We start from the raw sequence: 108157 nt of genomic DNA, 5'->3' as shown, positions 1-108157 counted from the left end.
AGATGAGTGTTTTTGGCGTCTATTCCGTACGTCAAGAGATTTTCCAGGTAGGCACGGTAAGGGTAAGTATCCATGCTGCTACTGACTAGTTTGTTATTCAAGTACAAGTCCACTCCGCTAAACAAGGAATGCATGAAATTGTTGACGGGAGCTACTGGCTCGTCATCTATAACACCGCCTGTTTTATCAAGAACTTTGACTTTCAGGTACAAGTAACTGCTGTTCAAATCGATGTAATCTTCGGGCTGACCTTTGATTTCAAACTCGATGGGAGCGGAATCCGTCAAAGAGGAGACAGGGTGAAATTCCACCCATTGGGATTCTTGCATGGTCATCATAGTGGGTGGCATGGCAAACAGATCCAGTTCCGACTTGGAACAGGCGCAAGACTCTCGGTGCATCATTTTTTTTGTGTGTCTCAATAATCGAAAACGTCTAAGTCTCGAACGGTTTTTCTTTTCTTTGCCTTTCTCGCTTTAGACGTGTGAAGTCTGGTGAAAGGGTGTTTTCTTCGTCGTCTCTTTCTGCCTTGTCCTTGCTGAATGCCTGACTCGGTAGCGTGCAGGGCCTTTATAGGTGTTTCTCGTCGGCTCAAAAGGTCTTTGCCGGTTTGCAACAAGACATTTTTGCCTGCCCTCAAGAAGGCTTCTTTGGGGTTTTGTTTGTCGATGATGACATTTTGGAGAAATTCTTTGCCGTGTGTCAATGCCGCATCTTTCAAGGCGTGCAATCCGCGTGTCACCATCGGTTTCAAGACTGGGGCCACCGAACGAAAGGCCGATTTTAACATATCTCCTAAACCGTGTCCTCGCTGTCGAGCAACGCCTCGGTACACTGGATACATGACTTACGAGTCGTGAGAGAATCGTTTTCGAAAATGGAGTTTCACTGTGACTTTCCCTTTGGTGAATGGAATATTTTGTCCCAGATCTCCTTTTATAGCAATGTTGACCGTGTCCAAATAAGATTTGCTGACGGGCAAATAGTGAGGATGTACAAATTCGCGGTGGACGTGATAAGTGTTTCCACCTTCCTCGTCAGCGAGCGTGGCAGAATCCACTTTGAAAGGAATGACACGCAGTAACGGCACGGAGGTGTGTCCCACCACGTTGTACTCCACCACATCGGAGTACACAAAGATCAAATTCAGTCCTTGGTTCAGTTCTACTGGGGTACGAAAGAACTTACTAAAAGAATCGTTGTCGGAAATGACTGGCAATTCGTTTTTCTTCATCATGGCCATCCTCATGTCCATGTCCCCGCGCAACATGTCAAACAATTCAGGACAAAATAAGAAAGACAACATTTTGTGCCCCTCAGGAAATTTCATCAGGAAGCGACGAGCTACTTTGTGGTACTCCAGGGTGACACTTTTTCTGACACTCTCCAAAGCTTTCAGAAACACGACATTAAACCTAGAGCTTATGGTGCTGACCAAATGTTGACCACTAAAATAATAGCCTGGGGGAATGATCAAGCGATAGGTCGTCTTTTGAGTTTCTGGGTTATATATTTTGTGATCATATTTGACGTGGGTATTCAAGTACTGTTGCATTTGCTCGTCATGAACTTCCACTGAAAAAAAATTTTGATTGGGAAGGACATTGAGGACTTGAGTCGGGTGAATGATTTCTACGAAAGCCACTTCCCAATGGGCTTCGTGATCTAATGGGATGGCCTGAGGTAATTTGGCCGTGTAACAGCACAACGTGTTATTGGGAAACACCTCCATGGAACTGTCACTGGGTAAGGTTAAGTAAAATTGGTTAGTGTGACTCATAATTCCAGAGTTCTGTGGCTGTCCTAGGGGTTACTGGACGTCAGAGGCGTGTCTCCGCCCAAAATGGGGTTGTTGTTGTTGTTGTTGGAGTGGTGACTGGCACTGGCACTGGACACAAGGTTCCCGTGGTTCCCGTTCGAGGAGAATTTCAGGGAGGGATTGGGAAGCAGGTAACCGATGCAACTGCTCAATAAAATGGTCCACAATTGTTTGTCTCCTTGTTGCAAACTCAAATTGGCAATGGCTGCCCCGATGACACAATGCACCACGAAGATTTGGCAGAAAGAGACGATTTGCGTTTTAGGCACACGTTCTCCACACCACACCCACAAGGGTTGTTTTTGTAAATCTTGCACAGAAGAACTAGGTGAAGGAGTGGTCGACGTAGCTGCGTCTGTGTGAAAGAGCATGATGGTCACTTCTTTTTATAATCGATGACTTGCGAAGCGTCGATCCAAGAATCAAAACTGGGTGGATATCCTTTCCAACGTACTTTGACTTCTTTGACACGTCGTTTGCCCACTTTACGGGTTCTGCGTTCGAGAATGCTTTTGATGTCGTACACGTCGTCTTCTTTTTTGGTGACACGTTGTAACTCGGGCAAATAAAACGTTCCTTTGAGTACTTCTCCGTTCATGTCTTCCAATTTATAGACGGCAGGATGACGACCATGCACTCGTCCAGTGACACGAAACAATTCTGTCGTCCAGTTCGGTAAGTAACCTTTGTCGAAAGTGCGTTTGGTTTTGCCAATGCGCACCCAATCTCCTACGGTCAACTCTCCACTTTTCTTGGGGACAGCCCTCGTCGGGGACGTACCAAACAGGCGCAAAAGCACCAGTACTTCGTTGTCGGGAGTCACTTCTTGCGGGACACGTCCAATGCTTCGATGGTAAGATTGGTTGTACGCTTGCACCAGGTGCGGTAAGATGTCGATGTACTTCAGAGTGTGGTGATGCGTAAAATATTTCCACATGCATTCTTTCAAAGTGCGTTGAAAACGTTCAACGATGCTGGCTTTGGTTTCGGGATTCTCCGTGGTAAAAAAATGAATGTCACGTTTCTTTAATTCTTTTTGGAAAGCTTGGTTCAGAAATTCGGTGCCTTTGTTCGTTTGCCATCGAAGAGGGTGACGACCGCTTTGTTTCAACACTCGTTGCAGGGCTTGCACTAACTCGCTGCTCGATTTGGAAGTCAAGGGTACGACCCAGGCAAATTTGGAAAAGACGTCGACGATATAAAACAAGTATTTGTAGCCACGATTGTAGCTGGCCAAATGAGAGACATCGGCTAAATCGGCTTGCCATTGATGATCGATGCCTTCCACTCGGGTGCGACTTCTGGAAAACTTGCGTCGAATGGGTTTGTGTAAAGTGTAGGTAGCTTGTTCTTGTAACCATCGTTGCACTTGAGGTAAACGGAGACTTTTCAGTCGCGTTTTGGCAGCACGATACAATTTTTGAACTCCTGCGTAACCTGCAGGATGGGAGGGATCGTAGTAAATGCTGGCTAACACTTTTTCCATTTTTTTGGTTTGTGTGTTAATAAGGCACCCACTCTTGGAAGATGCTACTCTTTTTCTCTTGGGGTATTTTCTTGGATTGTAATGCTTTGCGTGTGCGACCGGCAATAGGTGTCGAGGAGAAGGAGAATGCCTGAACAAGGGATATTTTTTCTTGTTTCACTTCTGTCTTCACCTTCTTTTTCTCTTCTGATGAAGAAGGGGTGGTCATCATCTTTTTAATCCATCCAATTCTGGAGGTGGGTGGTGTTGTTAACTTAAGTACTTTTTCTGGTGGAGTTTGAAACCCTTCCTCTTCTTCTTCTCTTTTTTCTGTCTTGGTCACTGGTAGTAGTAGTGGTGGTGGTGGTGGTAGTGATGGTGCTGGACTTTTCATCAAGGTCTTAAAATCTTTCAGAGTGGGAAGAGCTGTTTCGTCTAAGTCTTTTTGGTGAAAGAGTTGCAGTCGTTGCAAGAGTTGACCGTACTTTTGCGATCCATCAAGGTTTGCAATTCGTGTTGCAACTGGGACATTTCGCTCAAATGGGGATTGGGAGGTAAATTCGGGGTGCGTTGTTCTTGCCAACGATGGTATTCCAACCATCGTTTGTAAGGCACTAAAGCTAGTTTTCGTCCTTCCATGGGATGTCAAGGGTCGATTCTGAGATCTTGGGACTCCATAGGGTCTTTTTATCTTGCTCCCATCAGTCCTCCCAACATGGTTCCCAAGACTCCTTTCAGTAAGGGGCCTAGCAAGAGGGGTAAAATTCCTCCACGTTGGACCAACATCTTCTTCTTTTGTCGGAGGGGGATTTTCTTTTGAACCATTTGACGCAGAACGTGACGATGTTTGCCTAAGCATTGTTTCTGGTGTTTGGACAAAGGGATCGTGCCTTTCAAGACGTTCAAACAACATTCGCACACGTTATCGATGACCTCTTTGGAGGCTGATTGAATGAGTTTTTTTCATAGGGGTGGAGAAGCTTTGGACAGGACAGATAACATGTCCCCATGTTTGACTAAACAAGGAGGCAGTCCTTTCCTTTTCTTTCCTTGGGGTTGTTTAGAAGAGGGATGTTTTCTGGAGGGTGACATCTTTGAATCTTCAACACCAAAAACACTGATACCCGACTTGGTCACACACCTTTTTTATACTGGAACGCGTCGCCACTGATTGTCTTTACGTCGTATCAACTTGAGGACAGGCATGACACGTCGTGCAGGGGTACGTAACGGACTAAATCGAGCCAGTTCTTGCTTGGACAAATCCAGTAAACTTTGTAACATGCCCGATCTTTCTTGAACTTTGATTTTGGGAGAAGGTACTTTGTGAGCAGCAGCCACTGCCACTAAATTGGAGGGTCCTGCCACTGGGGAAGTTCTTTTTGGGGTCATCAACGGAGAAGTTCTTGGTGTGATCAACGTCTCCAAGTACTCTTCAGTTCTTGGTGACATCAACGGAGAAGTGAATGAACCTGAGGGTGCCGGAGACGCAGTCACCGCCTTTGCAGGTCGTGGTTTGCGAGTGTAAGGTTGCGTCCTGGCCGAAGTGCCTCTCTTGCGACTAGTTTTCTTCTGTGGACTTTTCTTTTTCTGGGGACTTTTTCTCTGTTTCTTTTTCTGGGGGCTTCTTTTCTTTTTCCGGGGTGGTGTCTGGTAAGAGGAGGGTCCCGCCACTGGAGAAGTTCTTGGAGACACGGGTCTCCTTGGGGACCTGGTCTTTTTCTTCTTCTTGGAGCTTCGTTTGACTTTTTTCTTGGGGAGAACTTTGGGGGCATTAGGATCCCATCTTAAGAGAGAGCGAATGATGACCCCTCCTAGAGTACCGCTCCCTCCAGGTTCCAAAATGATTTGTTTTTTGGTTTGAGTGTCGATGCGGGGATCGGCCAGGTGGGTCAAAGCGACTTTGTTTCGATCGAAAAAGCGTTTGGTTTGATGAGGAATCTGAATGATTCCTTGGAGTAATTGACGTGCCGTCACCGTGAACCATCGTAAGACTTCTTTGAGACTAGCTTCTAAGACACGAGCTCGTATTTGTGGATTTTTTTCTCGACTGATGCCATACAAGGCACGAATCAATTTGACGGGGAGATGTGATTGAAGGGACGTCATGTTCACACTGTGTGAGACAGACGAAAAGGGTCTGAGGTTTTTATAGATTTTTTTGGTGCGGTTAAGTCGAGGACGGAGACGTGTACAGGACAGGCCCTCCGTCTTGGCACCAGTGGTGAAACAAGTGGGTACGAAATCGCAAATCATCGGGGGTCGTAGGTTTCAAATCAACGAGTACATAGGAGTGTGGAGTTTGAGTGGCATCGTCGTACGCCTGAGTCAACCAAGGCGTTCCTAACTGTTTGGCTAAGACTTGCACTTGCGATTTATCTCGAGGACTTTTAAACAAGACCACGTAATGCACATTGAGACTGATGGTGCGATGGGCTTTACTTTGTTGAAACAAGTTTTGGGTAATATAAACGACACTGGCATTACGGTGATGCCCACAGTTTAATTTCTTCTTCGTCTTCTCCTAACATGTTGTCGAAAATGACCAAATGGGTTTGACGGGAGTCAGAGACAAACACGATGGAATCGCCTTGACTTTCTCGCAAGAGGCTGTACGCCGATTGCCACTCTTTGTAACACCACACGATCCGCTGAGGTGGTCGATCGATCAAATGATGTTTATGTTCGATCAAACGTTTGACGAATTCGGTTTTGCCTGAACCGCTAGGTCCGGCAATGAGCATGTTAAAGGGATGACGAAGATACAAAGCCTCCCAACTGGCACGATCTAAGTGTTCGTCGATGACTTTGACAGTGGAGGAAGAGGGAGCAGAGACAGCAGAAGTAGCCATAGTGTCAGGAATGTCACTTGTGACACGAAAACAAACAAGACGAGAGTTTATATACTTTTTTTCAGAACACGTTTATTGAATGTTTTAAACATGAACACGAAAGACAAAAATACATAAAAGCCAAAGGCTTAAGTACAACGATAAAAGGCACATGATAAGCATCAACGTGGAATAGAAACAAGTGTCTGTACAACATGTTTTGGGTAAAGTTCTGACCAGTTCTATAGGGGGTAAGGTCAAACAAGTGTCCTCCCGAAAGGGTCTTTCAGGCCTGTCCACGACAGTCCTGTCCTGGGTGACGGGTTCTTCTGGCACCGTCACTAACACAGGTTGAAAAGTAACTTTTTTCTTTGGACGTTGAAAGGAAGGATCACAACTCTCGAGCATACTGGGCCACTTCTTGGGTCCAAGCCTCAAAATCCCATTTTTTCCAGGCACGGACATCTGTCCAGTGGGGGTGTAAGTCACAAGCTACACACACATCGTCATACACGTCTTGGGTAGCTAAAAGTTGACGAATCTTTTTTCCCGTAGAGGTCGAGAAGTATCCAGATGAAAACGTAAGGCTTTGAGCAAAAGGAGTCTCTCGTGAACATTTAAAGGCACCACTTTCATGTTGAATGGGGTGGTAAATACTGTTCGTAAAGAGTCCACAAGGAATCGGCTGGTAAACGAAATCCCAGAAAACAAGTCACTAAGACACACACCACTTGTCGACCCAAATTGAATGGATACAGTTCTTGTAATAATCGATGGTAATGATCCACGGTTTGAATATGGTCATTGAGTTCCTTCCACGGAATCTGTTGGATTACATGTGATAAAAGTCGTGGCAAGGCAGCCTGTTTTTATAGTCTCTTTGTTTCGGAAACAATACACGTACTTTCTAGCCAGAGATCTTCGTTTTCCAGTGGGAAATTTAAATGTTGCATACTGTAACCGAAACGTCAGACTTCGTTTAGAAGTTTCCTCTTCCGCTAAGTAGATTCCACGTAAAATATGTCGGTAATCCTTTACCTTGTCTTCCTCAATGTGTTGTACTAGGTGAATCTCGAAGTAACCAAAATGATCAACACGTCGATCATCGGGGGTCTGGAAGTACTGAACAAGGTCTGGCCACTGAAACAATTTCTGACGAATCAGTTCTTTTGTACCATTCAGGTACCAGTGGTTAAAAATCTGGTGACGTAACGGATGCAACCGTTCTTTGCGTTTGACTTGTATTTTGACCAGCTCTCGGTAAATGCGTTCTCTCAACTCCACAGGCAAAGCACGAATGTTCTCTTGTAAAGTATCCATGAATAGGTCAGTCCGTACAATTCACAATCTTCTCCTAGAGCAAAAGTAATCCACATAGTGAGTAATTTCTGGCCACTGCCGTTCAGGGTAACGTCCAAGAATGTCACTGAACTCTTTTGATGTAAACGGTCTAGAGTGATGTAATAGGACGAATGCACATTTGACCCAAAGAAATCTAACACACTGGTTGACTTTCTTCACTTTCCTCTTATGAATTTCTCGACACAAAAGTTCTACAGTGACCCATTGAGATTTCACTCTGGCAAACCCCTTCCAAACTTCTTTGTAAATCTTCTCTTGCAGTTCTTTAGGTAATGATTCAACATCGTTTTTGAAATGAAGTTTAAATACTGGTCTCGGTGATGTCCAACATTTGACTCCTAACCAATCTTGTTTCTTCTTCGTCAACGATATGTCTCGGTCCCACTAAGGGTAAGTAATGACAATTCGGTGACCATCGAGCATGTTCTACGTAGGCCGAATCTTGCGGTTCCCAGTGGTGAAGTGACACACCGCAGTTGAAGCACTTGACTTTATCTCCTTCGCCCAAGTAGAACAATCCGGCTCTGGCTAATTCTTCGGGGGTCGGTCCTCCCAGATACTTAGGCCAATTTCCTTTGAACGATTGAAGACGATTTTCAGAGTCGCAGTATTCCGACAAACGCACAGGGAACGAATATTCGTCTTTCACAGGTTCCTTTCGATGAGGGTTGGGTGACATGGACAGGAGTTTGCTTAGGGCTGTATGACATCCGTAGGGTGGGAGACGTGAATGTTGACATCCACAATCACCATGAAACCCAGTAAAGAGTCCACGAGGACGAGCGGCATCACTTTCGCATCCATCAGGTTTGACACGCACAGCATCACTTTCCATGATAGGGGTAGTGAGAACAAAGTTCCCATGATGCTTTACGGCATCGCTAAGGTCACAGCGTACAGCATCGTACCCATCGCAAGGCTTTTTTTACAATCCCCAAACTGGAACGATGTCTCTTTCAAAGTATTCATCTAGTTCGCTTGGTCTTAGTAGTCACAATGAACTATCGATCTTGCCTAGAGTTCCTTTTTATATACGGACCAATACCGACGTGTCCATACGGTAAGGTGAAATGATTGGGAAGTCGAACTCGCTTCTGGTACACGATTTGATAGACTTTTTCCAAGGGTCGACTGACGATGTGGTGAGTGGGTAAACGTACAATCTTGTTGGGTTGATAGGTGGTCACTTTAAAGTGTTCATCCTCTCCCGATTGCAAGGCTTCTTTCAATACCCCAAAGTTCACCACACAACTGGTACGATAATTCAGAGTCAATCCTTTCACTTTACACGTCGTGTGCACTTCTCCTTGGGGGTCCCGGTATTCGTAGCCGTAATTTTTGGGACCGCCACTGACGAAACTTAGAATCTTGTCGTCAGGATGCTCGTCTGTCCAGGCTCCTAAACGGTCTCCTTCGATGTCAGGGTGCTGTTGACTCGGCTGATCGATGTAAATGCAACTGTCCGTGTCAAAGTACAGGACACGTTCCCCTAACAGTTCTAAAGCTTCGTACAATTTTAAGCGAGTATGAGCTGTCACGTAAGCCGCAATGATGACATTTCCAAATTCGTCGGCTTCTACAAAGTCCAGATCTTCTTCGTAATTGACCAAGATCAAATCCTCGCGAACGACGTCCACGTGTTTCATGAATTTGGTTTTGTCGTGAATCATCTGGAAGTAGCGGGAAGGTTCGGTCAAATATTCCGTCTTGGGTAAACATGGTCTTTGTGCCATTTTACCCCACAAACAATTTAACATCACTTTGGCAAACGATCGCCTGCCTTCCTTTTTCTCGATGTGATCTAAAGGGATACCTTCTTGTGCCCAGTACTTCTCTTTGAATGTCTTTTGGTCTTCGGGAGTGTGACACCAGGAAGGATAGCCGCTGGCTTCTTGTTTCAGTTTCAAAAAGGCATCCACGTAGTCAGCGAAAATGCCTTTCTGCGTGGGGTCACCCTTGTGGTATTGTTGTGTCTTGGGAAAGTGGCAAATTTCGTACACTTCTAACAGTTGATATCCCATGTCCAGAGCTTTGAACAATTCTACGCTGACCCACGTCCCCGTCAAGACCCGTTCTTCCTGGGTGTGCTGACAAGGCTGATCTTGGTTGCACGTTTCGGCACAAGTACGGCACAAAGGAAACATCAGTTTGCCTTGGCAATGGTGAGGTAAGACGGGGTGGTACAAGTCCTTGGGAGGCAAAACTTTGCACTTGATCAAGCCTTCGCATTGTCGAATGTTTTTCAGGTCGATGTGTTCCGTCAGCAATTGCGGGTGTCCTGCAGGAAAGTGACAATATTTGCACACGTAGGGATACAGCGAACACACGTCCAAGTATTTGATTTCTTCTCCTTTCTCTTCGTCGACTTGGTACAGCAAACAGGTGGCATTGGTCCTTCCTCCGTACAAACTATCCCTCGGGTTCAGGGGGTCCATGAACTGGTAACTTTCCACGAGGCGTTTAAATTCGGGATCGGTTTTCAAACGGTGATCGTATTCGTATTCCCACATTTCCACCACTTGGTATCCTTCCTGTTCTAACTTTAGGCGTCGCTGACAAGTGGCCTGGTACAGGTCTTCCATGGTTCGTTGTAAAAACTGATTTTTAGTGTCACGATCAGGGTAGCAGACGGGACATCCGTGAAATAAGCAACCGTTAAACTCGTACACGATCTTGGGGTTTTCTAAGTCCCAGCCATCGACCGAATACGTTCCGATGGTCTTTTCGCCCCCTACGTTGCGGGCATGCTGAATCCACTTGTCTTCCTTGTCGCACAAGTAATGTAACCAGCGTAGGGCTTTGACCGAGTATTGACGTTTGACATAGTTGGTCGTTTAAGGGCTAATGACAGCTACGGTGTTTTCAGGCATGAATCGTTGCCGGTACACTAAGGAACACGCTTTGGCAATGGTGCAAGCTTCTTTCAAAGGATCGACCCCTCCGTGTTCCATGAACAGTTCTCTAAATTTTCCACAGCAACGTCGTAAAATGTCCACGTCGGAACGACAATACTTTAGCATTTCGTCCTGAAAGTCGAAAGGGTCAGAGGCTTGAGCTTGGTACCAAGCGTAGAAAGCTTCTCGTTGTTCGATACGCATGTTGTCGGGGTCGTAATAGTGAGCCTCAGGTAAATGGGGTAGAACGGCGTGTTGATTGGCTTCCGTATTGAAAAAGTGTGGAAAGTACCCTTTAGCCATTTCTGTCATTCCAAACGTTTTAGGCATTCGACTCAAAGGCATGGCCAAATAGCTCATCGAATCTTTAAACTGTACTTGTCCCATTTGCATGAAAATGATTTTGGCTCCGTTCAAAGTCACTTTAGGACGTTCGGTGCCATGTTCCGTATAGTATCTGAGAAGAAACTGTCCATCGTATCCGGAGAAACTGTGAGCCATCACCGTGGCATGACGATGACAATCTCCGTAACGTTCGATGTCCTCTTGGCTCCACGTCTTGTCGATGGGGTCTAAGACCCATTGGGCAAAATCGGCTATCGTGTTCGGTCCTCGAAAGATTTTTTCACGCCCTCCGGGAATCTTACTGCAGTGAGTGCAATGCCTGAAGATAGGTTCTTGAATGCACTTCTCGCACGCTCGATGAGCCACGCAGAAATTAGGAATGTGAATACCGGTCTCTTGCATGCATTCGAAATCGAAAAATATGAAATTGCCTTTCTTCTTGTGACCGTCCTCTTTCTCTGGTGGGGGTTGGTATTTTTGCACGTAGCATTGGTGTTCCAAGTCCACGATGTGGTGACAAATGGGACATTTTTTCTTTCCTGAACATACGTGTGCCTTGGCATTATTGGTACGTATGCCTTGTCCACACGTAGGGCACAATCTCAGCAGTTGACAAGCACATTTCTGCTGTGAACCTTGCGTCTTCAAATGTTGTTGGTAACAGGTAGGGCTGACAAACGTGCGCAGACAAGTTGAACAATGCACTGGTCCTTCGCTCAGACAGGGTGGGGAGGCCAAACATCCTGAGCATTTCAATCCGCAATGCTTGTGTTGCTCTCGATTATTATAACCATGGTCACATTTCTCACAGTAATAACCGTATCCGAGAAATGCAGTGATACTGGTAATGGTATCGAAATGGTCATCGTGATAATAGACATGAATGTATTTTCCGTCCTTAAAGTCTTGGCCTCGAAACAACAGAGGCCCACGCACTTCTTGAGGGTGTACTTTCAAGGTGTAGCGTGGAGCTAGGACATCTTGCAATTTTTGCATTTCAGGAATGCCACAGGGTGTGTCTTTGGATAGGTCAGCTTGTTGCAACAGGAGTTCTGCTTCGTTTCGTTGTTTGGCTCGGTCCAATCGATGAATAGTTTTCCACTTTCTTTTCCATTCTACCGTGTCGTTCTTGTTGGCATAGGTTCGTCCCACCACGATGGCTCGGGCTAAACACATCTAGTCTTGAGAATTGTGAATTTGGACGAGACTCTTTTTTGGTGCTGCGAAGGTCGTTCACCAGTAACACCTTATTGCGTCCAGTCCGTTGAGTAGGAGAGACGTGGGTCATGTCGAGTGTGACTTTTCCATCGGTGATGTCAAACTGGTCATTGGATTGTTGCACGTGTTGAATCTTGTCCATGACTTTGGAAGCGGTCAATTCTGCAGGGGTGCTAAACTCGATCCAAACAGGGGATTTCAAACCGTCGTGTTGTATGGAGAGTCTCAAGCGATCGTCTTCTTTGGGTTGACATTGTCGCTTGAGTGTGGTGAGCAAAGAATCCCACACCCCAGTGATGAACCCTTCTGCTTTCTCTAACGGTACTTCGGACTTGAAATCTTTAAACTTCACCGTGTATTTGTAAGCCGTGGTTCTAAATTTTCTAGAGGAGCGCTTTTCCGTCTCTCGAATGGAATAGTATTTTTCAGGGTTGACTAAGGGTGGTGAACTTTGTTTAGAGGGTTCGGATTCTGGTTCACTCATGTCCTCTTCAAAATCACTGGCATGAATTTGTGCCAAGACTTCAGCCCTGGTACGAGGCGATAGATCACGTTTCTGCCTCTTACTTTCTTCGTCTTTCTTCTTGAATGAATAGGATCGTTTCATCTTGAGTGAAAAAAGTCAAATGACTCAAATTTAAACACCATGGTCTAATTTATAGTCCTAGCAGACCAGCGTATATAAAAGGGTGTGTGTCTTGTCCTTTCACTATTCATTTCACTCTCAAACCGAGCACAACGATGGAAGAGACTACCCAGATGGAACGTTTCATCAGAGCTTTGCGAGGGGTCATTAGAAAATTTTCTTCAGACCAGCCGACGGACTACTCTCCTTCCTTTCGAGATAAAAGTGAAGATACTTGCTATATCTGTCAGAAGAAAGGGCATTGGTCTTCAGAGTGTCCAGGCCGTCAAAAAAGAAAAACAGGGGTTAAAAGAGACAAAAGTCAAGATACCTGTTATTATTGTCAAGAAAAAGGACATTGGTCTCCAGATTGCCCAAAAAAGAAACAAGAGGAGTCAGAAGAAGAGAGGGATTCTTCAGAGGAAGAAGAGAAAGAAGATAGCAGACAGGTGAAGAAAAAGAAAGAGGATAAGAAAAGAAGAAGGGAAGAAAGTGAGGAGGAAGAGGAGGAGGAAAAGACTGTGACGGTGAAGAAATTCAAAAAACCGAGAGAATAAAAACAAAAAGAAACAGAAGAAGTGAATGTACTTTTTAAAGTGCTCTGTTGTGAATTGTGAATTGGATTGTAACTATTGATAAAAGAATAAATTAGGTATAAAAAAGGTAAGTGTCTTTGGGTTTTGATTTTAAAATAAGAACGTACACTCACGCACTCATACTCAGACACGTACTATAGGGGTAAAATGGGTTTTTTTTTGAGTTATTGGCAATTGAAAAGTGTATCTCTTTTCGAGAGACGTGGGTGGCCCTGAAAAGGGCCTTTTTTGGTGTAGGGGTGAGTTTAAGCAATCAACTTTAACTGTCTTAAGCCTTTGCCACGGCCAAGGCCTACTTCTGATGATAATGATCTGGTTGAAATCACTAAGGGTGGTACGGTAGGCTTGGTCACAGGGTTGGTGTGTTTAGCTCTGGAAGGTCGTATTCTCTTCGGTCGTGATAAAGAAGTCTGATACATTTGTTTCAGACTTCTTAACTCCACTAAAATGTCCAACAGTACCGTGACGGTTTGACTTTCACCCTCTTGTTTCTTTGTTGCTACTTCTTGTTGTTGTTGTTTTTTTCTTACCTCTTCTTCTTGCTGCTGTTGCTGTAGGAGAAAAGCTTGTTCCACTTCCTTTTGTCGTTGTATAAATTTCTCCAATTCTTCTTTCTGTCTCTGTCTAAAATTCTCCACTTGCGGTAATGAAGAAGGAGACGAAGGTTCCGGAACAAATTCTTGGGAGGTAAGAAAATCCACAAAATCCCAATTTACCTCTTCTGAAAGTAAGTCCGGGTTCCCTTGCGCGGTCTCCAGTGCTGGTGCACCCCAATGGATCGTTTTCTGAGTTTCCGTCATGTTGAATCACTGTCTCGCATCGATTGACTGCACACAGGCGCTAGCGAATCTATATAGACTACGTGACGTCACAGACTGTTCTCTTCGGATTGGATGCGGACTGACTGAATTTTGTAACGCGTGTTTGGATTGGTCAATGAACTCAATCCATTTCAATCCTTCCTGCTCCTATAAATAAGCGCAGTTCACTGCATTGATTCACCTGTTCTCGGCGCCTCAAGATGTGGACCACAGTCAAATCATCCACCCTTGTTTCTTCAATGATGTTTAGGACGGACATGCTAATGTATGTCCGATCCAAGTGGACAGTTGTCCACAAGTCAGACACCAGTATGTGGATACGAAGAGTGTACGTGGAGAGACAAGGTTGCCTCAAGAGGACACTGATTTATGGCTCCCGAGTAAGACGCAGCTTGAGGACAAGAAGATGCCGCAGATGCCCTTTATGTTAAGGGCATATTAACATAAATCCAAAGGCACTTTTCAGGGCCATCCACATCTCTCGAAAAGAGTTTGACTTTCCATTGCCTACCCTTTTTTTATTTTTATTTTTTTATTCTTTTTTTTTTAAAAAAAATCCCATGTTAAATTTCCCTTGACGCTATACAGTCCCACCCTGTTTAAATTCCCTTGACGCTATACAGTTCCACGAGTTCTTCCCATGTTAAATTTACATAGTCGCTAACCAGTCCCAGGGTTTTTCTCCATGTTAAATTTACATAGTCGCTAAACAGTCTCAGGGTTTTTCTCCATGTTAATTTCCCTTGTCGCTAAACAGTCCCACGATTTTTCTCCATGTTAAATTTACATAGTCGCTAAACAGTCCCAGGGGGATCTGTAATGCTAATTCCCATTGTCGCTAAGGTATCCCACTATACTACTCTTGGTCTTAGGTAAGGGATCGAATCAGTCTAACATTATTTTGCTAAATCAGTCGTCAAATGCATGAATAGGTTGCCAGTTAGTCTTAGGTATCTTCTGATTGGGTTTTCATACCATTTGATAAGTTTGACAAGATCTATAGTATTTCAAACACCACTTTTAATTTTCGACCAGCAAAAATGATTGAAGATCTTGTGACAAGTGTTACTGACTCCTAAGTGAACAGCCAAATGATTTTTTCAATGGCCAAATTAAGAATTTTTAGTCGATATTACTGCGGATAGCTTACTGACCACTCGTCCCTAGTGGATACCTCAGATGGCATCCGTATTCTCATAATGACCCTATGTTTCACAAAATATCAAACTGGTATTTGCGTGGCTTCAGTTTAGCTAATAGCAGTCTGAAACAATCATGAAATCTCGACTTTCATTGGCTTTTTTCTTACATTCTCTCTCTCTCTCTCTCTCTCTCTCTCTCTCTCTCTCTCGGTCTGTCTGCATTTGCATTTCTTTCTCTTTTTCCTCTTTCTGAATTTCTATTTCCAGGACTTCCTACTCTTATTCTTAATTCCATCTGCTTTTTTAAAAAATAGTTTCTTTAATTTTCTATGAAAACCAGAAATTTATTACTGAAATCCAAAGCACTTGTACTCAAAAGATTCCATGCCACCAAAAAATGAACCAAAATATCCTTGTATCTCTTGCTTCAGAAAAATCATACTGCATGGCAACTCAAGCAACTAGTCCTTTTTCAAATTCCTGAACCCTTCCTATGTATGGCCGAAAACAAAGTTTTCAATTTAGGTGACGTTAGGATAGGTCTCTGTATTTGGAGTGATACCCCGCTGAATCTGTCTGAGGACTGGCGCTCCAGAGTGCCACAGATTTATACATGAGTGGGATACCGTATTATTTCTAGCTTCTTATCGTCGACTGGTAGCCGACTTAGTTGTCGACTGGTAGCCGACTTAGTCGTCGACTGAGTGTCCTGTGGTCGCCAGAGTCGCTGGGTTAACGACTGGATAGTCGGCTGGATCGCCGAGTCGCCGACTGGGTCTCAGAGTTACCGACTGGGTCGCCGACTTGCTCGCAGTGTCGTCGCCTGGATCGTTGACTGTTCGCCGACTTGGTCGCAGAGTCGCCGACTGTGTCGCAGAATCACAGACTGTTTCGTAGAGTCGCCGAGTCGGTCTTCCTCTGGTCGTCTACTGGGTTGCAGAGTCGCAGAATCGTCGAGTCGCCGACTGGGTCGCAGTTGCCAACTGGGTCTTTCTCTGGTCGCCGACTGTGTGGCACAGACGCGTCGTTATCCGATCGATAAGAGAGAGAGAGAGAGAGAGAGAGAGAGACAGAGAGACAGAGAGGACAGTGCGAATTGATGAAAACAGTTTTCCTCAGTCAAAACTTGTAGTTCCGCAAGACCTCTGCATTTCTTGGACGAGCCTAGCAATGCCATTTTTTTTTTGTGGTCGACGAAAGACCTTGTCCCTACTCTTTTCGAATACCATGGCCTGGCTCTCTCCTGTTCGACGAAATGCGACTAAATGTGCTTGCCCTGGCGGTGTGGTTATACTGCTTTACTTTCAAAGGGACGTCTTCACACCCTACCGCTTCCTATCACACCTACCCAAAGCAGCCACAGTTGGTGTTGGTATAAAGCAAATTGGTATACCATTATTATTGGACTATCAAGCTGTGATCCGCCCGTGGCGCAATAATATGAATATATAAACATTCTTTCAACTGCATGCCTATAGGTCAATGGTGAATTCCTACTCATTCATAAATCATAAAAGACATATGAAAATAACGATAAAAAGTATTCATCGTCCTTGTTTTCTAAATGAATTTCATCGGAACCCTTTCTTTTTTCCATTCCCCTCTTCTCTCGCGCACGTAAGAGACAAAACAAGCAATGATCTGGAGTGAGAGAGAAAAGATAATTCGCTGGTCGGAAACATTAAAACTGAACTTGTACCAAGTAACCTACAGTAATCTAGTTGAGGCGTCACGGTGTGTTTACTATTTCCTTGGGATCTATCTACAGTGTTCATAATATCGATTATTCATAGTTGCAATGGCCAGTCGATATTAGGCCTATGTGTTAGATTTGTCGATTACGAGGCAAACATAATGTAGAGTATTTAATGCTTTGTTGTTGTTTCTTACACCTATAATAATGTTCTAAAAATCGATTATTAATTATCAAATATAAAAGTGTCCAAACGATCGCCCCCGCCCCGCCCCCTCTGGATTATGGTAGCTATATACGGGCGAAAGTCCGTGATAATACGAGTGTTTGGGGCTTTTCGCATGTGTCAACTCGACAAGCCTCGTTTCCTTTTAATGAAAATTTTATATGCATTGTGGGGGCCCGGAGTGGCCGAGTGGTCTAAAGCGCTCTGCGTTACGGATCACTGCCATCTCACCTCTGTCTGCGTAGGTTCGAGTCTCAGATTCGGCTAATGTGCGTATGTGAGAAAGCTTGCCGGTAGCTTTTCGTGGGTCGGTGGTTCTTTCCGGGGTTTTCCCGGGTTCTTCCTCCACCATTAATACTGGCCGCCATGTATTGCCTATCGTGTGCTGAAAATGGCGTGCAACCCTACAACAACAACAATACGCATTGTGGTATATCACTGATATATTCATATATACCCATGCGGAATCACGCGACCAAAAAACTACGACGCTAGATGGCACTACAAAGCCCGCCAAACATTTTAAATCAGAACATAAACTATAATGACGCGAAAATTGGAGACCATGGGTTGCCCTCGTTACACATTGATATCGGTAGAAGTGATATGAAATCTTCCTTGGAAATGGTTAGAAGTTTCGTCATGCTACATTTTATTGAACGATATAAAGGGTAGACTACACTGTACGTATATGCTAAGATACTTCAATTTATTAAACTGTATAACATTATTATCATGTAAGAAATTTGTGTGAAGTAAAATACAAACAAAATTGAGACACAACATTTAGGTCAAATAAAACATTTTTTTCCATCAAATTTTACCAAGCAGTTCTTTTTTCAATGGTTTTTAACCACTGACTGTTTGATTAGAAAGCATTATTTTAAAAATTAATACACATGTATTCCTGTAGTTAATAAATAAACTATTGAATTCACATTTGGGGCAAGAGTTTCTCATACCCTCTTACTTTCAACACACAAACACACAAATCGTATGTTGTATTTTACTTTGAAAATCTTTTTTCTCACACAGAATGACATCATGTACTATGTTAAAAACAGTTTTTCAGTGTTATTCTTTAGTTTTCAAGCCATTAATTGAAAATAAACAGTCGGACACGGAACTTGCAAACTAATTCAGAATTATGTTTTTTTTCTTCTTTCTTTTCTCTAATAATGTATACATTTGACTTTACCTGCTCTTTATAAATTGGTCTACAACTTCAGATAAAATTACAATTTCTGATAATAACATTATAAAATTATTGAAAGGTTGTAAGACCCTCAGCAAAGCTAACGTTGGTAAATTATGTGTCACCTTATTTAAAAAAGAATGCACGAGTGTTTAGTATAAAATAATTTAGGGTTATGATACTTCATCTACCGATAGATTTTAAATATTAAAGAATGTAATATTGCAGTCACTTGGAAAATGTTTTAAAATTATGTGTCGACTGTATCAAAACATTATATCGAGTGTTACTGTTAATGGTTTGTAGTCAGAATTCATCTCATGTGGAACATTTGTTCGGCAAGGAGAGAATTATAACTTTTTGTTACATCTATATTGCTGCATTGTTTAAAATAACACTGCATTAATTGCTGTCAAATGAACAATACTTGAATAAGATTTTTAATTGTTTATTTCTGATTATTGTAATTGTTTATTTCTGATTATTGTAAAACCTGAAAATTTACGGCCAACATAAAATGTTTAACATCGCTCATAGTCCATTAAATACAGTATAATTTGATTTATCCACTGCAATCTGAGATTGTACTGTGTTATTTGTATAACATCATTCAGAATACACTTATTACTTATATAGGTGAAATTCACCGCAATAAGACCCAAGTCACTGTCGTTACCAGTTCCCACTGTGTGTAGCTTCCAAATATCACACTGTACAGAATCTGATAGACAGTTTTCTGAGAAAAATAATTCACGGGGCCATGATTCAAACCTTCCCTACATGATTATGCTTACACAACTTTATAGTAGCGTTTTTTAATCTTTACAAGAAGGAAAATCTATATCAAAATTATATTCAAATGATATCAAAACATCTATTCCATATATCGATAAAGAGTACCAGCTAGAAACAATAAGATAACTGACATACATTTGCAGAGGATATCGTTATTAATATCTGATCAATTATTTCAATGCCACACCCCTTTAATCATTCTATATTTAACCTATATCTATCCGGAGTTGTAAGTACCTGTTCATACAATTAATTAGATAATTATCTCTTTCATGAATTAATCCATTAACAAGATGTTTATTACTGTAGAAATCGTGTTACTCGGCGTTTAAACATTATATAAAAACACAGTTGGGAATACAATAAAAATAAATAAAGGGAAGAATCATAATAGCAAAATAATAAACTCATAAATTGTATAATCAGCATTTTAAGGTATCCATGTACTGCCCCTATTTCACCAGATTTAAAGGGAGCGCGTATCTACTCTGCTACCTATGACTGTACACGATTTGACACGTGTTAACCAGATTACAGTAGTACTTCATTCCATATAGCGTCAATTTTATATGAAAAGGACATATTTTCCACTATTGTCACTTTAAAATGTTTATGTACAATCTTTGTCTTTTCTGATTATTATATATGATTATGTAATTATTTATATAAATTTTGTATGAGCAGTAGATATATTCCAGTATTTTAAGTAGATAACGTCTCTGTACCGTCTTTGCAATGTTTTCCGTGTCTTATTCCTTCTGTCAATATTTACGGCAATTAAATATGTTTAGAAAGTTACACTAGGACATTCCATTGTCCATAAGAAAAACGGAGAATAGTAGTAGCTTTCAAAAGTGAAAATATTTAATTGTCTAAAGAAAATAACGATCAGCATAGAGACAAAACAAACATTTTTAAAACAAACATTTTTAACTCTTACATATTTATCAGGGCCGGATCAGGTAAAGTGTTGGATTTTTTCCCTTCAAATTTCAAATGGGCTCTTACTTACTTCGAAAGGGCACCAAATCAAATTTTATGTGTTTATTTACTCAGAGTTTGAATAATACCCACTAAATATGCACGATAATAAAATGATGGTCAGATTTCAAGTGTGTGTGTGTGTGTGTGTGTGTGTGTGTGAACAGTAAATATTTTCCCCTAATGTAAGTATATAACCTCTCTGCACCGTCTTTACGCGCTTCTCTTTTTTTGTTTTTACAGTACTTATTATATGTATATATAACATATATGCTCACTTACCATATGTACATACAAAATGTATGCTCACGAGGAACTCTATGTATCTGTTTTAAATGAGATAAAATATTTTACAAATAACAATGCAAAGATTCGATTGTTTTGATAAAATGCATTTCTGAATTTTTAACCTAATTCATTACCATGTTGAGTGCAAATGGATATTTAAATAAAAGAACAATCAACACTTAGACAAGTCAAACAATTCTAATTATTTTATAGTTCTGAAAAATAAATTTTGTTTCAACAGTAAGTATTTTCCACTATTGTCAGTTTTAAATGTCCATGTGCAGTCTTTGCCATGTCCTACTGCGTCTTAGCAGTGTTAAGTTTACCGAAAAACGGAAAACACAAGGACATTTCGAATGGTTAGAGCATGGGAAATAGCCTGGTTCCCTGACCTCTCTCTGGAAAGCGGTCAGGGAACCAGACTAGATTGGAAAGAGAAGCGGAGATTCCGAATGAACGCATTTTGGGAATTTCCCGATTGTGTGCAGTTTTCAGTTGTTATAAGACCATTTTTCGTTATTTAGCTATCTACCAACGGTTCATCATTTAAAGTTTTGCAGTTTGAACCACCAGGTAATGTTTTATAATGTTTCTGGTTTATACTGAAATGATTGCAATAAATACTTTGTATGGAATATACATCTAATTAACAAGTTTCCTCTGTCTTCGATGTGTTTTATTTGCAAGGGTGCGTCTTTTTGCTCATATGCACTCAGATATACTCAAATACACTCAAATATACTAAAATACACTAAAATATATCATTTTGAACATTAAATGTATATTTATGTTGTGTTATTAGTGTATTTAAAAAAAAAAGTTTTATTTGTCATATATTAATGTATATTAACAATTGTAATTTTCAGCGTTTTCGTGATTGTGTAACAATGAATATAGTTCTCAGATTACAGATAATTTAATCCAGCAGTTGAACCTGCGTTAACTGATTTCACTATTTAGTACTGTTTTTGTATTTTTTGTGCATGTTAAAAATGGATATATTCTTTATGTTTATCGATATTCATTTCATCACACGCTGGCAATAGAGTTTTATTGTTTTCTTTGTGTATGCATGTTTATCAACTACTTTCTTAACCAGTTGTTTTAAAGGATCCCTACTCGGCCAGTAGCAGCATCGACCCATTAAAGTTCCCAGCCCAGTACATACTCAGCCTATGAGTTATATAATAGTAACGTGGATCTTTTTTCAATGGTCATTCTAATTTTTTTAAAATCTTTATATCCTTCTTTCAAGGGTCTTTTAATTTGCAATAGAAAGATATGGAAATAATCATAATCATAGTCAGAGATTAATTAAATTGTTGCTGTATAATCAATAATTTGAAACTGCCCTTGTCCTGTCCACTGTGCTATTTGTTCTTTGAGTTGAAGGTTCAGTGTGTCTATTCTACCACTTGTGAATCTGATATCATATGTGCACTTCCCATCCCATCTGTATACCATAAATTTTGTATCAACAGCAAATACTTTCCAGTATTCTCAGTTGAAATTGTCCCTGCCGTTATGTCAGTTGGGTTAAATAGATATTGTTCTTGTTGATTAAAAATCAAGATCTTTTGTCTCACTATAGAAACAATCCATGAGTGCTGTAGATAACTTTTGGGCATTTGCATTTGCAATGATGCCATTTTGATGTTAAGTTGGCATTGGTACATCAGTGGTCAATTTCTACTTGCTGCTTAACAAGATTATATTTTAATGTATATGAAGGTCTGGTAGACTGGGCACTCTGAGGCAGATATTCATTGAAAAGTGGAACAAGATTACCATCAGTCCACAGTCACTTGGTAGATCTTATAACTTCATCACAATGATCAGAATCCAAAATGTATTTAAAATGAAAACTTCAACTCATGAACACACACAGAAGAAAATTTGTTATATGGATAGATGTTAGGTGCTTCAAACTGAAGTTCATCTTTAGCTGTCATTGATATTGTGTATTTGAAAGATTTTGGAAGAGTGGGGTTCATTGTGTATTATTAGTCACGGACCATGCTGCTTATTTATGAATACTGTTAATTGACAGACATCCACTATAACAACTGGCTATGATAAATAAATAAATAAATTTGATCCACACTTGCACACCATTTAGAGGTTATCAAAACCATTCACACCATCAAAAAGAATTTGTTATTTTATCATCAGTTGTTTCCTCTTCTTTGCTGGTGAACAGATTTAAGTATGATTTAAATGAACTTAATTGTTTTGTTGTAGCATTAGAATCTTTAACATACTCATCAATAAATGAAACCAATGTGCTGTCTCTGATTCCACCACTTGCAGTGATCTCTGCAAGTTCTTTGGAACAACACCTTTAAACTTGACAATAATATCTTGAATGGTAACATTAGATATTTGCAGTTTACTAGTTTGATCTTGGAAAATAACAGTTTCACCTGGGTAGACGTAAACAACAACGTGACTAGTAAATTCAGTCCTAATTTGCTTTGGTGGCAAACCTGTTGCGATTGACATCAGCACCACATCAGGCTCAGTAACGTCCATAATGTTAATGTACATTTTATGTAATATAAAACTTACTTTAATGTGAAATCAACAAATGGGTTGGCTGTGAGGTACTTTTAGAACCTTTTTTGTCTCCTCCTTTGGAGGCAGAGACCTTCTTTCAAAGTTTCTTCTCTGTAAGACTTATTATGACCGGAAGGATCAACAACATCAGTGCTTTGCACCTGCTCCTGCCTTGTCAAAACCAGCCAAGAAGCACTGATCAGCCCCTGGGGCTAAGGTTTTAAAAATATGAAGACCCAGTCCAAGAAGCAACCCTCATTGAAACCTCCCTCTCACCTATTAGTTCCTGTAAAAAATCGGGAACAAAATTTGTAGGACAGTGTCCCTTTCCTACATTTAAGGAAAAGATGGTGTCTGGGACCATTTCCTTTCCTTTGGTGTTGTACATGGGCCAGGGATGAAGGAGGTAGTCTGAGTCTATATTCTTTATATCTCTGGACTATGTAGAACTTTCCATCCATTAGCAGGATGGATTTTTGTTTGGATGAGGATATTTTCTACCCCAGAAAGGTTAGCTGTGCAATTGTGACAGGTAAGTATTACATCATTAAGTTGGTTTACCATGCCCCCCTCACCAAGTACATTATTATTATTAATGAAAATGATAACAAGGGTCATCTAGTTGTTTTGATTCTCATTTTCCTTTCAGATTGCGATGCAGATGTGATTGGGTGATTATAAAGTGAATTATATTTGTATTAGAAATATAAACGCACAATATTGAGATGCATTGTACAAAGTTTGTACTCGAAAGCGATGCATGGGGAATGAAACCCAGAAGTGAATCTGAATTTGGAGAACAAACAAGAAGTCAAACTACGGATGAAGGTCATGATATGGAGATGCAGTATAAACAGTCTGTACTTGAATGTGATACATTGGGAATAGATCCCAGAAATGATACTGAACTTAAACATTGTGCACATGGAATACATCCAAGAGGTCCAATTGTAGATGAAGGTCAGTACCCTCAGACTCTTTCTGGAACAGCCATTGGTTCTGGGCTTTATGGGGATGGTTATGTATCACGCATGGTGCAGACACCAACTGAAAGTGACCTTCAGAGAGATGCTATGGCAACTGTTGATGAACAGAATAGTCGTATCAGTACCAAAAAAGATTTTCGTGACTGTCTAATAGAAGTTGATGATGAACTTGGAGATGAAGATGTGGCAAATTTGAAGTTCCTCTGTAGAGATTTTATTCCAGGCAAGTTCTACCTATCTCCCAGATTGCTTTTTTGTTTTTAGAGATATTGTTAATACCAGTGGATCAAGTCTTGGATTCGGCCAGTGTGGTTAAGTGAGAATGCTTGCCAGTAGCTTCTTGTGGGTCGGTGGTTCTTTCCAGGGTTTTCCTGGTTTCTTCCTCCACCATTGTTACTGGCCACCATGTATAGCCTATCTTGTGCTGAAAAATGGCATTAAACTCTACAACAGCAACAACAGTACCATTGGAATAAAGATATAAAGATGATATCTACGTTTTCTGACTAGATGCAAGGAAATATTTCACCAGTGAACTGGGAAAGGTTTCTGTTAATGAATAGCTAAGACACTTGTGACAATACAGAATGCTTCCACTTCACATGTGAAATATTTCCTTATATCTGCTGCAGAAAACATGAAAGTTTCTTTTTATTATTATAATTTTAAAGGCAAAAACTATTGAATCAGATATGCATGGATTTTTTCTCCATTTTGTGGTATTGCAAATACTGAATAAAATCATTTATAAAAGAAGTTCTAAAATTTACAGTAATATATGGGACATGAGCCTTTGCATATTTATATTGCTTAAAATTTGTTTATTTATCAAACTAATTACTGTCTTCAAATGAAAAGAAAGAGGTTTTTATTTTCATTAACACATTTGTTGATTGGATTAATACAATAAACATTGTTGATGTAAGGTAAGATAGAAAGGTTTTCATACATGATAATGGTTCTGTTGAGTGTTAGAATTACTGCTTAAACAGCTTTTAAATTATTACTATATTTAACCTTTTGTCATAGGGTGTGAAAGGCAATCTGGAACCCAGTATTTTGAGTAATTCAGTGCATTTCTTTTACTTTGAATCCGAATGGCAGACCCATATAAGTTTGTGTTACTGACAAACAAGTTTAATATTACGTTGTCACATGTCCATTAGTTATCTATCTCCAGAAACATAAATAAATATAGTCGATAGAATAACATATACACCAATGTTCCATGCTTTACATAATAGAGTGTATTCCATGCTTTACTGAATAGAGTGTGTTCCATACTTTACTGAATAGAGTGTGTTCCATGCTTTACTGAATAGAGTGTGTTCCATGCTTTACTGAATAGAGTGCACTTAATTGCGAAAGAAGTATGAGGTGATCAGTTTCATTTACATGTCGAGTTTACTTTGCTTGGTCACCAGTCAAAAGCACCCAAAACACTGCTACATCTTTTACCAATTTTTTAAGGAGTGTACAGGTGGAGAAAAAATTGCACTCAAATTTGCAAAATAAATTTTCTTTAGAATGGAATGGTTATTTTAGTGTGAGGAAATCAGATCCCATTATCAATGGCTCAAGACAGAATTGGCTGACAATTATCATAAGTACTTAGGTTATGTTTCTTTTTATATTTGCATTCAATAACTTTTCCAGCATTATATACTATGAATCAATCTAGGATGAGGTGGGTTATTATTTACTACAATTAACTTGTCAACTAGTTTAGCAGATAATGAAATTTTGTAACCTCCCTATCCCAAAGATTTTGAACATATTTAGAACAAAATCTGACTCCAAGTGACTGATTCAAATCATGTAATGCTGGAAAATATACTATTACAAAATTAATCATTAATGCTAGTGTCTGTGATAACAATGTGTTTGAATTTTTTGAATAAACAAGAAACAGCTAATGATATTTGTAACCTTTGATTTATTTTTTACATGACCTGGCCTTTTCAACCCTGTACAAGCGATTTAGGCCCCACTTTTTCCATTCCCGGAATGAGCACTGTTGTTTTATTAATCAGTTACAAAAAGCATAGTGGATAAAGTGAGGCTTGTGAGGTGTACTGAAAAAAAATATAAAAAAGCTAAAATTAAAACTCTATTAAACTATTATCTGTTTGTAAATGAAATTGTATAGGGTCACATTCATAACTTTACAAAATTGTAAGAACTTATATTTTTTAACAATTTCAGTTGCAAAACTTGAGAAAGCATCACGTGCGATAGACATTTTTGAAATTCTAGAGAACAGCGGAAAGATTCAAGTAGGAAATGTGGACTTTGTGCTGGAGTGCTTGATGGAAATGCATCGTTTGGACCTTATCAAGAAATTTGGCTTTGATTCTAATAGTGTCAAAGACAAGGCAGGACAGGGCTCATGTTTAGGCCCTACTCCATTTCGGTGAGATACTTGAGGGTTAAAGTTTAGATCTATTTGTCATAGAGCAGAAGAGCTTTAGGGATGTGTGGTTTTCTTTCATCCATCATCTACCAATTTTTTATCACTATTCCTAAACTGCTTTTGAAATTATCATGTAACTTTACACACCAATTCATCCCATGGTCTAGTTGGTGATAAATGAAATTGGTGGAGCTTGGACATTTAGTATGACCACCACAGTGGTTATCTTGAAAAATTTGTTACACTTCTCCTGAATGGGTGGCCATATCAACATGGTGTTTACACTGAAGGACTTAGGTGGCGCTCAACAGTTGCGTATTTTGCATAGGGTTAGGATTTTAAAGAAAAAGAATTTCCTCAGCTTTCCTCACTGGTTATACTGGCTATTTAAAAAAGACCTTGTATATCTTAGGTATAATTAAAAGAACCTTTAATTCCCTTTATTTTGGTGTATGATTGATGGGTGTACTATGGGTTATAGAGTATACAGCTTGGCCTTACTTCAAATGTGCACCTTTCAAAAAAGTGCTAGCTCTACTTGGTCATTTTCACTTCCTGAACTTAAGAGGTAAATTGTATAAAAAAAAGAGTTGATAACTTTTTTTACATTTTATATATTTGGTAATTCATTCATTGCACTTTCAGAAGCTGGTATAGTCTAGTCTGGCAAAATTCATTTTCCCTATTTTAATAGCTGCTATGTATAGTGTACTTTAGACTAATTCAGGCTGATTTTTTAACACAAGTGAGCAGTCATTTTAGTTAGCAGTGTGCTTAAATCATGTAAAATTTCCAAAAGTACAATATCCAAAGAAATATCATCCACATTACATTACTGTAGCATATAGGTATGCCAACATTCTCTCCATTGTGCATGTTTTAAATGCGAACTACTTCACCTTACATACGTCACTCTCTCTAAAGTACATATTAATTGGTGAACGCCCCCTTATTATAATGTCTTGATGGTCTTAAATTAAAATTGATCCATCTTGGAAATCTTATTCTCTGTACTCATATATCATATGAGTACTTTTAGTTGTAAAAGACAAAAAATTTTGCTTAGTGTCGTGAGTTAAATATATACTGTAGTAGATTGATGTAGCCTGTTATCATTTGCTTCTCATATGAACAAGACAAGCGAACCAAGATAGCCAACCAAAGACAAGAAAAGTAAGTACTGTATATGCTAGATTATGAATTGACCCAACTCTTCTTAGGACTAAATAAAGCTAATATCTGTTTGACTCTAATAATTAAAGTCGGGGTGTATTTTGCAAGTCAGAATTTTCTTCAGTGTTGATTTGTCATATGTGAGTCAGAGTTGCACTTTGAAAAAAATAAATATACCAAACTGGGTAGAAGGATGGATGGATGGATGGATGAACGGACAGAGTGCAAGACAAAACCAGCAGAAAATACAAGTATATTATTGAGTAGAAGATGATACAGATAAATTGAAACTTACAGTTTGTTGACTTTCATGTAATAAAATCCAAAGAAATCAATAATACTTGACATTATACATCCATACTGTAGTATCATTTATTTTTGTTGGGCTCAATTTTCGTGGTTTTGTTTTTTTAAAAAGTATTTTCGTGGGTACTTAAATTCTTGGTTTTTCCTGTCAAAGTTTGCATATTAGTAGTTACTAGTATTTAATTTCATGGTTTAACCTCTACAAAAACCCAAAATAAAGAATGCAAAAGAATAAATGTATCAAACGGTGGTCACTGTAATATTTAAAACAATACTACCACCTGTATGAACACAAATCAAAGACCTGGCAAGTTTAATACTTACACCATGCTTTCAACCAAATGAGTAACATCAGTTGAAGCCAACACAGCCAACAACACTAAAACAATATTTCCATCTCTCTGAGCACAAATAAAACACCTGTCAAGATAATCACTTTCACCATGTTTTCGTTTGAGTGCTTAACACCAAGATCAGGCTTTCAAAAAGCCATTTTATGTTAAACTGGCACTGAACAAGTATTCAGTTTCCAGCTGAATCAAAGGTTTTTCACAAGGAAAAACAAAGACGATTCTGCCCTGTGAACACAGGATTTGTCAGATTCTACTTGGTGCTGAACGAGAATCAAATTTGGAGCTCATCAAAAGATTGTCAACTGGAAAACAAGGATTGTATTGGCCCAAATGCTCTGGTAGATAACTTTGAAAATATAACTTGGAAACTAGCATTGTTCAATGGAGCTGTTTTTGGGTCACTTTATTATAATGGAATGATCAGTGACTTTGATCTCAGACAGGTGATCATCTTCTTATAACAGACATTATAGTCTAGTACATAGATCATGTTGTTAGTCAAGACATCATTAAAATAAATCGATTTTCTCTGTGACATTGTGATCTATAATTATAACAGAAATATTTGATGTACTGTCACATGACTAGGCTAATGCACATGTATAAAGTGATGTCACGATCGAAACATGCTATTAGATCTGGCTTATTTTAAAGGAAAATATAAATCAAACTTGTATTACATAACAGTAATAAATTGTTTTGCAGCAAAACACAACATATCGTGCAAATAAAGGTTGTTTGAAATGCCACAAAAATGGAAATTGTATACTTATTACTAAATACCCATGGTAGACAACATTGATGGACATTTTTTTACCTTGGGTATTATTAATTTACCAATACAAGTATTGTTAAATGAATACCATCATAAAACATGAACATAGTGTTTACCATATAGGCCATTGTGAATGGGAATAGTGGCATGAAAACAAAATTAATTGAATTTACAGTATTTGTATGTACGACAAAGATGTCAAGTTTCTAGTATATAAATTTATTAAATTGTTAATATTTCATGCTTATAAGACTACTCCTACTCTGCACCAATCAAACTTTTATGAAAAAAAAGAATGTCGACTTATAATTGAATATATATAGTATGTCTGTGTAACCAAATTCTATTTTTTATTTGGTGAGAAATATTACTTACTGGATTGGTACTAGACTTTTTGTGATGTCACCAAATTTTACCATAGAATACCTACATGTACTTGCATGGTAATCTAGTTTGTCAGAAAGTAAAGGCTGCACTAAGAAAATATCTGCTCTGACTCTAATTTTAATTTCATTCCACCTAGAGATCCTCTGGTGATTATCTCTGATTTCCCTGAAACATTTTCTAGGAGTACGTCTATGTAATGAGGGTTGCATGCACATTTTCAGTAAAAAAAAGATCCAATTACTTAGGAATGTATGGCCTATTGAAGTGGGGAAGGGTAATTCAGTTTTTTTATTTTTATATATTCATCAGGTTACATGGAATTTTCAGATGCTTGCTATTTTATTTATTTTGCAGATATTAGGCTGAAATTTACTACATATTTGTGACTTGTGGAATCTGAATCTGACCTCAGATTCCAATGTCTCAGATATTTGTAGAGATATACATATTTAAAGTTGGCCTTATGTTTATTATGGATTTTTTTTCTCCTTCAAATTTGTTCCTTGATCATTTTAACATTAGGAATATAAACCCTGTCTCCTGAATCTAGCCATCTCAAAGACAAAAATGTGTCTTTTCTGTCTATAATATATAGACAAAGGGCAGTAGCTCTAACCAGTTGCCTCCACTTGCCACGTACAGGTGGCAACAGTTTAAGCATTCACTTGTGAACTGACAGTCATTGTTCACTTTGCCTGTGGAAACCAAGTAGATATTTATGATACCTTACTTTCATTCCAGCCATTGAGGATTTTCAGATATATTAAAGATTATTCTGTTATTGGTATCCATTATTTTTGTCACCTCTGTGGAAGTTTCTGCATTCTCAAAATGCACGGTTCTACATGGCTAAATATTATTAAAACATGCTGTTCATGCACACTATTTATCATCCCTTGTATAGTGGGTTTCCCTGACATTTTTAACACATTTAACTATGCATTTCTTTTTCTCGCTTTCTTACTTTGTTGTTTCAGAATAAGCTTTGACAACTAAATATACTAAATGCAAGAATTCAAGTCAGCAAAGAATCCCATGACTTATATCTTGCATACACAAGGTGTACATCATTGGCTACATGCAGCATTTGTGTCGTTTGGTCAGATAATATATGATCGACAGTTCTAAGGATAACTACAAGAATCAGGGAGTGATATGTGTAATCAAAGGGACAAGATTACCAATATTTTGAAAATATGAAATCAAAGGACCAAGAGTATTGATGTTTTTGGCCACACTTGTTGGGGAGGCTGTTACATCTCAAGAATTTTAATAGTTTGGTGGAGTTTTCAAACCAGTTCTAGGCAGCATAGTTGGTGTAAGTAAGTCCCCCCATAAGTCTGAGCTTTAGGGCCTGTAAGTCCAGGTGCATGGATGACAAATGACTTGAAGGACCATTTCTACGTCCTTCCATCTTCTGCAGTTTTAGGCAGAAATTTAGATACTTTGGGGGAGTTTCCCCACTTATCTGAGAATGGCTTTTGGACCAATAACTCCGGGCTCGTGGGATTTTAAATGACTTGAATGAGCCATGCTTTCCTGCCACACCTCAGTTTTGATGCTGTCAGAGATGACAGCCATGCTTTGTCTATGCCCCAGGAATGTATTATGTGGGTATGAATCTAAATCCTTTCCTGGACAAACTTCAGACTGAATGTGGAAATAAACCTGATGATAATAATTCATGCTCAGATCCCAACACAGAGCAGACCGAAATATAGCTTTAAGTTGGTGGGGTTTTGCTGAACTAGTTGACTTTTTCCTTTCCAGTCAGAGGAGGAAAAGTTGACTCCAGTTACTATTAAGGGTGCATTCCATCATCACGGTATGGATGATCTTGATCAAAACAAAGACTTCTCTGACTTATTGTCAACTTTGCTTGGCATGTGTCTAAATAACTAAATTTAATTGTTTTCCTAAGTGGAATCTTTCATGGGTCTCTGACTTGTAACTTGGCTGAATAAAAAAAAAATTGAGCCTTTAGCTAGGACCTTACTGAAGCTCCTTTCATACAAAACTGTTTCCTGACAGAGTTTGCTTTGGTATGCAGTTTCAATGAAATTACATGCCCTCTATGTTGACCCAGCATACTTTCAGTTTCAATCAGATGGTTTGGCTTATGATGCATCCCAATTTCCATGGAATTGGTTGCCATCATTGTGCTCAGAATTTTTCTTAAGTGGACTGACCCAGTTTGTGGAGCTCAAATACACTACTTTCGCCAAGTCAGACCTTGGAAGGAGGACAAAACCCATGAAACCCACTCATTATGGTTTAAGTGGATAATATACATGGCATACTTTGATGCGTCAGTGAAACAGTCACTTCATGAAGATCTCTCGTCATGAGATAAGAGGAATTTCTGTGAGCCTTTCTCCCAGTCAGACATTGGAAAGAAGACTGAACCCCTCAAGCCCTCCCATCATGGTTGAAGTGGGTAATATGTATGTCATACTCTTGATACATCACCAGAATAGAGTTGCCTCATGAACATCCACAATCATGTGATACAAGTAATCTCTGAGCCTTGCCTTGACTGTCATATCTCTTGGGGCCATCAGTTGGCATGCACAGTCAACCTTCTAGAGTATTATGCTCCACAGCAGTAAACTCAGGATCTTGTAGACTCAGACACATAAATGGCTGTTGGACCCAATTGACACCAGCACAAGTGCCCAGCACAGCTTTTGTTGGGTTAACCTAGAAATTTCATGTAGGAACGATCTCTTTATTTCTTCTTTCCAGATGTAAGTTGCCTTGCTCCAGGTTGTGCTGCTCACATTTAGGAGAGTGGGCTAACCTTCATATGGGGAATGAGGTTACCTGGAATATAGGTTGGATGCTTAACATTCCTTTCACCTGTGATCTTTTCTCCTAACATTAATGTGATCTGGGAATGTATTCAAAAGAGTAATCCAATTTCTCATTAAATTATGTTTCTTACATGATCACATTACTTGAATACCATCCCAGCCTTCCTACAGTTAGAGCAACCCATTAGACTAAGTTCTGCTCAGCTTAAACTAATGCCATCTGTTGGTGGCAAGGGGAGGTAATGTACAATAGTTATTGTCCTTTATATATTATAGACAGAAAAGACAAATTTTTGTCTTTGTGAGGGCTGGATTTGGGAGGTAGCAGGACATATATTTCTAACCAACACTAATTTGACTGGGTAAGTATTCTAAGAGAAATATAATTACTAACAAATTTGCTTTCTTCAGATTGTAAGGTAGCACCACTACCTGCTCATCTATCACAAACACTAAATATGATTTTATTTGAAAACCAAACCTACACCTAATTTATCTCATCTGAATCAAACTTGAGACAAATCATAAAATGCAAACATTGTGCCCTCATAACAGAGGAGGTGTGTTCATATGGGCAATTACCCAGCATAAAGAGTTTGTATATCATCAAAATACATATCTCAACTGTATTTATATCAAATTTTAACTATGTTCCTCAGTGCTTTCATCATGAAATCAATTGTATCTACACTCCCTATTAGAAGCTAATTTCAGTGCTGAAACTGAGCATATGCACTGCCAGCAGAAGGAAACAGTTCTTGTAAATTATAAATTATTAAGTTATTTTTCATGTAATCATGGTCATCTAGATGTGCCTTCTATATGTATTAGGTCCAGTCTTGATGAAGTTAATGTCCTTTTTTTCATCAATATCCTTTTGACCAGCATAGCTCGGGAACCAGTCAACATATTCTTTTGCAGTTTGGTGTGGACATTGTCTTTTGTCTTTTATAAATTTTATCTGAACTTAATTTTGGATAGAGTTAAGACCCTTAACAGTTAATTTATTCATAGGATGTTGCCTGTAACTTGCATAACTTTGCACTCTTACATGTGCTTTTCCTTCTGACTTTGGTTGCAAGATAACTTCAAAAAAATTGGTTTTATTTCAGTACCTTCAGGTTGATAACACCTTGATTTGACATTTAGCATTCCATGGCATTATATATAGGAGTTCTGGTCCCTGATTACTTATCTTTCTGATCTGAGTTCCTTAAGCATAACATTGCTACCATAAGCATTATTGATTTTCAATTAAATTGTTTTAATTTCAAGTGTTTCACATTATCATTTAGAAGAATTGTTATGCCTATTAGCCCATTTTCCTAGTTTTGTATTTCAGGGCATAACTTTACTAAGTTGTCTTGGATTTCAGCCAAGTTTTGCATGCAATACATTGATGGGACTTTTTGAAAGAGTTTAACTTAAAGTTTTGTACATTATCACTTAGAAGAGTTGTAGCCCCTGACTGCCCATCTTCCTGACTTTGCATTTCACAGCATAACCTTACTAGATAATAGAAAGCCAAAGATAGTATGCAGCTTTTATGGATTAGATTTTGTAGAGGTTTTTATGGGGTTGCAAATTGTGAGTTGCAGAGTGGGGGTCAGTGTTATTTTGTAGTGTAATCATAGAAGGATAGGGTTTGCCTTTCTGATTTTTTAAGAGATTCCTTTTCTCCAAACTTAGCAAGTTTTAAAATGTATATATGCTTATGGTTCAGGAGCACTTTAGATAATGTATTGCTTTTAAGTGTGAAATTATACATTCTCAACCATAGCTGTTGCAAGAAATTTAGTTATACTTAAGAGCAAATGATTAGACTTGTTAATGATAATTGCTTAAATATTTTCGATAAAAATATTCTATTATTGTGTTAAATAAATTTTCTTTAACGAAGTAAAGAAAAGAAAAGACTTTAATCATATGCATTTCAGATTAAATGTGTTTTGAAAGATGTTTGTATTTGTATCTGGTCAGAGGAATACACTTTCATTTCAGAAAGCTGCTCTTTGAACTTGCTGAAGATTTGTCAGATGATGAAGTCAAAAGAGTAAAATTTGTCCTGAAAAGTGAATACATTAAACGTGGTAATCTTCAGGCTCTAGAGACAGCTCAGGAGCTCTTCATATTTCTAGAAAAGGAGGGGAAACTGTCAGTAGAAAATGTACAGGTTTTGTACGATATATTTAAAGCCATCAAACGTGAAGAATTGGTCAAGCAGGTTGAACAGTACTCTAGACCAGGTTTGTTCATATTACAATTATATAAAGTATTGATATAACAGTATAAACCTTTCCAAGTTAAGGCACTTGATTTTGACAGAATTAAATGAACTTCATTTTTATATAATATTACAGTAGTTTTGAGGATGATGAATTGTTGGAGTATTGAACTTTTGAAAATATTGGTACCATTACATAGCTACTAGAATCACTGATTGGAACAATGTTTGCTATCTTAGTTGAATATCTCTCTTCATGTAAAGGTCATCACAAGTCCCCTAATTTTCCTAATTGAATCTGCAATCCACCCTACCCAAGGGACTTAGTCTCTGGGCTATTGTTTAGAAGCTTTTAAGAATCCCATGTTGTGGCTTGGCATGAAAGACGGATTTATATATGCATCTGATATTGACCCTGGAGATCATCAATATCCCACAAATGACTTAGCCCCAGGGTATTGTTGACCCAGGAGATCATCAGTATCCCATAAAATTCTTATCTCAGGGTAACGTTGACCCTAGAGCTCATCCATATACCATAAAATTCTTATCTCAGAGTAATGTTGACCCTGAAGCTCATCCATATCCCCTAATATACTTATTTCAGGGTAATGTTGACCCTGGAGATCATCAATATCCCCTAATATACTTATCTAAGGGTAATGTTGACCCTGGAGATCATCAATATCCCCTAAAGGACTTATCTAAGGGTGATGTTGATGGTGAAGCTCATCCATATCTCTTAAACGACCTAGCCCTGGGTGATATTGACCCCGTAGATCATCCATATCCCATAAAGGACTTAGCCCGGAGTGATATTGACCATGGAGCTGATACATATTGCCTAAAGGACTTACCCCGGGGTCATAGCTTGGAAACTATTGAAATATCCATCATAATAACTTATTGGGCATGAAAAGACAAATTCACAGACCTAATAGACTTTTGCCTTTAGGATAGGGTTTACCTGAAAGGTTAAAATTATGGGGAGGGGGACAAATTAGGATTGCTCAGGTATGTATGCAATTCAGATACTAAATTCATGTTCATGCATGTTCGTTTTACTTTGTGCATTTTTATACACTGTTTATGTCAGCTTTCTAACAGATAACAAACACTGGGAACTTTTGAATGAGATGTATGTGAAAAAGCATTTTTCATTAACCCTGTATTTAAAACCCTATCTTGTATACCTGGATTGGTATCATCAATGCATTAATAAATCATAATATTTTATTGTGGTAAGCGATTATCTTGACACTGACCTATAATATTGGTACTAGATGACCATAGAATGAAACATAAGTTACATGAATAAACATTTATTCTTATCACCATTCTGTGTCATTGAATGTAGTAAACAACAAAGCTGCTTAAAGATTTCATAACAAAAATTTTATTGGAGGCCTCATACCAAATACAGTTGAGTGCATGAGATAGTGAGGGAGTCTAAAATTTTGCTAACTGTTAAGTGAAAGAGTGGTGGGGTGCTAGCAACTTGAATTAATATTTGAGAATTATAATTTCCATTATCCTACAGAAATCTTTATCCATCGGATTTTAATAGATATCAGACCTGACGGAATCTATTAAAGTCAGTAAAATGAAGACAAGTTTTGAATTTAGATCAAATTGACAATCACTGTATCAGTAAAGATGTAGTTGCTTACCGTTTAAGGCCAGAACATGTGTATCGGTTGTAAACAATCACACATTATTTCATAGTGTTACCCAGAAAGCACTGGAGCCAAGCCCATATTTTGACTGAAATGGTTAATTCATTGATTTAGCAGTTTTAAATGTCACCATGCACCTTTTCTCTAGCCATTGACAATGAGCCAATTATCATGACTGAGTAGACCATTATATCCTTTGTACAAAGGAAGACATTTAGTACATTACAGTTAAACTGACCAAGAAAAGCACATCTGAATAACCCCAAAAAGTTTACAGAAAAGAACAAGAAAAGACAATAATGTGTTTTATTGGAACTTGCAGTATGTTTACAAATGTTTCACCTCAAATTTGAAGAACAGTCCACGTGTCAGCCAGGTGCAGAACTTCAAAGTTATCTACAGTGTAGAATTAAATAAGAAATTAGGCTGACCTTATGCATAGATATTTTTTTAAAGTTGGCACATCAGTGATAATAATCAGATAATTAGCTTTTGATTAGGGCAAAGTACCATTGAGTTTTCAACAGTTGTCATAATACGCCAAGCTTAGTGCCTGAGTAAACGCATAACTGGGTCCTCATGGAAGCTGTTATGGTCATTGTCATGACAGTCTTAATGTTTCATATTTTTTGAGAGGAGATCACAGATTTTATGATTGAATTGAAACCAAAATTTACAAAAGGTTAAAATGATTGAGAGACATTTCATTTGACAAAACGTTTTTAATTACTGTTTCATATCATTGCCACCAGGAGGCATTTCATAATATTTTAAGTGTTCATTATTTCCTTGTATACTGTATCATTTATTGTGACATTATTTTTGTTAAAGAAAATCTTATGAAATATCTAATTTCTTAACATTTGTGAATTCCATGTTGTCATTTCCAGATTTCCTTGCAATAATATAAATTTTCAGCAGAAACATTTAAAAAAAACAATGTTAAGCAAATTGGGACATATTGTTTTGCCTTTTCAATATATTAGTGAAAAAATTGTAGCCACACCTGGCTGCACATTAGAAGTGAGTTTGTGAATTATCAGAGCATACTGAAATGAGGTAGCATTGTATTTTTGTGTATTAGTCATCTTTTTTTACCTGGTACTGAGATCAGAGGGACCTGCTTTTTTTGTGCCCTAGTAACTATATAAGGTTTGTTTTATTATGCTGCAGCAGAGCAGTCTATGTAATTACACTTAAATAAGCAAGACTTTGGTTAATATTACCATCAACTGCTCCGGTGGCCTAGTGGTTAGAGCGTCTGCCTCGGATGTACGAGGTTGTGGGTTCAATCCCTGGCCGAGTCATACCAAAGACTTTCAGAATTGGTACTAACAACTACCTCGCTTGGCATTCAGCATTAAGAGCTTAGTGTTAGGACTGGTCAGCCTGGTGTCAGGATAATGTACATCATGCTACATGTCTGCGGCATGATGCTCCAGTGCTAGACATCACTATAAACTGTCACACTGCAGACATCGTACAAATATGACTGAAAACTTGTTAAAGCTACATTAAAAATCCAAATCACACACAATATTACCGTCATGGGCTTAATAAAAATTGTTGGAGTATCATAGAATAGTATGCAATAGACTGACATTCTTGATCACAAGGCTGCTTTAGCTTACACAGTATACACTTCATGTGGCAGCTGGTGCAATAACAGTGAAGGAGTGGTTGTATGAAGATTGAGTGGTTTCATATTCACTGACATGTTCTGTTGGCTTGCACAGAAATAAATGATGTTAATCGATTAATTAATTAAAAATGTGATTGGTATTTTTTTAACCTATTACCTGCAAAGCAGTTCATGCAGAATGTTGGTGTCATGTAGTGCATTTTATGTTCATTTTTCAATCAATTTTTTTAAAACTGACTATTGATCAGATTTGCTGAAACAACCACAAATTCAAAGGTATCAAGTTAAATTTCAGTATTTTTAGTCAACCTCATTACTAAGACCAATGTGGCATTAAGACCACTTTTCTTAAGTCCCAAGAATGATTTTTTTTTTTTTATTAAGGAGGCTTTACTACACATGAACCGCTTCGGTGGCCTAGTGGTTAGAGCATCCGCCTCGGATGCAGGAGGTCGTGGGTTCGATCCCCGGCCGAGTCATACCACAGACTTAAAAAATGGTACTAACAGCTGCCTCGCTTGGCGTTCAGCATTAAGAGGTTAGTGTTATGACTGGTCGGCCTGGTGTCAGGATAATGCGACTGGGTGGGACATCATGCTACATGTCTGCGGCATGATGCCCCAGTGCTAGACATTACTATAAACTGCCACATTGCAGACATCGTAGTGATATGACTGAAAAATTGGTAAAGCTACATTAAAAATCAAAATCACATCACATCACATCACTATACATGAAGTGAATTAATTTGTTCTTATTTCAGATAGAGCAAATACCCAAAAAGGACTCGGACCCTCCAGATTTCAGCGAGTGCCTTCTTTTCCACAAACATATGGATTGATTCAGACAATGAGCGGCAATGCACCATCTAATTTACAACCAAATTTGGGATATCAAGGTAGACAGACTCCTGGAATAAATCGTTCTTCTAGTGCTGGTACAATTCAGTTAGAAGACTCGGAGCAGCCACAACATCCTGGTAAGATAATAATGATTGCATTTTTCCATTCTTTAGCAAAAAGTTATAGGTATTTTGGTCTATTTGCCATCAGTATATTTTTTGAAAATGCAATTATTTTCTATTTGCCATCAGTATATTTTTTGAAAATGCAATTATTTTCTATTTGCCATCAGTATATTTTTTGAAAATGCAATTATTTTCTATTTGCCATCAGTATATTTTTTGAAAATCCATTTATTTCATGTTGATTTTATACATGTGAATGAGAGGTTGAGGAGACATGTTAGGACTTCTTACAGGACTCCTCTATGCGTGCTTTTTTTGCAGAATAATTTATTACTTATCTTAAGCTATTTCCTGGTGTTATTTCTTATAGTTCTGTTATATTATATTATTTATTATTAATATTATTAATATTAAATAAAAGTTAATAAAGTTATTAATATTTGCAAGCCAAATATTAATATTTGTAAGCCAAATACCTTCTAACTACGTTTAAAAAATGCAGTTTGTGTGATCAGCAAACAGTTGGATGGACTGTGATAAGAATTATTTTAGTGATTATTCTGTGTTTCTTCCATACAATCATCAACTTGATAAAATATATAAAAAAGGAATCTAAAAGGCTCCTTATCTCCATTTTGCATCTACACATGGATGACCTCATAAAATTTCACGTGATAAACATAGCTACCATGTATCCTGTATTTGTCCCATGATTTGGACCTGTATGTTTTTATTGTTAAAAATCCGTTTTGTAATTAGAAAGTTTTAAAAAAGAAATTTCGTTGCAATTTTCTGTTGAGAAGAGGTACTTGGTTCCAGTCTGAGAGTAAACATATCATGTGTATATAGAGGTAGAGAGTTCTAAAATATGATTGGTTCATTCAAAATCAAGGCTGCCTTGCCAGTCTTTAGCCACCATATTGGATTGCACAAAGTAGTTTCCGCTATCACTGTATCTCATCTTTGTAATATTCAGCTTCTAGTCATGTCAAAAAAAGATTAAAATTTTCTCCAGCAAAGAAAAGAAAATAACTGGAAGGACATTTTGTTTAGATTTGTGAAACCATCAAGTAAAGGAGAAAACCGTGCATTTTACAAATTGCATGGAGGCAGCCATGACATAAAACCATGAAAAAGCTAATAAACATCATATTGCTGCTTCATCATTAAAAATAAAGCCTGAATTTAGAACATTATAAATACCAGAGAGAACCTTGATGTAATTTGATTGGAAGTTCTACTAAATTTCTTTTAGAATGAACCTTCCTCTTTTAGTTGTAGTGTTGCTGGCAATTTTTTTGCACACATTTTCTAGACAGTAAAATCGTAAAAGACATTAAATAATCAAGTAAGTTATTGTTCTACTTTGCTGATGGTTGTACATGTTGTAAATAGTTACATATGCATTTAAGTTTGAAAAATCAGTATTTTTGTCATAAGCAGTCAGTATTTTTGAAAGGGGGGTGGAGGCAGCTATGTATACAGAATTTACTTAAATGTCTTAGTTTTGCCAGATTTCACAGACTGCAAAATGAAAATATCACTGGTATGCAATTGTAATGCAAGTCTTTACAACTTACATGGCAATCCATCAGGGCCAGAATGTGGAAACTCTTATGATCTCAAAAGCTTGATTATGTAAACTCAAGAGGGCCCATCAGGATGTATTTCACATGATTTCTGTAATAGAACTCTTCATTACATGCTATAATGTTCTCCACATCAAAGATTTGAAACTTCATCTTGCCATAATTGAACTATCAGAACTAATGGACTTCTATCACAATGTATACAATTCAGGTTTTCCCCTATGTAAAATTCATAGAATACTGTTTTTTTCATGAAATTTCAAAGCAATGCTTATGGGCACCTGTACGCTTCACACTTTAAATTCTTTGTATCTTAAGATTTATTCAAGGGACTTAGGAAAAAGTATCCAACAAATTAAAAAATATATATTTACTAAATTAATGCAATGGCATATAATGGCAAGTATTATGCCAATAATTCAGGCCCTAGGATATTAAGAAAAGTAAAACGTTGACTGGTATGTGATTGTTTACACTATTACCCTTGTACATAACAGGTTGCCGTGGACAATTTATCCAATGTATGTTAAATTGAGAGGGAAATGAAGTATGTATAAATATCTTGAGCAGTTATTGAATTTGAACATCCAGCAGGTGAATTTGAGCTTATATAAAACTGTCTAGGCCAGTGTGGGTTAATTGAGAAAGCTTGTCAAAAACTTCGTAAAGTTCCCATGTGTTGGAAGTTCTTACTGGGATTTTTCCTGGGTTTTTCCTTCACCAGTTATGCTATCATGTGATGAAAAATTTGGCTAAATATAAAACAAGCAACAAGAACAACAAAATTGTTACACAATTTTTATATATCAGCATGGGATACCAAAGATTATGATGATGATGATATTAGTTAGTTTGTGCAAGAATAAAAGAGAAGCTTAAAGTAATCTCAAGTGGTTGTATTGGAATGTTGCTAAAGATGGAGATGTAAATGTAAGTTTTATTGTTTTCAGCAGACAAAGGTAAATGTTCTTATGGATAGTAAAACAAGAAAAATCAAACTCTAAACAACAGTTTAACTGTTTACCTACACATAATACGATAATGTAACATTGCAGCTTGGAATGTTTAGAAATAATAGTTTTAAGGTTATTTAAAGTTTTTGTTCCTTTTCCAAATTTAATGAAAATACAAATGATTTCTTTCCCACTGTAAACAAAATAACAATGATTTTCCTAAATTTAAAGCCAGGGTACTTTTATCCAAAATTAGTAGAAAAAGCTCTGAGGCTTGGTTATTTCAAATGGAAGTTTCAGTTTTGCAAAAAGGAGAACGAGAATGTGTGTAATGGAAAGCATGACTTTGCAAATAGCAGAGATCATATGATTGAAATACATCTTCTGATTGATGGTCTTAATGGCAAGCTTTGAGATGTTATGGCTCTGATGGGTTTCCGTACACTCAGATGTTTCCACAGAGTGATCTTAAGGTCTTGGTTTGCAGTTGGAACATGCATAGACCTTTTCTCTAATCTTCTGAAAAATATATATAATATTATAGTAGGCACAATTACACACACACACACACATATTGTTTACTGAATAACTCCTATGACATCATGGACCTTCACAGGAACCACTCTGATTTAGGTGATTTGTCTCTTGGACATAACTTAAGTTCCTCTTTTCAGGATGAAGTTAATTAGAATCCATGCATTTTTTTGGGACCTTACTTATAATGAGTTAAGTAGAGTACTGTATTTGCCTTTTATGTTTCAGAATTTGATTGAATTCTAACCATTTTTCCACTCAGAGTTTTGGAAGACAGGACTTATATTTATGCTTCATGTTTGATAGACAATGAACATCAATCTTCTTTGTTAAAGAAAGTTTTTCAATTATCCTTGGTTAGTAAATGTGTTTGATTTATCCTTTACTCGGCTAATTTTAGTGAGCTTGAACAGAGGTTCTGTTAAACCAGTATGTGTCAGTTTTTACTGATAAAATTTGACTTTGTACTGGATAAAGATGATTCTGTCAATACTCATGTACTGATAAACTGAAAAACATATTTTAAATCTTGAAAGTTAGCTGTCTCAACATCAGTTTCTATATGAAGCTGTACAGTTGTTGTCCCATATCACTGTCAACTTTAATCAGTGATTGTCAGCAACAACACAGCACTAGAAGGAGAGTCATTTTATCACTTTGATAGATTGAAACGGTTTGAAATTTGATTCAAGATGAAATAATACAAATTAAGGCGCTCCTCCTTCAGTTTCATAATGTTAGTCCAAACAGTCAGTTTCTGCTTCATTCTGTTTGCACTGAAGAATCTGTAATCATGGCAGAGCGATCGATAAGATCTTTTTTTAAAATAGTACTAATAAAATATCCACACCAGTTCCCAGTACAAGTGCTTCAGATGAAGACGAATATGCCATTCCAGTTTAAAGAATTACTTGTCTTCTTTGGCAGATATTTCAGATTTAATAACTATGAAATCAAGAGAACAGTATTGCAGTGATTTAGTCAGGATCATCTTTCTTACTTGTACAGTGGTTGTTAGCAAGGGTGAAATAATACACCTGTGTCTCACATTGATACAATTCATGATACACAGCCTGCTATATGATACATATTGATACACATATGAACTTGAAGGTCTTTCCATCTTTGGAAAGTAGGTGGTGCCCCTTTGATGTATCTTGACATACTGGTTGTATTTCTAGTATGCAGATTACATATAGAGATATAGTTATCATATATTTATGCAATTCTCATCGATGGCAAGAAAACCAAAATACTTTCAAACAGACTACATGTTGGTTGTCAGTGAGTTCTATTCAGCATTTTAGACCATCTTATGGTGGCTCCATTTAACTCACTTTAGCCACTAGGACCTTTGTTTTGGACTGATGAATGTGTTGAAAAGATCTTATTACCAATTTCATGTCTCACTTAAACTTGGAAGACATTATGATGTTATCTTCAAAACAGAAGAAATAAAACCGTGTCCATATGCAAAGAAAATCTCATCTAGAAAAAATCTGGGCATGGGAATGAGGCTGAATACTAACATAATCTATTACAGTGTACTTTCTGCAGATGCAAAAGATTGTTGTGGCCACAGGTACTTGTATTTTTTAGTGAAGAAGAGAAACTATTGACAACACCCAGTCCTGATCTGACATTTTTAAAAAAATTCATGCAAGGAGATAAACTTCAGTAATTTAAAATACGCTCCCACGCTGATTCTGTGATAATTTTATTTATTCCATCAACACCTTCCTTCACTGGTTAAATATCTCTGCATAAAAAGAGAAATTCCAAATTTGTTCCCCATGTACAGAGTAAAGAGAGCTGCTGCCAGGATTTTATCTTCGGGGGGACTTAACCCATTTGTCACTGAAAGAAGGGGAGAATAGAAAAGAAGGATGGGGAGTAGGAAGCTGTCATGGTTCAATATTTGCCTAACACTTCAATATCTGTTTCTCTTTCTTCCTTCTACATTTTGTTTAGAGCTGTACTGAAATCAAAATCTTTAAAAGATGTCACCTCTATTTGTATGTATTAATCTGTTAATTATTTATGAGCATACTCTGTTCCTTATCTGTGTATGAATATTGTTCTGTACTTCTTTCTGAAGGGGCACATGCATAGCTAACTTTGTCAGCTTGAAGATGTTGGGGAACTGATCTTTGTGGCAGTTATTTACAATTTTCCAGAGCTCACAGATATTATCTTTTGGATACATCTGTTCCAAAATAGGACTTTTCACTAACATAAATTTGCTTTCTTGAATCAGTAGTTTACTGACTACTTTGTTAGATTTCTCATCTGTTCCATAATGCTGTATTAGGGTTTTGAGTCAATCAGTGACATAGCCTGCTTGTGCAGACAGAGGTATTCAAATAAATATCTTTAATTCTTAATTTCATTTTATTAATCCTTATGCATTCATCTTATCTTAACCCTGATAATGGATATATGGTTTTAGTTGCAGGGTTAATTGATTGATAAAAAAATGAAAATTGGATTCTACTTTTAAATTGTCTGTATTTTAATTAGGGTCAGAATTCTATCCTTTCTACATTTAATTATGATGTACCACAGAAAGGGGGACTGACCATCACACCCTCTGCTGTTGTGCATCCAACATGTATATGTGACTCATATTTAACACCATTTTTGGGCTCAAAATCACTCACTGGTATATCCATTAACAATTTCCCAGATCCAGTAATCCAATATATTTCATTATCATCATCACTATTACCAGCCAGTATTTGTCGAACAAAAACGTAATGAACCACAATGGGAATCGGCCATTTTAAGTTTTCTAGGTGGCCCATATTTTAAATACTCATTTGTAAAACTTCATTGAATTTCATGGAAGGTTAAAACTATGCCATAATGCATATTCCAGGGCACAATGTGCCAATCAAATTTAGTTAACAATAATTCTTGTCATGCTTGAAGAACCCAGATGTGTAAAGAGTTGCCAACATGAAAAACAGATGTCATGACGAGAACGGTTAAATAAAATTTGTATGCTTCGACAGGCACATTTTTACTAGCTGGACTTTCAGCTAATTTGTGGCAGTTCTCGAGCATGACTGTTTACAAGCATGCGAATTCGTAAAAATTTAGCACAACTCATGCAATTGCACACCCTGACAGCATCTCTGTTTAAGTACTTTACTTATCAATGACTTTTGCATGAAGTTTCTCTCTTGCTTTGATAGTACTTTCTATTTGTCACACAGGGAATAAGCTACACTGATTTCTGATTGGTAGTTATTTTTAACCTGGACTGGAACAAGCAATAACCACCAGCGAGATTTGAATGTAACATATTTCACCGTGTTACTCACCGGTAGGGGGCCCCGAGTGGCCGAGTGGTCTAAAGCGCTCTGCATTACGAATCACTGCCATCTCACCTCTGTCTGCGTGGGTTCGAGTCTAGAATTCGACCAATGTGGGTATGTGAGAAAGCTTGCCAGTAGCTTCTCGTAGGTCGGTGGTTCTTCCCGGGGTTTTCACAGGTTCTTCCTCCACCATTAATACTGGCCACCATACATAGACTATCGTGTGCTGAAAAATGGCGTTAAACCCCCACAACAACACAACAACAACTCACTGGTAGTGTAGCATTCAAATCGACTTAAGAACACAAGATAAAATTCAGCGTAGAAACTTTGCGTAAAAGTGGTTATTAAATAATGAGTAAAGTACTTCATTATATATGTGGAACACATTTGGAATGTATCCTATATGCTGAACATGCTATTGGGTTAAGATAATTAGCATGGAGGGGAGGGGGAAGGTTATGAACCATGTCACTTTGATTTAATTTGCTGATGGTGAGCAAGTATTCTGAGTAGCTTTTTTGTTTTTACTAATAAAAATGAGTGCCTAGGACTGCAAATGTTGTTTCAGATGAATTCTATATTTAAAGAATAACAAGACAAACTAATACTAATTATTCATGACTGCTGCAGACTAAACTAACTTACATATGGTAATATATTGATGAATCATTTCACACTAGTTGTTACTACTTATAAATTAATTCAGTACTTGACCAGGGTGGTGTTTTTGTTGTTGTTAACCTGTAATTAACTTGTTATTAAAATTTGTGTAGCCTTGCTGTTCAGGAGTGAATTTTCACCAATTTTCTTCAACTATTATGTTGGTGTCAGCTCTACCTTCACAGCTCGGGTGTCGTATGCATGACTGATTTTCAGCTGTATCTGCCACTGTTTTGCACTTTGTAATTATAGGTGCTCGGTACAATGAGAATGATTAAGCACAGTGATTGAAACTGTTTCATCTGTCAAAGAATAAAGATCCTGTTTGAATTGTGATGCAGAACAGACTGGCAAACAGTTCTCTTTTAAATAAATAACCCATTCCTTAGCTTTGAGAAGGTGTGGGCCCTTGCCTCCCCTCCCCCCAAGTGATTTGCATGCCCTCCTAATCCAGAACATGATGGTAAGGCTTGCATATTCTGATTGCTGCTGTCCAATTGGACAATATGCTCAATCCAGCTATATACATACCAATAAAAGCTATTGGGACTCCCATGCTGCTCAAATAATCAAGGTCACTTGTATTCCATCCATGTCCTGAAAAACCATTTTTTCATGCCTAAATCATGTCAGGTTTTCTTTGATTGAAAAGGATGTATGCACTTGTGTCCAAAAGAGAATCTTGACATCCAGATGGCCCTGCACTTTGAAGGCATGTGAAGAGAAGTGACTCCCTTGTTTCACATTTCCCAGTTTGCTAACTTCTTTCTTTTCCTATTTGAAGACGGACTGCTTTGATGGCCTAGTGGTTAGAGTGTCCGCCTCGGATGTGGGAGGTCGTGGATTCAAACCCAAGCCAAGTCATACCAAAGACTTTTTAAAATGGTACAAGCAGCTGCTTCGCTAGGCGCTCAGCATTAAGAAGTTAATGTTATGTCTGTTCATTCTGGTGTCGGGATAATGTGACTGGGTGGGACATCATGCTTCATGTCTATAAACTGCCACACTGCAGACATCATAGCGATATGAATGAAAAATTGTTAAAGCTGCGTTAAAAACCTAAATCACACACACTCAACTTTGAAGACAGAATGTGAGCAACTTTTTTGATCAAGGGATATCATTCCCAAGATTTCTAACATGTTCAGATGTCATGGAAGAGACAATTTTGACCTACCCAGACTTCCCTTACCTTGTTTCTGAAATGGATCCTCTGCTGGGTCTTAACCTGGCTCAACTTTGATGAAGCTGTTATCATAAGAAACTTTCTTTCTAATAGCACTATCATCAGCACACAAATCAAGCCACATGCACTGTCTGTGGATCAAAACTTCTTGCAGTTTCATTGCTGCAGCTCAGCATCTTTTCTTAATCTCTAAGAAGAATATACCATCTACAGACAGTTAAAAAAATATTAACTTCTCAGATACTATCTGAGGTACACAAAGAGCATTCATGGCACCTTTCAGAGGTTCATCCTTCCTATTTTGCAGAAAACCACAACTGCATCAAGCAACTTTTCTGTGATGTTCGGAGGGTGAACAAAGAGAAAAGTAAGGTTGATTAGAGACTTAGAAACATCATTATCACTGATAATACTTTCCTCTGTTGACATCATTCTCTTGGGCAAGTTTTTGAAGGCCAATAGTTCACCAGTCAAGAAGAAAAATCTAACACAATCGTTACAAGTCTCTGACACAGCGCAGCCCAATATTCACACCAGACTTATGTTTTACACCACCAGCTGTTGGTCCTGGCTTTGATGATCTTACCTTGGATGGCCAGAACTGGACCTCAATTTTGGACTCTAACCAGCTCCAGACCTCAATTTTGGACTCTAACCAGCTTCAGACCTGCTCACTTCCATCTTCCATCGCTATTGCAGCCTTACCAGATAACTTATGGCTCTGGGTATGGTTGTTGTAGTTCCCAGTATGTCCATAAGTTCTAGTCACAGAGAATGCCTGGCACTCAGAGATAATACCAGACATTTAACATCTTCATGGAACAACAATGGACAGTCCATGAATTGTCCTGGCTCCACCATGACCTAGTATTGGTGATGGCAACAGTCCAGGATTAGTACCTGTCATGGACAATGCAGGATGTATTGAGTGAAGACCTTGGGATAACTATATCCCAAAAAGGTCAGATACCCAGCCTTGTATTATGCTTTCCTGCTTAAACTGCTTTCCCAACACCTTCATTATAATTGTCTCTGGAGGCATCTGTTTCACAACATTCATCTGACTTGGAAGATTATAACTCACAGGCACAATCTTTGTTTATTGCTCTGATGGGACATTTTTCTGCACACAAGTTGAGAAAAAGTTAAATTTCTCCCACAAGAGTTCTGACCTCCAGCCCTGGCACTAATGTAGTAATACTATCAATGTGTGGGAATGTTGGTAAATAGGCAATATCATCAGTGTATTGGATGATTTATTATGGGGGAGACCTGTATATTTATGAGGTGATCTTGCATTTATTTTGCTGAGTTTTTTTACCACTCTGGAGATTGTATTTTTGATAGGATTTTTATAAAACATGGTAAAGAGGCTTATGTGGTTTGTTGCTTTGTGGGCTTAATGACATTTCACAGCACTTGATAGGCTATACATGACAGCCAGTATATCTGGTGGAGGAAGAACCCGGGAAAAATCCAAGGATGAACCACTGACCCATGTTAAGCTACAGGCAAGCTTTCTTACATACCCACATTGGCCGAGCCCAAGATTCAAAATCCAAGTGGATGTAGGTGAGATATCAGAAATCTGTAAATGCTGGTGCCTTAGACTAACTGTCCACCCTGGCTCAAATAGGCTGATCTCATTTGAACATGATTATGAACAATATCCATGTATATTAATCAGATCTTGCATGTGATTGGCTGAGCTGGTTGACACCCTTGCAGCAATAATTATGACAAGACTGTTAAACAGTCATATAGTCATGATGGGGTTTTGGATGAGTTTGATTACAGGTGTGATCTTATACATGTGTAAAATACAATAACTATTTCTTGTTATTGTTGTTGTTGTTGTTGTTGTTGTAGGGTTTAATGCCATTTTGCAGCACATGATAGGCTATACATGGTGGCCAGTATAATTGGTAGAGGAAGAACCCTGGAAAACCCAGGGAAGAACCACCGACCTACGAGAGATGTGGCAGGTATAAAGAATCAAACCAGCAACAGTTGTTGCATTCTGTTCTGGCTTGAGATTTACTTGAAGAATAAAAATCTCACATTTGAAAGCTTACAGTTGTTTGCCAGATTTAAAACAGGATTAATGATTACATGAGCCATAATGATGTAAACTCTGATAAACATAAAATATGGACAAGTTTCTGGCCAGTGCTGGCAAACTATTTGAAATTTGATGGATAAAAATTTGAAATAATTGTAAATTGTTAGATTGTTGTTTATATTACGATCTCAAAGAGATTTGGAAAGTTTGTAAACATGCATGATGCTTTCTCTTGGTAAGACTAATAGTGAGCTACAAGTATTGTAACAGTGAGTAGCTACAGCAAGCTGCAAGAATGATATCCCTATGATTCCATAGTTGTGTTAGGCAATTTCTAGCAGGAAGATGCAACCATATTTAATCAAATATTTGGCTATTCATGATCTGATTAAATAAATTCAGTTCATACTACCAGACCCTTGGGTTAATCACCTAAAGAAAAAAGGCTTACAAAAATTTGTCTTTTATCAATACACCAACATATGGTAGCAGTATCTTTAAGCCATAACTAGATAGACTGAATACACATGATTAAGTATGATGCTGTCTCATTGGTCTGTTTAAGAAATGGCACTCACTATGGAACATGTCATAATTAATGAATTGTCAAGCACTGACAAAAATATAATTTGTCCTTAAAATCATGAAAACAAGTCACTTTTTTGTATAGCTCGGATTTATGATGTATGAATACCCCCTTTACCTCAATAACTCACACACAGCAGGATCCAAAAACATACTACCTGTTACTGTTTGAAATGGTATTCAGATGCAAAATTGAAATTAATTCACTTCACACATTTATGTAGGTAAGATTTGTAGACCTCATAACATTTTTTATTTTATCCCCATTACTTGATTTGATACAAAAGATGTATTTTAATGTGATAATAAAAAGCAGGTCTACTTTTACATGTTTGTACCACAGAAACAAACACATCTGCAAGTCAGAAATCAGAATATGTTGGCACCAAATAAGGTTTTTGTGGGAAAGCTTGTTGGTATCACTGTGATGGTCAATTGACATTTGTAACATTTTGATGATAACACTGAAACTGAATAAAAATATAAAAATAAGACTGAATAAAAATATAAAAGATAAGACTGAATAAAAATATAAAAGATAAGACTGAATAAAAATATAAAAGATAAGAGTGAATAAAAAAATAAAAGATAAAACTGAATAAAAATATAAAAGATAAGACACTGAATAAAAAATATAAAAGATAAGACTGAATAAAAATATAAAAGTTAAGACTGAATAAAAATATTAAAGATAGAACTGAATAAAAATATAAAAGATAAGACTGAATAAAAATATAAAAGATAAAACTGAATAAAAATAGATAAGACTGAATAAAAATATAAAAGATAAAAGTGAATAAAAATATAAAAGATAAGACTGAATAAAAATATAAAAGATAAGACTGAATAAAAATATTAAAGATAGAACTGAATAAAAATATAAAAGATAAGACTGAATAAGTATATAAAAGATAAGACTGAATAAAAATATAAAAGATAATAAAAATATAAAAGATAAGACTGAATAAGTATATAAAAGATAAGACTGAATAAAATAATAAAAGATAAGAGTGAATAAAAATATAAAAGATAAAACTGAATAAAAATGTAAAAGATAATTAAAAAATAAAAGATAAGACTGAATAAAAATATTAAAAGATAAAAGTGAATTTCACTTGACTAGACTGAATGTAATCAGTATTAGTTTCTTAAATTGTTGCCACCAGTAGCCAACATTTCAAGCGACTGATATTTCATTGCATGTTGTTATTTGCAGAGAATTGAAGAATTTTTTTACAAAAATGTAATAAAATATGACTTCTTTGGAAAAGTTGTGATTTCATAATATTGATTATGATTTCTGTGCTCTAACTGCTATTTTTGATGACTAAACAAATGATATATTAGAGTTTAATTTACCAGTTTTTGTCTCTTTTTATTCATAGTAAGCTAGTATGGGCCAATGTAAAGAGTATATTTTATTAGATAAAGTGGGAAACACAACTGCCCCCATGTTATACTGTAAGTGATTTAATGAGTTATTCAGGCAAGTAGAAATGAGGGAACAGCGTATTAATTCCACTGGTAGTCTGCTTATTTTATATTTTACTTACAAATTTTTGTACTACAGTCTTTCTTTCTTTTTAGTATTTTCAGATACTGTTCTTTTGAAAATTGCTACAGCTATGAAGGGCATACCTTATGAACTTGTTTATGAGGAATTGGCACAAAATGAGCGCGTTCAGTTCTCAACATCCAATCCAGTAGAAAGGTTGTACAAATTGCTAAAATATTGGCGTGATATAAAGATGAAAGATACACCTGGACAGGTCCTGCCAGGTCTGAAGTATATCTGTGAGAAATTTGACAAAATTGCATTAGTTAAGTATCTGGACAACCTTGCACAAGATCAGCAACAAACTTGTAAGTACTTATATCACAAAATTGTACTGAATAAACAATGTTAACAGATTTAGTATTGTAGCTAATATTTGCTAAGCTTTGATGCATGTTAAACTTTGCCATGAGATCATACTTGGTAGCAATACTGTAATGCTTATAACTAGAGCTGATTTCAAACTGTATTTTAAATGGTATCAGGTATTGCATCTAGATGTATATGAATCTAAATGGATATGCAAATGGACCAAGAGAGTTTGTTTAACATCAGCTTCAGTGATATGATACTGTTGTTTTTCCTGTTAATGTGGACATTATGCATTCAACTCATCTCTGAGAATTAAGGTCCTTGTAATGTTAGAAGCACCACCATTTTGTCGTATGTTTTTTTCCTGTCAGGGTTGCGCAGATAAATAAGTTTCTCATCATTTTTGTATTGAATATTTTCTTTAATAAAATGTTTACTTTCTCTTGAAAGATCTTTCATTATTACAGAGAAACTTATTGTTGCATATTATGACACAGATGAGAGTACCACATCGTTAGTCAAGGAAGATCACCCCAGCAGGATTATACCAATTTCTGCTCACTCTTGTTTACAGTATGAAAGCCCCAAACTTTGATGGGTGCTTGGAATGCATAGTGTCAGTGTTCAGATGTGATAAAAGGAATCTACAATTATTCAAACCCATATACAATGATCTCCTGATACATTTTTCAGGATTTTTGCAGAAATACATTTTTAGACATATCACTAGTTGCGATTCATGATACCATTTGAAATTTTTTTTGTCTTTCCTGCTATTTTCTTTTGAGAAGACAGAGACTATAAACCTTTGTATCCAAATTAATTTTTGCCCATTGATAATTTGCTACAATCTTATGTCACAAATTTACTGAAGTAAAAATTAAATAGCTAATATTTAATGATGAAAGATACTATGATCATTTCTCCAAATTCTCACTGATCAGTTGTGTTGATTTCTTTGTTAACATTTGTCCTTATTTCTTTGTGATCATTTGTCCAAATTTATGTGTATACATTTGTCCTAATTTATGTGATCATTTTCCTCTGTGTTGTCATTTGTCTTAATTTCTGAGTAATTATTTGTCCAAATTTCTGTGTAAACGTTAGTTCTAATTTTTGTGTGATCATTTTTTCTAATTTCAGTGTGATTAGTCATCGTAATTTCATTGTAATCATTATCATGATTTCTGTGTGTAAATATTTGTCCAGATTTCTGTGAGATCAATTGTCTTGATTTCTGTATGATCATTTGTCCTGAGTTATGTGTGATCATTTGTCTTGATTTATGTGAGATCATTTGTCCTAAAATTATGATGAGTCTTGTTATTTATTCATGATGTTTGTTTATTTGTTTTGATGGAACATATAATTTTTTTCTTAATAATATCGATATTCGTATCTTAAATAATGTTGTTATTCCACTGTTAGGTTAAATTCCTGATGTTATACATTGCTTTGAAGTAGAATCGTTACAGTTGTATACAGTGATGTAAATGTGACACTATATTGATGTATTGAACAAGAAAAGATGTGTAAATTTTAAATTAAATATATGAATGGGATTATCTTTGGTGCATATTGGCTGAGATGTTAGGGGAACATTGTATGTGTCTCTGGCCCCCTATAAAGATATTAGGATCTTTTAAAATTATGGTGACATTGGAAATGTGTGATGAGAGAATAGCCCCCTGGGCTTAAACAAGAAGTAATACTGCATTTCGTTGTACCAGAAACAAGTAAGAAAAAGTGTACAAAGTAGTTTTGACATTACCACACAAATTAAGTTGACCTCCTGCTTTGCTGTGCAATTGCAATCTTAATAAAAGTGTGACTTTGTAGAAATCAAACAAGAAATACTTTACAGTTCACCTCAACAAAGTAGAGAAGAGCATTTGTACTACCCTTGACTTTGGCATCAATGTTTGCATCAACATCGTGCTTGTGTCATGCAAAAACATGTACATATTTACAGCCCTACCTTATCCCAACCACTTTCTTCTTAGGTCTGAGGCAACAGTTTTGAGCGGGCTTCATAGCATCTATCCCAGGGAAGGGTCTAAGAGGGCTAACTTTGTAGATTCAATTGCCTTAATTATACATTCTTAAATTTTGAATGTACTTTAAGCTTTTGCAGATTGTATGCATGCTGTTATACGTATAATCATGAAACTTGCTGAAGGGATGAATCTTGAAGAGTGTTATAATCTCATTACAGAAGTAGGTCACTTTAATCCATATTTAATTCTTTACTAACTTGGATACAGTCTTGTACTTTAAGTTTATTTATTCCTCATGCAGTATTCATGCATGTATTAATAAACATTTTGGTGCATATCGGATATTACTGAAACAAGGTCACTGTGACCTACATTGCACAAGTTAATGACCTGCGATAACATTTTGCATGTTGAAAAGGAAAAATTTATTTCCATTAAAATGATGCCAAGATTACTGAAAAGTGTCACTGTAAATTTGAATACCCTTAAGATGCAGAGAGCTAGGTGTGAAACTACAGTTCATGATTTAGTACATAAATTGGGTTTCTTATTGTATATTTGTATAAGGGGCCATTAATTATAAGAATTTTTGACTAGATGTCTTAATGCTGAAAATAATATTTTCATGACTTAAACTTATTTATTATCAAGTTTGTTTCAGTTGCCTGTGTTAGTTAAAGGTTAAGTAGTGTTATGGATAAATGTACTGTGTTGAGCAAAGTGAAGACAGGGAGAAGTATCTGCTGAAACTTGTTCAACCGAGGGACAATCATTTAGGAAAATGTTCCCTGAGCCCTGGTATAGTATGTACATGTGGAGACTAAAGCAGTTGTTATACATTCTTTACAGATGAATCACAAACACAAGACCAAGGAGTTCAAATACCAAGACAAGGCCCAATGGCGCCACAATCAGCATATATACCGGCAGGCCATCATGATCAAATTCGACAGATGGGGAGTCAACAAACTTGGCAACAGAGCCAAAGGCCTTGGGTTAACTTCAACGAGGTTGCAATGCAACAGCAGTGGATGGTTATTTCTCAAGGCAACATTGGACAGGGTAGATCTCAAATGCAGGAACCTGTGAGATCTCAGAACAATGTGGAACAAATAAGGTCACAATCACAGGAACCAGTGATGCTGCAGGGCAACATGGGGCATATAGGGTCTCAGGCACAGCAACCTGTGATTCCTCAGGGCAGTAGTGAACCTTTGCCATATCCCCAAGGTCAAGGACAGACTAGACCTCAACAGATGACCCCTACCCCCAATGTGAGAAACATAGACTTGGACACTGATTTTCCTTGTTATAAGATGGATGCGAAGCCAAGAGGTAAGAGTGCAGGTTCAGAATGTGCAAATTCTTGTCCATTTTGCATGTTATTGACATTTTGACCTTGATAAATTGAGCTAAGAGACTATTTCTCCACTTTGCAAATATAGCTGCAAAGCCAAATTTTGTTATATGATGTGTTTCTTCATCAAGTACATTACCTGATCACATAACATTATTCTCTCCTACCTCAGAATCCAGCCTTCCTTGAACAATCAAAAAAAACAGCATTAAGCTGAAGGATAGTAATTCTTACATATTAACTCACTTTATTCCTGTTACATGACGACCTGTAAACTGGATGTTGCCAGTAAAAACTTTAGCTTTTTTGCTTGCAACTTTGTGTAATCCATTACAATTTATAATCATTTTTGACCATTTAACTTTGTGCCATTGGCATGGTAATTCAAAAGGACGGTGTACCTAGTATATGCAATATTTGCATTGCTTTCTAGTGAATTTATTTGTACTTATGCATTTCCTTTTACCTGTCGTTATTGACCAAGTGACATTGATTGGTAACATTCACATTTTCACATCACTTTGGTGGCCCAAGTGGTTAGAGTGTCTGCCTTGGATGTGTGTTGTTGTGGGTTTGAACCCTTTCTGATTTATAACAAAGACTTCTAAAAAGTGGTACTAGCAGCTGCCTTGCTTGGCACTCAGCGTTAAAAGGTTAGTGTCAGGACTGGTTGGCTTCATGTCAGGATAATGTTACTGGGTAGGACATGATGTCACATGTCTGCCACACTGCAGACATTGCAATATGACTCAAATTGTTAAAGCTAAATTAAAATTCCAAATCACACACACCCATGTTTTCACGGCTGTATTTGTATTGTGCTATAAAATTTGGTTTATTATGCTCTTCTTAACTTGTTTCTGTAATGCAAGTTTGCAAAATTGAACAATTTGGTGCATGTAGTTGTTTAGTCGTTTCTTCTCCCTTTCATTACAGAGATGTCAGTCAAGAGCAAGAATTGAAGATGCTTTAAAGCTGTGGAGGACAGCCATGAGATGTACCTTGACTCCTAAAGGCATTCTTTCTCACACCTATGTAGTGTGCATATAATGTGGGCAGCAGTTTAGTCTGACTTCTTGAAAAGGCAATAGAAGGACTGCCAAGAAAGTGCATGTTCTAAATAATCTGAACATGAAGTATTAAGCATTCATCCAAATTTGGAATTGTTGACCAGTTTTATTGTGACACTGAGTTGTTGTTCCCACTCGTGACAAAGACACCTTAAACGTTGCTGATGGTGACAATAACTTCAGATCCTGTTGAAGTCACAGCAAAAGATTCCATTGGAATTGATTATGATATGCTTGCTACATTTAAGTTGTGTTATTGGGAGTGTCATTGAGTGAGGCGGATGAAACTATGATCACTTTTAACCCAATCTGACAGTCAAATAGGTATAAGTCCCTGTCACTGCCCATGCAATGAGTTAGGAACATTGAAGCCAGTCATGCAAGGTACCTTCCTACTTTGCTGGCCAGTCAGGTCTGCAAGTTTTATATTATTCATGCAGTGCAGTCCTTGCTGCCAAGCAGCTGGTCCATTCAACCAATCGGTGTACAGTTGGGCTGTCATGAATCTGTCATTTCATACTGTGAACAGCACATCACTCAGCAGTTCCTGCAGCGAAGGCATCATATGCCCATCAAACTGCCCAAGTCAGACAGCTGACTGGCCATATTCATGATGCCAGTACATGACAAACCAGCATCACAATTGGAGTTTGTCTGTCCAGCCATCTGGTCTTTGCTTCTGACCATTCCAGGCCTGAATTTGCAGGCTGGACCACACTATGACTGGCCCTACTAGCATATCTGACAGATAGAGCCTTTTTTATGCATGTTGATAATATGTCAATATCACTGCCATACAGATTGCTTTACCCCTGATACAGAACATACATAAAGGAGGACAGCACCCTGGTGGGAGATGGGTTTCACAACATGGATCAACATTATAATCCAGACATGCAAAGGACAGAATTCATTTTAATGGGTGCAATTGAAGTGATGCACAGAATTTTACATCTGGCAGAATGCTCTCCTCCACTGGCAGAGCAATACTATATACAGGGTCAAAGCATGTTGAGGAAGATGATGAACATCCTCCCTTCAGAATTGTACCACTATTGACAAAGATTAAAAAAAATACTGGGCATCTGACATAAATTTGTGACCTGGTAATTTAAGGTCCTTCTTTAACATAAGTCTTTCTCTCCACACTACATGTCAGTGGGGGCCCCGAGTGGCCGAGTGGTCTAAAACTCTCTCTGTTACAGATCACTGCCATCTCACCTCTGTCTGCGTGGGTTCGAGTCTAGGATTCGGCTAATGTGGGTATGTGAGAAAGCTTGCCAGTAGCTTCTCGTGGGTCGGCGGTTCTTCCCGGGGTTTTCTTGGGTTCTTCCGCCACTATTAATACTGGCCGCCATGGATAGCCTATCGTGTGCTGAAAAATGGCGTTAAACCCAACAACAACAACAACATGTCAGTGCTTATTATGGATATTTACCTAGTCTAGGCAATGCTATTACTGCATCAGTCTTTTGTAAAGTGGACATTCAAGTGTTTGATGCTGCATTTGAGTATGTCAGAAATCTTTCAAATCTCACCATGTTCAGCCTGACATCTCTTGTTTAGCAAAGGAGGCTAGAGTGACCATACCCATGAAATGGTTAGCCATATTGCCAAGGCAGTAAGTAGGGCTGCACACCACATGAAGGTGAATGCCTTAAAGGCCTCTTCTACTCTTCATTTGATAAGAAGAAATGGGATGGTGGTCTTCTTGTAAACCCCACACATGATAATCCTGTGATCTCTCCCCTTCAGTTCTCATCTCTTTGTGCATTGAATTGAGGTGGTGTGAAAGCAAATGGCACTAGAGTTGCATTTTCATTGTAAGCTGCTATGTCTGCATGATCCTGTCAGAGGGTATACCAGGGAAGGGATGATCATCAAAAGAAAAATGGCAGGGATAATTGTCCACAACCTTTACATGGCTAGGCAAGTTATAGGCAGCCAGATTCAAGCAGGCAAACCAAGATCATAGGGAGGGGGTGTAGAGAAAACAAAGTTTTTCCTACTCCAAGTCTCCTGGCAACATTCAGCAACTTGCCACCATCCAGTCTGCCGGTGACCATCATTTTGCCATGCCAGACTTTGCTCATCTTGTTACTGACAAATAATTTGGTCATCCAAGTTGTTTCAGATTGGCTTTGGATCCCCTTCATTTTCAGCATCCCCCTTCATGACAGAGAACTCACAAGGGATTTTACAGGAGGATGAGCTTTTGCATGTAAAGAAGATGGTTGAAGTAGTCTGAAACTGGACCCCCCCAGACTTCTGTTCCAGACCTTTTTCTGGTTAGAAAAGTCAAAGAAGAGTGAGATATGTCATTGACTTGATTAGACGAGATAAGTTTACAACAGGTCTCAAATTCAAGCTGGAGAACGCAAGGTTGATCCATCTGTCTGAGCAATGCATTGATTATGCAATCTGTCTGTACTTGTCATGCAGATACCTTTTCTTTGGCTACCATGGCATAATGTACCAATTACATGCCCTTCCATTCAGCCTTAGTCATAGTCCTTGAGCTTTCACCAAAACATTGAAGTGGCATTGGATGATATGCTGAAAAAATATTTAAGTTCAGTTTTGGTTCGCAATATGAACAACCATCTCTGATTCATTTGCAGTTTGGGGTGGATAGTCATTGTGGAGAAGTTAAATCTTGTTCCTTCTCAACATTTTCTTTAATTTTTTAACTAATATCAATCTGGTTCATCTTCCTCCAAACAGTACCATTCATGTGCTGGAGAAAGAATCCAACAAGACATTATTTTGGTGAGGGAGTTTCTTCATCTACTAGATGCTGGATCTGTAATACCTCAGCACATGGCAACTCTGCAGATGACCCTTATGGCACAGCGGCACATAATCTTGGGTTGTTTAGATCACTGAATTATAATCTTGAGCAAAATGAAGTCGTTCACTGGCAAGTTAGGAGTGGCTAGCAGCAGGAATACTTTTAGAAGCCCCAAAACAAGAAATCATGTTGGAGGACATACTTGCTACTGGATTTCATGACAGTTAGCATCAAGTGGACATCAGTCTCCTGGAAATGAAAACCAATATTAATGCTTTCCATGCATGAGTGTAACGCATCCAAAGAAAGATGGTTTTGATAATATTGGGCAATTCGGTCATAGTGATTTACCTCATGAAGCACAGGGGATGAAGTCACATGACCTTTGTGTTATAGTATGTGAGTACCTTTGTTGGTGTACCATGTATCCTATACATATAAAAGCCTGGCACATCCTGGGCAGGCTTAATATCCAGGATGACTCATTATCAAGGAGCACCCAACTGCTTTATATAGAGTCAGCACACTATGTGACCAACAGATTGTAGCCCCATTGTTGATAAGGTGAAACAACAAGTTGCCCACCTTTGTCTCTCAATTCCCAAACCCTAATATTGTGCCATCATTAGGTGAGGATCCTCTTTTCTAGATCGTTTCAGCACTGACCCACATCAGTCTCTTGGGGTGTGTCCACTTGGTTGATCAGACTAAGACAGGTCATAATATCATGTAATTTGAAAAAACTTAAGATTGAAATAATTACCAAAAAGACAAAGAAACTGTTGTGCATCTGAGATGGCTTGGTTTGGCTCAGCCCACATTTACAATTTATTGTCAAGAGACAACAATTACATTTGTTGCTCGTGAAGAGTAAAGTTTCTTGCCTAAGAACACAACATGGCAACTGACTAGATCTGGCCTTAGTTGATTGATGTGTGTCTATATCAGATGCACATTTACATTTAGTTTGGTTGAGCTAATTCTTCTTTAAGGTGTTTTTCCTACTGATATTGATTAGTTTGGTCGAGCCCAACCCATGTTAAGGTGTTCTGCCTACCGATTTTGATTTGTTTGGTTTCGGTTTTTCCTACTGACTTTGATTGGATTGGTGGAGCCCAGCATACTTCAGGTGTTTTACTTAGAGACATTGATTTGAGCAAAAAGAGTATAGTATCTTACCCAAGGACACAACATGGTAGCAAGTTCAGAATGTCATGGAATTCAAATGCTTGCTAATAACCTATTGTCTCTACTTCTGTTAAGATTATTATTAAAAATGAAAGTAACAACTTGAACATAAAATCATCTTTTAAGCATGAACCTTTCTTGATATTATAATAGTGTAATTAAATTATATTTGCTTTTTGAAACATTTATTAAAAATATGTATAGACTTTATTTGATTTTCTCCACATTTATCCACATCCACTTTTTTTAAAAACACGTTAAATGGCTGTACAATGTACATATATTAAAATAATGATGCAAGTTATCACTCATACATCCAGCTGCATTATAAGTGACTTCCTATACAGTGCAGTGTCTCCCAACAGTTAATGTCAGTTTCAAACCACCTTGTATCAAATCCAGATAAGCTCTCAATTTAGAGATCATCAGTGTCTAGAAAGATCAACTCCAGATCAACTCTCATTTGAGATCATCTTGTCTAAAAAGATCAACTCCAGATCAACTCTCATTTGAGATCATCTTGTCTAAAAAGATCAACTCCAGATCAACTCTCATTTGAGATCATCTTGTCTAAAAAGATCAACTCCAGATCAACTCTCATTTGAGATCATTTTGTCTAAAAAGATCAACTCCAGATCAAGTCTCATTTGAGATCATCTTGTCTAAAAAGATAAGGAAAAATGTTGCTTCAAATGTTATTATAGGAAAAACGTTTTTCCTTCTGTTTTGAAAGGGGGATGTGGTGGCTCAATGGTTATTGGGATGAAATGGCAAATGAAAGTACATGGATTTGAATCCTACCATTACACAGTGTAATGGGGTGTAAATCAGGTGTAGCTTTTCATTTATGAGTTAGCAATGGTCAATACACTTTGTATGTCCTGTAAGGATGGATCCATTGAAACATGTTGGTGTATTCTAATGCTCAGAGAGTTAATATGTAAGTATACCAAATTCTATACTGCATTTAATGGAGACTACTCACTGTTGGAAGTGCTTTCATTAGGTCCCAAATATGTTTTATTGAAGCAGCCTTAATTACTACGAGACCATTGTTTTTAAGCCTGTTCTTTTTTTTAAACAATTAGCCAGCCATATCTTCTACATTTCCAAGTTCATGTTTGGTTTCAAAAAAATCAGTCAGAACCATCTTTTCCTGTGCTTGCAGGTATATGTCTTATCATTAGCAACAGAAATTTCACTGTAACTGCTGAAGATGCAGATAGCAAAGAGATGCCAGCCAGACAAGGCACTGAGAAAGACACAGGTAATTACAAATTATAGGTTCATAATAGTCATGTTATCTGTTATATCTGTAAAGGTTGGTTTCATAAAACCATAATTTCAATTTTTTACTTTTTTATTAGATTATATTTCTGTCTGGTCGATTGAAGTGTGTTGTATGATTTTCCAGAGTTAATTGGGTAATTTTACTGCTAAAGAACTTAACCAACTGGTACAGTAGTGTATTTGATGTATTTTTTCTTGCATTTTCATGTAGAAATAGTGTTGTTTAGTGTTTATATATATATATATATATATATATATATATATATATATATATATATATATATATATATATATATATATATAAATCTGCAGCTGTTATCACTTTTGACATTGTGATAAAATATATATCATGATACAGAATTTGTGATACTATAGGTATCATGATACAGAATTTGTGATACAATAGGTATCATGATACAGAATTTGTGATAAATATGTATCATGATGCATAATTTGTGATTTGTATCAGGATGTATATTTGTGTAAATTTTTTGTGCTAATTGTTTTTAAGTCGAGTTCTGATGGGGCTGATTTTGTTTCACCAGTTTATTGGTGTTCTTTGGCATTTAGCATTGTGATGCAGTAGATTTCAGCATCAAAATTAGAAATAATATATCACAGTTTGAAGAAATTGTTACAACAGAATGTCACTGTTAGCTCACCTCTACAAAGTAGATGTGCTTTTGTAGAGGTACTACAATTGTACTGCCATCAGCATCACCATCCACACAGATAAAAGTATATATACATATATATACACACATATATTTATACCTTCATTAAATGTCAACCATTCTTTCGTCCTAGATCTTAGCAGAGTTTAGAGTTGGTTTCATAGCACCTGTCCCAGTTGGAGTGGGCTAAATTTGTACAAACATATACATTATTTGTACCTCTTTGGTTAGGTTCTTTCATTTGGCTCAGGTTTTTTTTTTGTGCTATATAAATACTACTATACCTGGAATGACGAAACTTGGTGAGTTAATGAATCTTGATGATTACTATGTCCACATCAAAATGTGGTCACTGTGACCTGTATTGTATTCTTTGCTGACTTTGTTGTTTACATTTATTTCTCAAGCACTTTTCATTAAAGAATCAGCAAGCTACATGATTGTATGTACCTCTGTTAGTACTGCACCCTTACCACAAATGAAGGTTGCTATAACCTACATTGCACATTTTTCTGGCTTTATGCTCGGGTTTTGCTCTAGCTCGGAATCAGCAAAGTTTTTTGTGCTTTGTATATATACTGAATATAACTAGATTGTTGGTGTAATTTGACCCAGACTGTTAGGTCCGATGGCATGAGTCAAGGTCTCTCATGACAGCCTTTATTTCATTGCCAGGAACAAGTTCCCACAAATGGGTGCTTAGTCTCTTGTGTCAAAATCTCATTCAAGCCTGGACCCTTCAACTCTCAGGGTGGTATGCAGAAGCAAACGAGAGCTCTAAGGTGTTACCTGGAAAGATCTGAGCAAATAGGTGGATTCTCTATATTTTTACTTTTTAAATGAGGAAAAGGAATATATTTTGGCACAGGTTTTATCATCCTTGATAGGATGGGTTTTCCATTGTGTATTTGGAGAATTAACCAAATATCAAATGTACTTGTTACACATTTAAACTTGAAAGATTAGGGCAGTCACAACATGTATTGCATTCTTGCAAAATTGTTCCCAAGCGGACATTATACTAGTTGTTGGAGGGAGGATTGAATAAACTAGTAGCTGTGACATGAAAACTCTGTTAGAAATTGGGTCTTGTCACTGCTGTGCAGCAATTACCTTTCCAGGTCATTTGGCAGCTTCTTAGGGACATGATATTTGCAAGAGGGAAATGCTGCATCTTGGGATATGGATTATATGCTCCAGCCAGGTTATTAATCTAGAAGCTACCTCTCATGCCTTAGAGGACCTGATATGATCTCTCAGCTGTAAGGGATGTAACTCCATCCTCATCTTACATATTATCCTAAAATATTATGATCGTGTAATGTATTTGAAGAAGAAACCACTTTTTCTATTAAAGTATGATTCTTAAATAATACACGCCCAATCATAATATGGATTCAGCCTCCCATCCTTTCCACAGTTGTATCTTTATAGGAGAGGTCCATTAGTAGCTGATGTATACACAGGATTTGGTTTCAGTCTCTATATCAAGTTGAGATCACCCTGCCTTCCACATGCAGGCAGACAGCGTTAATCTCTCATAGTAAAAGACAGACTTTCTCAGCAATGAGCTGTTTCTTCTGTGATAGAAATAGTCTGTTTCTCAGTGAAACACATAGACTATTTCTCAATGATAAACACAGTTTTCTCAGTGATACAGTTTCTCAGTGATACACAGACTGTTACACTTTGATACACATGATAGCAGACTGTTTCTCAGTGATATTCATATACAGATGTTTTTCAGGGGCATTACTGTTGACTTTCACTAGCTTTTATGACACTGATATATCATGTTGTGGTGACATATGACTTCATAATTAATAAATTTGATTACTTCTTGATTTCATGTTGTTAGAATCTTTTAAATTGAAAATGTAATAAATAAAGGTTACAGTTTTATAGCAAATTGCATGCATCGTTTGGTATTGAAATTATCGTTATCACATTAAATGCCTTTTGTACACACATATAGCTTGGGCATGCAGATCTAGTTGCACCTAAGGTAAACTTTGCACCCAAGGAACAGTGATGGCTCATTGTTCTGATAATGGCTGCAACATTTACCAAAATTTCCAAATGTGCATGATATAAAATAACCAAAATGCCACTACATTGGCCTTAGTGGTTAGAGCATCCACCTCAGATGCAGGAGGTAATAGGTTTGAACCCTGGCCAAGTCATACCAAAGACTTATAAAAATGGTACTAGCAGCTGCCTTGCTTGGTGCTCAGCTTTAAGAGGTTTGTGTTATTTCTGGTCAGCTTGGTGTCAGGATAATGTGACTGGGTGGGATATGATGCTCTATGTCTGTGGCATGATGCCCAGGTGTTAGACATCACTTTAAATTGCCACACAACAGACTTCATAGGATTAAAATTGTTACATTACAGGTAGACAAAAAGCACAAATGCAATAACCAAAACAAATCCAAATAATTGAACTAATTCAAAACGAAACTTATCCCCAGATATGCCTGTTGGGCTTAAAGGTGTCGGCTATTTATATATTTGCTTGCCATAACTCATTCAGCACTTAGATTGATTCATTCACTCTACTTCTTGTGTATATAGGTACATAGGATTAAGTGGCATGTCAGCACAATGGAATGTAAAGTTCCAAAGACTAAAGATTGCAAAAATTTAGGAAGATAGAACCTTCCACATAAATGTAAGCATGAAGAACAAATGATAAAAGTTGAAAGGTAAAGATGTTTCATTAATGTAAAATGTACCCAGTAGATAAAATGAAAATTTAAGTTGAAAAATATAATTAACATATATGGTCAAAATTTGCTGTATAAACTGCATTCCCCACAAAGATATTTTCTGGTTACACATTATCATGAAGTTTCTTCATTGAGTTCTCATCAACAACTTTTGTATCACAGTGTGAAAGTCGACACATTTGATACAGATGTGTTCCACTTTCAGTGGACACTGGCACAGTGTGCATTCTGATAGAAACTAATATATTAGGAGGTATGAATGAGTCTAGTATGCATGTTTGATAAGCAGTTGGTACAGTACCACCTCATCTGTGATTTGTACTATGTGTGGGTTACCACACTTCAGTGAGAGTGTCCACCTGGATGTGAGAATTTGTGGGTTTGAATCCTGGCCAGGTCATACCAAAGAGTTATAAAAATGGTACTAACAGCTTCCTCACTAGGCACTAGGCATTAAGAGGTTAGTGGTAGGACTGGCTGGCCTGGTGTCATCATAATGTGATTGGATGGAACATGATTCTACATGTCTGCGGCATGATGCCCCGGTGCTAGAGTTTAATATTAACTGTAACACTGCAGTCTTTGTAGCAATATGACTGAACAATTGTTAAAGCTAAGTTAAAAATCCAAGTCTCTCTCACACACACACACACACACACACAGACACACACACACACACATCAGTCATGTTTGATATGAAGTTTCTCCATTTATGCCAAACTTCTCATTGTGACTTTCATCTGCTGCATGTCTGTTATCACTTATTGTAACAAGATTCAGTTTGTTAAACATGTCATGGTTTAATAAAACCTCATTTGGATTGTTGTATTTTTCACTGATATGTATGTGTTCTTCATGAAAATCAATAATGCAGCCAAATGTATATCCTATGCTTTGTAGAATCTACAATATACGTGACATTCTGCAATGATTTCCAAACTTTAAACTGTTTATTTAAAATAGAATGTCACTCATCAAACCTTCTGTTGAGGAACATTTTTTCAAATGCAAGTCTTATTGTTTAAATAAATTTTTGTCAGCATTATAAGTAAGTCGACCTGTTGTTTAATGTGGGTACTAATTAAATTATCATGTTGTGTAATGTGTGTAATAATTCAGCACATTGTGTAACATGTGTAACATGTAAATTAGCCTGTTGTGCAATGTGCATATTACTCAGCCTGTTGTGTAATGTGTTTAATAAGTAAATCAGTCGGTTGTGTAATGTGTATAATAAGTAAATCAGTCTGTTGTGTAATATGCATAATAAGTCAATCAGTCTGTTGTGTAATATGTATAATATGTAAATCAGTCTGTTGTGTAATTTGCATACTAAGCCAATCAGTCTGTTGTGTAATGTGTTTAATTAGTAAATCAGTCTGTTGTGTAATGTGTTTAATAAGTAAATCAGCCTGTTGTGTAATGTGTATAATAAGTAAATCAGTCTGTTGTGTAATATGTATAATATGTAAATCAGTCTGTTGTGTAATTTGCATACTAAGCCAATCAGTCTGTTGTGTAATGTGTTTAATAAGTAAATCAGTCTGTTGTGTAATTTGCATACTAAGCCAATCAGTCTGTTGTGTAATATGCATAATAAGCCAATCAGTCTGTTGTGTAATATGTATAATATGTAAATTAGTCTGTTGTGTAATTTGCATACTAAGCCAATCAGTCTGTTGTGTAATGTGTTTAATAAGTAAATCAGTCTGTTGTGTAATGTGTTTAATAAGTAAATCAGCCTGTTGTGTAATGTGTATAATAAGTAAATCAGTCTGTTGTGTAATATGAATAATAAGCAAATCAGTCTGTTGTGTAATGTGTACAATAAGTAAGTAAGTCTGTTGTGTAATTTGCATAATAAGCAAATCAGTCTATTGTGTAATGTGTTTAATAAGTAAATAGTCTGTTGTGTAATGTCTTTAATAAGTAAATCAGTCTGTTGTGTATTCTGTATTATAAGTAAATCAGTCTGTTGTGTGATGTGTTTAATAAGTAAATCAGCCTGTTGTGTAATGTGTGCAATAAATCAGCACATTGTGTAACATGTGTAACATGTAAATTAGCCTGTTGTGTAACGAGTATAATAAATAAATTAGCCTGTTGTGTAATGTTTATAATAAGTAAATCAGCCTGTTGTGTAATGTGTATAATAAGTAAATCAGCCTGTTGTGTAATGTGTATAATAAGTAAATCAGCCTGTTGTGTAATGTGTATGATAAGTAAATCAGCTTGTTGTATAATTTATGTAAATAAATAAGCAAATTAGTCTGTTGCATAATGTGCAGTAAAGCCAGTTTCTGTCCAGTTTGTTTAATTCCTGGTGATGTTGCTCATGATAACTGTTTAATGTATAATTACTGTATTTTTTCACTCTTAACTCGAGACCTTCACTTTGAATGAGATTTAGTTATGTTCAGCTATACACACACATGACATTTTGTTATAAAATTTATCTTTATTTCAGAATATTTAAGTCAGATCTTCAAAAAACTTCACTTCATTGTACAAATCAAAGAAGATCTTAAAGACTATGAAATGGCACGAGCACTTGTTGATATAGCACAAAACACAGACCACACTCGTTATGATTGTTTTGTTTGCTGCATACTATCCCATGGTGCACTTGGTCATGTGTTTGGAAGCAACGGAAAGCTGATTCCAATCCGAGATTTGACTTCCTGTGTACAAGCTAACAGGTGCCATACACTTGCTGGAAAACCAAAACTATTTTTCATACAGGCTTGTCAAGGCAGAGAAAAACAAGAAGGTGGGTATTATAAATCACATATTGTTCACAAGCAACATTTTAAGCTAGGCAATTGACTCCTGTTGCCTTGGGTACACATATCCTCCTTGTGTTGCTGTGCCGTAAAGCACCCATTACCAAACCAATCAAAATTTTGCGACAAACCTGATTTTTTAATATATGTATCATCAGTGGTGGTTGTTGTAGGGTTTAATGCCATTTTCAGCACAAGATAGTTTATACGTGGTGGAGGAATAACACAGAAAACCCCCCAGAAAGAACCACCAACCCATGTGAAGCTACTGGCAAGCTTTCTCACATTACCCACATTGGTGAAACCTGAGACTCGACCCCATGCAGACAGACGGGAAATGGCAATGACCTATAACAGTGAGCGCTTTAGACCACTCGGCCACTTGGGGCCCATGCATCAATGGTAACTGTTTTAAAGCTATTGAAATATGTTCATTTATTCATTATGATGTAACACATTTTTTGTCAATAATTTAAAAGGCGTATAAAGTTTATGAAAATTTCTTGAAGCAAAAATACACTGATATCATATAATAGGTGGAATTTAAGTTATACACACATAATTTTAAAAACCTTTCAAGAATTCAAAAATAATGTAATTACTGTATACATTTTATGTAATGTTTTAAAGTTAGAATTTTAATAAAAAATTGCATATTGCATTCAGTACTTGAGACTTGAAATTGGAATTAACAGAAAACGAATTACTGTGCTTAAAAGGCTAATTTTACAAGTTCATATATTTGTCATTCATTTATTATAATCTGTATGTTCAATTAGAAGAACAATAAAAAAGTCAGCATTAATTATGCTTCTGTTACTGCTTGGACAAATACTTTGTTCAACTCAGCTACCTTCTACATCTATGATGCTACCACTATTGCTGCTACTACTACTACTCTGACTACAGGTACCACTAGTTCTGGTGGCCTAAGTGGTTAGAGATCACCTTGGATGTGGGAAGTCACAGGTTCAAACCCAAGCCAGGTTATGTCATAGACTTAGAAAAATGGTACGGGCAGCTGCCTCGCTTGGCACTCAGCATTAATAGGTTAGTGTTAGGACTGGTCGGCTTGGTGTCAGGATAATGTGACTAGCTAGGACATCATGCTACATGTCTGCAGCATTATGCCCCAGTGTTATACATCACTATAAACTCTCACACTGCAGACATTGTAGTGATATGACTGAAAAATTGTTAAACCTACATTAAAAATCCAAATTACACACGTGCAAAATCCAAATCACAAACACACACACACACATATTGCTACTGCTAGGATTGCTGCTACTACTACTACTACTAATACTAATGATACTGCTTTTACTGATACTGCTATGTCTTCTACCACTCCTACCGGGACTACTAACTGTACTATAGTTCATTCCACACAGCATTGCAAATGATACCTGTATCTGTTTCTCATTGAATATTTGTCATCATCTGGAAATGTAGGTACAATTACTGAATGAATAATTTCAACATAATTCATAATGGCTGCTCACATTCATTCAAAACATGGTCTGAAAAGACATGTCCATGTAGATGTAATCCACCATGCTAATCCTGAGTTCTGGAAGAGTTCATATGTGTTACTGCAAAGAAATCAAAGAGGGGCAACTACATTTTGGCCAAATATAGCTGAATATATGGGTGAAACGATACTCATTTGCCACGTATTGATACAAATCACAATGCGTAGCCTGCAATACAATGCACATCGATACATATATGAACTTGATGGTCTTTCCATCTTTGGAAGGTAGGTGGTGCCCTTTCATGTATGTTCACGTTCTTGGTTGTATTTCCAGTGTGCAGACTACAGATGGGCATTTAGCTATCATATATTTATTTGCAATTTTCATTGATGATAAGATAACAACAATGCTTTCAAAAAAACTATTTGTTGGTTGCAGTGAGTTTTATCCAATGTTTTATTTAATGGTGGCTCTATTGAACTCCCTTTGTTTTCTACAACATGAATGATTTGTAAACATTATTACCAATTTTGTGTCTATGTTACTTTTGGAAGACATTACAATATTACCTTCAAAATAGAAGAAATATTGCAATTTCCTGGTGCAAAAAAAATCTCATCTAGAACAAATCCATGCATTGCAATAAGGTTGAATACCAACAAAATCTATCACATTTGATTTCCTGAAGATGCAAAAGACTGCTGCAGCCACAGGTACTTGTATTTGTTAGTGCAGAAGAAAAACTATTGACTACACCCAGTCCTATTCTAGAATTTTCTTGTAACTTACACAAGGTGATACATGCTCATTCTATGCTAATTTCATTTATTCCATCAGCACCTTCACTGTTTAAATATCTCTGCATAAAAAAGAGAAATTCCAAACTTGTTTCCCATATACAGTTTAAGGAGATATGATTACATGATTTTATCTAAAGTGAGATCTCTCCCTTTAGCAGTGAAAAGAGGAGGGGTGGTGGCAATTGGTCCTAGGTCATTATTTTTATGAACTTCAGTATCTGTCTCTCTTTCTTCCTGTGCCACTTTCTTATAGCTCTACTGGAATCAACATCTTTGACAGATGTCACCTCTAGTCGCATAAGCACTAATCTGTTAATTAATTCTGTGCATACTATGCTCCTTTTATTTGTATCAATATTGTTCTGTGCTTTTTGTCAGCTTGAATATGTTGGGAAACTGATCTTTGTGACTGTTATATACAATTTTCCAGAGATCATTACCTATTGGATACATCTGCTCCAAAAATAGAATTTTTTATTGACATAAACTTTCTTTGTTAAATTGGTAGTTTACTGAATACTATGCCAAATTTCTCATCTGTTCAGTAATGCTGTATAAGGGTATTTAGTGCATCAATGTTTGTGCAGACAGAGATAATAAAATAAATATCTTTACTACTTAACTGCATTTCGTAACCCTTATTTTATTCAATTTATCTTAACCCTGATATGGATACATGTATGTGGTTTTGTAGCACATTATCCACAGGGCGAATTTGATTTAAAAAAATGAAAATTGCATTATACTTTGAAATTGTCTATTTTAATTAGGCTCAGTATTCTGCTGTTTGTACATTTAATTTCAAAATATCACTGAAAGGCTGAAAGCATCATGCCGTCTATTTATTGTTCATCCAGCATATACATATGACATGTATTTAACACCATTTCAAGCTCAAAACTGTCTCCAATAACACTTTACCAGCCCCAATAATCTGATATGCTTCATAATTTTAAAACTCAAATTGTAATGAACTATGCTGGGTATCAGACATTTTAGGATTTTTTTATGCAGCCTGTATTTTAAACATGCATTTGTAAAACTTTTTTCATGAATGGTTCAAACTATGCCATAATGTTTATTCCTGGGCACATTCTGGTCAAATTTAGTTTCACAACTATTCATGTCACGTTTGAAGAACCAAGATGTGGAACAGTTGCTACCCAAAAAACAGATGTCTTGACAAGAATGGTGAAATAAAAATTGTATACTTTGCACATTTTCTTATGTGGGACTTTCAATGAATTTACTGGAGTTCTCGCTTTTTACTGTTGTCCAAGTGCGTGAATTTGTAAAAATTTTGCACAATTCACTCTGGCAAAACCTGACAGCATCTCCACTTAAGTACTTGACATATCTAATGATTTTCCAGCAAAGTCTAACTGTTGCTCTGCCAGTACTTCCTGTTTATCATTTAGAGAATAATCTACATTGATTTCTGATTCCTGAGCGGAATAGGCAATAACCACACATGAGAATTTAATGTAACATATTTCAATGTGCAAAGCATAGGTAGTATAGCTTTCAAATTGATCAAAGGAGTCCAGATATAATTCCAAGTAGAAACTTTGTATGAAAGTGGTTATTATGTAATGAGTAAAGTACTTCATTAAACATGTGGTACACATTTGGAATGTAACTATATGCTGTAAGTTGGGTTAAGATAATTACTTGTCCATGACTGCAGAAGACTAAAATAACATGCATATGGTATTTATTATTTTTTATCGATTCTGTCTCTTATATCGATATTTGTATCGTTTCAGCAAAAGTATTGATGCATCGATATATCATTGACTCATTTCACCCCTACTAAGTAGAAAAACTACTTACTCCTTAATAAACAAATTGATTCTTCCATAGGTCATTGTTGCATCAAAACATTTGATGTAAACATACCACCCTGTTTTAGAATATTTAATGAGATGTGTTATGCTCCATTTTGATTCAAACAGTGATAAAATTACTTTCTGCGTGAAACAGTTTTAGCTACAATTAATGAGGCTAACCTGAAAATTCACTGAGCTACATATGCTGGTATCATTCATATTGCTGTGTGGAACGAACTTTTAGCATGTGTGTGTGTGATTAGGATCGAACTTTCTTCTCCTACTGATACTGTTAATGCCATTGCTGCTTCCTTTGCTGTTACTAGTGCTAATGCTGTCTGCAACTGCTGGTAATGCTACTTATGCTGCTAATGCTAATGCTACTCTTGATGCTGGTACTAATGCTAATGGTGCTGAATGCTCTGGTGACCTAGTGGTTAGAGCTTCCACCTCAGAAGCGGGAGGTCATGGGTTCGAACTCTGGCAGAGTCATACCAAAGATGGTACTAACAGCTGCCTCACTAGGCTTAGCCATAAGAGGTTAGTGTTAGGACTGGCTGGCCTGGTGTCAGGATAATGTGACTGGCTGGGACATGATGCCCCAGTGTTAGACATCACTGTAAGCTGCCACACTGCAGACATCGTAGCGATATGACTGAAAAATTGTTAAAGCTATGTTTAAAAAATCCTAATCACGCACACACATGCTAATGCTGCTTTTGATACTTGAGCAAATGCTGCCCCAGCTAATGGTGCTAATGTTTATCTTGATAATTGTGCTAATGCTATTCTTGATAATTGTGCGAATGCTATTCTTGATAATTGTGCTAATGCTTTTCTTGACAATGGTGCTAATAGTGTTCATGCTACTCTTACTACTGATGCTCATGCTTCTGGTGCTGATGTTACTCTTGCTAATGGTGCTAATGCTACTTGATACAGGTGCTAGTGCTACTCTTGATACTGGTGCTAATTATACTCCTGCTGGTGCTAATGCTATTATTTTTACTGGTGCTAATACTACTCCTACTAATGGTGCTAGTGCACTCCTGCTACAAGGCCTAATGCTACTTCTGCTGGTGCTAATGCTACTGTTATTGGTGCTCATGCTACTCCATGTACTCCTGCTGGTACACTATTGGTGCTCATTTTACTCCAGTTACTCCAGCTGGAACTAATGCTACTGTTGTTAATGGTGCTTATACTACTCCAGGTACTCCTGCTGGTGCTAATGCTACTCTTGTTATTGGTGCTTATGCTACTCCAGGTACTCCTGCTGGTGCTAATGCTACTTTTGTTAATGGTACTCATGCTACTCCAGGTGCATCTGCTGGTGCTAATGCTACTCTTGTTATTGGTGCTCATGCTACTCCAGGTACTCCTGCTGGTGCTAATGCTACTGTTAATGATGCTCATGCTACTGTTAATGGTGCTCATGCTACTCCAGATGCTCCTGCTGGTGCTAATGTTACTCTTGTTATTGGTGCTCATGCTACTCAAGGTGCTCCTGCTGGATGCTAATACTACTGTTGGTACTACTGCTCTGTTGCTACTCTTGCTGCTAATACTTTTGCTAATTATGTTGTTACTAATACTATTGTTGCTATTTGTAAAGCTGCCAATGATGCTACTTACTCTACTGTTTCAATCATCAGGAACAGAGATAGAAGCAGATGGTCCAAGTATACCAGAAGATCTTGAGATGGATTCAGGTAGTGGAGAAATGATTCCAAATGAAGCCGATTTTCTTCTGGGTTATGCCACTGTACCAGGCTATGTATCCTTCCGCAGTCGCACAAGTGGATCGTGGTACATACGTAAATTGGTTCAGATGTTGGACAGATATTATGATAAGTATGTGTGAAAATATATACTGTCCTTATCTTTAAAGTTTTTCTTGATGTCAGGCATGTGTCTAGCATGTTAGAGATGCAATGTTCCTTCCATGGCAAGTCCAACTGTTCTTATTAATTAACCACCTCATCACTTTTTGGCACTATTAATAAGGCAATTTCCTTGGATAGTGATAAAACTTATATTGTAATGTGAGGCACACACTTGCCTTTTTGACCTTGTAGTCAAGGTTATAGTGAAATAAAATTTGCATTATGGTTTTGGTTAAAATCTTTAGCTTATGTTTCTTAAACCTCTTGATAGATTGTCTTTATCCTTGAAATTATTTATTATGAAGCAGAGGCAGTTCATTCTGCACTACACTGATTTGCCTGTTTACCTTTAGGTCAAGGTCATAGTCACAGAAATATATGTTAAAGGTTTTGTTTAAAGTCTTTTTCCTTTGTTATGTTTCCTAAACCACATGATGGATATTTGTTCATACTTGAATTAATCATTATGAAGGTAAGACAATTCCTTCTACTCCATGCATGTTCTAGCTTTTCCAATTAATCATTGGAACAGGGTCAGAGTCATAGAAAATTTGCATTCAGGTTTTGGTCAAGTGTGTTTCCATTGTTTTTATTTCCTAAACCTCTTGATGGATTTTTGTTGTATCTGGGTTGAATCATTATGATGCTAACTTACAGCTCGGTCTACAGCACATGTGGTTGCTTCTTTTATTTTGTGGTCAAGTTCACAGTCATAGGAAATTTGCATTCAAGTTTTAGTTGAAGTATTTTTATTTGCTTATATTCCCATTATCTCCATGATGAATTATTTTCATTCTTGGGTTGAAACAATGTGAACTAAACCAATTCATTCAGCCACCTTTTAATCTTGGGGTTGAGGATTCTATTATTATTTCTAAAATTTCTTTATGGATTTTCTTCATACTTTGAATGTAACATTAAGACAAATAATTTTTAGGTGATTAATACTTGCTTGATTTGTTTTACCTTTGGGTAAAGGTTATACATTTTACAGTTAATTCCTTGAGAACAGGTTCATCATGCAACCCAGGCCATATTGTTTTAAATAATACCCAGCATTCGAAAGTATGTCATTAACATTTTAGAAATTCTAGACAGTGGGATATTAGATTTTAATTGATTTACATCCCACCAAGTTACCCCCTCCAGCCCATGACATGGGTTAAAGCTAGTCCACAAATTGGCCAGGTAGATTCCACTTGTGCTAGCACAATTCACTGAACTACATCCATATGCACTCATCATGCTTTTATTGGTTTTGAGTCCCTGGGACACTCAAATAAATAGCTGCATCAGGACATATAAATTGAATCCACAGTATGTGATCGATTTTGCATTATAACTATGAGATCACTGTCAAGTTGGTAATTGGGCTAAATTTTGATTGGTGGATGGTGGTAGATTATGTACTAATACACTTTTTTCTTAGACTAGGTCCATTAAAGAATTGAAAGTACAAACTGTACAGTTTTCAGATTTGCTTTACAATACAAATTTTAAGAAATAAAGTCTTAACTTGAACAGAAGGCTTTTTATGTAAAATAGACGTTTGCACCTTCCAGCGTTGTTTTTACACACAGAAGCTGACAAATTGATCAATCTAGCTTAAGTTAGGGTTTCACTATGACCATACTTCATTTTTATAATAGCACATTATATGACTCATCAAAACTTCATATCATAACTGTACTTGTTTATCAGTTTGGTTCAGTTGCGAACATCATAGACCATGATCTGCCATCACATATTTCACTTTCAGATCAGGGTCATTGTTGTTCTGCTGATTCAAACTGTCAAGACCCAGATCTGCTGGCACATTATGCAAGTATATACAGTTAATTATTGCATCAGATTTAGTAAGCTCTAAAAAATTTGTATGCATTTAAGTTTGTTTTCATTAACCAATAAAGTGGTTTGTATTTTGACTCAGTGACTAAACTTAATACAAAATTATACTGCTATTGATTTGTTCTGTTATGATATAATTTAATTTTCCATTCTAGAACTGACCTGATGAGTATAATGGTAAAAGTGAATGAAGAAGTGAGTAAGGCAGATGCTAATGTGGATGATGGACGTTACAAGCAGACACCAGCTCCATTTGTCACACTGCGGAAAAGGCTGTTTTTCCACTAACTTTTTAAATCTTAATTTTGTACATTTTATTTTTGTTTCCTGTTTTACACATCTGCTATTATTAAATGATAAGTCTTTTTACATCATTAGGGTGACACAGTTAGTACAGAAACTAATCTCCCTTGTGGGTCTCAATTATTTACATATAATGTATCAACACATATTATTAAATGTTGCTGGAAAACAAGAATTATAGAAGAAAATTCATTAAACATTTGTATACACAAAAGCAAGGGAGTAATGATTTGGCACAAAAAGCATTATGTGTGTAGAAATATATGAATTAAGATTGATTTTCTTCACATACATACACCACACATAGAAATTGGTATCCAAGACACTTGTCACATACACAGCAAAACCTATTATCAGAGACAACCCATTCTGCCAAGAAAAAATGGTCTCTCAACATAGGTGGTCTCTCATAACAGGTTTGTACAAAAAGACCAGTATCCAAGGTCCAGTTTCAGAACAGCTTAAAGAAAAATAATCACAATCTTGGTACATATATTCTATTCTTTATTAATAGTTCTTGCAAAATTTTGTGTGCATTCATCTGAAAACAAAATTATATAGCAAGAAAGATATACTTCTGTCCTTAAACATAAAATCACATTTTCATTTAAGGATCACAGTCACATATATTACCATATGAAATCGTTTCTGATTGACTCCTTTTCCTTTATAACATCCTAAAATTGTTTTTCTAACATTTAAGACGCTATTTTGCGAGTGGTCTGCTATTTTTCACTTTTTCAGTTACAATAATTATTTTCTCCAGCGTTAAAATATGTCTCGTTTTAATTGGAGGTTCTTCCATTGTTATTAAGGTACCAGGTCTTAACATTATGAGTGCTCAGTTGTAATATTGACTGTAAAGAGTTTTGACTTGGCTTTGGGAAAATATGAATTCTGCACATGTGCATTTCATATCTTACAAATAATGAAATAAGTTATTGCATCCAGAAATAAAATCATTTTACTCGGAGACAAAAGTGAATGGCTTATTTCAAGGAAGACATACAGGGATAAACTCTAAACTAAGTGTGTAACCTGGTTGCGCCAACTTGAACAGGCGACAGTTTGGTGATTGGGATGTAATCACTCTAACATTGGGGAAAAAAACAACAATCACAAGCCTTTAACACTATTGGTCAAATCATGCAAAAATATCTCACTTGCTGATTTAATAGACAAAGACTTTATTCACTCCCTGGCAACATGGATTAACTCAAAAGACAATATTCACTTGCACTATCTCAATTTCAGCACTATGATGGCAATTAAGACATATACATTAGCTTGGTTTATGGACTGTACCATCTGTCACTATATACAAACCAGAGCCAGAATCCTTTATTTTGCTTCTTTCAATGTTTTTTTTTATTATTATTAAAACAATTTTACTAATCAAGCAGTCATTCTTGCAAATGATTGCATAAGGGTCAGTAGAGTCCTGGTACATATGGACGGTAGCTGCGATAAGGCTGGAAACTAGACTAAGCGCTAGAATAATGTACATGTAATTAAGTCTGGTGAACAATAGTAAATGTATCACACTACTAGCATACATAAAAAATTCCAGATATTGGTTGCCAGCCTTTTCTTCTTTTTTTTAAAAACATCATAAGTGGTCAATGTTACATAAACAAAGTTTGGTCGTTCATAGCAGTGTCAGATTGCATATTTTTCCAAGACATCGTGGTTGCTGCATGTGTTCAGCAGGTGGTCGCTCATGGCAGCATTTATATAATAAAATCAATCTGTGCATTACAATTGTGGTCGGAAATGACAGGTGGTCGCTTATAGCAGAGGTTGATCATAATAGCTTTTAGAGTATGCAACAGAATTTGCCATAACATTTTTCATGCATTATCAGCATTACATCCATTGCAAACATTGGTGATGAAATATAAATTCTGATGCTGCTTCTGTAACAGCTGTAGTGGACAGTTCTTTCAGATCAGAAAGGACCAGATTATACTTATACAATTTCTTATTGGGCTTTGGTAAGAAGAAAGGTATTAGATAACATAAGGGATATAGTACTGGCAAACTAACAGCTGGAGTTTAGCTTATTGGTCCTTTTACTTCACATATCATTTTTATATATGGTCATAGAACCCTTAGAAACTTCAAACATGAATTTTATTGATCCGAAACATATAACAGATCTTCAGATTGTTCATACATTGGCAGACATTATAAGACTGGTATCATTGGTAATTCATACATTGGTAGACATTATAATGTTGTTATCATTGGTAGTTCATACATTGGTAGTCGTTATAACATTATTATCAATGGTAATTCATTCATTGGTAGACATTATAACATTGTTATCATTGGTAATTCATACATTGGTAGTCATTATAACATTGTTATCAATGGTAATTCATACATTGGTAGTCATTATAACATTATTATCAATGGTAATTCATTCATTGGTAGACAGTATAACATTGTTATCAATGGTAATTCATACATTGGTAGTCATTATAACATTGTTATCAATGGTAATTCATTCATTGGTAGATATAACATTGTTATCATTGGTAATTCATACATTGGTAGTCATTATAACATTGTTATCAATGGTAATTCATTCATTGGTAGACATTATAACATTGTTATCATTGGTAATTCATACATTGGTAGACATTATAACATTGTTATCAATGGTAATTCATACATTGGTAGTCATTATAACATTATTATCAATGGTAATTCATTCATTGGTAGACAGTATAACATTGTTATCAATGGTAATTCATACATTGGTAGTCATTATAACATTGTTATCAATGGTAATTCACCGCTCCGGTGGCCTAGTGGTTAGAGCGTCCGCCTCGGATGCGGGAGGTCGTGGGTTCGATCCCCGGCCGAGTCATACCAAAGACTTACAAAAATGGTACTAACAGCTCCCTCGCTTGGCGCTCAGCATTAAGAGGTTAGTGTTAGGACTGGTCGGCCCGGTGTCAGGATAATGTGACTGGGTGGGACATCATGCTACATGTCTGCGGCATGATGCCCCAGTGCTAGACATCACTATAAACTGCCACATTGCAGACATCTTAGCGATATGACTGCGAAATTGTTAAAGCTACGTTAAAAATCCAAATCACAACACAACACAACAACATCAATGGTAATTCATTCATTGGTAGATATAACATTGTTATCATTGGTAATTCATACATTGGTAGTCATTATAACATTGTTATCAATGGTAATTCATACATTGGTAGTCATTATAACATTATTATCAATGGTAATTCATTCATTGGTAGACAGTATAACATTGTTATCAATGATAATTCATACATTGGTAGTCATTATAACATTGTTATCAATGGTAATTCATTCATTGGTAGATATAACATTGTTATCATTGGTAATTCATACATTGGTAGTCATTATAACATTGTTATCAATGGTAATTCATACACTGGTAGACATTATAACATTGTTATTGGTAATTCATACATTGGTAGACATTATAACATTGCTATCAATGGTAATTCATACATTGGTCATTGTTATCAATGGTAATTCATACATTGGTAGACATTATAACGTTATCATTGGGAGTTCATACATTGGTAGACATTATAACATTGTTATAAATGGTAATTCACACATTGGTAGACATTATAAGATTGTTGTCAATAATAATTCACACATTGGTAGACATTATATCATTGTTGTCAGTGATAAAATTCAATCATCACATCTTGCTTTTGAAGTTTTTAACATTTGTTTTAGAAGCAATACTTACTATGATTTTGTTGTTGTTGTTGTTGTGGGGTTTAACGCCATTTTTCAGCACGATAGGCTATACATGGCGGCCAGTATTAATGGTGGAGGAAGAACCCGGAAAAACCCGGAAAGAACCACCGACCCACGAGAAGCTACTGGCAAGCTTTCTCACATGCCCACATTGGCTGAATCTTAGACTCGAACCGCCGCAGACAGAGGTGAGATGGCAGTGATCCGTAACGAAGAGCGCTTTAGACCACTCGGCCACTCGGGGCCCCTACTATGATTTTGTAGTAGCCAGGATGGGATTGTATGTAACTCTTACAAAACTAGTTCTCATTTCACAAGAGTGGAAATCTTAATTGGCAGTTACGTCAAGTGACTTTCTATTAAATTATATTGATCTTATTGCGATCATTTGGTTGACATTTCACATGAAGACATGGAAAACGTAATCTACAGCTACATCAGCTCACTTACTATTAGATTATATGTGTGTCATTAGCGTGAATATCCTAAATGATTTTATTGACATTTCACCAAAAGACTTGGAAAACTTAATCTATAGTTATGTCAACTCACTGTTAGATTATATATTGTGTGTTATAGTGATGAGTATCTTAAATCATTGTATTGACATTTCACCAGAAGACTGGGAAAACTTAATCTACAGTTATGTCAACTCATATTGTGTGTTATTGTCAAGAGTATCTTATATCATTCTGTTGACATTCACACGAAGGCATTGTAATTTTAATTAACAGCTACATCAACTGACATATTGTTAAAATATATTTCTGTTTTTAAAATGAATATCAGTTTGTATGTTATATATATTATTTGCAATATTACAGTACCTATATATGGGTTATATTACCTGTTATTATAATGAACATCTGTCATGTAATATTTGTATTAATATGTGACTGTGTGTATGTATATACTTGCTTTTAAGCCAAGTCTGACTGCAAACAACATTAACTCTGATCTAACATCCAGGAAGATCAGGTTATATTTTTTTTCTACTGATTACTTTTTGCAAACTTCACAGACCCAGATCTGCCAGTACATTATATGTTGGCAGATATGGGACTGAGCAGTTTCCAGTTGGACTTTACTTATAAGTGAGAATAAAGTAAGTATATATGATATATATGTGCCAAGCGTAAATCCAATGTTTTAAAAATATTGTCGAGAGCATGATGATCTTTGTATCTAATTCATTCATTTTAATATTGGTATGAGAATTTACCGTTACAATGTAAGTCTGTGGATTTCCAGTATGACAGTTATTATGGGCTTGTTGGAATTCCCAACTGTAAACAGATATGACTGATTTACATCAGGTCATATATTGATAAGAATAGACAACACTTTCATCACATTTATTCAAAACTATTAGCACTTTCTAAAGAATCAGTCAGTAACAGAGAGAAATCACAACTAAATATAACTATATCCAATTTTTCCCAGAATTCATAGTGTTACCATAGAGATAACAAGTAGCATCACATTAGTGACAATATCATTTCAGGTCATCTAGTGAACAAACTATCTCATATTCTTTAAGAATATGTCAGTACCTGCAGACTGTTTTAACTCATGGGTCTTCAAAGTCATAGTAACATCATCTTTACACATTAATACACTGACTGCATCCTATGTTGTATATATATTATGACCAATTGAAATTCAATATAAATATAGGTATAAACAACTAGACTAAATGATAATCAGTTCACAGGTGCTCTATTGTGACACTGTCTGCATATTGTGACATTTGATGCATGCTACCTTGCTGCAATTAAAGAATTCCTGATATTTTTCTCTTCCATAATGGGTACAATCTTCACATTTGGCACCAAAACAAATGTAAACTAAAGATCACTGAAATTGAGCTATAAATTGAGTGTGATGAAGTTGCCAAAATGTAAGGTTTTCTCAAGGTGGCATTGGTGGCCCCGAGTGGTCTAAAGCGCTCACCATTACAGATCACTGCCATCTCACCTCTGTCTGCGTGAGTTCGAGTCTCAGGCTCAGATAATGCAGGTACATGTGAAAGCCTGCCAGTAGCTTCTTGTGGGTTGGTGGTTCTTCCCAGGGTTTTCCAGGGTTCTTCCTCCACCAATTATACTGGCTGCCATGTATAGCCTATCTTGTGCTGAAAAATGGCATTAAACCCTACAACAACAACAACAACAACAAGGTGGCATTGTACAACAAGACTGACTTCCATCTGAAGTGGTGTTGTTCTTCCAAAGTGAGGTAACATACTTGTAAGCGGTAAGAAGTGAGTGTTAATATAATCAATCTTGGCCTTATTTTCTGACTGGAATTTAAAAAAATTCTTAAAATGCAACTTTTAACCAGAACCATTCCACAGAGTTTTTGAAGAGATCGTTAATAAAACTTCAAGATGGGAGGGGCCCCGAGTGGCCAAGTGGTCTAAAGCGCTCTTCGTTACGGATCACTGCCATTTCACCTCTGTCTGTGGCGGTTTGAGTCTAAGATTCAACCAATGTGGGTATGTGAAAAAGCTTGCCAGTAGCTTTTCGAGGGTCGGTGGTTCTTTCCGGGGTTTTCCTGGGTTCTTCCTTCACCATTAATACTGGCCACCATGTATAGCCTATCGTGTGCTGAAAATGGCGTTAAACCCCACACCAACAACAACAACTTCAGGATGGGTCTTAGACTGAATTAAAAAAGAGAATGATCTGACATATTTTAGGGCTGTTCAGTAATATATATATATATATATATATATATATATATATATATATATATATATATATATATATATAAAAATAAAATGACCAACAGAAGGCACTTTAAAATTATGGTTCATGTCTCATTACCACTAAATGGTATGGGTTAAATTAGTCTTATAAACAAAGCAAGGGCCCCGAGTGGCTGAGTGGTCTAAAGAGCTCTCCGTTACGGATCACTGCCATCTCGCCTCTGTGTGAGTTCTAGTCTAATGTGGGTATGTGAGAAAGCTTGCCATTAGCTTCTTGTGGGTCAGTGGTTCTTCCTGGGGTTTTCCTGGGTTCTTCCTACACCATTAATACTGGCCACCATGCATAACCTATCTTATGCTGAAAAATGGTGTTAAACCCCACAACAACAACAACAACATATACAAAGCAAGGTCATGCTTTATACCATATCACCATATTGGGAGGTTTGACTGTATCAGTTGTTTGTTCATAGGCCTCAATGCAAGCATTTGGTGAAATATATCTATACCATCTACCCTTCTTCAGCAAATATATCTTACTGTCGTAGTGAGCATTCGTGGATTGTCAATTTGAGAAGTATTGAACTTTGTTCTTCACAACACTTAAGAGTGATAATGCCGCTGGAACAAGATGGAGGCAAGAGTTATATAAACCTTCAGATAAGAAACTGACCAAGTCAGGTGTTCCATAAAGATCAATTCCTGGATCATTACTCTTTCCAGATCATTGATTTACCATATTGCATTGAGCTATCCACCTCCATCATATTCACAGATGACACAACTTATATAACATTAGATGAACAGTCCATAAGATCAAAACAAAATTAAATTTGTTTAGATGTGTTATTCTGTTGTGAACATGGTGGTATGCAGCCAAATCAGAAGCCACGATCATAGGTAGTGGGGCAAGAGTAAAACGGGGGGAAAATTATTTCAAAGTAATGATAAAAGGAATGGATACACAACAGTTGGAGAATGAAAAACTACTTGCATTCATGATAGACAGTCTTGTGCTCAAAAATGCAAGTTGATAAGGTCATTAATAACGTTAAAACTCACTGCTTGAACAGAATAAAATCCCGTCTCACTCAAGAACAGAGGAAGATATTGTACAATGCATATATCATGCACACATAGAATATTGTTCTGTCTGGGCTAATAGTGATACAGAAACTCAAAGAAGATTACTGAAATTTTCAAACAACAATATTAATGCTGATTTAAATACAGCATCAACAAATCTTTTTAAAACTATAAAGTGGCTTCCATTTCAGCAAAGAACTGTTTCAGAACGGTTACTAGTCTTTAAATCCTTACATGGATTGGCTCCTGATCATAAATGTAACTTTAGATTTGTTATAAATATACATCTGAATGAACTAAGATCCATATCAGATAAAAAAATTATATTTAACTAAACCAAAGTTTTATAGAAGAAGTTTGCTTTCTCTGAAGCCAAAGTATGTAATTCCATAACACCCGACAGTATATATAATTTATTTTATATAATTAAGTTCACTGGCCAGATTTCTGTGTTGTTTTAATTAACCCTGAGGGCCAGACCATGTCCACCATGTCCACTGGCTGGATATGGCCATTGGGCGGGGTTATGTGCACCCCTGCCCTGTATAAAGTCAGCTGACTAATGCCATGCTCTCAAAACGCTACTTTCAAAATTTACAGAGACAATTATTTTTATGATTTTGTTTAATTAAGTACTACTACTCTTTAAAACATTGTTATATCATCATGTACTAGACTATAATAATGTATTCATGTTCACTGCTACTCTTGGTATGAATCCCACAATACTGGTCCTTAAAGGATTTTTTTTGTTACTTTGTAGCAGTAGATCAGTTATCTAGTTTTTAATAGCATTTGTTGTCTAAAGATCAATGTATCTTGTAAAAATTATGCATTTTATATATATATATATATATATATATATATATATATATATATATATATATATATATATATATATATATATATAGACACACACACACACACAGACAGATGTAATTATAGACGGCATCATTGAAGATTCTCTGTATACACAAATGTAATTATAGAAGGCGTTATGGAAGATTGGTCAGTGGAGCAACTGAGTTTCTTCAGATAAAATCAATTATTATTATTATGTTCTGTCATAGGAAATATATTTTCTGTGATGTGCATTACATTTGTAATAATCATTGAAAGATGTATGTACAAAACATGATCTATATATGAATTAACATAATCTCACAAGTAGGAAGGAAATTCAATATTTTCCACATGCTGGACAAAACCCATACTAATCACAGTTTTGTAGATTTTTTTCTGAATAAAATATTCCACGTATTAACCACATCCCACATGGGCTTTCACATTTTTTCCCATTATATCTATCGCTAACCGTAAGTTTTTAAATAATCTCTGCAATAGCATGGGCAACAATTGGCGATAAAGCTTGTATGAAAAACGAGTACTATGTTTTGTATATCAAAAACAATTTTAAACTTTGTCCCCTATTTGTGTGTATGGAAATGTTATTGAACAGTCTTAAAACTGTTGTTTTGATATTTGGGCTTTATTAAGAAACATTATTTTTGTGGAAATAAAATGGTTTGTTTTAACTGAGTTGGTTTTAATTTATTTCAGTACTTGTTGGACCTGGGATAAATCACATGATGTCATATATGTAATCGGGTCAAAAGGCAATGTACTGATTGTTGTGTACCAATTATACTTCAGATTAGCAATTTCATCTAAAATAAAAGACTTTATTAGTAGATACAGAACTAAATATCAGAGACATGACCTAGTCTTATTTCAAAGTATATGGTTTCAACACTTTCCAATGGTCACATAAATTAAGCCCCTAACACCAGTCTTTGCACATGGGCCAGCTTCCACTAACTTGTTGGTATTTTGGTTAAAAAGATTTTCTTATGTAGTGACAAAAATTTAGGCAGTAAGCCACTGTCACCAAATATATATATATATATATATATATATTGCCAAGGAAAAAGAAATAAGCAAGTCAGAATGATTTAAAAACAGGAAAAAGGTTTGCGTTCATAAAGGATATGATGATTATAACAAATTAATCAAAAGAGACCAGAGCAAAGAAAAGAAAATTGAGATAATGTTTGGTGAACTGGTGTAGACAGATATATGGAGGCAGTGCCCTAGCTGTCCAAAGAAAATCCAAAGGAACCTACATTTAGTAATACAGTGTGCATTTCCCTCTGAAAAAAGGTAAATAATTTAAGTCATATTTAATCTATATTGGTCCTACACTTTGCAGCGAGATATTATTATATCATTTTTATTTGAATTTGCATTATGATTTAGAACATAATATTTCCCACTAAATCTTCCCATTATTTCTTTTTAAATGCACAGAAAATGTGAGCTTTAATTTCTTTTAAATGTGTAGTGTAAAGGAGATAAATCATTTATCTACCACTGTAGTATTTTTCTTACCACAACAGCATTTTATTTCATAGAAAAGTGGATTAACTTGATGTATGTATATAAATTATTCAAAAGTAGATAGAGATAAAGTGAGAGCCTAAAATTCAGGGCTGTATATTACAGACAGCCTGAGAGTAGCATGTTCTCAGAGATGAGGAGGCTGCAACATTGATAGTTCATACTCGCCTAGATGCCATTGTTGGTACAATATAATTTCAACTTGTGTATGATCATAAAAATGAAGAAAAATATTGCAAGATTATATATATATCTCTCTCTTTCTCTTGCTCTGTTAAGTATGTATGTATGTACGTACGTACGTGTGTGTGTGTGTGTACGTATGTATGTACGTACGTACGTTTGGTATTATGTGTGTGTGTGTGTCACCTTTCCTTCGGCCTCTATCCAGAAAGCCCAAATTAATGTAAACTACCAAAATATTTCTTGAATTTTTGCAAAGTTGCAATTATGTAGATATATACTTATATATTCATTGTAAATGTGCACCCACCAAATTTTAAAATCCTTGAGCAATGGGTTAGGAATTTTGATGGCAAAATAACATACTGGCACTAATAATACAATAAATAGATTAATTTTATTTTTTTAGTTTTATTTTTGTGGTTTTAATATTGATTACTTTTCTTTAACATGTAAATAACAATTTTGCTTGCATCTCCATATCTATTAATCAGTGTACATTGGGTTCCTGTGTCTTTCTGTGTATGGAACTATTTTCTTTTTTATTATTTGTTTTTATATTTTTATACTTTTGTTTCTTTTCTGTGTACAATACTTTCGTGGCTGCCAACAAAGACACTAATAAAGATTAAATGGTAGAGGATATATTCTGAATGAATAACGGACATATTGCAATGAGTGGGTAGCTATATCTATCTATCTATCTATCTATCTGTTTGTCTATCTATCTGTTTGTCTGTCTGTCTGTCGGACTCTCTGTCTCTCTCTCTCTCCATATTCCTTTTGCACAGTGTGTATATATATATATATATAATACACACACACATATATATATATATCTCTGTGTGTGTGTGTATTATTCACTCGCAACTAGCACATTTTTTCTTTTTTGTCATATAAATATTGGCTAGGAACAATATTTTTATCATGTTGATGTAGCAGATTTCTTATTTTATCCTACACGATAAAGTTTACTGTTTGTGATCTGCCATGTTTTGTAGATATTTTGCACAGTAAATAAATTGGTAACGTAATTATCTGCCCTAATTCTAGGTCAGAAAAGCGCATAAATCCAAAAATTAGAAGAGTATAATAAAACCATCGCGTAGAATATGAATCTGGTTCACCTGCGTGACAGGTGGCCATGGTTACCTCAAATCAAGAACGTGACAACACTTCTTTGAGAGAGAGAGAGAGAGAGAGGAATACATAATATTATCATTCAGGTTAGAGATTTTTTATTCATACTCTACGTTGATTCGAACCCCGGTGAGGGGCTTACGGCACCTATCATTGCACGCATCAATCCCTATACCATTTCGACCATGCACACGTCACCAAACATTATGCCTCAGAATCCTTGGTATAGGCATCAATAGCTATGTAAATTTCGTAAAAGGCCGCCGGGCATGTAGAATGGATAGCCATGTACATAGGAAACGGAAATACACGCTATATAATAAATCCTTGGTCAGCAAGTAAATGCAGGTTTTGGACTACTGTTGTTAATAGGATCTCAAAATTAACCGTCATGTTAGCTGTGCTGGGCTAAATCTTCATGTAAAAGTTAAATTTTCCATGACATAATTTTAATGACCCTACAGCCAGTGTCAATCGAGCCATTCATGAGAATGGCAACTTTTCTTCTGACAAAGTACAGTTTTACTGAAGGAATTAACTTTCGTCATGAAAAAGTGCATGGACACATTGATCCGTTCACGGTAAAGTTATTTTTTTTTCTTTCTGAAATTGTATTTGCTGTATGAAGACCGTCACTTTATTCATAAAAGCTAACCGCACACATCGCTGCAAATTTGTGCACGTTGCAGCCTTCAGTAAAGATGTAATTATTTCCGTGGAAAATATAAGAATCCTCAAACAAATATTCATGTAGAAAGAAAATATATTTATTGTTGAAACAAACAAACAAACAAACAAAAATCAAACAAATAAATATATAAAAAATCAAACAAAATCAATAATTTATTTGCTACTGTGATTGGCCTGCCAAACATGTTCGTGATGATGCCTGTCGCATACGGCTTAAGACCAGTATTTCTCAATATGATGAGAAAAAACACACATAATATCTCTAGAAACTTCTATTTTACCAACAATAAAGGCGGCGGCCATACGAGAGACCTATCCTTAAACAAAAGTACATCAATATTTGACCTTGATTTGTTTGTCATGCCTCCTACAATTATGACGATGCGAGATTCTCAGTGGGTAGAATTTCAACCGGTATCGTATTTGATTACCTCTGCACCTATCAAATTTAAAATCGATTTGCCAAATCAAATATTACACTGACCTCAGTGACAGTAGTTATTTGCACGTGAAAGTTACAGTTCTCAAAGCAGACAGCAGCAATTCAGGACTGTAATGTATAAAAACTTAACTACATACAGCCCACAAAAAGTTTGTTTGAAAACAGATTCAGTCATTATAACTGGGTCAAGAAAATCTGTGTCAATTGTTTTTTAAAACTGAATTTACCTCATAGGAATTTCGACCTTCACCCGAACTGCACCTTGAGTCATCCCATTTATCAAGCCACTGGTATATTTTTGATTTGTGATAAATTGCCTGAATAAAATATGTCAGTTTTATACCAAAGAGCTAGCCGACCGCACAATGGAGGAATTTTAATGTTTTTAATTATTTATTTTGTAAGAATATTAAATCCACGCGGTTAACAAAGAATTCTTATAGCGCTGCTGCAAATCGATCATGTTTGATTTTAAAAACCCAAGGGATTTCCTATCGATGTGATTTGAAATTCCATTATATGTTTATTTCAAAGGGAATACGTTGTTGATTTTTTGTGTAAATATGAATAAGATATTTGCACATACTCTTTTCTCTCTCTCTCTCTCTCTCTCTCTCTCTCTCTCTCTCTCTATCTCTCTCTCTCTCTCTCTCACACACACACACGTACAAACACACGCGCACACACAATTGAGCACTGTGCGGAATGATATATATTTAAATCATAATTGTGTATTTTCCGCTTTCATATATATACCTCTGTGTGTGATTGTTTCACACACAGACACATCATAAATGGAAATTACTACCATTATTACCGTTATTACTACTAATAATATTAATGATTTTTATGGTCTGTATAACGTTAAGTTTGGTGGTTACATAATATTGAAGGCTTTTTTACTTTATTGCTTTGATAGTTGTGCAGTTAATCAAAACCTTGCTCACTTCAGGGAAAACTACACGAAACAAAACTGGGACCATTATTAGTTACTCGAAAAGTTCTGCCATTTCGCTTTATCGTTTTCAAAACCTAGAATCACATGGTGATAGACCGTCATATTTTATAGCTTGTTGTCTTCATTGTACAGGTACTGGGAGATAAATAAGTCATTTTGAAAAATGTATTCTTTTGTCTCTGTGTGTGTGTGTGTGTGTGTGTGTGTGCTATAATTACTTGTGTGACCCGATTTTCCGCATGAACTATTCAGTTATCAACGTGAAATTTGTTCGCTCCTCGCTTTGCATTAAGCCAAAATTTGCAGTTGCAGTCCATATTTGGAATTGTTACATTTTAATATTTTGATACATGTCTTGCACAAGGCAAGATTCTAGGCAATGCAGACTGACTGAATTTTATCAATGTTAATACATGTAGCTGGCACGCAACTTGCGGAAGATCAAGATTGCAGGCTATGTAGGCATACAGAAATTTAGCAATGCTATTGTGTGGCACACACACCTAATCATAATAAGTTCATTCTATACTGCTTCAAAATAATACAACTGACTTTAACAAAACTTATCAATTAAAATGTACTTTTCTTATACAAAAGAAAATACGATTTCTACCAACCCACCCCATGATCTTCATGTAAAATGATTTAGATTTAAATCACAATTGTCACTGTTATGATACTCTTCCCCCTCTGTTTCACATATCATGAAATACTACTACTGCTGTTGCTGCTGCTGCTACTAATTCTACTACTACTACTACTATTACTACTACTACTACTACTAATAATACGAAGAATGCGTTTATGTTATTAGCAAGAAAATGTCTGACAAATAACCGTTTCTTCGCTTCGTCTCCGCACTCTGAGATAAGAGATTCGATGCAACGGATCTCTAAAGCACTCAATGGAGGGGAGGAATGATCACGCAAGTCTTTATACCACTGTTGCAACACTTCTTCTTCCGTTATGTGACCCCAAGCGTCCTCCAGGTACTCGTCCATTTTTTCTTCTTGACTCATCATACATTTATCGTGTTGAAGTTGACTGGGATGATCGTTTTGACATCCATAACAACCTTTCTTGATCAATTCCGTAATTATTTTTTTCCCGCCAGGTTTTTGGCAAAACAGGAGATTCAATGTTGTTCTTGTTCTGGCCATTCTGACCGCATCACTAGGTCCTCTTCGTCTTTGTATTGTGGTTCTGCTTCCACGGTATCCTCCCATTCCATTTCCATAGATACTCCACCATTCCAAGAGGGATTACAGTCGTCAATAGCTTCTAATAGTTTAGAATGACTTCTCTTAAAATGTTGATTTCTATGGTATTGTCAAATTCGGCATGCAGGATGACGTTCACCGTCTCGGTTAAAGCTGTAGCAAACTGAAGTTCCACACGGATTTGGCCGGATTTTATAGGGTGGAAATGTTCCTCGTCACTGGCTTGGTCAGGAGTGAAATCAAAAGCCCCCAAAGCGTAGCCTCCTGCATAATCTTCGTATGCAATGCCGTGGCCGGTGTTGGTTCCTAACTGTCCAGTGGCTTCGTATAGGAACAAATAAGATCTCAAGTAATTCTTCTCGTTACCAAACGTCGGTTCAAAGGGCCTCTTACACAAAGTCTTGCCAAACTGACATTGATCTTTGACACTTTGTGATGCTTAAGCTGGAAAGGATTGGCAGTGTGGGATTCGTCAGCAGCGTAATGTCTTTGTTCGTTTGAAACAAGATATTTTGTCTGCTCTCAAGAAAGCCTTTCTTGGGGGTTTGTTTGCCGATGATGCCATTTTGGAGAAATTCTTTGCCTTGCGTCAAAACGGCATCTTTCAAGGCATGCAATTCTCGTATCACCATCGGTTTCAACACGAGAACCACCGAACCAAAGGCTGATTTCAACATATCTCTTAAACCATGTCCTTGATGTCAAGGAACTGCTCAGTACACATGATACATGATTTGCAACTCGTTGGAGAATCGTTTTCGAAAATTGAGTTTCACTGTGACTTTCCCTTTGGTGAATGAAATATTTCGTCCCAGATTTCCTTTTATAGCAATGTTGACAGTGTCTAAATACGACTTCCTGACGAGCAAATAATGAGGATGTACAAATTCGCGGTGAACCTGCCTGGTCATTGGTCGAGGAAGAATCGAATTTGAAAGGAATGACACGCAGTAACGGTACCGAGATGTGTCCCACCACGTTATACTTTACCATATCGGAGTACACAAAGATCAAATTGAGTCCTTTATTCAGTTCTACTGGGATCCAAAGGCTTTGTAAAACTCCATGTTGCTGTTGATTTTCGAGCTCAAATTATGTGCTACCATCTGTGGATGTCCACCCAAAATTTCAAACAAAGTACCATTAAAAGTAATGACCAAAGTGTTGGTATCCAATAATTTCATCATTAGGCGACGAGCCACTTTATGGTACCCAATCTTAACACCTTTTCTATCTGTACAGGACTTTGCCAAACGCTTTCTCGAATCTGTCAGCAATCGTATCCACCAAATGTTTACTACTAAAATAATAGCCTGACGGAATTTTCAAAGTGTAGATACTGAATGGTGAATTATTTTTACTGGATTTGTGTAACCTGAAAACTCAATTTTTTCATCTCTTCTTGTAATTGTTCATTCAGGATTTAGACGTGAAAAGTGGTTTGAGTTTTAGTGATGTTTTGAATTTCCACCAAAGCCACTTCCCAATGGGCTTCATAATCCAATTGAACGGCCTGAGGTAATTTGGCAGTGAAACAGCACAAGATGTTGTTGGGAAACACCTCCATGAAACTGTCACTGGATTTGTGTAACCTGAAAACTCAATTTTTTCATCTCTTCTTGTAATTGTTCATTCAGGATTTAGACGTGAAAAGTGGTTTGAGTTTTAGTGATGTTTTGAATTTCCACCAAAGCCACTTCCCAATGGGCTTCATAATCCAATTGAACGGCCTGAGGTAATTTGGCAGTGAAACAGCACAAGATGTTGTTGGGAAACACCTCCATGAAACTGTCACTGGGTAACGTTAAGTAAAATTGGTTGTTGTTATTCATACTTCCAGAGTTTCGCTGTCAGAGGGGTCTATGGAAGTGAGAGAAGTGTCTAAATGAGGATTGCTGTTGTGATTATTGTTGGAGTGGTGACAGACGTTGGACACAAAGCTCCCGTTCTTCACGTTTGAGGAGTATTTCAGAGAAGGATTCGGGAGAAGATGACAGATACAACTGCTCAGCAAAATGGTCCACACTTGTTTGTCTTCTTGTTGTAAACTCAAATTGGCAATGGCAGAACCGATGACACAATGCACCACAAAGCTTTAGCAGAAAAAGACGATTTGCGTTTTAGATACACATTCTATACACCACACATAAAATGATTGCTTTTGTAGATCTTGCAGAGAAAAGCTGGGCGAAGGAGTGATAACTGCGGTGGTAGCGGTAGCTGAGCATGTGTGCAAGGGCATGATGGTCACTTCCTTTTATAGTCGATGACTTGCGAAGCGTCAGTCAAAGAATCAAAACTGGGAGGATATCATTTGACTTCTTTGACACGTCGTTGTCCCACTTTTCGGTTTCTTCGTTTGAGAATGCTTTCGATGTTGTCCACTTCGTCTTCTTTCTTGTAGGTGACTAAATGAGAAAGATCGGTTAAATCGGCTTGCCATTGATGATCGATGCCCTCCACTCGGGTGCGACTTCTGCAAACTTTTCGACGCATGGGTTTGTGTGGCTAGTTCTTGTAACCATCGTTGACTTCTCCGTAGTAAATGCTGGCTAGCAGCTTCTCCATTTTTAGCAAGTCTTCCACTCTTCTCTGATGTTACTTTGGATGGTGATAGATGGTGGTTTGGAAACGGCTTTACGTGTCCGACGTGCCACGGGAGTATAAGTCGAGGGTAGTGATGTCGGTGGATGTGGTAATGGAATGGCTTTGGTCTTCTGTTCTTTTTTAATTTCTGGTTTCCCCTCTTACGTTTTGACTTCTGTCGAAGGAGGAGTGGACCTCATTTTTTTAACCCAAGCTTTTAGTTCTTTTCGTTGAGGAGTGGGGGAAGGGGTCAACAAAGACTCTGAAATCTTATTAGGGATGGGAGCTGCTGACGGTGTTTGAACGAGTTATCGTGCCTCTTCTTCCTCTGCCATCCATGGGACTGCGTCTGTCTTGACCACTGGGTGTGATGGTGGTGGTGGTGATGGACCTTTCATCAGGGTCTTAAAATCTTTTTAGAGTTGGTAGAGCTGTTACTTCTAAAGCTTTCTGTCGAAAGAGTTGTAGTCGTTGCAACAGTTGACCGTACCTTTGCGATTTTTTCGTTTCGGACAAATCGTTGCAATCCATTAACGATTGCAGTTCATGTGGTAACTGGAACATCTCGGTCAAATGAGGTTTGGGAGGCAGATGCGACGTCCGTTGTTCTAGCCAACGATGGAATTCCATCCATTGTTTGTAAGGCACTAAAGTCAGTTGTCGTCCTTCCATCGAATGTCAATGGTCACGTTTGAGATCTTTTAACTCCAGAGGTCCCTTTTATCTTCCAGGAAGCATGGGTAAAATACCCCAAGGAGTCCCAACGCAGGCCCTACTATTCCTTTGGCGAGTGGTGCTAACACGGGTAAAATCCTCCGTGCTGGACCAACAGCTTTCTATTTTGACGGATGGGGTTTTCTTTTGGACCATTTCGCGAAGAATGTGTCGATGTATGGTTAAGCATTTTATTCTGATGCTGAGACAAATATATTATTCCTTGCAAGACATTCAGACAATATTCGCTCACAGTATCAATGATACTTTTGGAGGCTGTATGAATGAGATTTTTCTCATGGGGAAGAAACTTTGGACAGGACGGACAACATGTCCCCATTATTTACTAAACGTGGAGGGCGTCCTTTCCTTTTCTTTCCTTTGGGGAGTGAAGAAGGATGTTTTCTGGCGGGTGACATCTTTGTTTGTTGGTTTCGGGGCACACCAAAAAGACATTGACGTCGATGACTTGGTACACGCCTTTTTATCCTTTTATTTGACTATCGCTTCGTCAAAAAGGTGATAATGTGTTTTTCAAAATCGCCAAAGACTCCGCCCCTTTCTTTACTCCTCTTTTTCTTTGGACGATATGATCTTTTCTTGGGGTGACGTCGATGCTTGGGTAAGCGTTTATTCGGATAACGAGACTGTCATTTTGTTTCCTTTTCCTTTTTGGACAGAAGAATGACGATGGTGACGGTGTGCATTTCTTTGAGGGGACATCTTTGGGCATTCATGGCTTGACACGTGTCCTTTTATCTTTTTGTTTCATACAAGTTTTTGTTCAATGGGTTTTTTATACTGATTGACCATACGTTCTATGCCGTAAAATCCTCCCCTTTGCTTGCTTCTAATTTTCTTTGGACGATAGGGTCTTTTCTTGGTGTGACGTGGATGCATGGTCAAGCGTTTTTTCGGATGACGAGACTGTTCTTGTCTTTTTCCATTTTGGACAGAAGAACGACTATGGTGGTAACGGTTTGCGTTACCTTGAGGTGGAGACTTTGTGTGTTCAGGAGTACAAAAACGCTGATCGCCATTCTTTACTGAAGCTCTTTGTTATACTGGAATGCGTAACCCCTGATTGTCTTTACGTCGTATCAACTTGATGATAGGCATCACACGTCCTGGAGGGGTTTGCAATCGGGACATTTCTTTCTTGGACAATTCTAGTAAATTCTGTAACATGCCCGATCTCTCTTGGACTTTGATTTTGGGGGCGGGTACTTTGCGAGCAGCTGCCACTGCAGCTAAAGTGGATGAGGGTGTCACCGTTGGAGGAGAAGTTCTTGGAGACGCGGGTTTCCATTGTTTTATCAAATGAGGAAGAACGGCTGGAAAATTGGGTTTGGCAGGCATCATCAACAACTGAGAAGTGGAAGAACCTGAGGATATTAAAGACGCCGTCATAGTCGCTGCAGGTCGTAATTTGCGTCCTGGCCGAAGTGCATATCTTGCGTAGAAGTAGTTTTCTGGGTTCTTTTCTGTGGACATTTCTTTTTCTGTGGGTTCTTTTTTGTTGCTGAGGCTGTAACCTGGTCTTGACACCCCTGCTCCTTTTCGTTTCGGTCCGTTTGGCATTTTTAGGAGAGGAATTTTCTTGGGAGGACTTTAGGGTCACTGGGATCCCATTTTAAGAGGGAGCGAATGATGACACCTCCTAGAGAACAGCTACCTTCAGCTTTCAAAATGATTTGCTTTTTTGTTCTTAGTGTCGATGTGAGGGTCGGTGAGTTGCGTCAAGGCTACATTGTTTCTGTCCAAAAAGCGTTTGGTTTGATGTGGAATGTAAATGATGCCTTGCAGTAATTGACGTGCTGTCACCGTAAACCAACATAAGCCTTTTTTGAGACTGGCTTCTAAGACACTAGCACATATTTGTGGATTGTTTTCGCGACTGATGCTGTATAAGGCACGACTCAATTTGACGGGAAGATGAGAGTGAAGGGATGTCATAATGACACTGTATGAGACAGACCCATAGCATCCGAGTTTTTTTTATATAGATTTTGTTTGTTAAGTCTATAACTGGGACCTGTACACGACAGGCACCAGTGGTGAAACAGATGGGTACGAAATCGCAAATAATAGGGGGTAGTGGGTTTTAAATATACGAGTAAATAGGCGTGTAGGGTTTAAGTTTCATCATTCTACGCATGAGCCAGCCAGTGCGTTCCTAACTGTTTGGCTAAGACTTGCACTTTTGATTTTTCTCTAGTGCTTTTAAACAAGACCATATAATGATCATTGAGACGGATGGTGAGATGGGCTATACTGTGTTGAAACAAATTTTGAATTATGTAAATGTCACTGGCATTCGATGATGTCCCTTACGCGTAAACCACAGTTTGATGTCTTCTTCTCCTATCATGATGTCGAATATGAATAGCTGGGTTTGACTAGGGTCAGACACGATCCCGTCTTCTCCGCCAGTAATGCCTTCCACATACACGATGGAATCGCCTTGACTTTCTCTCAAGAGACTGTACGCCGATTGCCACTCTTTGTAACACCCAGCGATCCTTTGAGGTGGACGATCGATCAAATGATGTTTATGTTCGATCAAACATTTGACAAATTCAGTTTTGACTGAAGCGCTAGGTCAGGCAGTTAACATGTTAAAGGGATGGCGACTATACAAGGCCTCCCAACTGGCACGATCTAAGTGTTCGTCGATGACTTTAAAAGTGGAGGAAGAGGGAACTGAGACAGCAGAGGTAGCCATAGTACATGGAATGTCACTTTTGACACGAACACATGCAAAACAAGAGTTTTTGCCACTTTTTCAGGACACGTTTATTTCAACGAATGTTTAAAATAAAACAGCACGAAAAACAAAATTACATAAAGCCAAAGGGTTAAATACAGCGATAAAATACACATCACGACGATCAAAGTGGAATATACACAAATCACTGTAAAACGATGACATTTCCAAACTCGTAGGCTTCTACAAAGTCCAGATCATCCTCGTAATTAACTAAGATCAAATCCTCACGAACGACGTCCACGCGTTTCGTGTATTTGGTTTTGTCGTGAACCACCTGGAAGTAGCGGGAAGGTTATGTCAAATACTCTGTCTTTGGTAAACACGGTCGTTATGCCATTTTACCACACAAGCAATTTAACATCACTTTGGCAAACGATCGCCTTCTTCTCTCCACGTGGTCTAAATCAATGCCTTCCTGCTCCCATTATTTTTCTTTGAATTTCAATTTGGTCTTAGGAAGTGTGGCACCAGGAAGGATAGCCGCTGACTTCTTATTTTAGTTTCAGAAACGGCATCCACGTAGTCTGCGAAAATGTCTGATCGCTCTTGTTGTATTTTTCTTTCTTGGGAAAGTGGTAAATTTAGTACACTTCTAACATGTGGCATCCCAGGTCCAGAACTTTAAAGAATTCCACGTTGTCCCACGTTCATGTCAAGGCACGTTCTTCCTAAGTGTGCTAAAAAGGTCGGCCTTGGTCGCACGTTTCGGCACAAGTATGTCACAAGGGAAACAACTGTGAGGTAAAGTGGGATGTCATAAGTCCGTGGGAGGCAAGACTTTGAACATGATCAATCCTTCGTATTATCGAATGTTGTCCAGATCGATGTGTTCCGTGAGCAACTGCGGGTGCCCTGCTGAAAAGTGACAATATTTGCACACGTAAGGATACAGCGAACACACGTCTAAGTATTTGATTTCTTCACCTTTCTCCTCGTTGGCCTGGTACGGAATACAGGTGGTATTCGTTCTTCTTCTGTACAAACTGTCCCTCGGGTTCAGTGGCTCCACCAGCTTGTAACTTTCCACGATGCGTTTAAACTCGGGACCGGTTTTCAAACGTTGATCGTACTCGTGTTCCCACATTTACACCACTTGGTATCCTTGCTATTCTAACTTCAAGCACCGCTGTCACTCTGGTATAAGTCTTCCATGGACCGTTGAAAAATTCATATTTAGTGTTACGTTGAGGGTAACAGAGGGGACATCCATGAAATTTGCATCTGTTAAACTCGTACATGATCTTGAGGTTCAACCATCCACCGAACATCTTCCGATGGTATTTTCACCTCCTCTGTTGCGGGCATGTTGAATCCATTTGTATTCCTTGTCGCACAAGTAATTTAGAGAGCGTAGGGCTTTGACCGAGTATTGACGTTTGACAAAGTTCGTCGTTTGGGGGCTAATGACAGTGAGAGTGTGTTCGGGAATGAATCTTTGGTGGTCGATTAAGAAGAAACACTCTTTGGCAATGGTGCAGGCTTCTTTCATAGGATCCATCCCTACGTGCTCATTGAACAGTTCTCGAAATTGTTCACAGCAACTCCGTAAAAATGTCCACGTAGAAACGACAATACTTTAACATTCCATCCTGAACGTCGAAGAAGTATGAGGCGTGAGTCTGGTACCAAGCGTAGAAAGATTCTCGATGTTCGGTGCGCATGTTGTTGGGTCGTAGTAGTGAGCCTCAGGCAAATGGGGTAGAATGGCGTATTGATTGGTCTCGGTATTAAAAAGGTGCAGAAAAATAACTTTTGACCATTTATGTCATTCCAGACGTTTAGGCATTCGAATCAAAGACTTAGTCAAGTAATTCATCGAATCTTTAAACTGCATTTGTTCCACTTGCATCGAAATGATTTTGGCTCCATTCAAAGTCACTTTAGTACGTTCGGTACTTTGTTCCGTATAGTATCTCAAAAGAAACTGTCCATCGCATTCAGATAAATTGGGAGCCAACACCGTTGCATGGCGATGGCAGTCCCCGTAACGTTTGATGTTCTTCTGGCTCCACGTCTCCTCAAAGGGGTCTAAGATCCATTCGGCGAAATTGGTTAGCGCGTTCGGTCCCCGAAAGATTTGTTCACGTCCTCTAGGAATGTTGCTGAAATGAGGGCAATGACTAAAGATATGCTCTTGGATGCGCTTCTCGTACGCTCGATGAGACACGCAGACATTCGGAATGTGAATACCAGTCTCATGTATGCATTCGAAATAAAAAGGATGAAATTGCCTTTCTTCTGGTCATCTGCTTCCTTTTGATGTTTGGAATGGTATTTTAGAATGTAGCATTCGTGTTCTAAGTCGACGATTTGTTGGCAAATGTGACATTGCTTATTTCCTGTACATACGTGTGTCTTTGTATTATTGGTATGTATGCCTTGTCCACAAGTAGGGCACACTCAATTTCGTCATCAGATGTTGCTAACAAGTAGGGCTGACAAAAGTTCACTGACAATCAGGGCAATGCACTCGTTCTTATCATTTGTCCAGAGAGGGTTGAGAGGCCAAACATCCCTCACATTTCGATCCACAATGCTTGTGTTGCTCTCGATTGTTATGGCCATAGTCACATTTCTCACAATAATAAATGTATCCATGGAATGGGGCGATACTGGTAAAGGTATCAAAATGTTCATCGTGATGATAGACGTGAATGTAGTTTTCGTCTTTGAAATCTTTGCCTCGAAATAAGAGAGGTACGATAACTTCTTGAGGGTGTACTTTTAAAGTTTAACGTGGAAACAAGACGTCTTGCAAGTTTTGCATTAAAAAATGCCACAGGGTATGTCATTGGATAGCCCTGCTTGCTGTAACAGGAGTTCTGCTTCTATTAGTTGTTTGGCTTGGTCCGATTGTTCAATAGTTTTCCAGGCTCTTTTCTATTCTGCCGTGTCGTTCTTGTCGGTATACGTTCTTCCCACTACGATGGCACGGGCTAACGCATCTGGTCTTGTGGGTTGTTAGTTCGGACAAGGCTACGCTTGATGATACGAAGTTCGTCCATCGCTAACACCTTTTTGCGTCCTGTCCATTGGGGAAGAGACACGTGGGTCATGAACAGTGTCGCTTTTCCGTCGGTGATTTGAAATTTGCCGTTGAATTGTTGCACGTGTTGAATCTTGTCGATGACTTTGGTAGGTGTCAGTTCTTCAGCGCTGCTAAACTCAATCCAAACGGGGAACTTCAAGCTGTTGTGATGAATGGAAAGTCTTAGGCCATCGTCTTCTTTGGCTTCACATCGCCGTTTCAGTGTGGTTAACAATGAATCACACACCTCGGTGATGAACCCTTCTGCTTTCTCCTAAGGTACTTCGGACTTGAAATCTTTAAACTTCACTGCTAGATGAGCGCTTTTCCGTCTCTCGAAGTACTACTTTTGAGGAGTTAATGGTGAACTTTGGTTGGGTGTAAGCTCTATAGGCCTGACTTTGGGCTTATGTCATCTTCAAAATGACTGGCATGAATCTGAGCCAAGACTTGAGCTACTGTGCGAGGCGATATGTCACGTTTCTGCCTCTTACTTTCTTCTCCTTTCTCCACGAAATAATCCGATTGTTTCATCTTGACTGCACAAAGTCAAATGACTACATTTTAAACGCCATGGGTCCCCATATCTTTGTCAGACTAATGTCTTCCTTACATAAAGGATCAGTGTCTTGCCTCCCAGTATTCCTTTCACTCTCAAGCTGAGCAGAACGTTGGAAGAAACCCCCCAGATTGAACTTCTAAGGTGTCATACGAAAGTTTTCTTCAGACAAGTCGACGAACTACTCCCATTCCTTTGGAGATAAAGGTCAAGATACTTTCTATATCTGTAAGAAGAAAGGGCATTCGGGTACAGAATATCCAGACAGTCGAAAAAGCAAGACATCTGTCAGAAGAGACAAAAGTCAAGATACCTGTTATCACTAACAAGAGAAAGGACATTGGTCTCCCGACTGCGCTAAGAAACAAGAGAAGCATGAGGAGGAGAGGTTTTCCAAACAGGAAGAAGAAGAGGTACCCTCTCAAAAGGAAGAACACAGACACATCCAGAGAAAGAATAAAGACAAGAAGAGAAGACGAGGAGAAAGTGAGGATCAAGAGGAGGAAAAACCCGTGAAAGTGAAGAAATTTAACAGCAGAGAAAGTAAACAAAGACACGGATATCTATAAACGTTATAGTGTTGTGTTGTGATATTGCATTGTAAATTTTGTACCAGAATAGACCAGACAGAAAATGTGTCTCTTGGTTTTGATGTTTTAGAATAAGTAAACACACACAAACACACACACACACACACACACACACACCATGGGGCAAAAAAGGCATTTTGAGTTTTAATTGATTTTGGAGAAGTGTGTGTGGCCATGATAATGACCGTTGAATGTTTTTGTTTTTTTAAAAATAAAACTTAGGAACGGAACATACTAAGCTTTAACTGCCCTAATTCTTTGCCACTGCCAAGGCCTACATTTGGACTTGTCCCTGTCGATGATTTGGTAGAAATCAACAGGGGTGGCTATCTCAGGCGTTGTAACAGGGTTAGGCTCTTTGGCTGGGTCTTTTTCTCTTAGGTCGTATTAAAAAGTCTGGTACATTTGTTTCGACTCAATAACTCTGCTAAAATGTATAAGAGTACCGTCACCGTTGGACTTTCACTGTCATCCATCTCTCCTAGACGTTGTTTCTCCTCTGCCTCTTCTTCTTTCTTCTGTCGTTTGCTTCTTCTTGCCTCTTCGTCTCGCTGTTGCTATTGAAGGTGAAAAGCTTGTTCTGCTTCTTTCTGCTGCTGTAAAGATTTCTCCAATTCTTCTTTCTGTCTCTGTTAAAAATCCTCGACGTGTGTCAAGGAAGGAGGAGGTGGCGAAGGTGCTGGCACTGAAACAAATTCTTGCGAAAAAGAGAGAAAATCCACTAAATCCCAATTAAAATCTGTCTTTTCTGAAAGTAAGACTGTGTTGACTTGGATAGCCGCTTCTATGCCTTCGCTTCTTGTCTCCACGGCCGGTGCACCCAAATACATCGTCTTCTTAGTTTCTATCATGTTTGAAAACTCTGTCGCATTGATTCACTGCACACAGACGCTAGGGCATCTATACAAGGAATTCGACATCACAGGCAGACTTTTGTATCGCGTGTTTGGATTGGTGAATAAACTCAATCTGTTTCAATCCGCTCTTCCACCATAAATAATCGCAGTTCACTTTATTCCCTTCACCTGTTCTCGTCAGAAGTTGTGGACTATAGTTGAATCATCTACCCTCGTATTGTCGATGCTGTTCCGCAAGACTTGCCCATGTATGTCAAATCATCATGGACAATCATCCGGATAACCGATACGAGCGTTTGAAAAAGAAGGATCTATGTGGAGAGATAAGGCTGTCTGAAGCGAGTCCTCGTCTACGGTTCAGAAGTTAGAAGAAGTTTGAGGAAGAGAAGACCTATGCGATGCCCTCTATGTTAACGGAATGACGTTAACATAAAAACCAAAGGCCCTTTTCAGGGCCACTCATATGCCTCGAAAAGATATTTATTCTCTTTGCCTAACAACTTTTAGTCGATTTTATTGTTTAGATGTGACCGATGGATGTTCATCAATCTGTGCACATATGTATGTTGTATTTGTTATATATGACTATGTCCCGCTAGTCCCGCCCCCGCCGAGTGTTCTAGTTTTTCCCCCGCTGTTTGGTCCGATTATGGTCAGCCCCTTGTAACATTGTTACCAATGTCCAGTACCGTGACGTCACCTCACCTGTTCCATTCCTAATATCCCTATACAATAACCCCTCTTTCCATTGACGCTATACAGTCCCACGACCTTTTTGACTTTGTTTTCCGTTGACATTCCCTTGACGCTATACAGCCCCAGGGGGTCAGTAAAAGTCTTGACACTATACAGCCCCAGAACGTTTTGACTGGGTTTTCCATTGACATTCCCTTGACGATATACAGCCCCATGGGGTCAGTAAAAGTCTTAACGCTATCCAGCCTCACGACCTTTTTGACTGGGTTTTCCATTAACACTATACGGCCCCTCTATACTACTTACATATGTTCATTAGAAATAAGATCACTGTGGTTACATCGTAAGACCCCACCCTCACTGTGAAGGTGTCACAACATAGAATCCTTTCTAGGTTAACAATATTTCTTCAAAATCAGATATTATTGTTGATATGTGTTCAGTTGAATCCAAGGCCTGAACTTGAGATCAGTGCCTCGATTACAGCTGGAAAGAAAAGAAGAAAAGAAAAAATGTACTTTCCCAGCCCATAAATTGTTATAAATACTTGAAGGGCACGCTGCTTAACATTTAGCGCTGAAGCCATTAGCATGGCCAGTGCGTGCTAGATGAAATAACGGCACGGAAAAAGGACTGGAGATATCAGTACAGCATATGTGTCAGTAGAGTTTCCTTACGAGCACTTTCTTCAATTTTAATTCCATTTTTTTTTAAAACTATAAGACGTATTTTTATTACTAAGCAGTGCTTTCGTTAATTTATATGAAATAAATATATTCGTTTCTAGTGTTTTATTTTTATTTTTTCGAGTTTGATGTTTGTCACATTTACTCCAAAAATACTTTAGGCTTGGATTTAGGGGTCTGTTTGTACACCAACAGTTAAAAATGGTTCTACCTGGATTTCATTTCGAACACTATATCTATATTTGGACTACAATATAGCCAGACATCCTAAGAAAATAAGAAATATCAAAACCTTCCTTCAAGAGATACTAATGTAGTGAGGCAGTAAGTAAGTATTGTCTTCTGTAACGAAACGTTTTTTTCGGCCAAAATTTAAAACATGCATATAAGAATATAAACGATTGGGACGAACTATTATTTGTTTTATTGTTTTGCTAATTTCTAGCAGATTATTATTGAAGCGATGCATTTCCATGACATGTTACAAGGACAATTTTATTTGTTTACGTAAGTATTTCTTGCCATTATTTGAAATAGAGCGTTTATGCAAAATATTATAGAGGGTAAATTGTAAATCATTAACGGCTTTGACTTGACGTCGTCTGAAAAGTGAAAAACGTCGAAATTTCGTCGTTTTAGTAGTCTTCGTCGATAGTGTTCTTCTGCTCAGCTTACGTCCAAACCATTTGAGCCATAAAAAGCGTTTTGACATAATTTTGGTGTATTTATTTTATAAGTAAGTGTTTTAAAATCCACTGTACTCAAAATAAAGTAAATATCCGAGTCGGTGCCTGTCACTTGAATTATGCGATATGGCTCTTTGACACCGTAATCGTCCAGAAAGAGAAAGTTGCAGTTGATCCTGGGTTTTTATCGTTGTTTTAGGCATTTAAATATAAACAACAGTATCTCAAAGAGAGCTTTTCCAGATAAACGGGATATCACTTGGAACGCCCCGTTTTCTTTTCATGGTATTACACCATCACCGAGGCATTTTTATTATTTATCATTTCAAGCCGGAACACAATTTGGTTAGGACATTACTTTTTCGACTTCCTTTCAGGTAATGTTCTTTCATTTATTTTGCTTTTTTTTATTTTTATTCGTTTATTTTAATATGTCAAAGTTTACTTACGGTTTTCTCCCTAGTAAATATGTTTTAGGTCGGTTTTTCCTAGAACTTGGATACGATGTGAAATGTTGGCATTAGACATGATAAGTGTGTGCGATTCCGATAATTATTCGACATTTAACAAAGTTTTCCAAGATACTGTGAACAAGCTATGGAGAGAGGAATACTAAAATACCAGATATGCAGAACAAGAAAAACCTCCTGTATCACATCTTATACAGGACATTAAATTTATACTGTCAAGTCATTTATTTTTATGGATATTAAATTGTATAGCCCCTCCCCGACACGGACTATAATATAGAAAAGCTATTGATGATTCAGGTAAGGGGTCATTATGTTGCTCCAAATAGAGTATTGCCAGTTGGAATTTGAAATTCGTGCAAACTAATTTCAAAACAGTATTGTGAATTATATTTTTGCCAATATTTTACGGTTGACCAATCCGCAAACGCGTTTCATTTGCAATTGAGTAAGTATACAGCAAGATACATTCCACCAAGGCATATAGCTGGTAATATATGCTTTAAACTAGTATGATGCACGGATTGCTGGTAATCTATTTTACTGATTAAAATCAGGTGTATTTTGCATCTTGGTTTAACACACACTTTTTGAGGAGGGATTTAGGGACAATATTTATAGACAACTTCTCTTAATTCCCGAAATAAATGAGAGATATGAATCATATTTGTAATTATTAATTTGGAAGCAGTATCATTAACTTACAAGAAACGTCGTAAAAAGGTCCCCTTCATGAAAGATATACTCAAACTTGCATGCGTGGTCTGCTCTAAGTCGGCAGAAAGAATGAGTTTGATATGGTGGAGGGATACGTGGAGGCCGTAAGGCCGAAAATTATTAATATATTAATATTAAACGTGTTCCCTACCCAGGCTCACAACAATATACGAATGCGGTCATGTATTTATTACATAACCTCTTTTTACGTTTCCTAGATATTTTTAGCTTTACTATTTGAATGAAATTAACACCCAACTAGGATTTATTAAAGTTCAGTTTACTGCGTCTAAACATATCTACGAGCGAACGTCAACGAAGGCACCATAGTAATTTGAATCTGGGTGTGTGGTACGGAAATACGGATTGAAAAGCTGCATTAAACGGTAGATCAAACATGTAAGATTTAATGGGTATGTAATACGTTGGTAGGGCGACATGAGAGTACTATTAAAGGCGGAAAGTAACAGTGTGACTGCTGCCAACGTACAAATGAGAGGGACCAGTTATTAGTTCAAATACTTGATGAAACTGACTAATGTAGAAATAACCCATAATTGACAGACCATATAAAACTGCAAGTTATTTGGGTTTTGTCGTTGTTGCTGCTGCTTTTTTCCTAATTGCAAAAGTTGTTATCTTCATTTATTTTGAACAAATCGGAAAGAATAGTTTCCTTTAGAAGAAAATTTGTGATTGTTTTAAAATATAATTTTAACTCAAAATTTAATTCAAAGATAAAACATCGCGAATGTTTCATAGGTTCTACAGTTTGGTGGTTTGTTTCAGAGAAAAAAACTGGTCCTGGAGACAACTGCATGTCGCTTACCTTTTAAATTTAGACCTATGTTATCAAATGACAAAAGTTTTTTTAACTGCGGGTTAACAAATAGAAATGGAGGATGATATGATACTAGTACACACACACACACACACACACACACACACACACACACATTCTTGTAAAACCTACAAAACGGGGACATATGATTTTTACCATCAAAACGGGGACATTTTTATTTTAACAACTTATGAGCGTTAAAGAACTATTTTAATATGCATTTGATACATACATGTCATTTCTAACTGATTTGTGGTTGATTTGCAAGAAACACTGTATGAGAATCTTTACCATCAGAACGGGGACACACACATACACACAGTGCTGGAAATTATACAATGAAATAGGGGACATTCGATAAGTATGTATTTTGATTCTAAATAGAAATCAATTCAATCTAAATACTGCTGTAATCTCACTTGATACATATAGTTCCCATCCACATTAATAAACTAAATTAAAATTATCATGTTGAATCTTTATATAATGTTTGTTGGATATATACGTAAAAATGGTGTCCAGTTGTTTGAAGAAGTTGAATTGTCAGAACTGTGTGAAAATACAAAGAATGTGTCCCTTTTTCTAAAATGAAATAATCAAAGATCTGCATGCCAATCTTCAGTTAAAATAATTTTATTGGCAAGACTACGGTTTAGAATTTAAAATGTCCCACACAATAACACATTTTTAACTTTGGTGTACGATAATTTTCCAATTTAGTGCAATCCCCTTCTTTAAATAAGCCAATGCATGATAAGATCTCTTCAATATGAAACGACCGCTCCGGTGGCCTAGTGGTTAGAGCGTCCGCCTCGGATGCGGGAGGTCGTGGGTTGATCCCCGGCCGAGTCATACCAAAGACTTACAAAAATGGTACTAACAGCTGCCTCGCTTGGCGCTCAGCATTAATAGATTAGTGTTATGACTGGTCGGCCTGGTGTCAGGATAATGTGACTGGGTGGGACATCATGCTACATGTCTGGGGCATGATGCCCCAGTGCTAGACATCACTATAAACTGCCACACTGCAGACATCGTTGCGATATGACTGAAAAATGTTAAAGCTACGTTAAAAATCCAGATCACACACACACACACAGACACACACTTCAGTATGAAACAAACCAAAAGTTTATTTTGTATGATGGCATGGTTTAGTTTTAGTGAGTTCAGGTCAGAACTGCCTAAGTGTCCCTTCCACCAAATAGTCCCTATTAAAAATCTAATTGTGTGGATCGATTGCGCGACGCCATGTGCAGTATTCATGATAGTGACTGGTAAATCGTACAGATGAATGATCGAAAAGGACTGTCCGGTTATCTGGAGACGTCTTTTATTCCTATTCTGATGGTAAATATGGTGTAGAGTTACAGGCGAAATGAGGCTTAAAATCGTTGATTTGACTGACTTAAGGTAGCGTAGGAAAATTAGTTCCCGGTATTTGGTGTTTGAGTTGCGATTTGTATTTTATTGTAGTTAAGTACCGGCGCTACGTTACGGAAATGTATGAAGGAGAAACAATGCATTTGTGAGGTAGGAAGGCAATTGTGAAGTTGTGATGTAAATAAGTAGTTGTGATATTGGTGGTCATTCATTAAATAGAGGAAAATTATTCTAGTTTGTTTCACTCGTTCACTAAAGAGACCTCTTGTATGTAACATTATTAATGTTCTGCCTTTCGCTTGCTGAAGTCAGTTGTAACTTTTATGTTGTGTATTTGTGGTCACTGATTGATTAGAGAAACATTGACGACTGTTCTCATCGGGTCCTTAGAAAAAGGGGAAAACAAGGGAAGTATACGGCCGGAAGGAAATGAAGCTGGCAAGAAGGAAGAACGACAGACAGAAGTAACGAAGCAGAGAGAGAGAGAGAGAGAGAGTACCGGATTTACCATTGTGCTTAGGTGTGTTTAAGCACAGGGCCCCTTTGGCCAGGGGGCCCCATCTTCCTGGCAAAAAATTTTTTACGATGAATTTTTCAAATGTTTTTCAAAGTAAGGGACCTCATAACTTAACTAGCACAGGGCCTCATTTGTCCTAAATCCGGCACTGAAGAGAGAGAGAGAGAGAGAGAGAGAGAGAGAGAGAGAGAGAGAGAGAGAGAAAATATAAAAAGGTACTAACTAAACGAGAACAGAATGTGACAGATTTGATAATTTACCTCTGAGTCAAACAAAATATATCTGATTGTTTTCTTTCACATTATTTATACTTCAGCCAGCATGCATATTTATGATACATCGAGAAACACTAAATTCGAGTATAAATGCTTGTATTTTCAGCGTCGTGATTGGTGCCATGTACAAGCACTTACACAAGTTATTTTTATTTCCTATTGGCTCAATCTTCACTTGTTGGATTTACCTATAATGCGATTAATTGTAGGAAAGAAATGCTATTATGTTTTGGTTACCATGTAGACTGTTCGTTATTATGCTTCTAACCATATTTGAATGAACTAAAATAAATGTTGATATTTTCCAGCGTATATCGTATCCAAATGTGCATGGCTCAGAGTTAAATAGGAGATAAAATATACAAGCTCAGATGAAATGCTAGAATCTCTTGTCCATCGTAAAAACCGTGCATAAAATCTGCATGAAACCTTTTATTCAGTTTTCTTGGTTCCCGATCTAATTTGGAGAAATGTGTTATGTTGTTATTGTTGTGGGGTTTAACGCCATTTTTCAGCACACGATAGGCTATACATGGCGGCCAGTATTAATGGTGGAGGAAGAACCAGGGGAAACCCCCGGAAAGAACCACCGGCACACGAGAAGCTACTGGCAAGCTTTCTCACATACCCACATTGGCTGAATCTGAGACTCGAACCCACGCAGACAGAGGTGAGATGGTAGTGATCCGTAACGGAGAGCGCTTTAGACCACTCGGCCACTCGGGGCCCAGAGAAATGTGTTATGAACGTTGGACTACCCATTAATACACATGCATATCGATATTGCTCTCTGTGTTAAAATAGAAAATATATCATATATATATTTGTCTATGTTTA

The 108157-nt window shown here is 37.3% G+C and overlaps 1 protein-coding gene across 1 annotated transcript; it reads left to right on the top strand.

The window, feature by feature from the left end:
* The first annotated feature begins 20762 nt into the window (after positions 1–20762).
* LOC149790308 (uncharacterized) lies at positions 20763–79381 on the top strand. The gene is made up of 11 exons (XM_089972361.1): positions 20763–20869; positions 23502–24061; positions 26044–26251; positions 34060–34304; positions 38364–38579; positions 51047–51322; positions 54173–54658; positions 60898–60996; positions 66889–67191; positions 72967–73165; positions 75201–79381. Exons 2-11 carry the CDS (start codon positions 23578–23580, stop codon positions 75331–75333), a joined length of 2649 nt encoding a protein of 882 aa, XP_089828487.1. The 5' UTR covers positions 20763–20869; positions 23502–23577; the 3' UTR covers positions 75334–79381.
* The last annotated feature ends 28776 nt before the right edge of the window (positions 79382–108157 follow it).

The sequence above is a fragment of the Sinohyriopsis cumingii genome, chromosome 10 (genome assembly GCF_028554795.1).
Source record: "Sinohyriopsis cumingii isolate HCF-2022 chromosome 10, ASM2855479v2, whole genome shotgun sequence".
Lineage (NCBI taxonomy): Eukaryota > Metazoa > Mollusca > Bivalvia > Unionida > Unionidae > Sinohyriopsis > Sinohyriopsis cumingii.
The sequence above is the reverse complement of the archived record's forward strand: the minus strand, read 5'-3'. Positions and strand labels throughout refer to the sequence as shown.

What these genes read in the sequence shown, in the direction of transcription:
- LOC149790308 (XM_089972361.1), top strand. Translation starts at nt 23,578, where the DNA reads ATGCATTGTACAAAGTTTGTACTCGAAAGCGATGCATGGGGAATGAAA. An exon ending in ACAAGATCAGCAACAAACTT is followed by an intron (nt 51,323 to 54,172) that starts GTAAGTACTTAT and finishes CATTCTTTACAG; the next exon opens with ATGAATCACAAACACAAGAC. An exon ending in GATGGATGCGAAGCCAAGAG is followed by an intron (nt 54,659 to 60,897) that starts GTAAGAGTGCAG and finishes CTGTGCTTGCAG; the next exon opens with GTATATGTCTTATCATTAGC.